The 116,381-nt window shown below is 38.6% G+C and overlaps 2 protein-coding genes and 1 pseudogene across 2 annotated transcripts; 1 reads left to right on the top strand and 2 right to left on the bottom strand.

The window, feature by feature from the left end:
* Window positions 1-13,452: 13,452 nt before the first annotated feature.
* On the bottom strand, window positions 13,453-44,236 carry LOC149841529 (tubulin-tyrosine ligase). The gene is made up of 15 exons (XM_090003891.1): window positions 43,909-44,236; window positions 43,424-43,684; window positions 29,158-29,282; window positions 27,961-28,174; window positions 27,511-27,636; window positions 27,153-27,409; window positions 18,731-18,838; window positions 17,850-17,991; window positions 17,603-17,768; window positions 16,164-16,321; window positions 15,358-15,681; window positions 15,138-15,212; window positions 14,696-14,765; window positions 14,413-14,570; window positions 13,453-13,769 (listed from the first exon to the last, which is right to left on the bottom strand). Exons 1-15 carry the CDS (start codon window positions 44,173-44,175, stop codon window positions 13,620-13,622), a joined length of 2,601 nt encoding a protein of 866 aa, XP_089860017.1. The 5' UTR covers window positions 44,176-44,236; the 3' UTR covers window positions 13,453-13,619.
* Window positions 44,237-45,926: 1,690 nt separating this feature from the next.
* Window positions 45,927-52,262, top strand: LOC149841528 (transcription initiation factor TFIID subunit 9-like; annotated as a pseudogene).
* Window positions 52,263-52,431: 169 nt separating this feature from the next.
* Window positions 52,432-110,959, bottom strand: LOC149841527 (putative GTP diphosphokinase RSH2, chloroplastic). Its single transcript, XM_090003884.1, has 6 exons — window positions 109,682-110,959; window positions 109,341-109,526; window positions 53,646-54,106; window positions 53,421-53,579; window positions 52,991-53,342; window positions 52,432-52,895 (listed from the first exon to the last, which is right to left on the bottom strand). The coding sequence occupies exons 1-6, from the start codon at window positions 110,468-110,470 to the stop codon at window positions 52,617-52,619; spliced, it is 2,226 nt and encodes a 741-aa protein (XP_089860010.1). The 5' UTR covers window positions 110,471-110,959; the 3' UTR covers window positions 52,432-52,616.
* Between the last annotated feature and the right edge of the window lie 5,422 nt (window positions 110,960-116,381).

Genomic DNA, 116,381 nt, shown 5'->3' with positions numbered 1-116,381 from the left:
CAAGTTGGTACCAAAACCTTGTCGACATTGGGAGTGACAATGGCACCAATAAAGAATGTCATGACCCCTTCAGGCATTATGGTTTTTGCTGAAGAAGATTTCATGGTCGATGATAGGGTGTTAGTCATCTCGTGCGATGTTGCGGAGCTGACTGAGACAGTGACCAACATAGAGAAGTTAGTTAATGAGACATGTGTCTCTTTTAATGATCTCAATGCAGAGATCAATACAACGGTGGAGGGAGTGAAAGACTCGGTGGAAAGTCTTGCCGCTAAACTTAACTACTCGGTGGAGGACTTTTCCACCATATTTGATGATTTGTTCGGTCGGTTCAATATCATGGTTGCTGAATTAGATGTTGTTCGACGAAAGAATGAACAGTTGGAGCGGCAATTGAGGACTGCCTCAGCTGGTGACATTGCGACATACATGGATAGACCACGTTACAGGCTACCTGACCCCGCAAAGTATAAAGGCACGTGAGACTCAAAGGATCTCGAGAATTTTATCTACGAGATGGACCAATTTTTAGAAGCTGCGAGGATAGAGGACGACGTAGATAGGTTGCAGACCGCAATAATATACTTTGTGAATGAAGTGACTCTATGGTGGAGACATCACTTGGGTGATGTTCGACGGGGTTTGGTTGCTATAGTCTCGTGGGAAGACCTCCAAAAGAAAATGTGAGACTACTCACTACCTAAAAATCAAGAGAAAATAACTCGCAAAAGGTTGCTGGTGTTGAAACAAACAGGGTCAGTGCATGACTATGTCAAGGCATTCTCTTCGATAATGCTAGAAGTTGAGAGAATAGATAATCAGGATCGGTTGCTCTATTTTGGCACCAGGCTACAAGGATGGGCAAACCAAGAACTCATTCGGCATGACCCTGCAAAGTTGGTTGAGGCGCTTGTGGTTGCAGAGAAACTTATCGAGCTTGACAGGAATGACCCTGCATTTCAAGGCAGACAGTAGGAAAACGATCACAACAATCGAAGGGACAACTGAAGGAATGACCAAGGACAGAATGCTGGCTGGGAGAACCAGCAGAATCATGGTTGACAAGATGGCCAAAACAATAACCAAAATTGGAATAACTTTCAGGGCAACAATTATCATCGTGATGACTACCGTATCTACCACGGGGATCATTGGCAGGAATCATGTCCCAACAGAAACCGTAGTCAAGGGAATGGAGATAACCGCTCACCCCGATCTGCGAATGTCGTTCAGGGTGAGGAAGATGATCAACCTGCAGAGGCACCAACAGTTGGCGCAATGCAGATGATGAATGCAGTAAAGGTCACAATTGTTGCAAAACCGACAATATGCAAAGAGTTGATATACTTAGAACTTCTGCTCAATGAGAGACTTACCAAGGCATTGGTAGACACTGGTGCCACGCAAAACTTTATCTCATGTGAAGAAGCAGAACAATTAAGATTACAGTGAGAATAGGAAGAGATCCACATGAAAGCGATTAATTTGGAGGCTAAGGTCATCTACAGCGTCACTCGTGATGCACCTGTGCGGATCCATAATTGGTCGGAAAGGATCACGTTATCAGTCGTACCTATGGATGATTTTAAAGCCATCCTCGGGATGGAATTCTTGAGAAGCAACAAGGCAGTGTCGATGCCCCACCTCAACATTGTCAGCTTTGAGAGTGAGAATCAGCCCTGCATGGTTACTACAATAGCAGGGAAGCCTTGTGAGCACTTGGTGTCTGCACTCTAGTTGAAGAGAGACATGAAAAGTGGTGATGAGACTTTTCTTATCACAATCCGCGCTACGGATGAGGCAGAGGAAGCCGTGGATGTCCCAAATGCCTTAGCGCTAGTATTGAAGAAGTTTGGCGATGTTATACCCACTGAGATGCCGAAGAAGCTACCTCTGAGGTGTAAGGTAGACCATCAGATTGAACTAGTACCGAGTGCACGGCCACCCGCAATGACTCTTTATCGCATGGCAATTCCTGAGCTATAGGAATTACGCAAACAACTGGATGATATGATTGACATTGGGATCATCCAACCATCCAAATCTCCCTTTGGAGCGCCTGTGTTGTTTCAAGTGAAGCATGATGGGTTGAAGCGGTTGTGCGTCGACTATAGGGCACTGAACAAAATGACGGTGAAGAACAAGTACCCACTTTCGTTGATCGCAGACTTGTTTGATCAGCTTGGAAAGGCAAAGGTCTTCTCTAAGTTGGATTTGAGATATGGGTACTGGCAAGTCAGAGTTGCAGAAGGGGATGAGCCTAAAACTACATGTGTAACACGATATGGGGCGTTCAAATTCTTTGTCATGTCCTTTGGCTTCACGAATGTGCCTGCTACCTTTTCAACCTCAATGAATAAGATCTTCTACCTGCACCTTAACAAGTTTGTCATCGTGTATCTGGATGACATAGTGGTGTACAACGACTCTATGGAGCAACATGTTCAGCACCTTCATATTGTGTTTCAGACTCTAAAGGACCATGAGTTGTATGTCAAGTGAGAAAAGTGTCTATTCGGTCAAAAGAAAGTCCATTTTCTTGAGCATATTATGGGAGGAGGTACTCTCAAAATGGACCTCAGGAAGATTGAGGTTATTCAAGCATGGGAGCCGCTCTCTAAGGTTCCAGAGTTACGCTCATTCTTAGGGCTTGCAAATTATTATTGATGCTTCATCAAGAAATACTCGCAGATTACTACTGTGCTTATAGATTTATTGAAGATAGACAGACCATGGCTATGGTCTGATGCTTGCCAGAAGGCTTTTGATGGGTTGAAGCATGCCTTGACAGAGGAGTCAGTGCTGAAGTTGCCCGACTGTCGAAAACCGTTTGAAGTGCAGACCGATGTGTCTAACTTCGCTATTGGTGGGGTGTTGCTCCAAAAAGGACATCCTATTACATTTGAAAGCATAAAGTTGAAAGATGTTGACCGTCGATACATTGTGCATGAGCGCGAGATGTTGGCGATTGTGTACTGCCTCCGCACATGAAGACACTATCTTTTGAGGTTGCAGTTTGTCGTGTGCACTAACAACGTTGCGACAAGCTACTTTCAGACTCAGAAGAAGTTGAGTCCAAGGCAAGCGCGCTGGTAGGATTTCTTGGCAGAATTCGATATGGTCATCGAATACAAGCCAGGCAGGACCAATATTGTGGCTGATGCCTTGAGTCGGAAGGCAAAAGTCACAACTTTGCTCGCTTGGGATGGCAATGTGAGCCAATCGATAAACAATCTTCTCGAACAGGTGCGACAAGCTTCAAAAAGTGACCCGATGGCTCAACAATTTATTACATTGGTGAAGGAAGGAAAGACGTGGAGATTTTGGCTAGATGATGATTTGCTCTGCACTGTGGGCGACCGTCTATATATTTTGTAACAGGATACCTTGAGGAGGCGCTTGATACACGAGTGCCATGATACTACCTGGGCGGGTCACCCAGGGCAACAGAGGACCTTAGTGTTGTTAAAACGTGCATTCTACTAGTTGTAGATGCGCGATGATGTAGATGCTTATGTGCGATCTTGCTTGATTTGCCAACAAGACAAGCCCATCAATCAAAGACCCGATGGACTACTGAAGCCTCTATATGTGCCAAGCTGTCTGTGAGAGTGTATAACCACGGATTTTATTGTAAGCTTGCTGAAAGCACAAGGTTGTAGTTCGATCTACGTGGTTGTGGATAGGTTCTCGAAGTATGTTGTCTTCATGCCAGCCCCTGCCACCTACTCAACTGCAGATACTGTGAAGTTGTTCATGCGGAACATAATCAAGTATTGGGAAATTCCTAAGAGCATCGTCTGCGATCATGATGCACGTTTCACTAGCAAGTTTTGGTGAGAAGTGTTTCGCTTAATGGGGACAAACTTGCATTTCAGCACAAGTTTTCACCCCCAAACCGATGGACAAACAGAGAGAATAAACGGTATGCTAGAGGAATACATGCAGCACTTTGTCAGTGCCAACCAAAAAGATTGGGTTGATTTACTTGATGCGGCTCAATTCAGCTACAACCTCCAAAAGAATGAGTCATCCGGCCATAGTCCATTTGAAGTCGCAACTGGACAACAGTCACAGACTCTGCTCTCCCTTGTTGTGTGAGGACGTGGCAAAGCACCTTTTGCATACCAGTTCGTTAGGAATTGGCAAGATCAAACAGAGTTGGCGAAGGCATACCTAAACAAGGTGACCAAGCACATGAAGAAATGGGCGAATGAGAAGCGTCGTCCAGTAGAATTTCATGTTGGAGACAAAGTGTTGGCCAAGCTCTTTCCCGACCGCACAACTATCTTCTGGGGCCACCACTGAGGCCTTATCTGCAAGTATGATGGTCCCTTCACCATTATCAAACGTGTGGAAAACTTGGCATATTAGCTGGACTTGCTGATCATGCATAGATTTTAGGTATATTTTACATAAAAACATGCATGATTTCATATTAAAATCAATTAAAAAATCCATCTATATGCTAGGATAGAGCATGCTAATAAAAAATAAAAAATAAAGAAAATAAAGAAAAATGGTGTTATTTTGCAAGTTAGTATATGTTTTATATTGTTACTAAAATAATGCTAGTTTTCTTTATAGAAAAGAAAAAAAATTTATTAAATATTCATATTAGAGTAGTTTTATTTTAAAAAAAGAAAAAAATATAGTCAAATGAGTTTTTTTGTAAATAATTTTCGTTTTCAAAGTGTTTTTAATTTTTGAAATTTTTTTAACAAACCGGTTTGCCCTTTTAAAAACCGACGGAAGGGAATTTTTTCCCCATCTCCCCCTTTGTGCACCAGAACCCTCCCTTTTAACCCTTCTCCTCCACCATTCCTTACCTCTTCTTCCCCTTCTCCCTATTTCTCTCTTCTTCCCTTTTTCCGGTAAAGGCGTCCAGCTACGGCGACGACGTACGAAAGGAGATCACCTCTCTTCTAACCCCTCCGATTCACGGTAAGTGTTTGAACTCCATTTCATCGTTCTTCCTTTTTTCCAGCTTCTTCTTCTTTCTCATTTTCCTGATCTCCTTCATCTTCTTCTTCTTTCTTTCTAAATTGTTCTGGATTCTGTTTTTGTTTCAGAAAAGGAAAAGAAAAAAATAACAAAAAAATAAATAAATATGCATTAGGTTCCGATTTCATCTTTTCATTCCCGATTTTCACCTCTATTGTTTCTCATTCATCCTTTTTACGGTTTCTTCTTTCTCTACATTTTTCAGTTAGTCATTCAATACATTTAGTCATTTTTGCAATTTCTTGTATCAATTAATTTCCTGTTATGCATCCGATTTCCAGATTTTTTTCTTTTCTTGTACGCATTTGATTTCCTGTGTTGCTATTTCGAATTTCCTGTTTTACATTGTCTAATTTCTTGTTCTTTCCTTGATTTTCTGTTTGTTTTTATTTCATCATCGTAATTCCTGGGTTTTTTTTTTCATCGCATATGATTTCTTGTTTTTAGTTCAGCACTTGTTTGATTTCTTGTTGATTAATTCCTGAATTTCCTGCTTGTTTTCTCCTGAATTTCCTGTTTTCAATTCTGTAATTTCCTGTTTCTTTAATTCTTGAATTTCCTATTTGTTTTTTTTTCTGGATTTCCTGTGTTCTTCCTATGTAATTTCATGTTTGTTTTACTGTTTTACATTCGGTAATCTTCTGTTTTGTATTTTTCAATTTCCTATTTCTTCATTATATGAATTCTTGTTTTCTGTTTTTTTTTTCTTCGGTGTTCTTCATTCAGTAACTTTCAGTATTTCTTGTTTTAGTTTTTACATTCATCGGTTTCTGGTTTTTGGCTTTATAAGTAATTTCTTGTTTTTCTTTTAAGTGGCTTCTTGTTTTCTGTTTTACAGTGTTGTAATTGTCAATTGCCTGTGTTTAATCATTGTAATTTCTGTTATTAAATTCCTGTTTGTTTTTCAATTCATTTTTCTGTTTTTCAAATCCTTAATTTCCTATTTTTTTTATACTGAAGTTGTTTTTCATTAGAGTTGAATTTGTTAATTTTTCTATTTTACTATTCATATTTTTTCACATGCTAAATTTGTTTTTCAATACATTCAGTTTTCTATTTTTTTCTGGTACATTCAATTTTTCTAGATTTTCTTACATTTTTTTCTGTTTGAGTTCATTCTTTGAATTACTGTTTTTAATTTAATTTCTTGTTTCTTCATTCAATAATTTTTCTATTTTTCATTCTTGCAAATTTCTTGTTTTTCTTTATATTCCGTCAATCTGTGTTTTTCAATAGCTCATTCCATGTTTTGTTACTTAAGTATTAGTTGTAAGTGAATTCACTGTTAGTAATTGAATCATTAGTTAGTTGCTTAGTTAAATAATTAGTGAGTTGTTAGTTTATCAATTTGTTAAGGATTAGTATTATCATTAGTCATTAGTTAATATAGTTTTAATTGTCATTAGATTCTTTTGATGATATTTTTTAGTGTTTTTAACATTTAGCTAGTTTAATACAAGTTTCTATTTCTATCTCTGATACTGCTCGTGTTCATTTGATTTGTGCAGGATCGCACAGAAGTGGAGCGTAAGCGATTGAGTGACACAAAAGCACAAAAGTAGAAGTTTTTTTTCAGTTTAGAATTAGGAATTTAATTCTGGGTTTGTAAATATCGCTTTTTACGCCCTCTGTGAAGGGTATTCATTTGTTGTAATAGTTAGTTGTTTTTACTTTTCTCGTATATTTTACATTTTATAATTCAGCAATAAAGAAATAGTTTAGTTGTTTGTTTGAATATGAAATATTCCCGTTCCCTGAGTTCGACCCGGTCTCATCCACTAGTGAGAACCGATTTTTATTATTTGATGTTTGGTTTTCACATGTTTTATATATAAAAATCTTTTCAAAATTACAACGATTTCAAAATAGACACACTTCCCAGCAAACTTTCAAGTGCATACGGTATTCCACATATGTAACCTGAAGTCGTTTCACGAAGATGAAGGAGAACCTCAACGGAGCATGCCTCAACGTGCTCCGATCTCGCAGCGAGCTCCCTTAACGGTCAGTGTACCAGGCAAAGAGTCAGAAGTCATTCTCAACCATTCCAACAACTATCTAGGGGAAGTCAAAAAGTATTTAGTGCAGTGGAAGAGATTGCTAGAATGTGAAGTCACCTGGGAAAAGGCCAGTAGCATGTTTCAGCATCGACAGCTTGTAGAAGACTACCATGAGCAATTGGCATCGAGGACGTCGCCAACTTAGGCGGGGGAGCGTATTCCAAACCGCCATATTTTTCACCTTTTTGCTCTGATGTGTATACCTCTTTGGCACTCTCGAGTGCCCCATAAGGCCTTCCGACTTAAGTACCATGTGTATTCATACCCTCTCTTCCCCTCTTGATGTACTTTGCTTTCAAGTATCTATAAATAATCTTTTTGCATAATTGCCTCTTTGCTCTCTTTGTGTTTGTGCATGCACGTACTCTTGCTTCCGCTCGTGCGTGTGTGTTGTGTGTTGCTTGTTCGCTTAAAAGGCCTGCTTTTGGTGTTTGCAAATTCTTGAAGCTACGTCGCGGGGGCCTTCGCTTCTAAGCCCGTGACACCCCCTATGAAATGAGGAATTCCCCATGAAGCTTACCTACTTGCTCGACTCAATCAAAACTGTCTTGTCTCTATCAAAAAAATAGTTGGGACTGTGGCTTTTGAGGCGCTGCTTTTGATGGGTTCATGTCTCTTTACAACTCATTATCCTGCATTATTTGGTGATGGGTTCTTGTCTCCCTACAACTCATTGTCCTGAATTCTCTAATTGAAACTTACAGGGAGAGGTTGTTTTAAAAAAACTGGGAGAAAACATTGACATACATAAAAACATGATTTTATTGTATAACAAAGTAAACCATGCATCGTTGGGCAATTTGAGAAGAATTCACAGCCTCCACTAATCATCCCTCATGGACGTTTTTCGGTACTCTCACTGGATAGGTCTCTCCATCACTTCGGCCTTGCAGCAGGGGACGCAAACCCTGAGTATTAAGCTATCAACATCCTTCAACTTGAATGCCTTAAGCAAACCCACCTAGCGAGGTATGGGGAGCCTTTGTGGGCATAAAAAAATATGAAATACAGAAAATATATAAAGAGGGCATTTTTATGCGGCGGCATCGCTTGATGCAGCACAACTACTACCGCTGACAGCCACCCATCACAACATTTCTCGAGACGGAGACCATGCCCATCTCGAGAAATGCCAAGATGGGTTGTTGTCAAGGGAATGCAAACACATAAAATACGTTCAAACAGGAACCGTACAAAATGTGCTTTTATCACACTCATATCATGATATTTTCATATCATGATATTTTCATATCTTTTTTAGATATAATATGTGAAAAATGATCATATTTTATGGGTAGATTGCCGTGAATCCTTAAAAATCCTCATTTTTTATATTCTCTCAATGTCCAAAATTATAAATTTCCAACATCGTTAAAACCCTTTTACCTTTCTCAACTTCGAATTTAGGTATTTTTGTGATAAAATTGTACCTCCCGTCGAATATATTCAACACCCACTTAAATCCAAAATCACAAGTTTTTTTAATGTGAATTTAGACCTCACGAACTCGCATAAATTTATTTGCGAAATCTCGGTGAAATTGAAACCACTAAAATCACGAATATCATACTCTTTCGCATATAATAAAAAAATTTGCATAAAAATATTTGTGAAACATCACTCGCAAATGACATACTTTTTTGCATATATCCTGAAATTACATAAATTTATGTATGAAAGTCCACTTAAAGGGAACAAACAAAATCGCAAATATGCTACTTACATATTTGTGAAATTTTTATTATATTCAAATTTTCTCAATAGTTGCGATTTTGTCGAATCATATATATACTTATTTTTGTTCTAGGGTTTCTTCTTCTCGTTTGTGTCTACAAAGAACTTCTTTGTAGAACCCTTTCGTGATTTTTGTATTTCGATGGAGTCGTGGTATCATCCTTGTGATTGACTTCCTTATCTACAAGTTTGAAAAGTGAGTTTCATACAATATATATACTCGTTTATCCCCATGCGTATTTCTTAAGAGGTTGCAGTATCATCCTTGTAATCGACTTCTGTTTAGGGTTTACTATGTTTATGATTTTTTCATAAAAATATATATTGTTGTAGATGATTTATGATTGTTTGTTTGTCTTTTAGTTAATATTTATTGTTCTTGTATTGGTATAATGAGGCTAGAGTTCACTGTGCACAAGCATTAAAAGGGCTAAAGTATACTATCGTAGTGGTTGTAGGCGATCAATAATGATGTCTAAAAGGGTTAAAGTACACTATCGTAAGTCTGATTACACTAATTGAAAATCTATATACAATGGTCTCCAAAAATATTATCTTTAAAGAATTTGAGTCTTTGATGTCTCGTAAAACTAAATATACGGCTTTGAACCTCCTAAACAACTAAAAAATGTGGATAGATGTTGAGGAGAATGACAATGTAGAATCAATGTTATTTAGTTATGATGTTTACTTGAAAATATGCAAAGTTAATGAAGGAGTCGTTAAACAAGGAGTAGTTGATCATTGAAATGATGTGAATCCCGTAGAGAATGTGCATTTATCTCAGGCACCATATAACGATCTGAGTCCATTGACAATTATCCAACTATCACAAATAGTGGACGATATTAATATTGTATATATTCAACGAATCACTGCAAAGGATATGGAACTATGTGGGCAAAGAAGTGACAATGATCTTCATCGCAATAATTTAAATGACATATAGCCTTTCTGAGCATATGACAATGTTGGGTACAAGTTATAATTTTGATATAATTTATGTTTGAGATATAGGTGTGATGATGAATGTGATATTTTAATGGTTAATCTTGAATATTGAAAATGCAGAAATAATGCATGCATGAAAGCAAATAAAGATATAGATACGATAAATTTTAATGTAGTTGGTGCAACTGAATAGTCAATTAGTGATAGCATTGATCATGTTGATAGTGTGTAATCAGATGATATCGATTATGATAAGCATACAATGTCGATAAGAGAGAGTAACAGTGATGCACCAATAGCATTAGAGAATGTGAACCCTTGGTTTTCGTTCAATGAGTTCTCATACAACGAAGAATAATTTAAAATCATTGAAGCAGAGACATGATTTTTATGAGCAATTGCGTAATAAAAGGCTTAATGATTGTCAACAATTTCAATGGCTTTCAATACACTCAAATGATCGACAAATTGCTTTGGGCAAAAGGTTTAATGATCTCTAGCACCACTGCAAGTTTTTGAAAGATCATGTAATCAGAAATAACTATAAAGCAAAATTTTTAAAGAAGTGCACTAACAAAGTCAGTCTTATGCACAAGAAAGAACGCTCATATGACGGTTGATTGCCCTTAGAAGATTCATTGCACAAAGGTACATGAAACGAGTTTCTTTTAAGTGAAGAGGTATCATAGCGAACATACATGTGGTAGATCACTGGGCAACCTTGTAGTGAAGAAAGTGTCTTTCAACTAGATTTCAAGTGTCATTCACAAACACATACACGATAATCTGAAGATAACTCCAAGAGAAATCATGAATGACATCAGTCGCAAGAAAGATGTGGAGGTTACTTACAAACAGGCATGGCATTGACTAGAATACACTAAGACTGCATTATATGGTTCATTTGAACAGTCCTTCAAGATGCTTTCTGCCTATTTGGATTATTTGACAAATGCAAACTGAGGATCGCTAGGGTATATTAAAATTGATAAGAAAGATCAATTTAAATACATGTTTTATCCTTCCAGCCAAGCATCGATAAGTTTTTTAAAGGATGTCCTCTAGTTGTTATGGTAGATGACACATTCATAAAAGAAAGATAACCGGGTATATTGTTGTCGGCCAATAATATTGATCTTTGTGGTGAGATATTTCTAATAGCATTTGCAGTTGTTGATAAGGAATCCAAAAATTCATGAGCATGGTTTTTACAGATATTAATGCACGAATTCATACACTTCAATGAGTGTAGAGAGAGAAGAGTATTGACAGTTATCTCAGACAGACATCCATGTTTAAAGTATGTTGTTTTACACACATGACCTACATATCATATTGGATTTTGCATGAAACATTTGATGAATAACTTTTAAAGAAATTTGGTTCACCACTAAGTGTACTTTGGTGAAGTGCAGCTCGAGCAGTCACGAAATAACATTACAATTATTTTCTTGATAAAGTTAACGAACAAAGCATAAACACATGCAATTATATTGTCACTGATGTAGATTTGAAACATTGGGCTAATTGTCACTTTCAAGCGAAAAAATATATTTGTTTAACATCTAATATAGCGAAGAACTTCAATTCATGGATTCTCGCCATACATGACAAGCCCTTAATTTTACATATTGAAATTTTTTGTCTCATGTTGATGAAACTTTTTGAGAAAAAAAAGATTGCAGGGCAGCAAATGACATGTGTTGTCGTGCCGAAGATCAAAGGAAAGCTAGAAGAGCTAAAAAAAATGCACAACAAATACGTGTGCTAATAATGGGTTATTTTCAGCAAGATGTCACATATATAAGGAATCATATGATCAAGTACTACAAGCACGCGAAGGAAAAAGCTTTCAAGGGTGTGAAAGACAATGAAAAGGCGAAGACATCGGTTAGAGAAGTGTTAGAAGAGTTTGTCCAACTAGCTGAGTTGTAGACAATTATGCACATTTGTAATAGATCAAGTTATATTTACATTTGTAATTGGATGGATCAAGTTAAACTTTGTAATTGAATGGATGAAGTTAAACTTTGACTGTAACTTTGCAATGCAGCTCATGTAATGAATGTAACTTTGTAATTGTTAAACTTCAAGTTATCTGGTTTCTTGCAAACCAACCGTATTTAGTTTTATGTTAATCATATTAACTTGTCTATACATGGAGAAATACTTTTGCAAAACTACTTAATTTTTGTCGATCAGTAAGATTTTTGCAAATATACTTCACAAGATTTTCGAAACATATATGTGAACAAGTATGCTATACACAAATGAGTTTAAAATAGTTGCCAAAATTAGTAGCCGGAAGGGAAGCAGGTTGTAGATCACTAGTTGGAGAGAAAAGACAAACAAAAAAGCTTTAAATTATGCACAAATAAGCAGGTTGGGGACTACAACGAGTTTATATATGATAAAAGAAATTCATAAAAAAGTAAAAAATATTACATATTTGTCATAGTTTCATAAATATTTAAGTTTGCTATTTGCAATATCTGAAGATTCACAAATAACGCCACATGAAAATGTGCAATATATGTAAAAACATAAGATATTTGCAAAATTCATGGTCAGTGTTTTGCACATAAATTTATGAGATTTCATGATATATGCGAAAAAGTATGTTATTAGAGAGAGATGTTTCACAAATATTTTTATGCAAAATTTTTTATTATATGCAAAAGAGTAAGATATTTGCAATTTTGATGATTTTAGTTTTACTCAGATTTCGCAAATAAATTTATGGGAGTTCATGAAGTCTCAATTTGTATAAAAAACTTGCAATCCTGGATTTAAGTATTGAACATATTTTACAGTACAATTTTATCACAAAAATGCTTAAATTCACGGTTTTGTAAGGTAGAAGGATCTTAAAGATGTCAAATATTTGTGATTTTGAACATCAAGAGTATAAAAAATTATAGGATTTTTAAGAAATCGCACCAAAATACTCATACAGTAACGCTCATTTTCCATATAATATGGGCCTTTGAAGATTGCAATGTTTTCAAATATCAGCAATATTCTTGACTATGGTCAACACCAGCTTTGTGTCTAACCAGTTCAAGTGCTCTCTCTCTCAAATTTTGAAACTGAGCCAAACTTTATTGGAAACATCCACATGCAATTGAAAGGAAACACGAGAAAAGGCCAAAGAGAAACAATACGAGAATAAGGGGTAAGAAAATACAGCACTATTGCAAAACAGAAGAAAGAAAGTTCGGAACCTTAGTTATGGGTTCGCAATTGTTAAAGCAAAGAAACTTGAGGTCTCCATCCAAAAAGTATTTTCTTTCACTCATTCAGCAGAAAAGAAAAGCACGTTTGCAAAGCCTGTGTGAACCACTGTCTTACCTGAGAAAATGGACCATTTTCATTTAGATGAGTCTGTTAGACTTTTACAAAAGTGTGATTGTTTTTTTCTGAAAGCAAAATAACTAAAAATTAAAAAAATACATGACTTTCACAGTGAGAAAACATAGCTGTGAAAGTTCGCTCAACTCTTGGTCCCAAGGAAGCAAATCTCAACCTCAGGGGCTCCCACTTGCAATGCCTGAAGAAAAACGAGGGATGCCTGAAAAATAGTGATGATTTTCCAAACTGTAAAGGTCAGGCACAGTTCAGAGGAGACGCATGGCAATGAGTTTACAGACAGTTGACCAACAGGCTCAGAGTATACGACAATAAACAGCAAGAGTTCGATGGTATCCTGTCAAAAATGCCTCAGCTGACACCAAAAAATAATAATCACTTGAGGGCAAGTCCTTCCATGATTCCCTATGGTTTAGAGGAGTATCATCATGTTTTTACAAACAAAAAGTAAATATCGCTCATGAAATAGTACAACAAAACTATTGAACCTTAATGGGATGATTAAAGCTGTGTACAATCTGTAGTTTCTCCCAGGAAAAGGCAACCGAACACATTGTTGAAGAAATCACGACCTTTGACAGGCTTGCCAATGCCAACAATCGCTTCAGTGTCATACTTGCATGCTCTATTACAGTCTGGGCAGTAGGTAACCTAAGCAAAGAAAAAGTGCAAAACGGGCGAAGGTTCAAGAGAGATTCCAGAGTAACAGATAACTCCAGAAAACAAGAACTAGGAAGCCACCAAATATGCAGTTGGATCTTACCACGTCCTTGCAATCTATTGAATGACAATGTACACCACTGAGCGGAAAAATTGTCTTTCAAAATTTGAATATTTCAAACCAAACCAAACAAAGAGAATAAACGACCAAGCAGGAGGAATAGTTTAAAATTTGTTTGAAAACAAGTGGAGAAATGGGCACAACGGAAGAGAACAGACTCTGTTACTACAATAGGATGGTTTCAATTGAGTCAAGAGGAACGAAAAAATAAAAGGTTTATTTATCCAAAGGGTACAAAACAAGCTATTACAGAAAGCCATATGAGAGATTGGAATTGCCATCAGGGCAACTGTTTGAAAAGAAAACCACCAGATCAGGTTCAATCCATCTTGTTCTGTAAAGAAGCATATTACTGTGACATTGGCTCAACAAGGCCAACAAAATATATAAAAATCGTGTGCAACTTTGATTAAAAAATCAAAATGCTCCACTAACATTTCATTTTTTTAAATGTTTCCAGTTTCTTTTCCTTTTTCTGAGAAATGCAAAAGGTAAAATACTTCAGAGGCATACCTCCAAAAGTTTTGGCTGGAAATAGGAATCAATCATCACATCTACACCATAAATTGACCTTGAAGACGAACTATGCATTTCAGGATGTACCACAACAGCTGATTCAAAGACTGCTCGGATCATTTTGCGGATTCTCTGATCAATATCCAGCCATTTTACTACAATACAGTAGCAACAGACATCTAAGAAAATATTTAAAGCTAAGAAATAATTCAGGTTCAACATATAAGACTTTCAATTTGAATAAAAAAGGAAAATTTATTAGTAAAATGGCAAATTCAACCTTGATGCTCCTTCTCAAACTCCTTCACAAATTCTGGGGTATTCATGTGATTTAATCTTCCAATATAGTTCTGAAAAGGAATCAAACAGCATAAGAGCACACAATATTGAAAATTTAACAAACTTTATGTTCAACTTGTTATAAAACAGAAATGAGCCTCAGTCGTAAACAAAATAACAGAGAGAGTAGAAAGACATATCATCAGCATAAACCAAAACTCATGCCAAGCATGAGATACTAATAAATTATGCTCAATGAGGGTCCCACTGAAACTCCATGAACAAAAACCAGAATGTGGTTTGGCTATTGCAACTGTTTAAAACCAAACCAGTTATTGTTCTAAAGAATTGTCGCCATTGATGATTGCTTGGACTAGTTCCAGTTCGACAAAAAATTCCCAAGTCAGGGAACACTGCACCAAGAGAGAGCATTTAAAACATACCATGACAGTGAAATGTGTTTCATACTCAAAAAAGCTGCTCTTGTCGAGAGTGTAGATGTTATTGGCCAGTCTTACCTGTAACCCAAAAGAAGAAAAAAAGGCACATAATCCACCATCACAAAAAACATTTTAAATGTAAAGAAGATAAATAAAGAGGGATCTTAAAGGAAAATGGAGATAAAAGGATATTTCATCTAAAGCAGCAAAGCAACATACATACCCAGAAAACATCAGAAAGAAAGATCTCCAATGGTTTCATACTGCGGACCAAGACAATATAGCGCAGGTCAAACTTCCTTCCCTTAAATAAAGCAGGACGCTCAATATACTTTTGACATATCTTTGGACCAGTTTCCATGAGCCTGATTATAGCAGGTAGATCTCCAGTAACAGTCGTATCAATTGTTCGAGCCATATTCCACGGTTTTAAAATCCATAGATTGTCAAGACCGTCATTTTTTCTGACATAGTAATCACCAATGAGTTCAGAAAGCTGTGTTTCCAAATTATAAGTAGTCTGCAGCCATTCTGGTGAACCATGTGCCTAGCAACAAGCAGCAAAACTATGTCAACACCACAAGATTGAATAGAGTAAAGCTGGTACTATAACAGAAAAAAAAGATAAACCAGTGAAAACAGTAAGTTTAATGCATAAATGAGAAACTGTTTTCAAGGATAAAAGATATTGCAATAATCAAATAAATCTCAGTGTAACAACAGTGATAAAAGTAGTAAAACAAGCTCAACATTTGGCACTCTCACCTTTGGCTATGTCACACCCAGTTTTTTTATATGAAAATTTGCAAAAAGCAAAGTTGGAAGCCAAAAACATCTTGATTGATAAGCTTAAATGCAGTCACAAAGTCGAACAGCAAGAGACAGAAAAATGCTGTTTTGATCTCAAATTATGAAAGGAAAATAACAATTCACAAGTTGGCTTTCCCAAATAAAGTACCTTACCTTCAGGGGAATCAAAACTTCAGAACTACACTAAAAGAGTAAAATCAGAGTTAAAGTCGATTGAACCTTGCGAATGGTGTCTGCCAAATGGTGTTTCATGACCAGACAAGCTTCAAAAGGAAATTGGTTTATGTATTGGTGATCTTTGATTCCAATAGTATTCTTTATTTCTTCATCCACTTGAAGACTTGTCCAAATAATATCAGCATCTTTGGGTTCATCAGCTGCAATCACCATCAATCACCAAAAAAGGTTGTTAAAACCAATAAGTTGAAGGAAAACTAATTCCACACAAAGAACAAAGCCTCCAAAGATAGATACAGTACCACCACATTCTGTTATGTCAGTAAGCTGGAAAAATGGCATGAAATCCAAACTGGAGCAATAAAAGAAAAAGGCTGCATAAATCCATAAGGAATATAAAGCTTGGTCAAGATTGTTCTTCTACTGCTCCTGCTGCTCCTCTCTCTTTTTGGTGTTGAGAGTTGCAAAATACTCCGCACCCAAAAACAGACATCTGAGCATTCATAATTTACACTATGGGATATCATAATCCTAATTATATGGAAGTCTATGAACTAGTTAGGAGACAGGCCGTTAATTCTGCTGCTCCCTTCAAAAACATCTCTGACGGCACTTTGATAAGCCAGATAAGCGAGATGAGCATTAAACTTAAACCTGAACAAGCTCAGGCTCCAAGGAGCACACCTCTAAAAGTCCAATTGACAAACACGGACCATGTAGTATGGCAGTTATACCCAAAAATTTCCTTTATCAATTCTCTAGAGTTTTTGGAACATAAATGGGTTATGAATTTGTGTTCAATGACTGAAAAAAAAAAAAAAGATGACCAAATGAAGTTGAGATATACAGCCAAAACTCAAAAGTTCTAAAAATATTATCAGTCTTCTAGAAACTGCACCTTAACCACACTTGCAGTTTTAACAAACGAAACCAATTCAAAGGGTAGAAAATAAACACAGATTTAAGGGTAAATACTATTCTCAAGCCTGCGCAAGATACTTCCAGTGGCGTGCTTGTGCACAGAAAAGTTAGGCTTGAACCCGTCACATGTAGCTTTCAGTGTGCATTATATGCAAGGAAAATTGACAACAGAAGATCCAAAGCAACACATTACTTTTTGTGGTACCCCACGGCACAAACCAGCAACACAAAAGGTCAATGCAGAATAAGCATAGAAGAGAAACACATATCTATTTATTTTTACGTTATTAATTGAAAAGTATCAGAGATGCTTATGTTACATGCAGCTTTCAACAAAATAAGCAAACTTTGCATTGTTGCAAGTTGCAACAATCAAACACTTGCATGTTCCATGAAATGTCTAAATAAAGAAGAAATGAAAAAAAAATGTATAGATAGATAGATAGATGAGAGAGAGAGAGACAGCAATGTAAAAGTATATAAGAACAGCAATGAAGGTAAACAAGTTGTAAAAAAATTGCATCATTACTCACAATTAAAGGAAAGAAGACAAAACTTACTCAGCACAAATTCCTTGCGTGTCAGAAACTCATCAACCTGGGGTATGTCAGTATACACACGGAGTGCACGACCATCGGTTGGCAGTATACTCTTCGTCACAGGGGCCTCTATGCCAGGTGGGCAAAATCTCTTTGACTGAAGTAGCTGAAAATACTTCCTATACTTCTAAAGATTAGAAACAAAATTAAACAGTGAGATAGCAACTAATGGACATTAATCAGTATAGTAAAATCTTAACATAGTTACCTGTATAAAATACTCCTGAGGAGTATGAAACCAAGCAGTAAGCCTAGCAGATCGCTGTTTATCTTCTCCTATTCCAAACAAGAAGTCACGTGTACACTCCTCTCCCTGATGGATATTTTTGATTGGCCACAATATAGAAAAGCTGAAACCAATTAAATTACCACTACTCAGTACTCAATATTCATAAGATTTATCTTAAGATATATCAGGAATGGATCAAAATAGGACTGGCCACTGACACATTGCCTTGGAATGAGTGGCAGGCTAGTCTATACACACTCTATGTCACAGGGACTCTTCAACTAGGTGCCGCACCCGCGTCGCACCCGATGTGGTCAACCTGACCCTGGGTGCAGTCAACGCACCCAGGATCATTTATGACCAACTTTTGGACTATATATATATATATATATATATATATATATATATATATATATATATATATTTTCGCTGCACCCCCGCACACAAATTTTTTGAAAGCGCCGCACCCATGTGACATAGTACACACTTATGACATATGAGATACTATGCCTCTACAGGACCTTGATGTCTCCATTGCATTTTTTTGCCAGTATGGCAAACTGCATGTTCATATGTGAAAAAACAAGAAACTGTAGGAATTTCACTAACATGAATGAGGATTGCATGTGACCAGTCATAATGTAACAATGAGTTAAAACAGCACAGATTGCAAACATTTTCAACTGCAAGGAACCATGCCTAGTTCTCCATTTCAGACTCAGATCATCCTAAAAAATACCACTATAGTTAACAGGATAAAGTTTATCAAGTCCAGTATCATCAACTGGAAGAAGTCCATGCTGATACCACATTACTTTCCAATAAAAAAGGAGTATAATATTCAACATGAAAAGCGCTACCTTATAGCTGATGCCAGTTTACCCTCAGGCATGTAGAGGAAAGGAGCTATCCTGAAGTTTGGCTCATCACTGTGCCTCAAAGCTGATCCTAGTTCATCCATAACATACCTACAACATCGACCAAGAAAGGAAAAGATGCATCAAACAAAAAGACTTTTGGGATCAAACGGTAATGTGCATCTATGCCTTTTCCTCCCCCAACAAGTCAATCAAGAGAGCACCTACTCTACACTAATTGATCAAAAGTTATGGCAAGAACATTAGCAGATAAAAAAAATCTTAATTTAAGAAAAATCAACAAGGCATTTCAAATTCAATAACAACCTAGACCAGCTCCACCAAATCTTAATTTATGAGAAATTGGCATTAGAGGAAAAGGGTAGCAGGCAGCAGATAAAGTATTTGAACTGACATGATACACAAGCACATGTTATACATTCTATCCACACAAATAAGATCACAACTAGTTTTGAATATGAATGAGGAGCTTGAAATACTATTCACAAATGAGAGTAAATACATTTACCATAAAACATAAATTACATAGTAATATCCTTATTGAGTATTAATTAAGCACATCGATAGGGAACTAAATCTACAAGATCTTTTCCCAACAAGTTGCACATAACTTTATAAATATTAAATAGCAACAAAGCTATGTCACATGGGTGCAGGTGCGGGTGCGGGTGCGGGTGCGGGTGCGGGGATTCGGCACTTCCAAAAAACCCGGGTGCGGGGGTGCGGCAGGGGCAAAAATGTAAATATATATATAAGGGGGGTCTGGGGGTTCCCCCCGGCGCGGGTCCCATGGGCAACAAAAGTACAAGCATTCCTTGAAGAATGGCTGTTGACCGAGTCATCGATGAACCAAGTCCTTGGCATCGACGATTTAGCTAGACAGCGCGCAATGGTTTGGTCATGTATCGACCAACTTGGGAATGTGCGTGTCACAAGTTCCTGCCCTTATGAGGATGGTGTTTGTGGGACTCACATGAGGAGTTGAAGTAGCCAACTCTGGTGCTCAAAATCCAAGCCTGGTTAAAAAGGCAAATACCCACCCCGCGTAACCTTGGTGACTTCTGAGCGGGTCAACAGTCACCCCGCCTTGAATACACACTATGTAGGTTCGACTAACTTGTTTCAAATGCTCGACTAACTTATTAAAAGCAAGTCAGACTCAAGAGTCGCCCAAAAGAACCAGTTATAGACTATAGTCGAGTCGAGTGAGTCTGCCAGGATAAAACAAAGAGCTATTTTGAGTGTGGTTAGAGAGTGCTGAACTGAAATGAAAGGCTCGGAGCGCGTGACAGCCTGGCACTCTATGGCTTTTTCGTTTCAAAAAGCTGGAAGTGTCGTCCAAAAGCAAAAGCAAAAACAAAAAGGAGGGACTTCCCATACATACAACCAGTGACTAGTTGCAGTGTTACGCCTGTCAGTCTCCCAAGCGTCGAACAAAAAACGTTTCTTTGAAAATGAAAGGTCACATCGACCACGTCACGTAAGTCCAAAGACATATGAGGACGATGGAATGATCATTATCTTGGGCCTGGGCAATTTTTTTTTTAAATTTTGCAGCCCATTTCATAGGGCAAAATTTAAAAAAAAAAACAAAAAAATGAACGAAAATGACCTTGGGTGCGGTCAATGCACCCAGGGTCGAGTTGACCGCACCCGCGTCGAGTCGCGTCGACGCGGGTGCGGCACCCTGCTAGCCGAATCCCTGTGACATAGCAACAAAGTTTGATTAAGGGTTGAGAAGATAGTCAATATCAATATCATATACCAGGGTTACCAGAAACTTTACTTAGATATAGGAAACTTGTTTCTTGGGAAACCGTTTCGGAAACTTGTGGAAAACTCTAAAAATGCATGAGAACCTGTTTCCCATTGAGTGAGAAATTCGTTTCACATCACATGGGAAGCCTACTTACTTTATATAGGAAACTCGTTTCCTATGTCACACGGACTCTGCTAAGGAGGTGTTGCACCCGAGTCGACACGCCCCGACATGGGTGCGGACTCGGATGCGGCTTGGGACTCGGCCCGAACTCGGTCAACGCCGAGTCGAACTCGGTCAACGAGTCGAGGCCGAGTCCATCCACATTTTGGACTCGGTCAACTTTGACCGAGTCCAAAAATGTCCATTTCAATTTTTAAATTACGTTTTAGATCCGGGTCGGGTCGGGTCGGGTCGGGTGCGAACCCGACCCGACCCAGATCCAGATCCAAATTTCTTTTGCAGTCGAACCCTAAAAGGGGTTTATCGACAGGGGGAGGGGCTTACCCTCCCGATTTTGCCTCTCCCCCTCAGCCCCTACAACTTTCTCCTACACCCACGATCTAAACTCTGGCGACGGTACGCACAGGCAGCCACTGTCTCCCCCTCCGTCAACACTGAACAGGTATGTCGATCGATCCTCCTGCACCCTCTGCTCGCAGCCTCCCTCCTCGCAGAAGAAGGGCTCGACCCCTCTCCATGCCTCCTATTCACAAAGGAGGGGCTTCGCCCCTCCTCGTTTCGCTTATGTCAGGCAGGCTCCTCCCCCCCGTACCCTCTGCTCGCAGAAGAGGGGCTCGACCCCTCCCTGTGCCTCTGATTCATAGAGGAGAGGCTTAGCCCCTCCTCGTCTCCCTTTTATCACAAGGGTAAGGAGTAGGAGTGGGGGAAGGAGGGGGCTCGACTGACAGGCCGATCCTTGCCCCGCCGAACAACAGGGGAAACGAGGGGTCGAGCCCCTCCTCATTTTCCTTTTGTTTGGCAGGGGTAAGAAGGAGTGGGGGAAGGAGAGGGATCGATTGACAGGCCGAGCCTTGCCATCTGACAGCCCCCCCCCCACCCACCCCCCCTCCCTGCACCCTCTGCTCGCAGAAGAGGGGCTCGGCCCCTCCTTTTGCCTTCGATTCACAGAAGAGGGGCTCGGCCCCTCGTTTTCCTTCTATCTGGCGTGGCAAGGCTCGGCCTGTCAGTCGAGCCCTCTCCTTCCCCCACTCCTTACCCCTGCCGAACAAAAGGAAAATGAGGAGAGGCTCGGCCCCTCCTCGTTTCCCCTGCTGCCTTTAGCCATTGATCTTATGGATGCTCTTATTTATATATAAATGTGATGAATATATGATGTTTGAAACCTTAAAATGTCTTAAGGTATATTAAAATCAAGGTTTTTTGGAGATTATTGCTCAACCTTTTATTGTTTAAGGATCTTATGAGTGCATTTGCACATTTGTGTTTTGTGCTTTTGTGCACAAGTGTTCTTAGTGTGTGTATATTCACACATTTATTTCAAAATATTGTTGTTATGGGTATTCTTTTTTAAGGATATCGTTCTTTTGATTCAAGATTTTATTTATATGTTTGTCATTACAAGTTTTATTGCCTCAATAGTCTTCTCCTTTTGTAACCCTTATCTAAGTGTCATCATATGTAGACAAGGATTTTATTACACCTTTGTGTGTTGGTAGCCCTTTGTTGGCTTTGTTTCTCTTGTTCTAGTAGCAAAACACACTTGTCTTGAGTGTTATCATATGTAGACAAGGCACATTGATTCACACCATGGTGTGTGATCTTTAGTCCATGTTGGCATTTGTGTCCTTGTTCTAATCGCTGAGTTGTATGCCCATGGTTGGCTTTTTTCACTCAATTCAAGTGTCATTTTATGTAGACAAAAGATTTATTATGTTTTTAGCCCATGGTTGGCTTAATACTCTTGTTCTAGTAACTGAACATACTTGATCTTGAGTGTATTTTTACATAGACAAGAGATGTTTTTTGTCCATGTTGGCGTGTATTCTCTTGTTCTTGTCGTTGATGCACTCATTTCAAGTATTATTATATGTAGACAAAAGGTATTTTACACACCTTAGTGTGTGTCATTTGGCCTTTAATGGCATTTTATTTATATTCTTGATCTAGTGGCTTATACACTTGATTTATGGGTTTTGGAGGACTAATGAGGTAGTTGCTTGTAGTGGATGAACTACTATTGAAAATTGCAAAATTTCATTCATAACTTGTGTTTTTAGATACAAGTGAATCATATTCATGATATGTTTTTTTATCAAATTGATATTTTAGCATTTAATCTATATATGAAGTGCTTACAGTTTTTCGGCATCTTTTGTATTTGATACGCAAAATGAGTCTTTTGTCTCAAATGATATTCATTTTTGAATCTTGGGTGGATGCTTTAATATATTTAGTCAAATCATGCTTCTTATATATGACATTTGTTTGACATAGATCTTCTCCCTAAAGATGTGAAAAACTCTATTGTTGATCTATGCGTGTTAAAATTATAAAGCCCCTTGAAGTTCATATTCATCATGCTTTTGAACATTTGCATCCGTGTTCATTTTGACTAAAGTATGTTTGGAGCATATTCATTAATGATTTTATTTAAGTGTTAATTCATTTCATAATAGTATATGCATATACTCATTATGGCCTTTTAGGCCCTCATTCAATAAAGCATATGTAGCTTATGCCTCTTCGTAGGCTTATTGTGGTGTCCCTTAGTGGACCATTTTGTTATTTCTCATTATGGGGTTGTGTTTGTCCAATATTGGACCTTATGAATGCATTATGCGTTCTTGCAATTCGTTTCCGCTCACTCTTTAACATGATATTTGATTTTTGAAACTTTGGTTTTCTAAATTTTTCTTTTCATGCTAAAGTAATTATCCTATTATGTATAAATTTTTGCACCTTTGTTAGGAATGTTCCATTTGAGTAAAGTGCAAAGATATTTTTTACTTGTTCTTTGTTGTTGTTCCTCAGGATCTTGAAGATAAGAGGAAAAGAAGTACCTTGGATAGATCATGGAAGATGCTCATCGTTAAAGACGTTGGAGGAAGACATTTGCAATGGCATTCGTACGGAAGGCTCTTGAAGCCTTGAGAGTCTTCCTCCTGCTTTCTTCAATCTTTTCGTTCCCCCACGCAAAGTTTGAGGGGGGGTGTTAAAATGTATCATTCAACCTTTGTAATATTATATATATATATATAAAGGATAATACATATTCATATATGGTATATATGCATATGTATTATCCTAATTATATATATAAAATATATATTTCTCTATTTATAGGCATAGGGGTAGTTTAAACATTTCACAGTTTTACGCATATTCCATTTGGAATATGTTTTGTAATTTTACCTTTTATTTTTCTTTTTATTTTTCTTTTTTTGTGGTTCGCGCCACCTAGGGAGGCTCCCCAAAGACTCCTTTGGGAGCCCCCTATGTGGCTCCTCTCTTGTGTTATAAATAGGGGTCTCCCCCTTGTAATTCCTTCACTCCTTGGAGGAGCTTATGCTCCATTGCATAGGGTTTTTACCCTCTTCTTCCTATTTCTTCAATAATATTCAACTTATGACTTTAAGTCATATTTATCCCTTTTATGGGTTTATGTATTAGCACTTGATGTGCTTGTGTTGTTCCCTTAAGTGGGTATATTCACACTTAATGTGCATGTGTATGGGTTCATTATCGAACCTAAAATATTCAAAGTCACTTTCTAACACAAAGCACATTGAAATAGACCAACATTTTATTAGGAAAAAGGTTGAAGACAAAGAGATTGAGCCTATGTATGTGCCAACTGAAAAACAAGTTGCTGACATCCTCACTAAAGGGTTGACAAAGGATAGATTTTGGTTTCTGAAGAACAAGTTGTTCATAGTCCAATACCATGCACAACTTGAGGGAGGCTGAAAAGAAGACGTCATTATCGTCATTATGTATATGTCTGACCCGATCCATTTATATAATGGATTGGGTCCAGACCCAGTTCGTGTATAATGTAAATTAACACTCTATTAAGGGGTATTTTCGTACCCTAGTTTTACACACTTATTATATTAATAGAATGAAAGGGCAGTCACGATCGACTGAACCCCTTTCCTCTGGAATCTCTCTCTCACTCTCTCCCCTCTCTCTGTCGATGACAAGCCTGTGCTGAAGAACAAGGACTTCTTTGTTTCAGATGGTGGTTGATCAAGATTGAGATTTTTATCGTACTGAAGATGATGTCAAGGCTCAAGCTATCAAAAAATGCATTTGTGATGATTTTTTGTGGGATAAAATTACATATTTTGTTGAATTTACAGAGCCTATTTGGGAAATGTTGAGAGAAGTTGACAGAGATGTACCCATGCTTCATAGAATTTATGAAATGTGGCACAATATGATTGAAAAAGTTCAAAGTATCATTTTTAAACATGAGAAGAAAGATATTGCACTTGATGATTCAGAATTTTACAATCATGTACATTCAGTTTTAGTGAGAATATGAGATAAAAACAATACACATTTGCATTGCATGACACACTCTCTCAATCCAAAATACTATGTAAGTGTTGGTCGTGTTTCTCCAAATGAAGATCCTAAGATATCAAGAAATAGAATGATATATTTGGGAAGACTTTTTAATGATCCTCACATGTTTAAGGTTGTAAATAGTGAGTTTGGGAGATTTGATTCTTTAGCAGCACTTGTGGCAAGGGACGAGAAAGATCCCCTTAATTGGTGGGCAACATATGGATCAGAGACACCAAATCTGCAACGTCTTGCAATGAAGTCGTTATCCCAACCTGCTACATCATCTTGTTGTGAAAGAAATTAGAGTACATATGCTCAAATTCACAACATTAAAAGAAACAAACTCACTAGTAAAAGAGCAGAGGATTTGGTTTATGTTCACTCAAATCTACGATTAATTTCTCGCCGCACCAAAGAAGAGTATAGGTATTTTTTTTTGTGTATTCAAAGTTTGTATTTAAATATTTGTATTCAAAGTTTTAAGTTAGATACTAATATAGTCATTTTTTGATGCAGTTGTGGACCATCCAAGAATCGGGATGTAAATCCAGAAGATTTTGACTTGGAGGGAGAACATAATTTACATACTCTCAACATGGACTACATCGATCCTGTTCTTCCCTCTAATTCAGACGATGAGGCAGATTTATGATAAGTTTTGTTGTTTATCACACTCACAAGCTTCTTTATGTGTTATATTTTGGTAAGTTTGTGTTGTTAAGAATTGCTTTTTTATTTTTGCTTTAAATTTTACAATCTTTATGTGTTAATTTATTGTTATATATATAATTATATATATTTATAATATATATATTTATAATATATATTTTTTAATATATATATAGTCGAGTCCCCGTGTCCAAATTTTTTGGAATTGCGCCGCACCCGTGTCGCACCCATGTGACATAACTCGTTTCCCTTATTTGGGAAACATGTTCCTATACATTTCTTGTAAGTTTTTATTAAATAAGAAGTTTTTTTCTGATGAAAAGTTGAGATATATGTGTGATTCAAAATTTTAATTACTTATTTTAGTTCTAATCAATATAATCACATATTTTATAAAAAAATTTATTAAATCCTACTATTTATCATAATATTAGTAAAAAAGTAAAGTTGATGTAAACTTATAATATTCTTCTTGCATATTGTCGGCAGTTGCACTTATATATATATATATATATATATAATTTCCTGTTTCACATAAACTTTAGAAAGTTGCTTTTCCCATTTCAGTTTCCCTTCCTGGCAACCTTGTCCTATACACAACCACGAGTATCAAGTCTATCACATTATTATGACAGAAATAACATTTCTATATACCACACAAAAATATCAAGTTGGTTTCAAACTTTTTTGGCTGGTAGAATCTACACAAAGTTAATTCCTTACTTTGACATGCTGCTTCATCATACATTATTTCGAAAACGTCAAACACTGCTTTTTCTAACTTCTTTATAATTGTTTCCTTTTTCAAAAATATCATGATTTTGCATGTTTTTTCCAAGGAAAACGATTGTTTGTATACTTTTCAAAAGATCAGCTTGCTGAGAAAATATAGATACCAATATTGGTGACAATGCCTGTATCTGCGGTAACTGGAGACTATTTGAGCAACTAAAGAATAACTGGCATTACAACCATACACATAAATTACCACATCAAACAAGTTAGAATCAGGTTGTTAATAAAATACAGATACCAATATCAGTGACAATGTTTGTATGGGCAGTAACTGGAGGCTGTTCAAGTAACTAAAAAATAATTGGCATTCTAGTCATACTCATAAATTACTTGATCAGACAAGTTAGAAATATTTTAAGCAACTGAAAAACAAAGTAGCACATTAGTGATACTCAAATTGCTTCATCAAACTTCATGGTCTCTCTAGTAAATTCATCCTTTCCCAAAAAGATCAAGAAATTTTTGGGTGCATGATATATACAGCATTTTCAGCTTATGAATAACGAAAGGACAATTTGTGGAAAAACAGTTCCAAGTTTCAGCATCATCCTAAAGATACCTCTGCCAGCATAATTTTGTATTAGACATCTCTGAAATATGTATTCAATACCAAAAAGGTTATAGCAAAGGAGTTATAAGACATACCATACTGGAGTTTCATCGATCTTCTCTTCATCAGCAAGTCTGTAAGTCATCATATAAAACCACATAGCACAAATAACACGTTCAATAAGTGGTTCCCCAGCATCACATTCAGGGAGATGAGGTTGAAGCATTGAATCAACAATTTCTTTTTCATTTTCAGTAATTTTTGATGCAGGGGTGCCATTCAGTAGGGAAAGCTGTGGAAGCGACTCAATAATTTCAACGGCATTGCTCCCCAGAGGACCGGGAATATCCACCTGGTGGGAACAAAAGAGAGGAAAAAATGAGAGAGAGAGAGAGAGACTTAAGTTGGTGCAATTGGATAATTCCCATTACCCCTACATTTTATCATCAGTACCTCCAAAGATTGCAAACTAGTCAAACCCTGTAGGAGCTTAAATAAATCAGCAGCAGAATCCTGGTCCAAGGGGTTCCCTCGAAGATTCAAATGTTGGAGCAATGACATTTTCATAGGACTAAATGCCTGTGACAATAACATCATCAATATCAGTATTTTCAATAAATAACTCATGCAAAGTATGATATGAACATCAGAAACTCTCCAGATGCTGGATCTGTTAGATAAATTAAACTAGGCAAAAGAAGAAAGAAATACATATAACAAAGTGTTTTAGTTTCCATCCACTGCAGCTATCAAGTATCAACAAACAGCAAAATCACTTATCCATTGACCACTAAAGAATCAGAAAGTAGCGGATGATGACACTCATACTATAAAATAGAATAATAATTTGGTAGAATGATCTTGGAAATGAAGAAATCAAATGAAAATTAGAAATGTTTTCACCTTGTTGGATAATCTGTGGATACATCTATTTGATAGGTCTAGATTGGTAACATTCACGAGTGGATGTGTCACATAATCAGAACAGGGTTTATCAGGTCCATATATTCCACCAGAAAAGCCAAGAGCCCACTTGGTGTAATTTCTGGTGAACTTTGAGTTATAAATTTCCAAGCCAGGTAAGCTTTGAAGGAGCACATCTACAATTGCATCATCACTATATCAAAGAGAAAATAAATAAGCCACCTGTTAGTATCAAACCATGCCAGTGACTACAATCCAAACGAATAGCAAGATCCCAGATCATATAATATAATACATTGTTGTATGCCATAAAATACAAGTGGAACTACACTGATTACTGCGCTAGCACTAGCTCAGCAAAAACAACATAGCAATTTTGTTGTAATTTGGCCCAGTGAAATGAAATTCATAACAAGAGGGGGTACAAGATACATAATGAGCAATGAAATATCTCACACCACTCATGTCACCTCTAGGAGCATCAGCTGAAGCTAGTCTCATACTTCCACACTTCATAGTCTGCCTAGTAATTGCCACAACTGACTCCTATGAGTGAGGGTCAAAAGGCATGCACATTAGTAGGTACGGGATGCACTGGAATGGACTAATGCCAACCCTACGTCATGTTGATCTGACCAATTCCACTCAAATATGAAGTAGATGTAGTTGCGCCCAGATCTAATACAACACAAACAGATGCTGATTTAAGATAGACCAATATAAGCAAGGTCCGGACTCCGGGCCTAATGCAACGCAAAGCAAGTGTTAATCAAATATGCACGAGGGGAAGGGGTGGGGGAGGCGAGGTTGGGAGAAGGGTGGGGGAGGTGGAATTCATGTGGTAAATCAAACAAGGAGAAAAAATCACAAGAGAAAAAAGACACTAAAAAAATTCTCAAAAGAAATTTATTCCCATGCAGCTAGACACACCCTAAAAGGATTTCCATAGATAGTTAATTTCCAATTAGATTTCTTCATAAGTATTTATGAAACGCTAAAATGAAAGACACTGAGAATAGATTAACTCATACAGTTCACATAAGCAATTCCAAGAGAGAAATCATTCAGAAGTTAGTTGGATTGAACAACCGAAGAAACCTAAAACACTAAAAACTTAACTATCAACATAACCAACAATATTTGATAAGAGCACAAATTGGTAGAAAATACCATTACCAGTTTTGGAGTACCGGGTTGTCATTTAACCAGATTGCTCTTAGATTTCTACACTTCCTGATTTCATTGACCACAGTCTCCGCATTCTGGATCTTGTTTCCCCACAAGTTGAGGCCAATAAGATTCTATCAATATAGATGGTTCAAGTAAATTATAATAGCAAATAGTGGAAAATAACAAATGCAATAAAAAGGCTTATTTGAAGATATGTGCATATCAATTGGATTTCAGCCAAATAAGATTAGATATTTGACTATATGTTTAGACATAAATCTAGTTGGATCAAAATCAGTATGACCAAAGGCCAAGCAGATATGAGTCTCAAGGTCAAAATTATTGCACAAATCAGGTTGAATCTGGGATAGATTTCGATCAAATTAATCTGTTGGAAGACCTAATAACATGTGCATAACAGGAGAACACAACATATGAAAAAGGAATGAGAGGACTTGCATACATTAGACTTATCCCGAACAGATGGAAGAGATAAAACCATTTCAATGACACAATCCTGGGTTCACTGTTTAGATCATGAAGACCAGTGTCAATGCAGCACAAGGCCCTCCTAGTGAAAATTTAGTACATGAACCAACCCCAAGCAAATTATGTTCTTAGTTGTATGCACAAAAAAGTTAAATTACATCACATTCACAAACAAATTTTGTGGTGCACAAATGACATTTCTAATGGTTAGAAATAATGATGAAAAGTCCAGACAATCAAGAATGAGACCTTTCTTTGATATTTCTAATGGTTTGAAATAATGGTAAAAAGTTCAATAATCAAGAAGACAACCTTTTCTGTTTTAAGCGTAAGTTAGGGTAAATCATAGATCAATGGTTTTTAAGAGGGAAATTGCAATTTTGCTAGACTCTCCATATCATCCTAGGTAAGCAAAGGCATATAAAATGAGAACACTGGTGTAGAGGGAGAGGGAGAGATTTTTAAAATAACTAAAAACTTAAGTTCCACTTCAAAATTTTCCCATTTCAAATTCAGACATCTCATTTGCACTGAAAACATTATCCACAAAACACTGGTCTACCAATAACTTCAACAGAAGTCCTTTAGCGTTCTTGATGTTCATTGATGCAAATATGGTTAAAGTCAACAACTAGAAAATCAAGTCTTCCACATCAAAGCAGCACAAAAGAAATTTGTCAATTTTCTGGGGTCTCAAAATCAAAAGGGCATGGAAACCGACAAGAACTCCTGAATGGAAGCAGAAAGAGATACAACATCAATTCCTTTGAAATGGTAAAAATCTTTCTCGAGAAAGAAAGTGTTGCATGTATCATCTCAACTTGGTTATGTTTCCTTTCTTTTTCTTTAATATTTCTTCTCTATTTCAAGAATATCAGGTTCAGTGTTGTGAAAAGCGTTGAGGTGTAGCGAGGCGCTCCACCAAAAACCGAGGCGAGGCGTAAAGCGTAAGCCTCAAAAAAAAAATTTGAAAACTTTTAAAAAATTATAAAAAAATATCTAAAAATATCAGACATTAGCCCCACTTTGTATACTTGCACCTTGAAGTTAGGCGAGGACCCTGAGCAAATTTTGGTGGATTAAAAAAAAAGAAAGAGTAAAGTGTGGTGTTTGTTAAGGACACAAATTAATCAGAGTTCTAACTCGAGTCCGAACCAAATCTGGCTCATATATTATTGGGTCCACTAGTATATTTTCTAATCTGGGTCCAATTCAAAGCACATATATATAATCAGGTACAGTTAGATATGGGTGAAATCAGGTAAAACAAATATGAACAGATCTGGGTCGAAATTAGCATCACTCAACCCATTTTACTTGCTTGAAATCATTTTTTTTTAAGCCAAGCTGCGGTTAGGCAGACTCCTACCAGTTATACAAATATACCATTGGATTTTGAACCTGCAACTTCCCAACACAAGGTGCACTAGCTGATCCTACCAGACAAGGAGAGCCCCATGCTTGAAATCATTTTTTTTTATTCGAAGAAACCGCCCCTGGCGCAGAGACCTAGCCATGCTGGCTCAGCCTATCGTACTGCGGTCTCTATCCATGTCGGCATAAAACTCCGAGGGCTTACCCCTCGACCCCAGCGAGTTGCCAAGCTTCGGCAGGGGGTGACGCCCATGAGATTTGAACCTAAACTACCCGTCAAACAGTCTAGGCCCCATCCCGCTACGCCTTAGGTCTGCCGTGCTTGAAATCATGATCAATATGTTTTGCCCATTTTCAGTGGATCCAGCACCCAGGAGTAAAAAAATAACTGAATATTCTGCAAATCAGATTCAGATCCAAGTTTGATCCCACTATTCACCAATGGTGGTAGTTGTACTCATGTACCAAATCTCACGATACGTTAAAAAGTAAGGATAAATCTTGGGAAAGTATCAGCATATATTAAATACGAACTATATATACAATACAAAAATAGAAATAACATAAAAAAATACTGCAAAAATGTTTTTTACAGTGATACTTATTTTAATATTACAATAAAAACCTGCAATATTTTCAAAACCGGTGATATCTGATAAATAGTGTTTTCTTATCGTAAGACACGGGCATTTGAAATCATCGAGATAAAATCGTGCTATTTTAAACTTATCTGCAATTCACCACCGCGGTGGCTACTCATGTGGTCAGCGGGGTATTGTGTCAAGCTGAAGGCACCGGATCCGCTGGTGCATTGGGGCTGTTGGTACTTTATCACGATTGGGGCTCTCCATCCATGAGAATGCCAACGGGCTCGCCCACTACGCCATCATCTGCCAGGAGAACCGGCTGAAAGCCTAGAGGGAGACGTACCTGTTTCGGCTCCACCACGAGAGAGGCGTGCCTGTTTCGGCTCCACCACGAGAGAGACAGAGAGAATGCTGCAACTATGAGAGTCAAGAGGGAGAGATTGCTGTGAGAAAAAAAACAGAAAGAGGGGTTCGAAAATTGTTGATTCAACACATAAAGGGTCGGGGTTTATCCCTAATTTTTGGTCAAATGAGGGTTTTGACCCTCATTTGACCAAAGGCTTTGAGGCGTGTACGCCTCAGTCTGAGGTGCGCCTCGCCTCGAGGCATGCGCCTCAAGGCCTATGAGGCGCACGCCTCGAGGGTTTTGCGCTTTACACATGCGCCTCAAGGCAAAAAGCCTCTCGCCTTGAGGCGAGGCGCGCTTTTTGCGCCTTGAGGCGCGTTTTTAATAACACTGATCAGGTTCTTCTCTTACCAGTATCAAATATAACATGCTGAACAAGATTTTAACGTACAACCTGGATGTACGATGCACATCAGCTCAGCTCCTAGGTAAGTTTTATGATGATGATTATGAACACTAACTCCATCATTTGCCTACTCTGCCATCTGAATTGGAAAACCCTATCTCTTCATCACTACATGAGAAGGAATACACACAACTACTGTAATGATTTCCTCAAGAAAAACCAATGCCTACCAGAGCAAGATTACAACACAACCCACAAAGGGGATACTCTCAAGAGTTACAATAGCACACACTCACAATATAAAATAAATATTTTATTAATCATAAAATGCATAAAACATGAATACTTTCGTGGGGACCAATAGCCCCATATATATACAAGACAGAGAGGAGGGAGAGAGACCAACTAGCCATTGGCTATGTCACAGGGACTCGGCAAATTGGGTGCCGCACCCACGTCGACGCGATGCGATGCGGGTGTGCGTGCGGCACTCGGTGCAGTCAACCCGACCCTGGGTGCGGTCTGTGGGCGCTGCCCCCCAGAGACCCCCCACCCGCTGAACGTGCAGTAGGACCCGCGCCGGGGGAGAGCCCCCCCCCCCCCCTTCTGCAAGGGCAAAAACTCTGAATCAGGCTCCACAACTCATCAGCTCGACCCCTTCCCTACACAAAGAGGGCGCAGGGAGGGGGCTCGACCCCTCCCCTGCACAAATTATATATATTTTTTGACGCACCCCCGCACCCATGTGACATAGGCCATTGGGGAGATCCCAGCGACTATATATATATATATATTAACACTCAAACTTACAGTGAGATCACTGAAAGTTTGTCAATGAGAAAATAGAATCTAGGACAAGGTAGTTTCTTGTCAATTGATATTCAAAGGTTACATAAAGCATGATATAGTATCGAACATAGTGACAATCCATCTCCATGTGCTTAGTCCTCTCATAAAATGTATGGTTGCCGATAATATAGACGGCACTCTTGTTAGTACAGTAAAACTTTGAGACTGTCATTAAATGCACTCCCATATCTTCAAATAGTTGTTCCAACCATATGACTTCTGATGCAGTGGTGGTCATTGTTCGGTACTCAACTTCAATTAATAAAGAGAAACTTTTTATTGTTTTTTGCACTTCCACGACACAAGCGAGACACCTAAAAACATACAAAAACCAGTAGTTGAGCGACAATCATTAGGATCCCCTCCCCAATCCGAATAAGAGTACACACTAAATCAAGAGATGAGGAAGATGATAAGAGAAGTCCTTTGAAAGCAGTTTTTTAAATGTATCTAATTATCCTCTTAAGAGCACTCATATGCACAACAGTTGGCGAGTGTTGAAATTGACTTGCAGTATTAACTGCATGAGAAATATCAAGCCAGATGATAGAAAAATATATGAGAGCTCCAATCATCTGATTCAGTGTGGAATCCTCTAGAGGCGTTCCATCATCAATTTTCATTTTTGCATTAATCACTTTTGGAGTGTCAATTCTTTTCTAGTCAGTAATTCTAGATATGTCAATGATCTCAGTCCATTTGATATAAAGGCCAACCTCTAATGGAGGCTAGATTTATGAAAGTCCTAACAGTGGTCTCATTTTTGCTATAGGGGAAAATATTTTCTCATAGTCTATTATGTATTCTTGAGCATATCCCTTGGCAACTAATTTGATTGTCTTTCTAAAGTCCCATCACTTTTGGTTTTGACCTTACATGCCCATCTACGTTCTATTGGCTTTATCCCATTTTGTAATTTCACAATATCCCAAGTCTTGGACTTTTCTGAGGCTTCTAGTCTATGTCACATGGGTGCGGGTGCGGGAGTGTGACACTTTCAAAAAACTTGGGTGTGAGGGTGCATCAAAATATATATATATATATATATATATATATATATGTATATATATATATATATATATTTTATGTTTTAAGAGTTAACTTACTCCCATCATATTTTTTATGAATTCTTTTATCTCCCTCATTCTCTAATCAAACCATCAGATTAATTTGACAAAAAAAATAAATCCAAGTAAGTTCACCAATACAATGCCATCTTAACCCAGTTCTAGTATTAGTAATGTCTCAACACGAATTGCGCTTGAAACCCAGGATTTAAAAAAATGGGTCGGACCTGGGTCAGGTCTGGACCCGACCCAGACCCAAACTGGATACCCCACCCCCGTGCTTTATAAAGCAACAGAGGGGTTAGGGTTTTCTCATTCGAGAAAACCCTCCCCACCTCCGCCGCTTGCCCTGGTCTCTCCTCCCGTCCGACCTCCAACCGTCGGCTCGGTGGAGCGCCGACCGATAGCCTCCCCCCCCCCCCCCCTGTGCTCGTCCCTCTCCCTCTCTCTGTTACCCTCTCCTCCCCCTCGGTTTCCCTCCCTCTCAAGCTCCCTCAGTCACCGAAACCCCGACGAGCCCCACCGCTCGTTTCTCCCTCTCACGACGTTTTTTCGACAGCTGACCCCCCTCCCACGGGCACCCTGTTCGTCGACAACTTCAACACCCTCCGCGGCCTTCTCAGGTAAACCCCCCTTCCCTCCAGTTTTCTTCTCTCTTCTCCTTCTCCCTCGACCCTCCTATTCTCAGGTCGGTGGACCAGAGCCACCATCGTGGTGGCTCTGGGTCTGCCAGGGAGGGAGGTGCTCAGCACCTCCCCTCCTCGTTCTTTTCCCCTCTTTGACCCATTCGGGTGGCGACGGTAGGAGGCAAACTTGGGAGCATTTTTTTTGTTCAAAAATGGACACAAATGACCCTGGGTGCGTTGACCGCACCCAGGGTCTCGTTGACCGCACCGGGTGTCGCACCCACATCGCGTCGCGTCGCGTCGCATCGACGCGGGTGCGACACCCAGTTTGTCGAGTCCCTGTGACTTAGCTTCTAGTTCAATCTTCATGGCTTGGACTCATTCAGATGATCCTTAGCTTGACTATAAGTCTTGGGTTCAAAGTAAGAATATATGCAAGCTCAACATGTCTTATGTTGTGGAGAGAAAGATTCATAGGATACAAATCTATCGAGAGGTCTCAAAATTCTAGTAGATCTCATAAGGTTGGAAGTTTCATCTTGTTCTATTTGAGTGAATCTTTCTAAAGCACTAGGTTGGTTCTAAGTGGTTCTTCTATAATAAGTGAGGATAGGAGGTTCAACTTCAGAAATGACATTCACATTATGGTTATCATGGGCATCTACTGGAGGTTCCAAATTGGTAATATTCTCTTCTTGATCAAGCTCATCAACATTTTCTTTAGGCAATAAATCCTAAAAAAAATGAATATTCATTATCTTTCTTAGGCATACTAGAGTCAAAAATAAAATAGCTCTCCTTTTCAATAAAATAAACATTTCTTAAAACATATAATTTATTATTTTTAACATTATAACAGCTAAATCTTTTTTTATTCTCAGTATAACCAATAAAAACACAAGGAATGACTTTTGGTGAGAGTTTGTCTCTTCTTTCATTTAAAACAAAACATTTACAACAAAAAACTCTTAACCTACTATAATTTGGTTGAACACCAAAAAGGTTTTTCAACAGGGGTGATATTTTTTAAAGAAGAGGATGGAGTTTAGTTTACGAGATAAACAACAGTGAGGGCAGCCTCAGCCTATAAATATTTTGTGAGAAATATCATTTAAATCAAGCTATTTTTTAAAATCATTTGAAACATACTCTCCACTAAATCAGTTTGAAAAATAGATATGTTAGAATTAAATTGATTTTTTATCATAGCATGACAAGTTTTAAAATAATCGAAAGCTTCTGACTTATGCCTAATAAATCCAAGTATATCTATAAAAATCATCCACAAATACAGTATAATAAGAGAAACCACCTTTTAAGGCAATGGGGGCGGGACCCCAAACATTCGAGTGCATCAATTCAAAAGACAGAGAAGAAATGAAATTAAGTTTGGAAAAAAGAAAAGATTTCATTTTTACAAGTATGCAATAATACAATTAAGATTTCCATCGTTACAAAAAAAATTCAAACAAAGAAAATATGGAACTTTAGATGCACAAGGATGACCTAAACGTTCATGCCAAAGTTCAAAATCACTATGTTTGGCAATATTAAAAAAATTCTTGGATAATTCAATAAAGACCATGTAGTAGAGGCTTCCTTATCTATGGCCTCACCCAATAAGCTTCCCTGACTAGCGATCCTGCACCCAACAACCAAAGGAAACGTCGCACCCATGATCGAAAATTTGAAAAACGGAAAGAAGGTTTAAACTCAGTTTTGGAATATGCCTGCCATTTGAAACAAATTTTTTTTTTGAATTTTCAAAAGTTTTATCAATGTTTCCTACGCCTTTTATATGTAAAAAAGTTTCATCAGCCGTGAAGGCAAAAGAGTCGTATAAATTGGTGTGACAATCGAAAATGAGATCAACATTCAGGGTCATATAAAAATATCGTCCCAAATCCAAGAGCCAAGAATTCATACCGGAAGGCTAGAGATCGCGGCACCAGTGGTAGTGGATGAAGCTTTAAGTAGCGGTTGTAGAGCCTCTACCAATTCAGACAAAGAGAGAGATCCAATGGTTTTGGAACCATAATCGAATCCATTCTTTTGTCCTTCTTGGGAATGAACCAAAGCTAGTATCTTTTCGTCCATCTTCTTCAACTTAGGGCAATATGGCTTGATGTGCCCCGGTTCTCTACAAAAATGACAAATAATTTTTTTCTTCCCATCACTATCTTGTTGAAATTTGTTGAAGTGTAGAGGTTTATAGGTTATAACAATGGAACTAGTCTTAGATACGACCAACACGGTTTCCTTGGGTTCTTTTGGCTCCATAGATGATTTTAGGCTCATTTTCTCCATACACACTTTTGCCAAAATTTCATGTAGTGAGAGAGTTTCATGAGTCTCACGCCTATGTAATCCTTTCATAAATTAGAATTGTCCTTCTTGAACACACTTCTTCCATTGTTTGGCATCATTAGGTGTGTCTCATATAGGATCATGTCTAGCCATCTCATCCCACAATATTTTTAATTTTCCATAGTATTCTCTCATGTATTGATTGCCTCTCTTGCATGAATGAATCTTGTCTCTAAGTTCCCACAAATAAACGACATCCTTTTGAGTGTACATCTCCTTTAGAAAGGTCCAAGCTTCATCGGCCCTTTCGAAGCTTAAAATATTATCACATGGATCTTGGTCCATGCTATTCATAAACCATGAGAGGAACTTAGCATGGCTCAATTCCCATTCTCTCAAGGTTTTCCAATAATCGAACATAACCTTCTCCTTTTCACCATATTTTAGGGTTTCCTCCACTCCATTCACATTCTTGGTAAGAATGAGTTGAGTTTCCAGAGTAGAATCATCCACTAAGTGTCATAGTTATTTTATCACAAGGATGTGCCTTATCGATGTGGCCTACCTATTGTAGTTGCTCTCATCAAAATTGATGGGGACGATGCTGACAACCTCCTTCTCGGTCATGGAGATGGAAGAATATATATATATATATATATATATATATATATATAGAGAGAGAGAGAGAGAGAGAGATGAAGGAAGAAGGATGCACGAAGGACACCGCGAACACATGAGCACCATGAGCACCACAAGCACTTGAAAATGTAGAGGCCACCGATTCTTAATCACAATTGCATGAACAAGGTCCCAAGAGCCAATGGCTCCGATACTAAGTAATGATTTCCTGAAGAAAAACCAATGCCTATTAGGGCAAGATTACAATATAACCCACAAAGAGGATACTCTCAAGAGACAATAGCACACACTAACAATATAAAATAAATATTTTATTAATCATAAAATGCATAAAACATGCATACTTTCATGGGGACCAATAGTCCCATATGTACAAGATAGAGGAAAGCAAGAGACCAACTAGCCGTTGGGAGGCCCCAACAACTAGCTGGTCAAAATGACCAGCATACCCTAGTCAAAGCCAAAAAATACAAAAGAATAAAAATAACCCTAAATACAATCTAATAATAAAACAAAATCAAATATATATATATATATAGACACACACACACAAACATCTCTTAACAACTACATGCCAAGAAGCTACAATAATATTAGAAAAACATGCACGAACTTGAATATGCCAATTCAACATAACTAAATCTTGTCACATGACCTAATGACTCAAGCATGTTTGAACAACCTTTATGTTAAAGTCATCCACTAGAAGACATTACATATATAGGGGATTCCAATATCATCATCTTTTACGAAATCTATATTGCTTGTTTAAGATGCAGAACCATGGCAATAAAATCACAGTTCTTCCTGGAGGTTGCTTAACTCTTCTACTCAATACCCAGTTGTGTAGTCAAAAGATATCTGCTAGCTAGATTACATAAGCACCATGATCTACCTTCTTTGACACAACCTACCATATCCCAGCTATATCTGATAGAGGAATCATATATAATCAGCCATTTTTATATAATCAGCCATTTTTATAAGGGATTGCCTATGGAGTATAGCTTTCTCTGCCTACCCCAAGCATGCCGCACAATCATGTTGACATGATCACATTTGTATTTAGTTATAACAACATTATTGAAGCTAAAGTGACTAAACAATGTAAAGTGATTTGATTTCCACCGAGCTTACTGCTCTAAGATCACTGATACTCTATTACAAGCAATAGGAAACATATCAAAGCATCTATAAACTAAAGCTTTTCACACTAAACATCTACTTGGAGTGTCTTCAAAAAATTATTCTTTTCAGATTGTCTCGACTTCATTTTGTTGCAGATGACATTATGTTTTTTTGTCATTCTAGAAGACTTCTTATTCTCCATAAATCTAAAAGATAAAGATAAAATTATATCCTATCCGAGGACTGAAAACCATCAAAGAGCACTCACAAGCTTCAGAAATTGTCATGTATCCGCAAGTTCTAGCAACTTTATCTGTTATATTTTATGGGAGTTATCAAGTGTATTGGAATAACTCCGCCTGTGTAGTTATACACTGCCGGTCCCAAGCCCGGATAAAGGAGGAGGGTTGCGGTAGGCCTGTGACAGCCAGCATAAAAACTTTGTCATATCCTATGAAAATGAACCAATATGAGAATTTCGTTGGGGCGTTCCCTACTGAGCGACGCGTTGTACTCTCTAGGCCCGGAGGCAGTGATAAATGTGCAAGGGTTGCTAGGTCGTCGCCCAGAAGCGACGCGTCACACCGGCGCCCGGGTGTGGTGTCAAATAGGCAAGGGTTCCCTCACTTTGTTGGACGGGTGGGGGTAAAGAAGTTAGTCCAAGACCATAAAATTAGGTTAGCCACTTGGAACATAGGGTCTTTAACTGGTAAGTTGGTAGAGTTAGTAGATGTTATGTGTAGGAGAAAGATTGATATTTTATGTCTTCAAGAGACCAAATGGGTAGGTGAGAAAGCTAAAGTGATAGAACCTTGGGGATATAAGATTTGGTATACAGGAATAAATAGGAATAGGAATGGAGTAGGGATTGTTATGAGTCGTCAGTTTATAGATAATGTAGTTGAGGTCCGTAGGAAGGGTGATAGAATTTTACTTATTAAATTAGTATTAGGTACGGATATTATTAATATTATTAGTGTTTATGCACCTCAAGTAGGTTTAGATGATTCCATTAAGCATCAATTTTGGGAAGATTTAGATGGAGTAGTACAAGAGACATCTTATGGAGAAAAGCTTTTCATCGGCGGTGACCTTAATGGACATGTAGGCATTAGTAGGGATGGATTTGAGAATATCCATGGAGGCTATGGTATAGGAAAAAGAAATGAAAGTGGAGAAAGGATTTTAGATTTTTGTTTGTCCTATGATATGATCTTAGCAAACACTTGGTTTAGGAAGAGGGAGTCTCACCTAGTAACATTTAAAAGTGGGGTTAATACGAGTCAGATAGATTTTTTCCTACTTAGAAAGAGAGATAGGGGTTGTTGCATCGATTGTAAGGTTATACCAGGAGAAAGTGTAGCTACACAACATAGAGTCTTAATTTTAGATCTTAGAATTAGACAATGCCGCAAAAGGGATAGACATAGGATAGATCCTAAAATTAAGTGGTGGGCACTGAAAGGAGCTAAACAAGGAATGTTTGTAGAGCAGGTAGTTAAGAAAGTTGATTGGTGTCTCGAGGAGGATTCAGAATCAATGTGGAATAAGATAGCGGGTGGTATGAGAAAAGTAGCTAAGGAGGTATTGGGTGAGTCTAAAGGCGGTGCACCACTAGGTAAGGATACATCATGGTGGAACGAGGATGTCAAATTAGCTATTAAGGTTAAAAGAGAGTGTTATAGAAATCTAAGTAAGAGTCGTGATAATGAGAATTTGGAGAAGTATATGATAGCAAAGAAGGAAGCTAAAAAAGTTGTTCGAAACGCGAGGGCTAAGGTATATAAGGAGGTTTATGACAAGTTGGATACCAAAGAAGGCGAGAAGGATATTTATAGGCTTGCAAAGATGAGAGATAGGAAATCGAAGGATTTGGGTATGGTTAGATGTATCAAAGATGAAACGCAAAGGGTTTTAGTCAAAGATGAGGAGATTAAGGAGAGATGGAAAGATTATTTTGATAAGCTATTTAATGATAGTCATGCTCAAGATCTTGGAGACTTCTCCATTCCTTTTCATGAGATAAATCGTGACTTCATGCGCAAGATTCAAAAGAAAGAAATTGCAGAGGCTTTGAAGAAAATGAAATCAAGAAGGGCAGTTGGCCCAGATGGTATACCTATCGAGGCTTGGAAATGCTTGGGAGAGAAAGGTTTAGAATGGTTGACAAATCTTTTTAACTTGATTTGGCGAACAAATAAGATGCCTAATGAGTGGAGGAAGAGTACTTTGGTGCCTTTATATAAGAATAAGGGTGATATACAAGATTGCACAAACTATCGTGGTATAAAACTCATGAGTCATACTATGAAACTTTGGGAGAAGGTGATTGAGTCTAGGTTGAGGAAGGTTGTCATGATATCGGAGAATCAATTTGGTTTTATGCCTGGAAGATCAACTATGGAAGCTATACATCTTCTTAGACAACTTATTGAAAGATATAGAGAGAGGAACAAAGATTTGCATATGGTTTTTATTGATTTAGAGAAGGCATACGATAGAGTACCTAGGGACGTTCTCTGGTGGACAATGATGAAGAAAGGTGTTTCTCTCAAGTACATTAGTATAATTAAAGATATGTATGAAGGAGTAGTAACCAATGTCCGCACTTGTGGAGGGGTGTCAACCAATTTTCCGATAACGGTTGGGTTACATCAAGGATCTGCTTTAAGCCCTTTCCTATTTGCGATAGTGATGGATGAGCTTACGAGATCAATTCAAGAAAATGTACCGTGGTGTATGTTGTTTGCTGATGATATTGTTTTGATTGATGAGTCTAGAGCTGGGGTTAATGCTAAGTTAGAATTATGGAGACAGACATTGGAAGCTAGAGGTTTTAAGTTGAGTAAGAGTAAGACTGAATATATGGAATGTCGGTTTAGTAAGCAACGAAGTAGTGATGGGAGTGTAGTGAAGCTTGGTGAGCAAGATATACCGGTGAATGATTATTTCAAATATTTGGGATCCATCATTCAAAAGTATGAAGAAATTGATGGAGATGTAAATCATAGGATAAAGGTTGGGTGGATGAAATGGAAAAGTGCTACTGGAGTGCTGTGCGATCGTAGAATGCCATTGCGGTTGAAGGGAAAGTTTTATAGGACGACTATTAGACCCGCTTTACTATATGGTACGGAATGTTGGGCTGCCAAGAGACATCATATTCAAAAAATGAGTGTAGCTGAGATGCGGATGCTTAGATGGATGTGTGGAAATACAATAAAAGATAAGATTCGGAACGAAGAGATACGTAAGAAGGTAGGTGTTGCACCCATTGAAAATAAGATGCGAGAGAATCGTTTACGGTGGTTTGGACATATTCGGCGAAGGCCTAATGATGCTCCAGTTAGAAGGTTGGAGAAATGGGAAAATATATTAGTTAAAAGAGGTCGAGGTAGGCCTAGGAAGACTTGGATGGAGATGATAGGAGAGGATATGAATGCTTTGAACCTCACCGAGGACATGGCGTTGGATAGAAATGATTGGAGGAAAAGGATTCATGTGGAAGACCCAAAATGAATTTCTTTTTTGGTTCATATCGCTGACCCCAATTGTTTTGGGATGAAGGCGTAGTTGTTGTTGTTGTTGTTGTTGTATCAAGTGTATTGGAATTCCTATTATTCAGTTCAATGCTATTGCTGTGACATTCTATAGCATTTGAGGAAACAAAATGTTGAGATGTTTATAAGTTATACATTTTAAATTATTCTAGTTCATCCAATGGTTTTACTGAACTGGTACAGAGTCTCTATGATAAATTAAAGAAAAATCCTCTGGATAATTAACTGACAAGGCACCCATTTTCCAAAAATATTATCAACGTTGTCTCTTTGTAATTCACTTAGTTGTCATCATTTGTTCATGATCTCAATTAAGCTCTTACTTAAAATCATTTCCATTTTGTGGATATTTTGCACGGTAAACCTCTTATTAATTGTTTTGAAACATATGATTTTCGCTCTCTTGTTGCTTGGCTAATCTAACTGCATCATTGAAAGATTGCTTATGCAGACCATATTGATAGAAAGCTATTTTCAACAATTTATTTAGCCTCATTCACATCACTTTCTACCTTGACCAAAAATTTATTTTAATTAATCATTATAAAATATAAAATTTATCTTACCTTGACCAACTTTATAGTTGTTACTTCTTTTAAAGCTATGGTACAAGTTCTTTAAAATATGATACGATACGACAATATAAAACATATAGTTTGGTTTTACCATATACATTTTTCATGAGGTGTAGCTTGAAAAAAGAATACTGAGGAAAACATATTACTGCAAAAGATTGACACATACAAGTGATGCGCCTTGCAGCAACTTGGCCAGGCACCTAAATTCAAACTTCAATTACTGCCAACAGAAAATGACTTTCTAAAGCATGAGAATATTATGTAAGTGGCACCTAAATTTTAAGTAAACTTCACATATAGAGGACATGCAACAAACCGGAAATTTACTAGGTATATCAAGTGAAAGCAACATAGCATCGTCAATATCAAGCCCCTCAAGCTCCAGCCATTGAAATTCATTCCCTTCCTCCATGGATTTGTGCAATTTTCTCTTTACAATATCCACAGGATCATCCTTGGGAATGCTTTCTTCCAGTTCTTTCCCTTCAAAGTCCATAGCTTCAGAAGCTGAGTCCAAATCATCAGATACACACATCAATGCAGCCATCCTGTCAGCTAACCCCTGAATGTCTTGCAACTGCAAATGATCGACCATTAAGTTCGCAATAGATTGAAGTTGGGTAGACATTGCAAGGAACAATTCATATCTCAACAAGCTCATATTCATAAGGTCGAGTGAAGCCCCAAATCTCAAACACTAAGAGAGATCTCTCATTGCCAGAAAGAAAGGAAGCAAAGGGAGAACTTTCCGAAAGGAGGAATACGCCCTAAACAGACGGCTTCCCCTTTTCAGGTTCTGACCTGTTTCCGGGTATCTGGAAGACGGAAGCTCCAGGCGTGATCGACCAGGAAGACGTGGGATTCCTTCTTCATCGACTCCGCAGAGAGGACGAGGCGCCTCAGCCGCACGTTTTCGCATGCCTCGATCCGGAAGAAATCCCCGCCGTCGAACGTTTCGGAAGAGAGCTTGAGGAAGAGCTCGTGGCAGAGGCACGATGGGACGCCCGAGGATGCCAAAAGGAGACCGTGAACTCTCATAAATTCATCGAAATCTTTGATCACCGCCATCGCCGCCTATGCGCAGCTCTCTATCTGAGCTCGTTTGGAGGGAGAACGGCGGGAGAGCATCCCTTGTAGAAACTACGACGACCACCACCGACGACTAAAGGGCTTAAGGGCTTAGTGACAAACGTTAAAAACGGCAAAATATCGTTTTTAAAAAGCTCGCGAGAATATGAAAATTTTTCATAAATCTCGCGCTTTTTTTTGGCAATCAGAAAAATAAATTTAAAAATATAAAAAATATTTTTTATAAGAAAATATTATTAAATTTTATTTAAAAATAAAAACACATGGTTTTTTCAGGATAAATAGCTATTTAAATCGTACATATCACATTTAAATCTCAGTATTTATGTTTTTCATAAATCTCACGATATTTTGAAAATCTTGCAAGAAATTGTTTTTGTAAACTTTCAAGCAATATATCACGATATTATCATGATATTTTTCATAAATCTCGCAGTATGCTATAGGGTGCCAACGGGTTGAGTTTGGTTTAGACCCATATGAAGCCAAACGTAGATCATAATTTTTGTATGGTATTGAGTCTAGATTCAAATCTAATCGAGTCTATTGTAAAAAAAATCATATCCAGACCTGATAAAAACTACATGAAGCAGACCAGGACCATACCTGATAAAATAATATTTTTATCATTTTTATATTAAAAAATTGTGAGTCTTAATCAAAACTCGGTTCAGTCCTTGTCTAGTATAAAATTTCATAAACTATACCTAGATTCATGTATTAATAGACCCGAGTCTTAATCGAGTCTTCTTATTTGTCACCATACTCGGATCCTATATGATTTGGTCAGGGTTGAATCTCGGTAAACTTGATAGAGCAGAGAGAAATGGGTACATATCGGGTTGATCAAAACCCGATCATTGGTTCTAGACTTAAAAATGAGATTAGAGTGTTCTAGACTTTAATGGGGAATTGAGAGAGAGAGAGAGTCGAAAGAAACATTAACATTACTTAGGTAGGGGATCAACAAAAAGTTGAGCTTGCGAAAAAAAAAAAAAAAAACAAAGGGCCGAAAGCACGAAGGCAAGACATAAAAATAGGAGAACACGGTGGAAGAGAAGGCGGCAGAAGGGAGTGGATAACATAGGAGGAGAGACGCAGAATTGTGTACACGTCAACCAAGATGCAATGGACGAGCTTATTGAAAGCATTCAAAATTTGACTGAAGATCGCATTGTTGTGAGTCATCCACACAGCTCACCAAGAAGTAAGAAGCCAAGTTCTCTAGATCAACCGCCACTGCTTGCAACTGCGAGTTCGCGGCGGATCTCACGGAAGGTCGAGCGCAAAGGATTCTTGTCTCATGATTACTTCAGGCTGATTTCACGTACTTTTAAAGAGATCCACAAAGATTGAAAAGACCCAAAACATATGGTAGGTGAATTCCTTCGCCGCTTGACAAAGGATGCACCTACTCAAATACTCAAAACTCACCTTTTAAAAGAAGTTGTTCCTCCGTACCTTATCGTATAAAATTAACCAGGTTAAAAACTGAGAGCAAAAAGTTGTCTCATTTGCCCATAAAAAATGCGCATAAAGCCAATTAGCCTAAGGAAGAAGAAGAGATCGATCAAGAGTTTTGGTGCACAAAACACCGCTAGACGCAATTGCTCATTGCAAAAACTGCGCTTCAAGACTGGGATCACCAGCTTTCGCAGGGACGAAAGACTGGCCCTACATGCGACGCATGATCACGAAGACACTACTGAGAGAGAGAGAGGGGAGGGGTTATGGCAGAGGAAGAGAAGCCGAGGGACGCGAAGATCGTGAAGACTACTGAATTCGATGGGCATCGAACGATACGAGCCCAAGGTCATCCACCAGTTGCTAGAGCTGTGGTACAGGTACGTGGCCGACATCCTCACCGACGCACAGACCTACTCGGAGCATGCTGTCAAGCCTTCTATTGACTGCTACGAAGTCAAGGTCAACTTCAGCTTCTCGCAGCCGCCCCACGCGAGAGGTAATGCTTCTCTTCCTCCGCAGACAAGGTAGTCATTTTTTGTGGGGTTTTTCATTCTCAAGAGATCTAGGGTTTGCGTTTACTGTTGGATCACATTTTGGATCACACAGTTTCACAATCATCATCATAATATAAAACATGATATAAATCATAATATGCAACATAATACAAATCATGATTTTCAGTAGATCGAAACAGAAACAGGGAGCAGGCATGTCGGGCTCCGCATAACACCAAAATCCAGACACAAGCAAATAGACAAACAGATGCAAGGAACATAATAGAAACAACAAAGACATGTTTAGATTATGTAAAAGGCTAAGGCGTACAAAAGTACTCCCCTTAAAGAAGATTCGCCCCCACATACACTGCAATCAGGGTCCGACGTCCTTCCCCCAGGATACAATAGCCTCGACGATCAGACCGGTGCACTCTGACGGATCGTCCTTCGAAAACAACCTCCATGAACCGAAGTTGCAGAAAACCCCTTTTGGGATAACTCAGAAAAGAGAGAGAGCAACAGGGAAAGAGAAAACCGCAAAGCTCTTCTTCAGAAATCAGTGTGTCTAAGATTTGTCGTAACCCCAGCCCTAACCACGCTTTTATAACCCACGAACGGTTACAAAGCGTGGAAGGAACCCGTTACAAAATTCGAGGAGACGTGACCCGTTAACGGAAATCGAAGAGTCAAGATCCGTTAAAGGAATTTGAAGAGCCATAACGGGCATGGACTATGAGGAGTCGTGACCTGTTAGCATTTCTCATAACCCGTTAAAGTATCCAAATATCCATAGAAACTTTGAGCAAAAAGATACTTTGGTCTTGATTGGATATGACCCTAAAGGGCCAATTACCCGAACCTGAACCTGAACCCGAGCCCGGGCCCAGCTCGGCTCGGCACGACATGGCACGACACGACGGGTGGAAGCGTGTGCGCGTGTGTGTGATAGTCATCCCAACCTCTTGTTCTCAGGAACAAGTGTAAGAGTTTACATGTGGGTTATAAAGCCCACAACAAACTCAAACACCATCAATATGGGACTATTCCACGTCATCAAAACCACTTTTTCCAAAAAAAAGGAAAACAACCCACGTTTCATATTTGAATTCTCTCTTCCCTTCTTACACCTAACATTCTCCCACAAATTCAAAGAATGAAACGGAAGGAAACATGATGCAAGATAAGACAATCTGCAACATGACATATCATGCTTTCAGCAATGGTACCTTCCGGTTTGAACCACTACCTTAGTTGACTAACTTTACTCCCACATGAACGAAGTGAACTGAAGTCTTGAACTTGAACCTTAGGTGTAGGAGTGTCCATTAGCAACAACATGATAAAGGTTGTGGTTGTAATTTTTAGGAGCGACGCGTTAAAGGCCATGCGCTCGAATTTTATTTCATGAGTGACTTCGGGAATAACCCAGTTCTTTAAACTGCGACCACACAATCACACTCACATAGGTGGGCTTTTCCAGAGATGCACTGCTAACATCTCGCCTAGAAGGCTTTGAACCCATTTAGAGTTTTAACTCTTCCTTAACATGCAGCTACAACACCTTTCCAGAGTAATCATGGAAACAGACACAAATACATAGTATCTCATAAATAAGGTGTTATCCAGTTCACCCTACATCTTGTTATTACCATATTGAACCCACTTTGTGGGATCTCCACTCAGATAGGTTGGGTTGCTACTGCAGATGAACTACTGATGGGTTTCAGTCACATCCCCTCTCTGGATTTTAAGACCAATGACTTATCTAGTCCTTTTGTTAATGGATCAGTTGTGTTCTATTTAAATCCAACATAGTCTATAACAACCACTAACTGAGACACCAATTCCCTTACAGACTTTATTCTGACTTGGATATGTCTCCTCTGCTTTTGGTCATATTTTGTGTTTTTAATCTTTGCAATAGTGGCCATATTGTCACAATGCACAAATATAACAGGAATTGGTTTGCTCATTAAAGGAAGTTTCTCAGGAAGTCCCTTCAACCATTCAACTTCCAATCCTGTGATATCTAAAGCACAGAGTTCAGCCTCAAAAGTAGATCGAGACAAGATGGTCTGCTTTACTGATCTTTAGGTGACTGCGCCGCCACCCAAGGTAAATACATACCCTGTCACGCCATAACTCTCAGAGTTCATGGCTATCCAGCTCGTATCACTATATCCCTCCAGAACTGCAAGGAATCTCTTGTAATGCAAACTCAAGGAAATGGTTCCTTTCAGGTATCTAAGTACCCTGTCCAATGCTTTCCAATGAGTGCGATTTGGACAACTTGTGTATCTACTTAATTTTTTCACGGAGAACAAAATATCCGGTCTCATGCAATTTGCAAGATACATCAAACTTCTAATAATTTGGGAATACCTCAATTGAGACGCATGAACACCAGTCGTATTCTTATAAAGAAGAATAGAATGGTCATATGGAGTTGCTACAGATCTCTCTTGGTTATAGCCAAATTTCTCAACAAAGTAAAATTGAGAAATGACTAGCCCCTCAGCCGAACGAGTCAGCTTTAAGCCTAAAATCACATTTGCAACACTCATATCCTTCATATCAAACTTACTACTAAGAAACGACTTTGTCTTATTCACAATTCCTATATTGGAACCAAACAATAGAATATCATCTACATACAAGCATAAAATAATATAACCATCACTTTTAACTTTGCAATAAACACATTTATCAGATTCATTGACAACAAAGTCAAATGATAAAATAATATTATCAAACTTTTCATGCCATTGTTTAGGGGCTTGTTTTAGTCTATATAATGACTTAACAAGTCTACAAACTTTATTTTCATTACTAGTAGCCAGATAACCCTCAGGTTGATCCATATAGATTTCTTCTTCAAGATCGCCATGCAAAAAGGTAGTCTTCACATCCATTTGATGGACTGCGAGATCATAAATGGAAGTCAGTGCAATAAGCACTCTAATTATGGTCATCCGGAGAATAGGTATCAAAATAGTCTATTCCCTCCTTTTGTTTGAACCCCTTGGCAACCAGTTAAAGAATCCAAATATCCACAAAAACTTTAAGCAAAAAGATAATTTGGTCTTCATTGGATATGGCCCTAAAGGGCCAATTACCCAAACCCAAACTGGCTCGGCTCGGCGGGCGGGCACGCGCATGTGCGTGGCAGTCATCCCAACCTCTTGTTCTCAGGAACAAGTGTAAGAGTTTACATGTGGGTTATAAAGCCCACAACAAACTCAAACACCATCAATATGGGACTATTCCACGTCATCAAAACCACTTTTTCCAAAAAGAAGAAAAACAACCCCCGCTTCATATTTGAATTCTCTCTTCCCTTCCTTCTTACACCTAACATTTACAACTAGGGGAAGAAATCTTTTCTTCTTTTCCTTTTCTCACTATTGCTTTTGTCGAATCTTCTGTTGAAAAGTTAGGTTAAAACGTTTTCTTTTAATAACGGCATTGAATTTTTGAGAGAGAGAAAGAGGGATATAGTTGTGATCAATGTTGAATTTGATTCTAAAGGGTGTCATGTATTTCATGCTACCGTTAATTAGAACACTTAAGAGAGGGTGGTCAAATCAAACTGATATTTACTTACTTCAAAGAAGAATAAAGAAGAATTAGAGCTTCAACTCTTTGATTTCTTGGTCCCGCCACTATCATCCTCTTCTTTGTTTCCGTTATCATGCACAACAAAGCAGTCAAGATTTCAAAGGCTATGCTTTTAGCTCATCAATCGTTAACTTTAGAGCTGCCAGTTGCATGGATGGTGTGCCAACTCTTTTCTCCATATACCTTCCTCCCTGAAATGTATAATTAAACTTGCATAGTTGCCTGAGCCCTATTATTGGGAAGGTAAAAAATAAATAAACTCAGGCTCTCCTAGTGACTTGCTTAAAACACTTGGTTTTCAATTAATTTTCTCTTTGTTTGGTATTTGGCCAAAAATCTTACTGTTATGTGATATATAATCATTCACCTAATGCTTTTAGAATATGGAGGGTTTGTGGTTATGAGCTCATAATCACTGTCAATCACAAGAACAAGGCATGACATGGACATGCTTGGTGCAAGACACATAATTTTCAAAATTAGGGTATAACAGTTCTGAGGCAATATGAGTGATAAATTGAAGTGTGGTATCCATCTTGAGTTGGGACAGAATTGATTGGAGTATCCAACATGGGTTTTTCTGTGTGCATCAATGGTTATGGTGTATCCAATATTTATGTTGGTGTCATGTTGTGTTCGACGCGGAGCACATGCAGGCTAAGTGAGAAGCATGTCTGACATAGATAGTGTCTTATGTTCATATCCATATTCAATTGTGTTGACATGAGCTATGAGGCATGTCACTGGCTGTTGTAGAAGGGGGGAGGGATTCTTGCTTACACATGGATTATCTGTAATTCTTGTTCTGGTGCGTGGTCTAGAGTTACCTTCTTGTCAGGAGGACCCTTCCGACCATCGAGCAGAACACAAACTTGTAAAGACAATATGGGTCACTTTGGTTTCATATTTGGATATGTGCTTCTTCGCCTTGAAGCCAATACAGAATGGCGGTAATCTGTCATTGAAATAAACCTTGCAAAACTTTTCAGTTTAGCATTCTGGAAAGAGGATGTTTATGCAGCCACCACGTTATTTTAGGTCTGTTTTTTTAATTTTTGGGTTATGATGGTGACAGATTGTTTTCTTCTTTATTGGGCTAGTGATACAAATGTGCCTTCGACCAATGTTCTATTAGCTGGCTAATAAAGCATATATCAATGGTTTTGCAAAATACGATATATGAAACCACAAATAGACCATGATACATACTCAAATTTCTACCTAGAACCTCTAATATTTACAGTTGGCAATTTTGTAGATTTTAGGATACAGTGCAACAAAGAGGGAGGGTTTACATGTGTCAACAGACTTTGTTGTGGATGGTTTTTTAATCACAAAAGTCTCATACATTTCTGCAGGTTAGCAAAACTTCTGTTGTACTGGTCTTCTGACTGCAACTTCGCTCTCAGAAAATCATTTTCCTGTATTTTGCGAAACCTAGATATCAGGTTTTCAAGAGTGGGAAGCACTTGTTTCTTTTCAAACCTATTTAAAAATGAATTGCACGTTTGTGTGCGGAACCTAGTTAATTTTCAGTGTTTTCTCTTCCATGCTTTAGTAAATAAATTATGACATAATTATGTCGCTCATCTTAGAATGAATGGTGGGCTCTGCTTTTATGCTATTACATATTTTTGCTTTTATGAGTGTAGCTGAGATGCGGATGCTTAGATGGATGTGTGGAAATACAATAAAAGATAAGATTCGGAACGAAGAGATACGTAAGAAGGTAGGTGTTGCACCCATTGAGAATAAGATGCGAGAGAATCGTTTACGGTGGTTTGGACATATTCGGCGAAGGCCTAATGATGCTCCAGTTAGAAGGTTGGAGAAATGGGAAAATATATTAGTTAAAAGAGGTAGGGGTAGGCCTAGGAAGACTTGGATGGAGATGATAGGAAAGGATATGAATGCTTTGAACCTCACCGAGGACATGGCGTTGGATAGAAATGATTGGAGGAAAAGGATTCATGTGGAAGACCCAAAATGAATTTCTTTTTTGGTTCATATCGCTGACCCCAATTGTTTTGGGATGAAGGCGTAGTTGTTGTTGTTGTTGTATGGATTCTTGCAATGTCTGTTATTTAAACCCATGAAGAAGAGAAACATGCGGTTATTAAGCTGCTTTAATTTCTCAGGTCCTCCTTGAGTTGGCCAGGAACAGGAACAAGATCCCTTTGCCAAAATCCATTCCAGGGCCAGGCATTCCCTTGCCTCCCGAACATGACACTCTTAATCAGTCCAAACTACCAGCCTGCTCTTCCCAGAAAGCAGCCCAATCAGACTGTTGAAGAGACATTAGAAGAAGATGATGCAGCAAAAATCAATGCTACCAATCAGAATATCCCACAGGTCCAAAGGATAGAACAACAATAATCTCTTCAGAAAGTCTCCTTTCCTCTTGCTGGGAAACGCGTTAAATGAACCTCATCTATTGTGGTTGTAGGTTTTTTTTTTCCTTCTAAATAGATTTGAAACGGACAAGAAGGGACATAAAATCTCTGGAGACGTGCTCTTTGTGCTTTTTATGGCATGCCATATGATTATATCCACTATCCACTAAATTCATTGCACAATCTTCCTCTTTTGATATCTTATGCAAATAAGGGAAATATGGTTTTATACCAGTTCTCTGTATGCAGACAAGAAAAGAGAAAAGAACATGCATTTTTTGAGGAATGAATTGCTGATACATTTTGGAGTCACAAATGGAGACCCAAGGTTACACATGAGATCAATTAGCCCACACCTAGCCCGTACATTTCCCATACACCCCACCTGTACACGTATACATGCCTATACTTGAGAAAATATATACAAAAAAAGTAACAAGGGTGGTCATATTCTCGCCATTCCACTCCTGCTAAAAGATAGATCCCTATCAAACATGCGACGGATTTCTTCTCTACACTCTGTCAAAGATTTATCCAGTATCGATGGAGTCAGCTCCACCACATCCCCCATCTTCAATTTGCGATGGGGATCACCCACCGGCAGTCCGTTCAGTCTTGGCCGCAACTCCTCCTTAACAGGGAACCCGTAAGCTGAGCTGTCCTGCCCAACTCTTCCCAGTAAATCCATCACCATAGAGTTGGCTGCAAACTCCTGCACAGACATCTGAAGCACGCACGCACACACTGAGTCAATCATTTAGTTTGCAAAGGACTAAACAGAGAGAATCTTATATAGGCAAAAGTGGAAAGGCACCGGACCTTGTCGTTTTCCAGCACAATCACAAAAAAAGACCCATCTTGTTGCCTGCCAGGGACGCATGAGTATGGACAGTCATCGGAATGAGAAGGGAAGGGGCAAGGTGGCCTGATCGAATCCCCATCAAGCAAAGCAGCAGGGCCTCGGCTCGCTGCCTCACATTGCCAGGTTACAACCCATCTTGCCCATTCCACCATCTGAAGCACAAAGGAGGGATGCTTGCAGTCCCCTTCCTTGTATCTCCAGTGAGCGGCAAAGCCAAACTCAGATTGCAGATGCATCTCCCTGGTCCGAATCTGAACTTCCAATGGCACCATGTCTTCCCCCATTACGACCGTGTGCAGAGACCGGTACCTGTCTAAGAAAAGCATGCTCAGAGGAGGCTACCTGAACCAGGGGTCAGCAAAAGTTTGTTCCATTGTAAGCACGTACCCGTTAAATTTCGGATGGGAAATGTAGTCCTTGAGCTTCCCGGGTACTTGGGGCCACAATTGATGAACAATGCGGAGGGCAGTAAAGCAGTCACTCTCGTTTTCCACTATCAACCGCAAGCCGTGAATATCATGAATTTCATCCATCCTAAGCTTCTTCCTGCACGCACAAGCAACCATCATCAGGACCATGAGAGAGAGAGAGAGAGAGAGAGAGAGAGCATACTTCAACATCTTCGAGTAGATGCTGTATAAGCTTTTATGCCGCCCCGATAGTACATGATAAGAAACTGCCTCCTTTTTCAACGCTGAGCCAAGTTCCTCGATGGCAGAAGCAATTGTCACTTCTCTAAATGGCTTGACAAGTTTGGAAGAAAGCTCATCGTGTTTTACAGGGTTAAGATGTTTGAAGCACAGGTTCTCCAACTGCTCCTTCCATGTGGAGATCCCCAGTCGGTTGGCTAATGGAGTGAAGATCTGCAAAGTTTCCTTAGCAAACCTTTGTTGCTTGGAGAACGTAAGCGCATCCAATGTCATCATGTTATGCAGTCTGTCAGCCAGTTTTACTAGAACAGCCCTTGCGTCCACCATGGCAAGGAACACTGTGTGCAGCCGATCTGCCTCCACGGTCCTGCTAGCAGTATTACTTTCACGAGCAAGCTTGCTCAAGTGGCTTAGCCTCGACACCTGCACATACAACATAGCAAATAAACTGAATCTCTTGTTTAATATCCTACAGCAATAAAACTTAAATTCCAACTATCTAGTTTACATGGCAGCTGAAATTGTGTTATTATGTGTTTACAACTTTACAGTGCAAAGATTAGAGACAATGTCTCCAGGTTCCTTGAAGACCAAACCAATGTTGTATCATACAGTATCGTACGATATGTATAGTAACTATGGCCTAACTCGAAAAGATACATACTCGTGTATCGTATCCATATCAATTGTATTATATCGTACAATACAAGTTGTATTATGCGATACATGTATGGCACAGTTTTAAAAGGTCGAAAGTTAACTTCTTTATTTTGGCTTTTAAAGACTTCTTCAAAGTCGATTCTCTCATTTATGTAGATGTCTTTAGAGAAGAACCCACACATCCTAAGAGGCATGAGATGGTGAAAGCGATTTGAGGGTCAGTTTGTGTGCAAGGGAGAGGGTTTTGCGGATTTCTCATGTAAGAGTGCATTTTTATCCTTTTTTTCACTCAAGAGAGTGGGCTAAGGTAACAAATCAATATTTTTTGAGTCCCACTATTTTTTTTTTGGAAGATGACATCAGATGATCCAGCATGTCAATAGGACACTCACTTAATGAATAAAAAGCGATTGAAAATCGAGTGCAACTATTGCCATTAGATTTTTTGAGTGGTATCTTTTGGTTAAAGCATCAATTAATTGGGACACATTGTGATGTTGTCGGCTGCATGTCAAGAGATTTTCTGAATGCCGTGAAATGGCGATACCAATAATTACTCACTGGTTTGAGAGAAAAAAGACAAGAAAAAGAGATGAGTGAAGCAAAAATGGGATAAGCACAATCCTATGAGAATGAAGACGAACTCCATACTTCTGACCCTATAACCCCTAGGGTAACATTAGAAGTAGGAAGTTCCGCATCGATGGAGAAAGGTATGACTGATGCTAGTAACATTACTATCACGAGCACAAAAAAAATATGAACAAAAAGAAGAAGATGAGGGAGTTCTTCGAAAGGAGGTAGAGATAAAGGCTCTATTAGGAGTTTTTTAATCTCCTAAGATTGTCACTAGGGCACAAATTGGCATTCGTACTAGTATGACTCCTAAATATTAAGTCGGGCATGCAAACGTCGTGGTTGAAAGATGGTTTTATGATGCCTGCATTCTTTTTAATGCGAAAAAGATGTCATATCCAATATCAGACTTGGATATAAAATGCCTTTATATCATGATTTGAAAGATTTTTTTTTAGATATTAACGTGAATAAAGTGAAGGCATATTCTGATGTGATAAGTCTGTCATTGAGAGAAATTAGGTGTAACATCATAGCTGATGGGTAGACAGAAAAAAATTCAAGGACTTTAATAAATTTTCTTATCTATTGCTCCAAATGAATTATGTTTTTGAATTCAATTGATCTGTCTGATACGTCCAAGACAACATATGTATTGCTCAAAGTATTTGATGAGGTTGTGGAAGAAGTTCAACCTCAAAATATTGTTAAATTTATTACTGATAATGCAATAAATTATAGAGCAACATGTAAAGAATTGACAAAAAATTATGGGTCATTCTTTTGGACTCCGTGTGCTGCACATTTCATATACCTCATACTTGAGGACATCGACAACAACATTGATCTTGCATTACTAAATTATAAGGCAGCAGATAAAGCGCACAATTGAGAATCATTATAACTTTGGTGAAGTTGCTTCAATTGGTTGACAATGAAGATAAACCAGTTATAAGTTATTTCTACGAGGACATCGATAAGGCAAAAGAGGCCATTAGAGATAATTAAAATGAGAAGAAAAAAATGTAAATGCATCATTGATTATAAGTGAACTGGGCAACTTCATCAACCTCTTCATATTGTAGCATATTATTTAAATATTTTATTTAGATACTCCTCTATGTTTAAAATGAACAAAAAAGTTAACACGAGACTTTTGGATTGCATCGAAAGGTTGATCCCTGATTATGACATTCAAGATCAAATTCATAAAGAAATGAAAATTTATGATAACACATTGTATGATATGAAGAGACCTACAACAGTGTGAAACCGTGTCACGATGCGTCCAGGTAATTTATTTTATCTATTTCAATTTTAATTTCATATTATTATTTAATTATTATATTTTGTATGATTGTATCTGTTATTGTCTTATTGATTTCTCATCTTCTTGTTTTTTTTAAACATATAGTGGACCAAGTTTAGTAGTGATGTTCCAAATTTGAGAGATTTTGTCATTCACATTCTTAATCAAACTTATAGTACAAGTGGATGCAAGAAAAACTTGAGCATCTTTGAGTAAATCTATACAAAAAAGAGAAACAAATTGGAGCACAAAATGATCAATGACATTGTCTACGTTCACTATAACTTAGTGTTGAGACAGAGGTACATAAAATTATAAAGTTTATTTGTCATTTTCATGTATTTATTTAAAGTTTTTATCATACAAAACTCACAACAACAAACAACAACAACAACAACTACGCCTTCATCCCAAAACAATTGGGGTCAGCGATATGAACCAAAAAAGAAATTCATTTTGGGTCTTCCACATGAATCCTTTTCCTCCAATCATTTCTATCCAACGCCATGTCCTCGGTGAGGTTCAAAGCATTCATATCCTTTCCTATCATCTCCATCCAAGTCTTCCTAGGCCTACCCCGACCTCTTTTAACTAATATATTTTCCCATTTCTCCAACCTTCTAACTGGAGCATCATTAGGCCTTCGCCGAATATGTCCAAACCACCGTAAACGATTCTCTCGCATCTTATTTTCAATGGGTGCAACACCTACCTTCTTACGTATCTCTTCGTTCCGAATCTTATCTTTTATTGTATTTCCACACATCCATCTAAGCATCCGCATCTCAGCTACACTCATTTTTTGAATATGATGTCTCTTGGCAGCCCAACATTCCGTACCATATAGTAAAGCGGGTCTAATAGTCGTCCTATAAAACTTTCCCTTCAACCGCAATGGCATTCTACGATCGCACAGCACTCCAGTAGCACTTTTCCATTTCATCCACCCAACCTTTATCCTATGATTTACATCTCCATCAATTTCTCCATACTTTTGAATGATGGATCCCAAATATTTGAAATAATCATTCACCGGTATATCTTGCTCACCAAGCTTCACTACACTCCCATCACTACTTCGTTGCTTACTAAACCGACATTCCATATATTCAGTCTTACTCTTACTCAACTTAAAACCTCTAGCTTCCAATGTCTGTCTCCATAATTCTAACTTAGCATTAACCCCAGCTCTAGACTCATCAATCAAAACAATATCATCAGCAAACAACATACACCACGGTACATTTTCTTGAATTGATCTCGTAAGCTCATCCATCACTATTGCAAATAGGAAAGGGCTTAAAGCAGATCCTTGATGTAACCCAACCGTTATCGGGAAATTGGTTGTCACCCCTCCACAAGTGCGGACATTGGTTACTACTCCTTCATACATATCTTTAATTATACTAATGTACTTGAGAGAAACACCTTTCTTCATCATTGTCCACCAGAGAACGTCCCTAGGTACTCTATCGTATGCCTTCTCTAAATCAATAAAAACCATATGCAAATCTTTGTTCCTCTCTCTATATCTTTCAATAAGTTGTCTAAGAAGATGTATAGCTTCCATAGTTGATCTTCCAGGCATAAAACCAAATTGATTCTCCGATATCATGACAACCTTCCTCAACCTAGACTCAATCACCTTCTCCCTAAGTTTCATAGTATGACTCATGAGTTTTATACCACGATAGTTTGTGCAATCTTGTATATCACCCTTATTCTTATATAAAGGCACCAAAGTACTCTTCCTCCACTCATTAGGCATCTTATTTGTTCGCCAAATCAAGTTAAAAAGATTTGTCAACCATTCTAAACCTTTCTCTCCCAAGCATTTCCAAGCCTCGATAGGTATACCATCTGGGCCAACTGCCCTTCTTGATTTTATTTTCTTCAAAGCCTCTGCAATTTCTTTCTTTTGAATCTTGCGCATGAAGTCACGATTTATCTCATGAAAAAGAATGGAGAAGTCTCCAAGATCTTGAGCATGACTATCATTAAATAGCTTATCAAAATAATCTTTCCATCTCTCCTTAATCTCCTCATCTTTGACTAAAACCCTTTGCGTTTCATCTTTGATACATCTAACCATACCCAAATCCTTCGATTTCCTATCTCTCATCTTTGCAAGCCTATAAATATCCTTCTCGCCTTCTTTGGTATCCAACTTGTCATAAACCTCCTTATATACCTTAGCCCTCGCGTTTCGAACAACTTTTTTAGCTTCCTTCTTTGCTATCATATACTTCTCCAAATTCTCATTATCACGACTCTTACTTAGATTTCTATAACACTCTCTTTTAACCTTAATAGCTAATTTGACATCCTCGTTCCACCATGATGTATCCTTACCTAGTGGTGCACCGCCTTTAGACTCACCCAATACCTCCTTAGCTACTTTTCTCATACCACCCGCTATCTTATTCCACATTGATTCTGAATCCTCCTCGAGACACCAATCAACTTCCTTAACTACCTGCTCTACAAACATTCCTTGTTTAGCTCCTTTCAGTGCCCACCACTTAATTCTAGGATCTATCCTATGTCTATCCCTTTTGCGGCATTGTCTAATTCTAAGATCTAAAATTAAGACTCTATGTTGTGTAGCTACACTTTCTCCTGGTATAACCTTACAATCGATACAACAACCCCTATCTCTCTTTCTAAGTAGGAAAAAATCTATCTGACTCGTATTAACCCCACTTTTAAATGTTACTAGGTGAGACTCCCTCTTCCTAAACCAAGTGTTTGCTAAGATCATATCATAGGACAAACAAAAATCTAAAATCCTTTCTCCACTTTCATTTCTTTCTCCTATACCATAGCCTCCATGGATATTCTCAAATCCATCCCTACTAATGCCTACATGTCCATTAAGGTCACCGCCGATGAAAAGCTTTTCTCCATAAGATGTCTCTTGTACTACTCCATCTAAATCTTCCCAAAATTGATGCTTAATGGAATCATCTAAACCTACTTGAGGTGCATAAACACTAATAATATTAATAATATCCGTACCTGTAAACACCCCAAATTTTCCTCACTCATTCTCAAACAATCCTCCTTGTTCAGTGCCAACCCTGTCAGGTCAGTGTAGGAGTCAAACCCCGAGTCAGTTTCAGAAAATCACCATTTTACCCTTTTTCACTAGGAAAATTACCATTTTACCCCTAGGTCATCCCGGACCCCAGTCAGTCAGAGTCAACCAAACTTGTTGGTCAGTTCAGAATAGTTAGAATATCAGTCATTTCAAGCTCATCTGAGCTCACAATGAACAGACCATTTTCATTTCTGACCATTCCTGCCAAAATGGGATCATTTCTTTAGAAATGAGCTCATTTCTAACTCAAATCCAAACCAATTGTCTCCGAGTTAGTCATTCCTAGTCAGTCATGTTCCCCAGAGTCTAACTTGAGCTCACCAGAAGTTCAAGCACTCCAGTTTCAGTTCAAAACCATTTCCAAGTGTCTAGGAGCCCATCTTAGTCCATTTTAGCTCTTTCAGCTGAAATTGAGTTGAGTTTAGTCAATTGAGGTAGTGTTTGAGCTTCGATTTTAGTTCATGTCAGTATTATTGACCTTTTTTTTTTAGCTCAAAGCCAGCTCAAGTTCGTAATTCAATTCGCTCCAGTGATCATTCCGTACCATTTCTCTAAAAATGGCAAGTTTTCTTGAAAATTCAGTCGGAAAGGTCAATTGAGTCAGTATCATTGTCAGCTCATTGGAGTTCTGAAACTCTAAAACCTAGCTCAATCTGGCTCATCTCAGTTCAATCCAGCTCGAACCTCAATTTTCAGTGTCACTCTGACCCAGTAGAGTCCCGAAAACCATTTCTTGAGCTATTTTGAAAATTTTATCAATTTTAATGCTTTCTAAACTGATACAAGTGTCGATCGGGGTCTGACATCCAAAATTCTTCATTCAGGGTTAGCATTTCGCATAGCATTTCATGTCATTTCTCATCATTTCATATCATTTCTCAGCATTTCATAACATTTCATCACATTTCATTTCATTTTCGAAGTCCAGAACTCCAGTTTTATAAATTTCAATCCAGATTGAGTTTTAAAAGTTTTCAGAAATCAATTTCAAACCTCGGGTTTCCAAAATTGGCATTTTCACCCCGAGATTCTAAATTTGGAAATATTTTCTTGAGAAAAACAATCTGGATTTCTTCCAAAATCAAAATTTTAAATTCTATACTGGATTTGCTTCGCAACGAGCTATTAAACTTCAAAATTCGCGATTGTTTCAAAAACTGCCAAAAATAGCTCGTTTCGTTTGGAAATATTTTCTCGAGAAAAACAATCTGGATTTCTTTTAAAATCAAATTTTCAAATTCTACACTGGATTTGCTTTGCAATGAGCTATTGAACTTCAAAATTCGAGCTCATTTCAAAAACTACCAAAAATAGCTCGTTTTGTCTAAAAATAGATTTGGAAGCATTTTCTCGAGAAAAATAATCTGGATTTCTTTCAAAATTATATTTTTAAATTCTATATTGAATTTGCTTCGCAACGGGGTATTGAACTTCAAGATCCGAGCTCGTTTCAAAAACTGTCAAAAATAGCTCGTTTCGTCTAAAAAATTTTTCTAAAAATACTATTTTGCCCCTCTAATCGTCAAAATGAATTTCAAAATCAAAATTTGGACCCGCTCTGAGATGGCCCATTCATTTGCATTTCTATTTTATTAAAAAAAAAAAAAAGATGCTTCTTTTTATTTGTTTATTTTTGTTTTTATTGATTTTTATTTATTTTTTTTATTTTATTTTTATTTTTTTTAGAGAGGTGGGACCCACAAGGTGGTTGCCCAAACCTCCAGCCCTATTTCTTTCTTTCCTTTTTCTTTTTCCCTCTCTTTCCCTTTCTTCTTCCTTTCTTCCTTTTCTTCTTCCTCTTCTTTCCCTTTTCCTTCTTCCCTTCTTTCTTTCTCTCTTTTTCCCCAACCTCCAACCCATTCACGTAAAGGGGAGATTTCCTTTTTCATTAGGTCATTAAGACCTAGGTGAGAAGGCAATTAAAACCTAAGTTTAAAACCAAAAAAAAAAGGAAGCACAAAGAAAGAACGGTGGCCTCTCTCCCATCTCACGCCTCTCTCTCTCTCTCTCTCTCTCTCTCTCTCTCTCTCTCTCTCTCTCTCTTCTTCTCTCCTTGGCTGTGACAGCCACAGCAACCCTCACAGCCCCTTCAAGAACCAGCCGGCACTTCCAAGCTCCCTCCTGAACCTCCAGCCACAATCATTGGCAGTCATTGCCACAGCTGCAGCTCCCTCCATTGGTGTACCGTAGCAACAGGTTCAACATCATCTCCGGCCATAGCCGGCACTCCACCACCGGTTCAGCACAGTAGCAGCACCACCATCTCCAAGACACCCAGCTATTTGCAGTCTCCTACACCAAGGTAGCAAGCCTCCTCTTCCAACAGTGCAGCCATTGCTCCAGCTACCTGCTGCAATCACCTTCAACCGAGCACCTCTCCCCGCCATCTTCTTCAATCATTGCTTCCAGCTACTTCGAGACCTCCAACCGTGTAGCAAGCTAACATAAGGTTCATTCAAAACTCAAATTTGAAAGATGTTTTTGAGTTTAAAATCATAGAAGATAAGGATGCTCTTGTGTAGGCCATATGAACGAGATGATCAATCCAATTCGATGGATTAGGTCCCCCTTTTCAAATGGCCAAAAGCAATCATGCAGATCAGAAAGAAAAGTCTTCAAAGAAGAGTGAAAAATTGAGTCAGCAGAAAGAAAAGATAAAACAGGATGGCTGGGGTGACGATCGTTAGTTTACTCCTCTTGAGCAATCTCTCGATGAAATCCTTGAATATATGTTGACCAAAGAAATGGTAAAAATCCCAAGAGCCACAGATCCTCCCACGATCATGGGAAGGTTCATGGACCAATTCTGCAAATTCCATCGGGCAGTAGGACACGATACTGACCACTGTTTTGTCTTCAAGAACATTATTCAAGATTGCATTGATAAGAATATCCTCGTTGAAGATAAAAATAAGGACTGGCCATCTTTCCTCGATTACTCAAAAAGCCGACGATGCTAGCATTTTCCCATTTCTCATTTTGCCTTCAAAGGATGATGTAATCCTGCCTATCTTTCCTTGATTTGTCATTTTCCTTCAATGCATCAATAAAATGATCAATTTCTCCTTCTCTGCACCATGTCCTTCTGTGAGAAGTGATATTTTTCAGAGTCTCTCCTGAATCAATCAAAAGTTAGAAAGTATTCTTCAAATATCAATTACTTATCCTTTCATCCAACTTCTCACTCCCCAGTTATACTGGGGCATTATTTTGAAAATTGTCTTTAAAACATCCTGTATGCAGGCAGGGTCAAATAAATCTCCCATTTTGCATGCATTTGCATGCATTTGCATTCATTTACATACATTTGCATTCATTTGCATTTGCATGCATTCATTCACATTCATTTGCATCCATATGCATCATATTCAATTCCCCTTCAGGTTAAGGGATAAACCTGAACTTCCCCTTCAGGTTAAGGGATAAACCTGAACTACCTATTCAGGATAAGGGATAAATCCTGAGACCCCGACAGTTGTCTAAGTCATCGTGAGGATGAAGATTGAAAATCTCTCATCAGAATCAGTTGGGTAAATTTTCAAAATCCAGTGCTCGTGCTGGTAAGATTTTCAAAAACCAGTGTTCGTGCTGGTAAAATTTTCAAAAATCCAGTGTTCGTGTTGGTAAAATTTTCAAAAAAAAACCAATGTTCGTGCTGGTAAATTTTCAAAATCCAGTGTCCGTGCTGATAAGATTTTCAAAAACCAGTGTTCGTGCTGGTAAAATTTTCTAAATCTAGTGTTCGTATTGGTAATCTCTCAAAATCCAGTGCTCGTACTGGTAATCTTCCAAAACCCAGTATTCGTACTGGTAATCTTTCAAAACATAATGCTTGTACTGGTACGTTTTCAAAATCCAGTGCTCGTACTGGTACCCTTTAAAAATCTAACACTCGTGTTGGTGTCTTGCCCATTGGTCGCGTTATTCGATCTCTTAGGTGCAGTCTTCACGCTGACCTTTCATCAGAATTCAAGTTCAATATCAATTATGTCAATTTCGACCTTCGGGTCATCCAATTTCTAATTTCCAAATTTCTAATTTCGACCTCTGGGTCACCTAATTCTCTATTTCAATCTTCGGGACATCCAATTTGATCAATCAGGCCTCCGGGCCGCCCACTCTATCAGATTCTCAATTCAAGCCTTCGGGTTACAATCTTATCAGCATCAGTCATTCTCCTGCCTTCGATTTTCAACTTTGTCAATATTTATCACTTACCAAGCCTTCGGGTTACAATTTCATTAATGTCCATCATTTTCAAGCCTTCGGGCCACAACTCTATCAATGTCAACTATTTTACCAAAAATAGCAAAATCCTGCTTTCGAGCTGGTCGGTCAACAAATCCTGCTTTCGAGCTGGTAAATCAAAACCAAACCTAACCTTTGAGTTGATCTCTTACTAAGTCTTTTCAGGATTCAATTTAGTCATGGATGTGTTGCGTTGCATCTCAAATGCTCACTTTCACAAGGGATTTCAAGAAAATTTTGCCAACTTGTCGTCGAATATTTGTCGATTTCAAAAATCTTTATTGCACAAAAACATTACCTCAGAATACCTTCAGTACTACTTCCGAAAGGACAAAGCTTTCGCGAAAAAAGATTTAAAATTCAAAATCTTTCCATTGGTCAACCAAAAGGATGAAGAATAAATCCACGATATGGCCAGTAAAGAAAATTCAATGTTGTTGCAAAGCCATGAGTGATTGATATTGATCGCAGTCAATGGCACATTTTTAAAGGTCATTCTTGGAAAATAAAGCAATCGAAATATCCTGGGTGATACAGAAAAATCCACTCAATCTTTATATCTCCTCAATCACCTAAGCTGCAATTAAATATCTGCAAAAGGGATCTCTCAACTGTCGTCAAGATGAAGGCGAATTAGGCGAGTAGACCCCCGGGGCCAAAGAAGATTTGGATCATCTCCAAGATGACGGAGTTTGTGACGGATCCTTCCAGGGAAAGTTCAGAGCACCGTCAAGATGAAGGCGACTGCGATGAGCCTCCCGACAAACCCTAAAGGATATTTAATTTCTGCTATCATCAAAAGATTTTCAACCAATAAGCCAATAACTGTCGATATAATCCCTGAGAGAAAAGAAGGATCGGAACATCTCCAAGATGAAGGAGTTTGTGACGTACCCTTCCAAAAAAAGAGAGAGAGAAAAGTCAGGACATCTCCAAAATGAAGGATGATGTAATAAAATCTCCAAAAGCCTAAGAGAGCTCTAATTCTGCCAAAAAAAGAAAAAAAGTGGGCAGAAAGATCATCATGAGAAAAGAATCCCAGGATATCAGACTGCCAAATTTGCCAAAGAATCTTCTTTAATTTTGTGAAATTCTATTATCAATATTCTTTCACCAATTGCTCTCACAATATCAAGAATACTCTCTTTTCTGCTCATATCAAGGAAATTGATAGCTTCCTTGAAAGAAAGCCAATTGCAAGCAATTTGAATTCGAATCTTGATTCTACGGAGTTAAGCCCAGTCGGAGGTAATACTTCAGGTAGAAAAGAGGAAAGATTTTCATACAAATATACATCAATTTCAAGCCTTTTGAATCAACAAATAATTTTTAATATTTTGGCAATATTTTCTTACTATCTTGACATGAAGTGAAGAACTCGATGTCCATCTTGACACATCCTGATATCACCTTTTACCTCCTTGAGAGAGTAACCTTTTTCCATCTTTCGCGTTGTCGAAAGAATTCATCTTTTGCGTTGTCAAAAGAATCGCCTTACTCCTTTGGATCGCCTTGTCATCTTTCACGTTGTTGAAAGAATCGCCTTGTTCCTTTGGATCGCCTTTCCCATCTTTCGCGTTGTCGAAAGAATTCATCTTTTGCGTTGTCAAAAGAATCGCCTTACTCCTTTGGATCGCCTTGTCATCTTTCACGTTGTTGAAAGAATCGCCTTGTTCCTTTGGATCGCCTTTCCCATCTTTCGCGTTGTCGAAAGAATTCATCTTTTGCGTTGACAAAAGAATCGCCTTACTCCTTTGGATCGCCTTGTCATCTTTCGCGTTGTTGAAAGAATCGCCTTGTTCCTTTGGATCGCCTTTCCCATCTTTCGCGTTGTCGAAAGAATTCATCTTTTGCGTTGACAAAAGAATCGCCTTACTCCTTTGGATCGCCTTTTCATCTTTCGCGTTGTTGAAAGAGTCGCCTTGCTCCTCTGGATCGCCTTGTCATCTTTCGCGTTGTCGAAAGAATTCATCTTTTGCGTTGTTGAAAGAATTCATCTTTTGCGTTGTCAAAAGAATCGCCTTACTCCTTTGGATCGCCTTGTCATCTTTCGCGCTGTTGAAAGAATCGCCTTGTTCCTTTGGATCGCCTTTCTTATCTTTCGCATTGTCGAAAGAATTCATCTTTCGTGTTGTCGAAAGAGTCACCTTATTCCTCTTCAAGAAAATTGTCTTATTCACCATCCAACTTACCATTTCATTTTCCGCCCAATCAGGATAAGGGTATAAACCTGAGCCTCCTTTGATGAGGTATTTCATTTTTCGCCCAATCAGGATAAGGGTACAAACCTGAGCCTCCTTTGATGAGGTATTTTATTTTCTGCCCAATCAGGATAAGGGTACAAACCTGAGCCTCCTTTATTGATGTATTTTATTTTCCGCCCAATCAGGATAAGGGTACAAACCTGAGCCTCCTTTGATGAGGTATTTCATTTTCTACCCAATCAGGATAAGGGTACAAACCTGAGCCTCCTTTGATGAGGTATTTCATTTTCTGCCCAATCAGGATAAGGGTACAAACCTGAGCCTCCTTTGTTGAGGTATTTTATTTTCCGCCCAATCAGGATAAGGGTACAAACCTGAGCCTCCTTTGATGAGGTATTTTATTTTCCGCCCAATCAGGATAAGGGTACAAACCTGAGCCTCCTTTGATGAGGTATTTTATTTTCTGCCCAATCAGGATAAGGGTACAAACCTGAGCCTCCTTTGTTGAGGTATTTTATTTTCCGCCCAATCAGGATAAGGGTACAAACCTGAGCCTCCTTTGATGAGGTATTTTATTTTCTGCCCAATCAGGATAAGGGTACAAACCTGAGCCTCCTTTGATGAGGTATTTCATTTTTCTGCCCAATCAGGATAAGGGTACAAACCTGAGCCTCCTTTGATGAGGTATTTCATTTTTCTGCCCAATCAGGATAAGGGTACAAACCTGAGCCTCCTTTGATGAGGTATTTCATTTTCTACCCAATCAGGATAAGGGTACAAACCTGAGCCTCCTTTGATGAGGTATTTCATTTTCTGCCCAATCAGGATAAGGGTACAAACCTGAGCCTCCTTCGATGAGGTATTTCATTTTCTACCCAATCAGGATAAGGGTACAAACCTGAGCCTCCTTTGATGAGGTATTTCATTTTCTACCCAATCAGGATAAGGGTACAAACCTGAGCCTCCTTTGATGAGGTATTTCATTTTCTGCCCAATCAGGATAAGGGTACAAACCTGAGCCTCCTTTGATGAGGTATTTCATTTCCCGGTCAGGTTAAGGGTCAAACCTGAGCTTCGTTTCTACACGAGGTATTTCCTGTCCCATCCAGATTAAGGGCAAAACCTGAATATCACTTCTTTTGAAGTAAATTCTTTCCTCTTCATTCTCCATTTCATATCTACCATTTTCATCAGGGCTAAATCTCTTCATATCCAGTCAGATCCTTCTAACTGGGGCATTTTTATAGCCCAAATTTGGTGTGTTTTTCTTTGCCACTAAGCTCGTCTTCAAGCCGGCTTAGTAGCAAAGAGGGGCATCTGTAAACACCCCAAATTTTCCTCACTCATTCTCAAACAATCCTCCTTGTTCAGTGCCAACCCTGTCAGGTCAGTGTAGGAGTCAAACCCCGAGTCAGTTTCAGAAAATCACCATTTTACCCTTTTTCACTAGGAAAATTACCATTTTACCCCTAGTTCATCCCGGACCCCAGTCAGTCAGAGTCAACCAAACTTGTTGGTCAGTTCAGAATAGTTAGAATATCAGTCATTTCAAGCTCATCTGAGCTCACAATGAACAGACCATTTTCATTTCTGACCATTCCTGCCAAAATGGGATCATTTCTTTAGAAATGAGCTCATTTCTAACTCAAATCCAAACCAATTGTCTCCGAGTTAGTCATTCCTAGTCAGTCATGTTCCCCAGAGTCTAACTTGAGCTCACCAGAAGTTCAAGCACTCCAGTTTCAGTTCAAAACCATTTCCAAGTGTCTAGGAGCCCATCTTAGTCCATTTTAGCTCTTTCAGCTGAAATTGAGTTGAGTTTAGTCAATTGAGGTAGTGTTTGAGCTTCGATTTTAGTTCATGTCAGTATTATTGACCTTTTTTTTTTAGCTCAAAGCCAGCTCAAGTTCGTAATTCAATTCGCTCCAGTGATCATTCCGTACCATTTCTCTAAAAATGGCAAGTTTTCTTGAAAATTCAGTCGGAAAGGTCAATTGAGTCAGTATCATTGTCAGCTCATTGGAGTTCTGAAACTCTAAAACCTAGCTCAATCTGGCTCATCTCAGTTCAATCCAGCTCGAACCTCAATTTTCAGTGTCACTCTGACCCAGTAGAGTCCCGAAAACCATTTCTTGAGCTATTTTGAAAATTTTATCAATTTTAATGCTTTCTAAACTGATACAAGTGTCGATCGGGGTCTGACATCCAAAATTCTTCATTCAGGGTTAGCATTTCGCATAGCATTTCATGTCATTTCTCATCATTTCATATCATTTCTCAGCATTTCATAACATTTCATCACATTTCATTTCATTTTCGAAGTCCAGAACTCCAGTTTTATAAATTTCAATCCAGATTGAGTTTTAAAAGTTTTCAGAAATCAATTTCAAACCTCGGGTTTCCAAAATTGGCATTTTCACCCCGAGATTCTAAATTTGGAAATATTTTCTTGAGAAAAACAATCTGGATTTCTTCCAAAATCAAAATTTTAAATTCTATACTGGATTTGCTTCGCAACGAGCTATTAAACTTCAAAATTCGCGATTGTTTCAAAAACTGCCAAAAATAGCTCGTTTCGTTTGGAAATATTTTCTCGAGAAAAACAATCTGGATTTCTTTTAAAATCAAATTTTCAAATTCTACACTGGATTTGCTTTGCAATGAGCTATTGAACTTCAAAATTCGAGCTCATTTCAAAAACTACCAAAAATAGCTCGTTTTGTCTAAAAATAGATTTGGAAGCATTTTCTCGAGAAAAATAATCTGGATTTCTTTCAAAATTATATTTTTAAATTCTATATTGAATTTGCTTCGCAACGGGGTATTGAACTTCAAGATCCGAGCTCGTTTCAAAAACTGTCAAAAATAGCTCGTTTCGTCTAAAAAATTTTTCTAAAAATACTATTTTGCCCCTCTAATCGTCAAAATGAATTTCAAAATCAAAATTTGGACCCGCTCTGAGATGGCCCATTCATTTGCATTTCTATTTTATTAAAAAAAAAAAAAAGATGCTTCTTTTTATTTGTTTATTTTTGTTTTTATTGATTTTTATTTATTTTTTTTATTTTATTTTTATTTTTTTTAGAGAGGTGGGACCCACAAGGTGGTTGCCCAAACCTCCAGCCCTATTTCTTTCTTTCCTTTTTCTTTTTCCCTCTCTTTCCCTTTCTTCTTCCTTTCTTCCTTTTCTTCTTCCTCTTCTTTCCCTTTTCCTTCTTCCCTTCTTTCTTTCTCTCTTTTTCCCCAACCTCCAACCCATTCACGTAAAGGGGAGATTTCCTTTTTCATTAGGTCATTAAGACCTAGGTTAGAAGGCAATTAAAACCTAAGTTTAAAACCAAAAAAAAAAGGAAGCACAAAGAAAGAACGGTGGCCTCTCTCCCATCTCACGCCTCTCTCTCTCTCTCTCTCTCTCTCTCTCTCTCTCTCTCTCTCTCTCTCTCTCTCTCTTCTTCTCTCCTTGGCTGTGACAGCCACAGCAACCCTCACAGCCCCTTCAAGAACCAGCCGGCACTTCCAAGCTCCCTCCTGAACCTCCAGCCACAATCATTGGCAGTCATTGCCACAGCTGCAGCTCCCTCCATTGGTGTACCGTAGCAACAGGTTCAACATCATCTCCGGCCATAGCCGGCACTCCACCACCGGTTCAGCACAGTAGCAGCACCACCATCTCCAAGACACCCAGCTATTTGCAGTCTCCTACACCAAGGTAGCAAGCCTCCTCTTCCAACAGTGCAGCCATTGCTCCAGCTACCTGCTGCAATCACCTTCAACCGAGCACCTCTCCCCGCCATCTTCTTCAATCATTGCTTCCAGCTACTTCGAGACCTCCAACCGTGTAGCAAGCTAACATAAGGTTCATTCAAAACTCAAATTTGAAAGATGTTTTTGAGTTTAAAATCATAGAAGATAAGGATGCTCTTGTGTAGGCCATATGAACGAGATGATCAATCCAATTCGATGGATTAGGTCCCCCTTTTCAAATGGCCAAAAGCAATCATGCAGATCAGAAAGAAAAGTCTTCAAAGAAGAGTGAAAAATTGAGTCAGCAGAAAGAAAAGATAAAACAGGATGGCTGGGGTGACGATCGTTAGTTTACTCCTCTTGAGCAATCTCTCGATGAAATCCTTGAATATATGTTGACCAAAGAAATGGTAAAAATCCCAAGAGCCACAGATCCTCCCACGATCATGGGAAGGTTCATGGACCAATTCTGCAAATTCCATCGGGCAGTAGGACACGATACTGACCACTGTTTTGTCTTCAAGAACATTATTCAAGATTGCATTGATAAGAATATCCTCGTTGAAGATAAAAATAAGGACCGGCCATCTTTCCTCGATTACTCAAAAAGCCGACGATGCTAGCATTTTCCCATTTCTCATTTTGCCTTCAAAGGATGATGTAATCCTGCCTATCTTTCCTTGATTTGTCATTTTCCTTCAATGCATCAATAAAATGATCAATTTCTCCTTCTCTGCACCATGTCCTTCTGTGAGAAGTGATATTTTTCAGAGTCTCTCCTGAATCAATCAAAAGTTAGAAAGTATTCTTCAAATATCAATTACTTATCCTTTCATCCAACTTCTCACTCCCCAGTTATACTGGGGCATTATTTTGAAAATTGTCTTTAAAACATCCTGTATGCAGGCAGGGTCAAATAAATCTCCCATTTTGCATGCATTTGCATGCATTTGCATTCATTTACATACATTTGCATTCATTTGCATTTGCATGCATTCATTCACATTCATTTGCATCCATATGCATCATATTCAATTCCCCTTCAGGTTAAGGGATAAACCTGAACTTCCCCTTCAGGTTAAGGGATAAACCTGAACTACCTATTCAGGATAAGGGATAAATCCTGAGACCCCGACAGTTGTCTAAGTCATCGTGAGGATGAAGATTGAAAATCTCTCATCAGAATCAGTTGGGTAAATTTTCAAAATCCAGTGCTCGTGCTGGTAAGATTTTCAAAAACCAGTGTTCGTGCTGGTAAAATTTTCAAAAATCCAGTGTTCGTGTTGGTAAAATTTTCAAAAAAAAACCAATGTTCGTGCTGGTAAATTTTCAAAATCCAGTGTCCGTGCTGATAAGATTTTCAAAAACCAGTGTTCGTGCTGGTAAAATTTTCTAAATCTAGTGTTCGTATTGGTAATCTCTCAAAATCCAGTGCTCGTACTGGTAATCTTCCAAAACCCAGTATTCGTACTGGTAATCTTTCAAAACATAATGCTTGTACTGGTACGTTTTCAAAATCCAGTGCTCGTACTGGTACCCTTTAAAAATCTAACACTCGTGTTGGTGTCTTGCCCATTGGTCGCGTTATTCGATCTCTTAGGTGCAGTCTTCACGCTGACCTTTCATCAGAATTCAAGTTCAATATCAATTATGTCAATTTCGACCTTCGGGTCATCCAATTTCTAATTTCCAAATTTCTAATTTCGACCTCTGGGTCACCTAATTCTCTATTTCAATCTTCGGGACATCCAATTTGATCAATCAGGCCTCCGGGCCGCCCACTCTATCAGATTCTCAATTCAAGCCTTCGGGTTACAATCTTATCAGCATCAGTCATTCTCCTGCCTTCGATTTTCAACTTTGTCAATATTTATCACTTACCAAGCCTTCGGGTTACAATTTCATTAATGTCCATCATTTTCAAGCCTTCGGGCCACAACTCTATCAATGTCAACTATTTTACCAAAAATAGCAAAATCCTGCTTTCGAGCTGGTCGGTCAACAAATCCTGCTTTCGAGCTGGTAAATCAAAACCAAACCTAACCTTTGAGTTGATCTCTTACTAAGTCTTTTCAGGATTCAATTTAGTCATGGATGTGTTGCGTTGCATCTCAAATGCTCACTTTCACAAGGGATTTCAAGAAAATTTTGCCAACTTGTCGTCGAATATTTGTCGATTTCAAAAATCTTTATTGCACAAAAACATTACCTCAGAATACCTTCAGTACTACTTCCGAAAGGACAAAGCTTTCGCGAAAAAAGATTTAAAATTCAAAATCTTTCCATTGGTCAACCAAAAGGATGAAGAATAAATCCACGATATGGCCAGTAAAGAAAATTCAATGTTGTTGCAAAGCCATGAGTGATTGATATTGATCGCAGTCAATGGCACATTTTTAAAGGTCATTCTTGGAAAATAAAGCAATCGAAATATCCTGGGTGATACAGAAAAATCCACTCAATCTTTATATCTCCTCAATCACCTAAGCTGCAATTAAATATCTGCAAAAGGGATCTCTCAACTGTCGTCAAGATGAAGGCGAATTAGGCGAGTAGACCCCCGGGGCCAAAGAAGATTTGGATCATCTCCAAGATGACGGAGTTTGTGACGGATCCTTCCAGGGAAAGTTCAGAGCACCGTCAAGATGAAGGCGACTGCGATGAGCCTCCCGACAAACCCTAAAGGATATTTAATTTCTGCTATCATCAAAAGATTTTCAACCAATAAGCCAATAACTGTCGATATAATCCCTGAGAGAAAAGAAGGATCGGAACATCTCCAAGATGAAGGAGTTTGTGACGTACCCTTCCAAAAAAAGAGAGAGAGAAAAGTCAGGACATCTCCAAAATGAAGGATGATGTAATAAAATCTCCAAAAGCCTAAGAGAGCTCTAATTCTGCCAAAAAAAGAAAAAAAGTGGGCAGAAAGATCATCATGAGAAAAGAATCCCAGGATATCAGACTGCCAAATTTGCCAAAGAATCTTCTTTAATTTTGTGAAATTCTATTATCAATATTCTTTCACCAATTGCTCTCACAATATCAAGAATACTCTCTTTTCTGCTCATATCAAGGAAATTGATAGCTTCCTTGAAAGAAAGCCAATTGCAAGCAATTTGAATTCGAATCTTGATTCTACGGAGTTAAGCCCAGTCGGAGGTAATACTTCAGGTAGAAAAGAGGAAAGATTTTCATACAAATATACATCAATTTCAAGCCTTTTGAATCAACAAATAATTTTTAATATTTTGGCAATATTTTCTTACTATCTTGACATGAAGTGAAGAACTCGATGTCCATCTTGACACATCCTGATATCACCTTTTACCTCCTTGAGAGAGTAACCTTTTTCCATCTTTCGCGTTGTCGAAAGAATTCATCTTTTGCGTTGTCAAAAGAATCGCCTTACTCCTTTGGATCGCCTTGTCATCTTTCACGTTGTTGAAAGAATCGCCTTGTTCCTTTGGATCGCCTTTCCCATCTTTCGCGTTGTCGAAAGAATTCATCTTTTGCGTTGTCAAAAGAATCGCCTTACTCCTTTGGATCGCCTTGTCATCTTTCACGTTGTTGAAAGAATCGCCTTGTTCCTTTGGATCGCCTTTCCCATCTTTCGCGTTGTCGAAAGAATTCATCTTTTGCGTTGACAAAAGAATCGCCTTACTCCTTTGGATCGCCTTGTCATCTTTCGCGTTGTTGAAAGAATCGCCTTGTTCCTTTGGATCGCCTTTCCCATCTTTCGCGTTGTCGAAAGAATTCATCTTTTGCGTTGACAAAAGAATCGCCTTACTCCTTTGGATCGCCTTTTCATCTTTCGCGTTGTTGAAAGAGTCGCCTTGCTCCTCTGGATCGCCTTGTCATCTTTCGCGTTGTCGAAAGAATTCATCTTTTGCGTTGTTGAAAGAATTCATCTTTTGCGTTGTCAAAAGAATCGCCTTACTCCTTTGGATCGCCTTGTCATCTTTCGCGCTGTTGAAAGAATCGCCTTGTTCCTTTGGATCGCCTTTCTTATCTTTCGCATTGTCGAAAGAATTCATCTTTCGTGTTGTCGAAAGAGTCACCTTATTCCTCTTCAAGAAAATTGTCTTATTCACCATCCAACTTACCATTTCATTTTCCGCCCAATCAGGATAAGGGTATAAACCTGAGCCTCCTTTGATGAGGTATTTCATTTTTCGCCCAATCAGGATAAGGGTACAAACCTGAGCCTCCTTTGATGAGGTATTTTATTTTCTGCCCAATCAGGATAAGGGTACAAACCTGAGCCTCCTTTATTGATGTATTTTATTTTCCGCCCAATCAGGATAAGGGTACAAACCTGAGCCTCCTTTGATGAGGTATTTCATTTTCTACCCAATCAGGATAAGGGTACAAACCTGAGCCTCCTTTGATGAGGTATTTCATTTTCTGCCCAATCAGGATAAGGGTACAAACCTGAGCCTCCTTTGTTGAGGTATTTTATTTTCCGCCCAATCAGGATAAGGGTACAAACCTGAGCCTCCTTTGATGAGGTATTTTATTTTCCGCCCAATCAGGATAAGGGTACAAACCTGAGCCTCCTTTGATGAGGTATTTTATTTTCTGCCCAATCAGGATAAGGGTACAAACCTGAGCCTCCTTTGTTGAGGTATTTTATTTTCCGCCCAATCAGGATAAGGGTACAAACCTGAGCCTCCTTTGATGAGGTATTTTATTTTCTGCCCAATCAGGATAAGGGTACAAACCTGAGCCTCCTTTGATGAGGTATTTCATTTTTTGCCCAATCAGGATAAGGGTACAAACCTGAGCCTCCTTTGATGAGGTATTTCATTTTTCTGCCCAATCAGGATAAGGGTACAAACCTGAGCCTCCTTTGATGAGGTATTTCATTTTTCTGCCCAATCAGGATAAGGGTACAAACCTGAGCCTCCTTTGATGAGGTATTTCATTTTCTACCCAATCAGGATAAGGGTACAAACCTGAGCCTCCTTTGATGAGGTATTTCATTTTCTGCCCAATCAGGATAAGGGTACAAACCTGAGCCTCCTTCGATGAGGTATTTCATTTTCTGCCCAATCAGGATAAGGGTACAAACCTGAGCCTCCTTTGATGAGGTATTTCATTTTCTACCCAATCAGGATAAGGGTACAAACCTGAGCCTCCTTTGATGAGGTATTTCATTTTCTGCCCAATCAGGATAAGGGTACAAACCTGAGCCTCCTTTGATGAGGTATTTCATTTCCCGGTCAGGTTAAGGGTCAAACCTGAGCTTCGTTTCTACACGAGGTATTTCCTGTCCCATCCAGATTAAGGGCAAAACCTGAATATCACTTCTTTTGAAGTAAATTCTTTCCTCTTCATTCTCCATTTCATATCTACCATTTTCATCAGGGCTAAATCTCTTCATATCCAGTCAGATCCTTCTAACTGGGGCATTTTTATAGCCCAAATTTGGTGTGTTTTTCTTTGCCACTAAGCTCGTCTTCAAGCCGGCTTAGTAGCAAAGAGGGGCATCTGTAAACACCCCAAATTTTCCTCACTCATTCTCAAACAATCCTCCTTGTTCAGTGCCAACCCTGTCAGGTCAGTGTAGGAGTCAAACCCCGAGTCAGTTTCAGAAAATCACCATTTTACCCTTTTTCACTAGGAAAATTACCATTTTACCCCTAGTTCATCCCGGACCCCAGTCAGTCAGAGTCAACCAAACTTGTTGGTCAGTTCAGAATAGTTAGAATATCAGTCATTTCAAGCTCATCTGAGCTCACAATGAACAGACCATTTTCATTTCTGACCATTCCTGCCAAAATGGGATCATTTCTTTAGAAATGAGCTCATTTCTAACTCAAATCCAAACCAATTGTCTCCGAGTTAGTCATTCCTAGTCAGTCATGTTCCCCAGAGTCTAACTTGAGCTCACCAGAAGTTCAAGCACTCCAGTTTCAGTTCAAAACCATTTCCAAGTGTCTAGGAGCCCATCTTAGTCCATTTTAGCTCTTTCAGCTGAAATTGAGTTGAGTTTAGTCAATTGAGGTAGTGTTTGAGCTTCGATTTTAGTTCATGTCAGTATTATTGACCTTTTTTTTTTAGCTCAAAGCCAGCTCAAGTTCGTAATTCAATTCGCTCCAGTGATCATTCCGTACCATTTCTCTAAAAATGGCAAGTTTTCTTGAAAATTCAGTCGGAAAGGTCAATTGAGTCAGTATCATTGTCAGCTCATTGGAGTTCTGAAACTCTAAAACCTAGCTCAATCTGGCTCATCTCAGTTCAATCCAGCTCGAACCTCAATTTTCAGTGTCACTCTGACCCAGTAGAGTCCCGAAAACCATTTCTTGAGCTATTTTGAAAATTTTATCAATTTTAATGCTTTCTAAACTGATACAAGTGTCGATCGGGGTCTGACATCCAAAATTCTTCATTCAGGGTTAGCATTTCGCATAGCATTTCATGTCATTTCTCATCATTTCATATCATTTCTCAGCATTTCATAACATTTCATCACATTTCATTTCATTTTCGAAGTCCAGAACTCCAGTTTTATAAATTTCAATCCAGATTGAGTTTTAAAAGTTTTCAGAAATCAATTTCAAACCTCGGGTTTCCAAAATTGGCATTTTCACCCCGAGATTCTAAATTTGGAAATATTTTCTTGAGAAAAACAATCTGGATTTCTTCCAAAATCAAAATTTTAAATTCTATACTGGATTTGCTTCGCAACGAGCTATTAAACTTCAAAATTCGCGATTGTTTCAAAAACTGCCAAAAATAGCTCGTTTCGTTTGGAAATATTTTCTCGAGAAAAACAATCTGGATTTCTTTTAAAATCAAATTTTCAAATTCTACACTGGATTTGCTTTGCAATGAGCTATTGAACTTCAAAATTCGAGCTCATTTCAAAAACTACCAAAAATAGCTCGTTTTGTCTAAAAATAGATTTGGAAGCATTTTCTCGAGAAAAATAATCTGGATTTCTTTCAAAATTATATTTTTAAATTCTATATTGAATTTGCTTCGCAACGGGGTATTGAACTTCAAGATCCGAGCTCGTTTCAAAAACTGTCAAAAATAGCTCGTTTCGTCTAAAAAATTTTTCTAAAAATACTATTTTGCCCCTCTAATCGTCAAAATGAATTTCAAAATCAAAATTTGGACCCGCTCTGAGATGGCCCATTCATTTGCATTTCTATTTTATTAAAAAAAAAAAAAAGATGCTTCTTTTTATTTGTTTATTTTTGTTTTTATTGATTTTTATTTATTTTTTTTATTTTATTTTTATTTTTTTTAGAGAGGTGGGACCCACAAGGTGGTTGCCCAAACCTCCAGCCCTATTTCTTTCTTTCCTTTTTCTTTTTCCCTCTCTTTCCCTTTCTTCTTCCTTTCTTCCTTTTCTTCTTCCTCTTCTTTCCCTTTTCCTTCTTCCCTTCTTTCTTTCTCTCTTTTTCCCCAACCTCCAACCCATTCACGTAAAGGGGAGATTTCCTTTTTCATTAGGTCATTAAGACCTAGGTTAGAAGGCAATTAAAACCTAAGTTTAAAACCAAAAAAAAAAGGAAGCACAAAGAAAGAACGGTGGCCTCTCTCCCATCTCACGCCTCTCTCTCTCTCTCTCTCTCTCTCTCTCTCTCTCTCTCTCTCTCTCTTCTTCTCTCCTTGGCTGTGACAGCCACAGCAACCCTCACAGCCCCTTCAAGAACCAGCCGGCACTTCCAAGCTCCCTCCTGAACCTCCAGCCACAATCATTGGCAGTCATTGCCACAGCTGCAGCTCCCTCCATTGGTGTACCGTAGCAACAGGTTCAACATCATCTCCGGCCATAGCCGGCACTCCACCACCGGTTCAGCACAGTAGCAGCACCACCATCTCCAAGACACCCAGCTATTTGCAGTCTCCTACACCAAGGTAGCAAGCCTCCTCTTCCAACAGTGCAGCCATTGCTCCAGCTACCTGCTGCAATCACCTTCAACCGAGCACCTCTCCCCGCCATCTTCTTCAATCATTGCTTCCAGCTACTTCGAGACCTCCAACCGTGTAGCAAGCTAACATAAGGTTCATTCAAAACTCAAATTTGAAAGATGTTTTTGAGTTTAAAATCATAGAAGATAAGGATGCTCTTGTGTAGGCCATATGAACGAGATGATCAATCCAATTCGATGGATTAGGTCCCCCTTTTCAAATGGCCAAAAGCAATCATGCAGATCAGAAAGAAAAGTCTTCAAAGAAGAGTGAAAAATTGAGTCAGCAGAAAGAAAAGATAAAACAGGATGGCTGGGGTGACGATCGTTAGTTTACTCCTCTTGAGCAATCTCTCGATGAAATCCTTGAATATATGTTGACCAAAGAAATGGTAAAAATCCCAAGAGCCACAGATCCTCCCACGATCATGGGAAGGTTCATGGACCAATTCTGCAAATTCCATCGGGCAGTAGGACACGATACTGACCACTGTTTTGTCTTCAAGAACATTATTCAAGATTGCATTGATAAGAATATCCTCGTTGAAGATAAAAATAAGGACTGGCCATCTTTCCTCGATTACTCAAAAAGCCGACGATGCTAGCATTTTCCCATTTCTCATTTTGCCTTCAAAGGATGATGTAATCCTGCCTATCTTTCCTTGATTTGTCATTTTCCTTCAATGCATCAATAAAATGATCAATTTCTCCTTCTCTGCACCATGTCCTTCTGTGAGAAGTGATATTTTTCAGAGTCTCTCCTGAATCAATCAAAAGTTAGAAAGTATTCTTCAAATATCAATTACTTATCCTTTCATCCAACTTCTCACTCCCCAGTTATACTGGGGCATTATTTTGAAAATTGTCTTTAAAACATCCTGTATGCAGGCAGGGTCAAATAAATCTCCCATTTTGCATGCATTTGCATGCATTTGCATTCATTTACATACATTTGCATTCATTTGCATTTGCATGCATTCATTCACATTCATTTGCATCCATATGCATCATATTCAATTCCCCTTCAGGTTAAGGGATAAACCTGAACTTCCCCTTCAGGTTAAGGGATAAACCTGAACTACCTATTCAGGATAAGGGATAAATCCTGAGACCCCGACAGTTGTCTAAGTCATCGTGAGGATGAAGATTGAAAATCTCTCATCAGAATCAGTTGGGTAAATTTTCAAAATCCAGTGCTCGTGCTGGTAAGATTTTCAAAAACCAGTGTTCGTGCTGGTAAAATTTTCAAAAATCCAGTGTTCGTGTTGGTAAAATTTTCAAAAAAAAACCAATGTTCGTGCTGGTAAATTTTCAAAATCCAGTGTCCGTGCTGATAAGATTTTCAAAAACCAGTGTTCGTGCTGGTAAAATTTTCTAAATCTAGTGTTCGTATTGGTAATCTCTCAAAATCCAGTGCTCGTACTGGTAATCTTCCAAAACCCAGTATTCGTACTGGTAATCTTTCAAAACATAATGCTTGTACTGGTACGTTTTCAAAATCCAGTGCTCGTACTGGTACCCTTTAAAAATCTAACACTCGTGTTGGTGTCTTGCCCATTGGTCGCGTTATTCGATCTCTTAGGTGCAGTCTTCACGCTGACCTTTCATCAGAATTCAAGTTCAATATCAATTATGTCAATTTCGACCTTCGGGTCATCCAATTTCTAATTTCCAAATTTCTAATTTCGACCTCTGGGTCACCTAATTCTCTATTTCAATCTTCGGGACATCCAATTTGATCAATCAGGCCTCCGGGCCGCCCACTCTATCAGATTCTCAATTCAAGCCTTCGGGTTACAATCTTATCAGCATCAGTCATTCTCCTGCCTTCGATTTTCAACTTTGTCAATATTTATCACTTACCAAGCCTTCGGGTTACAATTTCATTAATGTCCATCATTTTCAAGCCTTCGGGCCACAACTCTATCAATGTCAACTATTTTACCAAAAATAGCAAAATCCTGCTTTCGAGCTGGTCGGTCAACAAATCCTGCTTTCGAGCTGGTAAATCAAAACCAAACCTAACCTTTGAGTTGATCTCTTACTAAGTCTTTTCAGGATTCAATTTAGTCATGGATGTGTTGCGTTGCATCTCAAATGCTCACTTTCACAAGGGATTTCAAGAAAATTTTGCCAACTTGTCGTCGAATATTTGTCGATTTCAAAAATCTTTATTGCACAAAAACATTACCTCAGAATACCTTCAGTACTACTTCCGAAAGGACAAAGCTTTCGCGAAAAAAGATTTAAAATTCAAAATCTTTCCATTGGTCAACCAAAAGGATGAAGAATAAATCCACGATATGGCCAGTAAAGAAAATTCAATGTTGTTGCAAAGCCATGAGTGATTGATATTGATCGCAGTCAATGGCACATTTTTAAAGGTCATTCTTGGAAAATAAAGCAATCGAAATATCCTGGGTGATACAGAAAAATCCACTCAATCTTTATATCTCCTCAATCACCTAAGCTGCAATTAAATATCTGCAAAAGGGATCTCTCAACTGTCGTCAAGATGAAGGCGAATTAGGCGAGTAGACCCCCGGGGCCAAAGAAGATTTGGATCATCTCCAAGATGACGGAGTTTGTGACGGATCCTTCCAGGGAAAGTTCAGAGCACCGTCAAGATGAAGGCGACTGCGATGAGCCTCCCGACAAACCCTAAAGGATATTTAATTTCTGCTATCATCAAAAGATTTTCAACCAATAAGCCAATAACTGTCGATATAATCCCTGAGAGAAAAGAAGGATCGGAACATCTCCAAGATGAAGGAGTTTGTGACGTACCCTTCCAAAAAAAGAGAGAGAGAAAAGTCAGGACATCTCCAAAATGAAGGATGATGTAATAAAATCTCCAAAAGCCTAAGAGAGCTCTAATTCTGCCAAAAAAAGAAAAAAAGTGGGCAGAAAGATCATCATGAGAAAAGAATCCCAGGATATCAGACTGCCAAATTTGCCAAAGAATCTTCTTTAATTTTGTGAAATTCTATTATCAATATTCTTTCACCAATTGCTCTCACAATATCAAGAATACTCTCTTTTCTGCTCATATCAAGGAAATTGATAGCTTCCTTGAAAGAAAGCCAATTGCAAGCAATTTGAATTCGAATCTTGATTCTACGGAGTTAAGCCCAGTCGGAGGTAATACTTCAGGTAGAAAAGAGGAAAGATTTTCATACAAATATACATCAATTTCAAGCCTTTTGAATCAACAAATAATTTTTAATATTTTGGCAATATTTTCTTACTATCTTGACATGAAGTGAAGAACTCGATGTCCATCTTGACACATCCTGATATCACCTTTTACCTCCTTGAGAGAGTAACCTTTTTCCATCTTTCGCGTTGTCGAAAGAATTCATCTTTTGCGTTGTCAAAAGAATCGCCTTACTCCTTTGGATCGCCTTGTCATCTTTCACGTTGTTGAAAGAATCGCCTTGTTCCTTTGGATCGCCTTTCCCATCTTTCGCGTTGTCGAAAGAATTCATCTTTTGCGTTGTCAAAAGAATCGCCTTACTCCTTTGGATCGCCTTGTCATCTTTCACGTTGTTGAAAGAATCGCCTTGTTCCTTTGGATCGCCTTTCCCATCTTTCGCGTTGTCGAAAGAATTCATCTTTTGCGTTGACAAAAGAATCGCCTTACTCCTTTGGATCGCCTTGTCATCTTTCGCGTTGTTGAAAGAATCGCCTTGTTCCTTTGGATCGCCTTTCCCATCTTTCGCGTTGTCGAAAGAATTCATCTTTTGCGTTGACAAAAGAATCGCCTTACTCCTTTGGATCGCCTTTTCATCTTTCGCGTTGTTGAAAGAGTCGCCTTGCTCCTCTGGATCGCCTTGTCATCTTTCGCGTTGTCGAAAGAATTCATCTTTTGCGTTGTTGAAAGAATTCATCTTTTGCGTTGTCAAAAGAATCGCCTTACTCCTTTGGATCGCCTTGTCATCTTTCGCGCTGTTGAAAGAATCGCCTTGTTCCTTTGGATCGCCTTTCTTATCTTTCGCATTGTCGAAAGAATTCATCTTTCGTGTTGTCGAAAGAGTCACCTTATTCCTCTTCAAGAAAATTGTCTTATTCACCATCCAACTTACCATTTCATTTTCCGCCCAATCAGGATAAGGGTATAAACCTGAGCCTCCTTTGATGAGGTATTTCATTTTTCGCCCAATCAGGATAAGGGTACAAACCTGAGCCTCCTTTGATGAGGTATTTTATTTTCTGCCCAATCAGGATAAGGGTACAAACCTGAGCCTCCTTTATTGATGTATTTTATTTTCCGCCCAATCAGGATAAGGGTACAAACCTGAGCCTCCTTTGATGAGGTATTTCATTTTCTACCCAATCAGGATAAGGGTACAAACCTGAGCCTCCTTTGATGAGGTATTTCATTTTCTGCCCAATCAGGATAAGGGTACAAACCTGAGCCTCCTTTGTTGAGGTATTTTATTTTCCGCCCAATCAGGATAAGGGTACAAACCTGAGCCTCCTTTGATGAGGTATTTTATTTTCCGCCCAATCAGGATAAGGGTACAAACCTGAGCCTCCTTTGATGAGGTATTTTATTTTCTGCCCAATCAGGATAAGGGTACAAACCTGAGCCTCCTTTGTTGAGGTATTTTATTTTCCGCCCAATCAGGATAAGGGTACAAACCTGAGCCTCCTTTGATGAGGTATTTTATTTTCTGCCCAATCAGGATAAGGGTACAAACCTGAGCCTCCTTTGATGAGGTATTTCATTTTTTGCCCAATCAGGATAAGGGTACAAACCTGAGCCTCCTTTGATGAGGTATTTCATTTTTCTGCCCAATCAGGATAAGGGTACAAACCTGAGCCTCCTTTGATGAGGTATTTCATTTTTCTGCCCAATCAGGATAAGGGTACAAACCTGAGCCTCCTTTGATGAGGTATTTCATTTTCTACCCAATCAGGATAAGGGTACAAACCTGAGCCTCCTTTGATGAGGTATTTCATTTTCTGCCCAATCAGGATAAGGGTACAAACCTGAGCCTCCTTCGATGAGGTATTTCATTTTCTACCCAATCAGGATAAGGGTACAAACCTGAGCCTCCTTTGATGAGGTATTTCATTTTCTACCCAATCAGGATAAGGGTACAAACCTGAGCCTCCTTTGATGAGGTATTTCATTTTCTGCCCAATCAGGATAAGGGTACAAACCTGAGCCTCCTTTGATGAGGTATTTCATTTCCCGGTCAGGTTAAGGGTCAAACCTGAGCTTCGTTTCTACACGAGGTATTTCCTGTCCCATCCAGATTAAGGGCAAAACCTGAATATCACTTCTTTTGAAGTAAATTCTTTCCTCTTCATTCTCCATTTCATATCTACCATTTTCATCAGGGCTAAATCTCTTCATATCCAGTCAGATCCTTCTAACTGGGGCATTTTTATAGCCCAAATTTGGTGTGTTTTTCTTTGCCACTAAGCTCGTCTTCAAGCCGGCTTAGTAGCAAAGAGGGGCATCTGTAAACACCCCAAATTTTCCTCACTCATTCTCAAACAATCCTCCTTGTTCAGTGCCAACCCTGTCAGGTCAGTGTAGGAGTCAAACCCCGAGTCAGTTTCAGAAAATCACCATTTTACCCTTTTTCACTAGGAAAATTACCATTTTACCCCTAGTTCATCCCGGACCCCAGTCAGTCAGAGTCAACCAAACTTGTTGGTCAGTTCAGAATAGTTAGAATATCAGTCATTTCAAGCTCATCTGAGCTCACAATGAACAGACCATTTTCATTTCTGACCATTCCTGCCAAAATGGGATCATTTCTTTAGAAATGAGCTCATTTCTAACTCAAATCCAAACCAATTGTCTCCGAGTTAGTCATTCCTAGTCAGTCATGTTCCCCAGAGTCTAACTTGAGCTCACCAGAAGTTCAAGCACTCCAGTTTCAGTTCAAAACCATTTCCAAGTGTCTAGGAGCCCATCTTAGTCCATTTTAGCTCTTTCAGCTGAAATTGAGTTGAGTTTAGTCAATTGAGGTAGTGTTTGAGCTTCGATTTTAGTTCATGTCAGTATTATTGACCTTTTTTTTTTAGCTCAAAGCCAGCTCAAGTTCGTAATTCAATTCGCTCCAGTGATCATTCCGTACCATTTCTCTAAAAATGGCAAGTTTTCTTGAAAATTCAGTCGGAAAGGTCAATTGAGTCAGTATCATTGTCAGCTCATTGGAGTTCTGAAACTCTAAAACCTAGCTCAATCTGGCTCATCTCAGTTCAATCCAGCTCGAACCTCAATTTTCAGTGTCACTCTGACCCAGTAGAGTCCCGAAAACCATTTCTTGAGCTATTTTGAAAATTTTATCAATTTTAATGCTTTCTAAACTGATACAAGTGTCGATCGGGGTCTGACATCCAAAATTCTTCATTCAGGGTTAGCATTTCGCATAGCATTTCATGTCATTTCTCATCATTTCATATCATTTCTCAGCATTTCATAACATTTCATCACATTTCATTTCATTTTCGAAGTCCAGAACTCCAGTTTTATAAATTTCAATCCAGATTGAGTTTTAAAAGTTTTCAGAAATCAATTTCAAACCTCGGGTTTCCAAAATTGGCATTTTCACCCCGAGATTCTAAATTTGGAAATATTTTCTTGAGAAAAACAATCTGGATTTCTTCCAAAATCAAAATTTTAAATTCTATACTGGATTTGCTTCGCAACGAGCTATTAAACTTCAAAATTCGCGATTGTTTCAAAAACTGCCAAAAATAGCTCGTTTCGTTTGGAAATATTTTCTCGAGAAAAACAATCTGGATTTCTTTTAAAATCAAATTTTCAAATTCTACACTGGATTTGCTTTGCAATGAGCTATTGAACTTCAAAATTCGAGCTCATTTCAAAAACTACCAAAAATAGCTCGTTTTGTCTAAAAATAGATTTGGAAGCATTTTCTCGAGAAAAATAATCTGGATTTCTTTCAAAATTATATTTTTAAATTCTATATTGAATTTGCTTCGCAACGGGGTATTGAACTTCAAGATCCGAGCTCGTTTCAAAAACTGTCAAAAATAGCTCGTTTCGTCTAAAAAATTTTTCTAAAAATACTATTTTGCCCCTCTAATCGTCAAAATGAATTTCAAAATCAAAATTTGGACCCGCTCTGAGATGGCCCATTCATTTGCATTTCTATTTTATTAAAAAAAAAAAAAAGATGCTTCTTTTTATTTGTTTATTTTTGTTTTTATTGATTTTTATTTATTTTTTTTATTTTATTTTTATTTTTTTTAGAGAGGTGGGACCCACAAGGTGGTTGCCCAAACCTCCAGCCCTATTTCTTTCTTTCCTTTTTCTTTTTCCCTCTCTTTCCCTTTCTTCTTCCTTTCTTCCTTTTCTTCTTCCTCTTCTTTCCCTTTTCCTTCTTCCCTTCTTTCTTTCTCTCTTTTTCCCCAACCTCCAACCCATTCACGTAAAGGGGAGATTTCCTTTTTCATTAGGTCATTAAGACCTAGGTTAGAAGGCAATTAAAACCTAAGTTTAAAACCAAAAAAAAAAGGAAGCACAAAGAAAGAACGGTGGCCTCTCTCCCATCTCACGCCTCTCTCTCTCTCTCTCTCTCTCTCTCTCTCTCTCTCTCTCTCTCTCTCTCTTCTTCTCTCCTTGGCTGTGACAGCCACAGCAACCCTCACAGCCCCTTCAAGAACCAGCCGGCACTTCCAAGCTCCCTCCTGAACCTCCAGCCACAATCATTGGCAGTCATTGCCACAGCTGCAGCTCCCTCCATTGGTGTACCGTAGCAACAGGTTCAACATCATCTCCGGCCATAGCCGGCACTCCACCACCGGTTCAGCACAGTAGCAGCACCACCATCTCCAAGACACCCAGCTATTTGCAGTCTCCTACACCAAGGTAGCAAGCCTCCTCTTCCAACAGTGCAGCCATTGCTCCAGCTACCTGCTGCAATCACCTTCAACCGAGCACCTCTCCCCGCCATCTTCTTCAATCATTGCTTCCAGCTACTTCGAGACCTCCAACCGTGTAGCAAGCTAACATAAGGTTCATTCAAAACTCAAATTTGAAAGATGTTTTTGAGTTTAAAATCATAGAAGATAAGGATGCTCTTGTGTAGGCCATATGAACGAGATGATCAATCCAATTCGATGGATTAGGTCCCCCTTTTCAAATGGCCAAAAGCAATCATGCAGATCAGAAAGAAAAGTCTTCAAAGAAGAGTGAAAAATTGAGTCAGCAGAAAGAAAAGATAAAACAGGATGGCTGGGGTGACGATCGTTAGTTTACTCCTCTTGAGCAATCTCTCGATGAAATCCTTGAATATATGTTGACCAAAGAAATGGTAAAAATCCCAAGAGCCACAGATCCTCCCACGATCATGGGAAGGTTCATGGACCAATTCTGCAAATTCCATCGGGCAGTAGGACACGATACTGACCACTGTTTTGTCTTCAAGAACATTATTCAAGATTGCATTGATAAGAATATCCTCGTTGAAGATAAAAATAAGGACTGGCCATCTTTCCTCGATTACTCAAAAAGCCGACGATGCTAGCATTTTCCCATTTCTCATTTTGCCTTCAAAGGATGATGTAATCCTGCCTATCTTTCCTTGATTTGTCATTTTCCTTCAATGCATCAATAAAATGATCAATTTCTCCTTCTCTGCACCATGTCCTTCTGTGAGAAGTGATATTTTTCAGAGTCTCTCCTGAATCAATCAAAAGTTAGAAAGTATTCTTCAAATATCAATTACTTATCCTTTCATCCAACTTCTCACTCCCCAGTTATACTGGGGCATTATTTTGAAAATTGTCTTTAAAACATCCTGTATGCAGGCAGGGTCAAATAAATCTCCCATTTTGCATGCATTTGCATGCATTTGCATTCATTTACATACATTTGCATTCATTTGCATTTGCATGCATTCATTCACATTCATTTGCATCCATATGCATCATATTCAATTCCCCTTCAGGTTAAGGGATAAACCTGAACTTCCCCTTCAGGTTAAGGGATAAACCTGAACTACCTATTCAGGATAAGGGATAAATCCTGAGACCCCGACAGTTGTCTAAGTCATCGTGAGGATGAAGATTGAAAATCTCTCATCAGAATCAGTTGGGTAAATTTTCAAAATCCAGTGCTCGTGCTGGTAAGATTTTCAAAAACCAGTGTTCGTGCTGGTAAAATTTTCAAAAATCCAGTGTTCGTGTTGGTAAAATTTTCAAAAAAAAACCAATGTTCGTGCTGGTAAATTTTCAAAATCCAGTGTCCGTGCTGATAAGATTTTCAAAAACCAGTGTTCGTGCTGGTAAAATTTTCTAAATCTAGTGTTCGTATTGGTAATCTCTCAAAATCCAGTGCTCGTACTGGTAATCTTCCAAAACCCAGTATTCGTACTGGTAATCTTTCAAAACATAATGCTTGTACTGGTACGTTTTCAAAATCCAGTGCTCGTACTGGTACCCTTTAAAAATCTAACACTCGTGTTGGTGTCTTGCCCATTGGTCGCGTTATTCGATCTCTTAGGTGCAGTCTTCACGCTGACCTTTCATCAGAATTCAAGTTCAATATCAATTATGTCAATTTCGACCTTCGGGTCATCCAATTTCTAATTTCCAAATTTCTAATTTCGACCTCTGGGTCACCTAATTCTCTATTTCAATCTTCGGGACATCCAATTTGATCAATCAGGCCTCCGGGCCGCCCACTCTATCAGATTCTCAATTCAAGCCTTCGGGTTACAATCTTATCAGCATCAGTCATTCTCCTGCCTTCGATTTTCAACTTTGTCAATATTTATCACTTACCAAGCCTTCGGGTTACAATTTCATTAATGTCCATCATTTTCAAGCCTTCGGGCCACAACTCTATCAATGTCAACTATTTTACCAAAAATAGCAAAATCCTGCTTTCGAGCTGGTCGGTCAACAAATCCTGCTTTCGAGCTGGTAAATCAAAACCAAACCTAACCTTTGAGTTGATCTCTTACTAAGTCTTTTCAGGATTCAATTTAGTCATGGATGTGTTGCGTTGCATCTCAAATGCTCACTTTCACAAGGGATTTCAAGAAAATTTTGCCAACTTGTCGTCGAATATTTGTCGATTTCAAAAATCTTTATTGCACAAAAACATTACCTCAGAATACCTTCAGTACTACTTCCGAAAGGACAAAGCTTTCGCGAAAAAAGATTTAAAATTCAAAATCTTTCCATTGGTCAACCAAAAGGATGAAGAATAAATCCACGATATGGCCAGTAAAGAAAATTCAATGTTGTTGCAAAGCCATGAGTGATTGATATTGATCGCAGTCAATGGCACATTTTTAAAGGTCATTCTTGGAAAATAAAGCAATCGAAATATCCTGGGTGATACAGAAAAATCCACTCAATCTTTATATCTCCTCAATCACCTAAGCTGCAATTAAATATCTGCAAAAGGGATCTCTCAACTGTCGTCAAGATGAAGGCGAATTAGGCGAGTAGACCCCCGGGGCCAAAGAAGATTTGGATCATCTCCAAGATGACGGAGTTTGTGACGGATCGTTCCAGGGAAAGTTCAGAGCACCGTCAAGATGAAGGCGACTGCGATGAGCCTCCCGACAAACCCTAAAGGATATTTAATTTCTGCTATCATCAAAAGATTTTCAACCAATAAGCCAATAACTGTCGATATAATCCCTGAGAGAAAAGAAGGATCGGAACATCTCCAAGATGAAGGAGTTTGTGACGTACCCTTCCAAAAAAAGAGAGAGAGAAAAGTCAGGACATCTCCAAAATGAAGGATGATGTAATAAAATCTCCAAAAGCCTAAGAGAGCTCTAATTCTGCCAAAAAAAGAAAAAAAGTGGGCAGAAAGATCATCATGAGAAAAGAATCCCAGGATATCAGACTGCCAAATTTGCCAAAGAATCTTCTTTAATTTTGTGAAATTCTATTATCAATATTCTTTCACCAATTGCTCTCACAATATCAAGAATACTCTCTTTTCTGCTCATATCAAGGAAATTGATAGCTTCCTTGAAAGAAAGCCAATTGCAAGCAATTTGAATTCGAATCTTGATTCTACGGAGTTAAGCCCAGTCGGAGGTAATACTTCAGGTAGAAAAGAGGAAAGATTTTCATACAAATATACATCAATTTCAAGCCTTTTGAATCAACAAATAATTTTTAATATTTTGGCAATATTTTCTTACTATCTTGACATGAAGTGAAGAACTCGATGTCCATCTTGACACATCCTGATATCACCTTTTACCTCCTTGAGAGAGTAACCTTTTTCCATCTTTCGCGTTGTCGAAAGAATTCATCTTTTGCGTTGTCAAAAGAATCGCCTTACTCCTTTGGATCGCCTTGTCATCTTTCACGTTGTTGAAAGAATCGCCTTGTTCCTTTGGATCGCCTTTCCCATCTTTCGCGTTGTCGAAAGAATTCATCTTTTGCGTTGTCAAAAGAATCGCCTTACTCCTTTGGATCGCCTTGTCATCTTTCACGTTGTTGAAAGAATCGCCTTGTTCCTTTGGATCGCCTTTCCCATCTTTCGCGTTGTCGAAAGAATTCATCTTTTGCGTTGACAAAAGAATCGCCTTACTCCTTTGGATCGCCTTGTCATCTTTCGCGTTGTTGAAAGAATCGCCTTGTTCCTTTGGATCGCCTTTCCCATCTTTCGCGTTGTCGAAAGAATTCATCTTTTGCGTTGACAAAAGAATCGCCTTACTCCTTTGGATCGCCTTTTCATCTTTCGCGTTGTTGAAAGAGTCGCCTTGCTCCTCTGGATCGCCTTGTCATCTTTCGCGTTGTCGAAAGAATTCATCTTTTGCGTTGTTGAAAGAATTCATCTTTTGCGTTGTCAAAAGAATCGCCTTACTCCTTTGGATCGCCTTGTCATCTTTCGCGCTGTTGAAAGAATCGCCTTGTTCCTTTGGATCGCCTTTCTTATCTTTCGCATTGTCGAAAGAATTCATCTTTCGTGTTGTCGAAAGAGTCACCTTATTCCTCTTCAAGAAAATTGTCTTATTCACCATCCAACTTACCATTTCATTTTCCGCCCAATCAGGATAAGGGTATAAACCTGAGCCTCCTTTGATGAGGTATTTCATTTTTCGCCCAATCAGGATAAGGGTACAAACCTGAGCCTCCTTTGATGAGGTATTTTATTTTCTGCCCAATCAGGATAAGGGTACAAACCTGAGCCTCCTTTATTGATGTATTTTATTTTCCGCCCAATCAGGATAAAGGTACAAACCTGAGCCTCCTTTGATGAGGTATTTCATTTTCTACCCAATCAGGATAAGGGTACAAACCTGAGCCTCCTTTGATGAGGTATTTCATTTTCTGCCCAATCAGGATAAGGGTACAAACCTGAGCCTCCTTTGTTGAGGTATTTTATTTTCCGCCCAATCAGGATAAGGGTACAAACCTGAGCCTCCTTTGATGAGGTATTTTATTTTCCGCCCAATCAGGATAAGGGTACAAACCTGAGCCTCCTTTGATGAGGTATTTTATTTTCTGCCCAATCAGGATAAGGGTACAAACCTGAGCCTCCTTTGTTGAGGTATTTTATTTTCCGCCCAATCAGGATAAGGGTACAAACCTGAGCCTCCTTTGATGAGGTATTTTATTTTCTGCCCAATCAGGATAAGGGTACAAACCTGAGCCTCCTTTGATGAGGTATTTCATTTTTTGCCCAATCAGGATAAGGGTACAAACCTGAGCCTCCTTTGATGAGGTATTTCATTTTTCTGCCCAATCAGGATAAGGGTACAAACCTGAGCCTCCTTTGATGAGGTATTTCATTTTTCTGCCCAATCAGGATAAGGGTACAAACCTGAGCCTCCTTTGATGAGGTATTTCATTTTCTACCCAATCAGGATAAGGGTACAAACCTGAGCCTCCTTTGATGAGGTATTTCATTTTCTGCCCAATCAGGATAAGGGTACAAACCTGAGCCTCCTTCGATGAGGTATTTCATTTTCTACCCAATCAGGATAAGGGTACAAACCTGAGCCTCCTTTGATGAGGTATTTCATTTTCTACCCAATCAGGATAAGGGTACAAACCTGAGCCTCCTTTGATGAGGTATTTCATTTTCTGCCCAATCAGGATAAGGGTACAAACCTGAGCCTCCTTTGATGAGGTATTTCATTTCCCGGTCAGGTTAAGGGTCAAACCTGAGCTTCGTTTCTACACGAGGTATTTCCTGTCCCATCCAGATTAAGGGCAAAACCTGAATATCACTTCTTTTGAAGTAAATTCTTTCCTCTTCATTCTCCATTTCATATCTACCATTTTCATCAGGGCTAAATCTCTTCATATCCAGTCAGATCCTTCTAACTGGGGCATTTTTATAGCCCAAATTTGGTGTGTTTTTCTTTGCCACTAAGCTCGTCTTCAAGCCGGCTTAGTAGCAAAGAGGGGCATCTGTAAACACCCCAAATTTTCCTCACTCATTCTCAAACAATCCTCCTTGTTCAGTGCCAACCCTGTCAGGTCAGTGTAGGAGTCAAACCCCGAGTCAGTTTCAGAAAATCACCATTTTACCCTTTTTCACTAGGAAAATTACCATTTTACCCCTAGTTCATCCCGGACCCCAGTCAGTCAGAGTCAACCAAACTTGTTGGTCAGTTCAGAATAGTTAGAATATCAGTCATTTCAAGCTCATCTGAGCTCACAATGAACAGACCATTTTCATTTCTGACCATTCCTGCCAAAATGGGATCATTTCTTTAGAAATGAGCTCATTTCTAACTCAAATCCAAACCAATTGTCTCCGAGTTAGTCATTCCTAGTCAGTCATGTTCCCCAGAGTCTAACTTGAGCTCACCAGAAGTTCAAGCACTCCAGTTTCAGTTCAAAACCATTTCCAAGTGTCTAGGAGCCCATCTTAGTCCATTTTAGCTCTTTCAGCTGAAATTGAGTTGAGTTTAGTCAATTGAGGTAGTGTTTGAGCTTCGATTTTAGTTCATGTCAGTATTATTGACCTTTTTTTTTTAGCTCAAAGCCAGCTCAAGTTCGTAATTCAATTCGCTCCAGTGATCATTCCGTACCATTTCTCTAAAAATGGCAAGTTTTCTTGAAAATTCAGTCGGAAAGGTCAATTGAGTCAGTATCATTGTCAGCTCATTGGAGTTCTGAAACTCTAAAACCTAGCTCAATCTGGCTCATCTCAGTTCAATCCAGCTCGAACCTCAATTTTCAGTGTCACTCTGACCCAGTAGAGTCCCGAAAACCATTTCTTGAGCTATTTTGAAAATTTTATCAATTTTAATGCTTTCTAAACTGATACAAGTGTCGATCGGGGTCTGACATCCAAAATTCTTCATTCAGGGTTAGCATTTCGCATAGCATTTCATGTCATTTCTCATCATTTCATATCATTTCTCAGCATTTCATAACATTTCATCACATTTCATTTCATTTTCGAAGTCCAGAACTCCAGTTTTATAAATTTCAATCCAGATTGAGTTTTAAAAGTTTTCAGAAATCAATTTCAAACCTCGGGTTTCCAAAATTGGCATTTTCACCCCGAGATTCTAAATTTGGAAATATTTTCTTGAGAAAAACAATCTGGATTTCTTCCAAAATCAAAATTTTAAATTCTATACTGGATTTGCTTCGCAACGAGCTATTAAACTTCAAAATTCGCGATTGTTTCAAAAACTGCCAAAAATAGCTCGTTTCGTTTGGAAATATTTTCTCGAGAAAAACAATCTGGATTTCTTTTAAAATCAAATTTTCAAATTCTACACTGGATTTGCTTTGCAATGAGCTATTGAACTTCAAAATTCGAGCTCATTTCAAAAACTACCAAAAATAGCTCGTTTTGTCTAAAAATAGATTTGGAAGCATTTTCTCGAGAAAAATAATCTGGATTTCTTTCAAAATTATATTTTTAAATTCTATATTGAATTTGCTTCGCAACGGGGTATTGAACTTCAAGATCCGAGCTCGTTTCAAAAACTGTCAAAAATAGCTCGTTTCGTCTAAAAAATTTTTCTAAAAATACTATTTTGCCCCTCTAATCGTCAAAATGAATTTCAAAATCAAAATTTGGACCCGCTCTGAGATGGCCCATTCATTTGCATTTCTATTTTATTAAAAAAAAAAAAAAGATGCTTCTTTTTATTTGTTTATTTTTGTTTTTATTGATTTTTATTTATTTTTTTTATTTTATTTTTATTTTTTTTAGAGAGGTGGGACCCACAAGGTGGTTGCCCAAACCTCCAGCCCTATTTCTTTCTTTCCTTTTTCTTTTTCCCTCTCTTTCCCTTTCTTCTTCCTTTCTTCCTTTTCTTCTTCCTCTTCTTTCCCTTTTCCTTCTTCCCTTCTTTCTTTCTCTCTTTTTCCCCAACCTCCAACCCATTCACGTAAAGGGGAGATTTCCTTTTTCATTAGGTCATTAAGACCTAGGTTAGAAGGCAATTAAAACCTAAGTTTAAAACCAAAAAAAAAAGGAAGCACAAAGAAAGAACGGTGGCCTCTCTCCCATCTCACGCCTCTCTCTCTCTCTCTCTCTCTCTCTCTCTCTCTCTCTCTCTCTCTCTTCTCTCCTTGGCTGTGACAGCCACAGCAACCCTCACAGCCCCTTCAAGAACCAGCCGGCACTTCCAAGCTCCCTCCTGAACCTCCAGCCACAATCATTGGCAGTCATTGCCACAGCTGCAGCTCCCTCCATTGGTGTACCGTAGCAACAGGTTCAACATCATCTCCGGCCATAGCCGGCACTCCACCACCGGTTCAGCACAGTAGCAGCACCACCATCTCCAAGACACCCAGCTATTTGCAGTCTCCTACACCAAGGTAGCAAGCCTCCTCTTCCAACAGTGCAGCCATTGCTCCAGCTACCTGCTGCAATCACCTTCAACCGAGCACCTCTCCCCGCCATCTTCTTCAATCATTGCTTCCAGCTACTTCGAGACCTCCAACCGTGTAGCAAGCTAACATAAGGTTCATTCAAAACTCAAATTTGAAAGATGTTTTTGAGTTTAAAATCATAGAAGATAAGGATGCTCTTGTGTAGGCCATATGAACGAGATGATCAATCCAATTCGATGGATTAGGTCCCCCTTTTCAAATGGCCAAAAGCAATCATGCAGATCAGAAAGAAAAGTCTTCAAAGAAGAGTGAAAAATTGAGTCAGCAGAAAGAAAAGATAAAACAGGATGGCTGGGGTGACGATCGTTAGTTTACTCCTCTTGAGCAATCTCTCGATGAAATCCTTGAATATATGTTGACCAAAGAAATGGTAAAAATCCCAAGAGCCACAGATCCTCCCACGATCATGGGAAGGTTCATGGACCAATTCTGCAAATTCCATCGGGCAGTAGGACACGATACTGACCACTGTTTTGTCTTCAAGAACATTATTCAAGATTGCATTGATAAGAATATCCTCGTTGAAGATAAAAATAAGGACTGGCCATCTTTCCTCGATTACTCAAAAAGCCGACGATGCTAGCATTTTCCCATTTCTCATTTTGCCTTCAAAGGATGATGTAATCCTGCCTATCTTTCCTTGATTTGTCATTTTCCTTCAATGCATCAATAAAATGATCAATTTCTCCTTCTCTGCACCATGTCCTTCTGTGAGAAGTGATATTTTTCAGAGTCTCTCCTGAATCAATCAAAAGTTAGAAAGTATTCTTCAAATATCAATTACTTATCCTTTCATCCAACTTCTCACTCCCCAGTTATACTGGGGCATTATTTTGAAAATTGTCTTTAAAACATCCTGTATGCAGGCAGGGTCAAATAAATCTCCCATTTTGCATGCATTTGCATGCATTTGCATTCATTTACATACATTTGCATTCATTTGCATTTGCATGCATTCATTCACATTCATTTGCATCCATATGCATCATATTCAATTCCCCTTCAGGTTAAGGGATAAACCTGAACTTCCCCTTCAGGTTAAGGGATAAACCTGAACTACCTATTCAGGATAAGGGATAAATCCTGAGACCCCGACAGTTGTCTAAGTCATCGTGAGGATGAAGATTGAAAATCTCTCATCAGAATCAGTTGGGTAAATTTTCAAAATCCAGTGCTCGTGCTGGTAAGATTTTCAAAAACCAGTGTTCGTGCTGGTAAAATTTTCAAAAATCCAGTGTTCGTGTTGGTAAAATTTTCAAAAAAAAACCAATGTTCGTGCTGGTAAATTTTCAAAATCCAGTGTCCGTGCTGATAAGATTTTCAAAAACCAGTGTTCGTGCTGGTAAAATTTTCTAAATCTAGTGTTCGTATTGGTAATCTCTCAAAATCCAGTGCTCGTACTGGTAATCTTCCAAAACCCAGTATTCGTACTGGTAATCTTTCAAAACATAATGCTTGTACTGGTACGTTTTCAAAATCCAGTGCTCGTACTGGTACCCTTTAAAAATCTAACACTCGTGTTGGTGTCTTGCCCATTGGTCGCGTTATTCGATCTCTTAGGTGCAGTCTTCACGCTGACCTTTCATCAGAATTCAAGTTCAATATCAATTATGTCAATTTCGACCTTCGGGTCATCCAATTTCTAATTTCCAAATTTCTAATTTCGACCTCTGGGTCACCTAATTCTCTATTTCAATCTTCGGGACATCCAATTTGATCAATCAGGCCTCCGGGCCGCCCACTCTATCAGATTCTCAATTCAAGCCTTCGGGTTACAATCTTATCAGCATCAGTCATTCTCCTGCCTTCGATTTTCAACTTTGTCAATATTTATCACTTACCAAGCCTTCGGGTTACAATTTCATTAATGTCCATCATTTTCAAGCCTTCGGGCCACAACTCTATCAATGTCAACTATTTTACCAAAAATAGCAAAATCCTGCTTTCGAGCTGGTCGGTCAACAAATCCTGCTTTCGAGCTGGTAAATCAAAACCAAACCTAACCTTTGAGTTGATCTCTTACTAAGTCTTTTCAGGATTCAATTTAGTCATGGATGTGTTGCGTTGCATCTCAAATGCTCACTTTCACAAGGGATTTCAAGAAAATTTTGCCAACTTGTCGTCGAATATTTGTCGATTTCAAAAATCTTTATTGCACAAAAACATTACCTCAGAATACCTTCAGTACTACTTCCGAAAGGACAAAGCTTTCGCGAAAAAAGATTTAAAATTCAAAATCTTTCCATTGGTCAACCAAAAGGATGAAGAATAAATCCACGATATGGCCAGTAAAGAAAATTCAATGTTGTTGCAAAGCCATGAGTGATTGATATTGATCGCAGTCAATGGCACATTTTTAAAGGTCATTCTTGGAAAATAAAGCAATCGAAATATCCTGGGTGATACAGAAAAATCCACTCAATCTTTATATCTCCTCAATCACCTAAGCTGCAATTAAATATCTGCAAAAGGGATCTCTCAACTGTCGTCAAGATGAAGGCGAATTAGGCGAGTAGACCCCCGGGGCCAAAGAAGATTTGGATCATCTCCAAGATGACGGAGTTTGTGACGGATCGTTCCAGGGAAAGTTCAGAGCACCGTCAAGATGAAGGCGACTGCGATGAGCCTCCCGACAAACCCTAAAGGATATTTAATTTCTGCTATCATCAAAAGATTTTCAACCAATAAGCCAATAACTGTCGATATAATCCCTGAGAGAAAAGAAGGATCGGAACATCTCCAAGATGAAGGAGTTTGTGACGTACCCTTCCAAAAAAAGAGAGAGAGAAAAGTCAGGACATCTCCAAAATGAAGGATGATGTAATAAAATCTCCAAAAGCCTAAGAGAGCTCTAATTCTGCCAAAAAAAGAAAAAAAGTGGGCAGAAAGATCATCATGAGAAAAGAATCCCAGGATATCAGACTGCCAAATTTGCCAAAGAATCTTCTTTAATTTTGTGAAATTCTATTATCAATATTCTTTCACCAATTGCTCTCACAATATCAAGAATACTCTCTTTTCTGCTCATATCAAGGAAATTGATAGCTTCCTTGAAAGAAAGCCAATTGCAAGCAATTTGAATTCGAATCTTGATTCTACGGAGTTAAGCCCAGTCGGAGGTAATACTTCAGGTAGAAAAGAGGAAAGATTTTCATACAAATATACATCAATTTCAAGCCTTTTGAATCAACAAATAATTTTTAATATTTTGGCAATATTTTCTTACTATCTTGACATGAAGTGAAGAACTCGATGTCCATCTTGACACATCCTGATATCACCTTTTACCTCCTTGAGAGAGTAACCTTTTTCCATCTTTCGCGTTGTCGAAAGAATTCATCTTTTGCGTTGTCAAAAGAATCGCCTTACTCCTTTGGATCGCCTTGTCATCTTTCACGTTGTTGAAAGAATCGCCTTGTTCCTTTGGATCGCCTTTCCCATCTTTCGCGTTGTCGAAAGAATTCATCTTTTGCGTTGTCAAAAGAATCGCCTTACTCCTTTGGATCGCCTTGTCATCTTTCACGTTGTTGAAAGAATCGCCTTGTTCCTTTGAATCGCCTTTCCCATCTTTCGCGTTGTCGAAAGAATTCATCTTTTGCGTTGACAAAAGAATCGCCTTACTCCTTTGGATCGCCTTGTCATCTTTCGCGTTGTTGAAAGAATCGCCTTGTTCCTTTGGATCGCCTTTCCCATCTTTCGCGTTGTCGAAAGAATTCATCTTTTGCGTTGACAAAAGAATCGCCTTACTCCTTTGGATCGCCTTTTCATCTTTCGCGTTGTTGAAAGAGTCGCCTTGCTCCTCTGGATCGCCTTGTCATCTTTCGCGTTGTCGAAAGAATTCATCTTTTGCGTTGTTGAAAGAATTCATCTTTTGCGTTGTCAAAAGAATCGCCTTACTCCTTTGGATCGCCTTGTCATCTTTCGCGCTGTTGAAAGAATCGCCTTGTTCCTTTGGATCGCCTTTCTTATCTTTCGCATTGTCGAAAGAATTCATCTTTCGTGTTGTCGAAAGAGTCACCTTATTCCTCTTCAAGAAAATTGTCTTATTCACCATCCAACTTACCATTTCATTTTCCGCCCAATCAGGATAAGGGTATAAACCTGAGCCTCCTTTGATGAGGTATTTCATTTTTCGCCCAATCAGGATAAGGGTACAAACCTGAGCCTCCTTTGATGAGGTATTTTATTTTCTGCCCAATCAGGATAAGGGTACAAACCTGAGCCTCCTTTATTGATGTATTTTATTTTCCGCCCAATCAGGATAAAGGTACAAACCTGAGCCTCCTTTGATGAGGTATTTCATTTTCTACCCAATCAGGATAAGGGTACAAACCTGAGCCTCCTTTGATGAGGTATTTCATTTTCTGCCCAATCAGGATAAGGGTACAAACCTGAGCCTCCTTTGTTGAGGTATTTTATTTTCCGCCCAATCAGGATAAGGGTACAAACCTGAGCCTCCTTTGATGAGGTATTTTATTTTCCGCCCAATCAGGATAAGGGTACAAACCTGAGCCTCCTTTGATGAGGTATTTTATTTTCTGCCCAATCAGGATAAGGGTACAAACCTGAGCCTCCTTTGTTGAGGTATTTTATTTTCCGCCCAATCAGGATAAGGGTACAAACCTGAGCCTCCTTTGATGAGGTATTTTATTTTCTGCCCAATCAGGATAAGGGTACAAACCTGAGCCTCCTTTGATGAGGTATTTCATTTTTTGCCCAATCAGGATAAGGGTACAAACCTGAGCCTCCTTTGATGAGGTATTTCATTTTTCTGCCCAATCAGGATAAGGGTACAAACCTGAGCCTCCTTTGATGAGGTATTTCATTTTTCTGCCCAATCAGGATAAGGGTACAAACCTGAGCCTCCTTTGATGAGGTATTTCATTTTCTACCCAATCAGGATAAGGGTACAAACCTGAGCCTCCTTTGATGAGGTATTTCATTTTCTGCCCAATCAGGATAAGGGTACAAACCTGAGCCTCCTTCGATGAGGTATTTCATTTTCTACCCAATCAGGATAAGGGTACAAACCTGAGCCTCCTTTGATGAGGTATTTCATTTTCTACCCAATCAGGATAAGGGTACAAACCTGAGCCTCCTTTGATGAGGTATTTCATTTTCTGCCCAATCAGGATAAGGGTACAAACCTGAGCCTCCTTTGATGAGGTATTTCATTTCCCGGTCAGGTTAAGGGTCAAACCTGAGCTTCGTTTCTACACGAGGTATTTCCTGTCCCATCCAGATTAAGGGCAAAACCTGAATATCACTTCTTTTGAAGTAAATTCTTTCCTCTTCATTCTCCATTTCATATCTACCATTTTCATCAGGGCTAAATCTCTTCATATCCAGTCAGATCCTTCTAACTGGGGCATTTTTATAGCCCAAATTTGGTGTGTTTTTCTTTGCCACTAAGCTCGTCTTCAAGCCGGCTTAGTAGCAAAGAGGGGCATCTGTAAACACCCCAAATTTTCCTCACTCATTCTCAAACAATCCTCCTTGTTCAGTGCCAACCCTGTCAGGTCAGTGTAGGAGTCAAACCCCGAGTCAGTTTCAGAAAATCACCATTTTACCCTTTTTCACTAGGAAAATTACCATTTTACCCCTAGTTCATCCCGGACCCCAGTCAGTCAGAGTCAACCAAACTTGTTGGTCAGTTCAGAATAGTTAGAATATCAGTCATTTCAAGCTCATCTGAGCTCACAATGAACAGACCATTTTCATTTCTGACCATTCCTGCCAAAATGGGATCATTTCTTTAGAAATGAGCTCATTTCTAACTCAAATCCAAACCAATTGTCTCCGAGTTAGTCATTCCTAGTCAGTCATGTTCCCCAGAGTCTAACTTGAGCTCACCAGAAGTTCAAGCACTCCAGTTTCAGTTCAAAACCATTTCCAAGTGTCTAGGAGCCCATCTTAGTCCATTTTAGCTCTTTCAGCTGAAATTGAGTTGAGTTTAGTCAATTGAGGTAGTGTTTGAGCTTCGATTTTAGTTCATGTCAGTATTATTGACCTTTTTTTTTTAGCTCAAAGCCAGCTCAAGTTCGTAATTCAATTCGCTCCAGTGATCATTCCGTACCATTTCTCTAAAAATGGCAAGTTTTCTTGAAAATTCAGTCGGAAAGGTCAATTGAGTCAGTATCATTGTCAGCTCATTGGAGTTCTGAAACTCTAAAACCTAGCTCAATCTGGCTCATCTCAGTTCAATCCAGCTCGAACCTCAATTTTCAGTGTCACTCTGACCCAGTAGAGTCCCGAAAACCATTTCTTGAGCTATTTTGAAAATTTTATCAATTTTAATGCTTTCTAAACTGATACAAGTGTCGATCGGGGTCTGACATCCAAAATTCTTCATTCAGGGTTAGCATTTCGCATAGCATTTCATGTCATTTCTCATCATTTCATATCATTTCTCAGCATTTCATAACATTTCATCACATTTCATTTCATTTTCGAAGTCCAGAACTCCAGTTTTATAAATTTCAATCCAGATTGAGTTTTAAAAGTTTTCAGAAATCAATTTCAAACCTCGGGTTTCCAAAATTGGCATTTTCACCCCGAGATTCTAAATTTGGAAATATTTTCTTGAGAAAAACAATCTGGATTTCTTCCAAAATCAAAATTTTAAATTCTATACTGGATTTGCTTCGCAACGAGCTATTAAACTTCAAAATTCGCGATCGTTTCAAAAACTGCCAAAAATAGCTCGTTTCGTTTGGAAATATTTTCTCGAGAAAAACAATCTGGATTTCTTTTAAAATCAAATTTTCAAATTCTACACTGGATTTGCTTTGCAATGAGCTATTGAACTTCAAAATTCGAGCTCATTTCAAAAACTACCAAAAATAGCTCGTTTTGTCTAAAAATAGATTTGGAAGCATTTTCTCGAGAAAAATAATCTGGATTTCTTTCAAAATTATATTTTTAAATTCTATATTGAATTTGCTTCGCAACGGGGTATTGAACTTCAAGATCCGAGCTCGTTTCAAAAACTGTCAAAAATAGCTCGTTTCGTCTAAAAAATTTTTCTAAAAATACTATTTTGCCCCTCTAATCGTCAAAATGAATTTCAAAATCAAAATTTGGACCCGCTCTGAGATGGCCCATTCATTTGCATTTCTATTTTATTAAAAAAAAAAAAAAGATGCTTCTTTTTATTTGTTTATTTTTGTTTTTATTGATTTTTATTTATTTTTTTTATTTTATTTTTATTTTTTTTAGAGAGGTGGGACCCACAAGGTGGTTGCCCAAACCTCCAGCCCTATTTCTTTCTTTCTTTCCTTTTTCTTTTTCCCTCTCTTTCCCTTTCTTCTTCCTTTCTTCCTTTTCTTCTTCCTCTTCTTTCCCTTTTCCTTCTTCCCTTCTTTCTTTCTCTCTTTTTCCCCAACCTCCAACCCATTCACGTAAAGGGGAGATTTCCTTTTTCATTAGGTCATTAAGACCTAGGTTAGAAGGCAATTAAAACCTAAGTTTAAAACCAAAAAAAAAAGGAAGCACAAAGAAAGAACGGTGGCCTCTCTCCCATCTCACGCCTCTCTATCTCTCTCTCTCTCTCTCTCTCTCTCTCTCTCTCTTCTTCTCTCCTTGGCTGTGACAGCCACAGCAACCCTCACAGCCCCTTCAAGAACCAGCCGGCACTTCCAAGCTCCCTCCTGAACCTCCAGCCACAATCATTGGCAGTCATTGCCACAGCTGCAGCTCCCTCCATTGGTGTACCGTAGCAACAGGTTCAACATCATCTCCGGCCATAGCCGGCACTCCACCACCGGTTCAGCACAGTAGCAGCACCACCATCTCCAAGACACCCAGCTATTTGCAGTCTCCTACACCAAGGTAGCAAGCCTCCTCTTCCAACAGTGCAGCCATTGCTCCAGCTACCTGCTGCAATCACCTTCAACCGAGCACCTCTCCCCGCCATCTTCTTCAATCATTGCTTCCAGCTACTTCGAGACCTCCAACCGTGTAGCAAGCTAACATAAGGTTCATTCAAAACTCAAATTTGAAAGATGTTTTTGAGTTTAAAATCATAGAAGATAAGGATGCTCTTGTGTAGGCCATATGAACGAGATGATCAATCCAATTCGATGGATTAGGTCCCCCTTTTCAAATGGCCAAAATCAATGAAGTGCTTCATGCCTCCCTAATATTTTATTAAATTTTTTTTTTTTGTTTTTTTTTTTATGCCTTATCATCATCATGCAGATCTTATGTTTCCTTCACATTTAATGTTGCATTTAGTTTTGTTCCTTGATTTACTAGTCATTTAGCTTAGTTCTATTAATAGTTAATGATTAGTTCATAGGTTTTAGATTCACATGCAGAATTCAGTTGTTACCGCATATATATATTTTCGTTCAAAAATTCTAAAAATTTTGTGGTAGTTATATTGTGGTGTCTGCAATGTCCTGTCAAAAACTTAGGTCTGTTCAGGTTTCGGAACCTTTCTAAACTAATCAAATTCTAAACCGGGTTTTCTGCTTCTCTAAATTTTCAATTTCTCATGTAGCAAAAAAAGAACCTCCGGCACCACCCTTGTGGGAGATCCGGATCGTCTTCTAAAAATCACAGTAGATTCATGATTGAATCTACTAATGATCTGGAAATTTTGAGATTTTTCCAATTAGTTTTGACCTCTGTAAAAAATCGGATTTCTCAGACCCCTGGGAAAATCTCGATTTTCCTTTGTCAGGGTATAGACAGACCCTAATGCATCAAGTCCGCCAAATCTGTAGCTCGTCTGCAAAAACTTTCAACATGAAAGTTGTTCCTAACATAATTTACTGACATTTCCCAAAATTTGAGAATTTTTGAATCTGTTTCATTAATTTTCCCGGATTTTCTCTTTCTGTCTAACAGATTCCAATGTCCAGAAACTCCAGAGATTTAGATCTCTGATAACAGCATTCCCTTTTCCAAACTGTAATCCAAATCCCAATTCTGTAAAAATAGAAAATTTTCCTCAGTTTGTCAGGAACATGTTCCCACAATTTCAGCCATTTTCCCATTTGTATGCTATTTTCCCCATATTTTCAACCAAAACCTGTCTGTTTCCTTCATTTACTCGAGTCGCCGGATTCCGATCCGACTTGTCGGAGTGGTACAGCTCCGACCATAGGTCAAAAACAGAAAGTATAAAAGGCAAAAATCCTTGCCTTACTGTCCTCTGTCACCCCATAAAATTTGGGAAATTTTTATGGAAGTTTGATATCCTAAATCCCCTTTAGAATCAATATTTTAGGCAAAAATCATAAAATTTAGGGTTTTTACTTAAATTTCTATGTCTAAAAATACAAAAAAATTAGATTTTCGAGCTCCATTCTGTTTTTAGGGTTATTTTGGGTGTCCATGCCAAATTTGGATTAATTCCAAGTTCATTTGCTCCATGTGTTAGTTTATCTTTAAATTCAGAAGTGAAAATCAAGCGAAAATCAGGTTAAATTCAATATTTTGTTATATTTTCGCCATTTTAGGGTTTTTATCATGTACATAAGCATGTAGAATCGTATTAGGGTTAATTTCAATCTCCTTTGCATTTCATATTTTTCAATTTTGCAAAATTTATTTCAGAAAACCCTGGTTTCAAGGCCATAGTCTTGTTATCGGGGGTATTTTGGTCATTTTGACCATAATTTCGAAATTTCAATTTCTAATTTCATAAATTTTCATGCATATCATCATGTTTTATCATATTATGTTTGATTTATTTCATTTGATTTTCAAAATTCCAAAATTTATAAAAATTCTTTCAGAAAACCCTGATTTCAAGGTCATCAGGGGTATTTTGGTCATTTTGACCCCAATCTCAAATTTTCAAGTTTATTTTCAAAATTTATTCATTATTCATCATGTTTATATCAAAGGGGGTATGATTTTGGGTTTATATCTGAATAATATCCGATAATTTCCCATATTTTCGGATAAATTCAGAAAAACCTACATTTTTGTGCTAACCTTGTTTTCTAGTTTTGCAGGAATATTCAAGAAGAAGATTTTATTTTCTTATTTTATTTCAATTCAATGTAACATCAAATGTAATAATTTGGAATAAGAGTTACATTTCTGCTTAGAATAGGGTTGCATTGCATATAGTTTAATTTATGCAAATTTTAATATGTGATGTATGATTCATGCATATTTGTTTCAAATTCACTATGGTTTACACGAATGGCACGTGCACAAGCTTTTATGGAGTTTATAAACTCGGTGGGATTCGTATTTATGGCCATAGTCAGAATACGAAGAAAACCAAGATTTATGATCTTCGTATCAGCCACATTCAGCCTACACTCTTAGGCTAACTTCAAAATGCACTGCATTTTTCAAAGTTTTAAAAGGATTTCCCAATTCCTCAATGAAATTCCCTTTTCAAATTCATATTCATTCATTCATATCATTCAAATTGCATTATTTCAAACTCATTTTCCAATTTCAATTTCAGAAAATCCAATTTTCTCAAGAATTTCCAAGTCTTTCTCAGGATCTGATTTTCTCAAAATCCTAAGTTTTCAAATGACATTTCAAAGCATTTCCCAAGTTCAAATCAAGATTTTCCTATGTTTTCAAATTCTCAAATTTCAAAATCCCAAGTTTTTAGAAATTTATTTTCTCATATTTTCCAGTTTTCTTGAGAATTCATTTTTCATTTCAAAAGTCATTTTCCAATGAATTTCTTGATTTTCTCAGAATTCTCAAATCCATTTTCTCAGAAAAGCAATTCCAAATTTCAAAATCGATTTTCCAAAGTTCAAGTTTTCCTGAGAAATCACTTTCCAATGCAAATTTCTGATTTTCAATGAACTTCAATGATTTTCCCAGGAATCCCAATTTCAAGTACTCTTCCAATCATTTTTCCAGCATATTTCAATTTTCCAAAGCAAACATCATATTTTTTTCAAACTTGCATTTTTTAAAATTCCATAGCACAAGCCTGATTCTTTGTGCATTCTAGGAAAAATAGAGCATAATTTAGATATTTGAGTCGAGTTAAAGCACATAATTGGTCCTTGGTTTAATTACCCCTGGTAAAGGCGCCAGGAACGGTTGAACCTCGTACCGACAGGCGGATCCCATTCTACGGAATTTTCCCGCAAATTTTCAAAACGGAGGCGAGTAAATTTTCAAAATCATTTTCAAAACTTTGGTCGAGTTTGACTCGCAAATTCGTTTCTCTCTCGCAAGGGAGGGGAACAATTTTGCGATGATAACAGTACCTAATACTAATTTAATAAGTAAAATTCTATCACCCTTCCTACGGACCTCAACTACATTATCTATAAACTGACGACTCATAACAATCCCTACTCCATTCCTATTCCTATTTATTCCTGTATACCAAATCTTATATCCCCAAGGTTCTATCACTTTAGCTTTCTCACCTACCCATTTGGTCTCTTGAAGACATAAAATATCAATCTTTCTCCTACACATAACATCTACTAACTCTACCAACTTACCATTTAAAGACCCTATGTTCCAAGTGGCTAACCTAATTTTATGGTCTTGGACTAACTTCTTTACCCCCACCCGTCCAACAAAGTGAGGGAACCCTTGCCTATTTGACACCACACCCGGGCGCCGGTGTGACGCGTCGCTTCTGGGCGACGACCTAGCAACCCTTGCACATTTATCACTGCCTCCGGGCCTAGAGAGTACAGCGCGTCGCTCAGTAGGGAACGCCCCAACGAAATTCTCATATTGGTTCATTTTCATAGGATATGACAAAGTTTTTATGCTGGCTGTCACAGGCCTACCGCAACCCTCCTCGTTTATCCGGGCTTGGGACCGGCAGTGTATAACTACACAGGCGGAGTTTATCATACAAAACTCAACTAATTTAAATTTTTTCATGTCATCTTTTTAAACAAATGAAAAAGTTATTATCAAAGAGACATTATGATTACATCAAGGTTTTAAAACTCGCCGAGACAACTTGGTGACTCAGCTCGGCTCGGCTCTCTAACGAGTCAGCCCGGCAAGGCAAACTCGGTTTGCCAAGACTCGGGCCTGACTCGGCCGAGTTCGGGATGTTTGAAATTTGATTTTTTGGGTATTTCAGAATAAAAAAATGATACCGAGCTAATGGTATTATGGGAGTTCTGCTCAATCATCTTCAATTTTGCATAACCAAATCCCCTCAGAAATAGCATCTCCTACATTTAGATATTGTGTAATTCTTGTGGAAGAAAAACTAAGTACATCATTCTGAGTCTTTGACCAGTTTACTAAGTTTGATGATTCAAATCATATAAAGAACTGGCCCTCATTAGTATAAGCATTAAGAATAAGATAGGATGACTAGTCTGAAAAGATAACTTAGAAATGCAAAGTTGAGAATTAAATGCATGCTGACAATAGATATTATGCATAGAGTAACATTGGAAGATTGGCTTTAGGAGGTTTGTTTCTCCATTTCTTCCGATCACGAGCTACAACATCTATCATAATGCAACCTTTGATGTATCTTTTCACAACCACCCTCCAAATCTTCAATGGTCTTCCTCTTTTCTTAGCTTTTCCACTAACATGGTATCATTAATGTTGTGACAAGTCTCTGTGAAACATGTCCAAACCATCCTAAGCAACAACCTTCTTTTTCTGTTATTGGCAGTACTCTTAAGTGTCTTCTAATGCATTCATTTATGTCTTTTGTTATTTTATACATTCATCCTACTATACACATCTCTATAACAGGAATTCTCTCAACACTGGGCACCATGTAAGAATGTTGGTATTACAACAATCTTGGAAACATTCTTGCAATCATAAAAGTGCTCGTCCATCACATAGCACTCCACTAGCTTGTCAATATTTAATCCATCGAACTCATCTTACTAGTAATATCTTCATCAATCCCACCATATTGTTGCATCATAGAGCCTGTATATGAGTTTATCATCTCTTGTTTACTGAAAAACATGGTTTGAGACAAATTATATATTGTTTTTCTTTTAAAATCAAAAGTTAACAGAACCTGGTCTGAGTCACCGAGTCACGAGTCAATAAAGAACGAGTCGAGTCCCGAGTCACTGGGTTTTAAAACCTTGGATTACATCAGTTTAAAATATTTTGATGTATTTGATGCATGATTTAAAAAAGCAGACATTTTTAATGAAGAGGATAGTGAATCAACATAGAAAGGGCACAAGAGGTAGATGATAAAGAGCTCACATATATTAGAGACAATGTGGATGTCGAAGAAGGAGGAGGAGAAGAAGATAATATGATATTATAATTGAAGTTATATTTTCAAAAAACTTGGTTATTTAACACTTAAGTGTTCATAAACTTGGTTATTTTGCTTTTGTTTATGTAATATGAAAGTATGAGTCGTGTGGCATGTTCTTAATTGCAAGATATTTAATATTTTGCATTGTTCTTGTGAGATATGCATGCAATATTATCTATATTAGTTGATTTTGATGATGTCTTATGCTGCTCATAGAGACATAAATGCTTCATATGTGATTTTATAGTTGTATTTTGTGCAATTCATCATTGTTTAATGTGTTATTTTTTATTTATTTATTTTCTTGATTTCTTTAAAAAATTTAATATTTTTTTAAATTTTTTGCATACACTACGATACGTATCTAACTCTGGGCACGACCGATACGGGTAACGATATGCTACTCACAATCTTGGACCAAACAACTCTAGAATACTTCTCATGAAATTAAGAACAAAACTTAATTATCCACTTTCTCATACAATCATGCGTTTAAGACTCAGAAATAGTTTGTATGTGTGTGTGCTTGAGTGTTCAAGACCTAATCTGACTCGATGCATGTGGACAACTTGCCCAATTCAATGAGTCGGAAGTTGGAACACATTAGAAAGCAACCTACGAGGACAAGTAGACAAGTGGAATGGGAAGCCAAAAGAGACTAAGAAGGGTCCAACCAATCCATGGGGGCCACCTTGATCAAGCCATTGAATCAAACCAAATAAAAGGCATTCCAGGAAGAGAAGCAACTAAGCAAGTGCATCAGACGCCAAAAGATACCTTCCTATCTAAACCGTGACACAAGAAAAAGGAAAATAGTTTTGAAATTTTGTTTTTACAATTTAAAAATTGAAACAATAATAAAAAATTCAAACTAAAGAAAGGAAAAGATGGTCAAGCAAAAATTCTCAATGAAACAAAAAAACGCAGCCAAAACAAAGCTCCCCATGCATTGTGAAAAGAAAAAAAAGAAAATCGTACATAAAAAAACAAACAAAAGAGATTAATTGTTTCACAACGAATTCAAAATTTTCAAATTTCAATCTATCAACTAGAACAAGATAAAGTATAAGCTTGATGGACGCTATCCTGACATATCAAGCCCTCACAATCTGTCAGTTTCGTGCTCATCGGTAAGAATGCCTTGAACGTCCTACCAGATCTATTTTCTTTGCACTTTTGCAAGCACTGACGGGTTGCTCTGATGTTGTTCATCCCATCGGCATCCCAAATACCACGGATGGATTCTACGCCATATAGATGGGTCCCACATTTTTTTTCAGAGCCGTTTATGCTCGGTATGAACGACATCTAAGGTTTTCAAAATGAACTGCTGAAAAAATAGTTCCTCCATGGTATTTGGGATGCATGAGATGAACGACATCAGAGCAAGCACTGACGGTGCTCTGACCTGACACACACTTTTTTGTTTATGTCACAGAGCCATTTGTATAAGAAATGCAAAGGCCGAAGTGTTTCAAAACATACATTGCATGAACAAGAAGAGAACATTAGCATATAATCATGGGATGAAGTCTAAACAAAAATTTTATTAATTGCACCTTAAGGCCTATGTGCTTAGAAAAAATTTTAAAGCATGCTTTGTCACGGGCTTACTTTTTTCAATAAGCCAGTGCGGCGCGACGATCCTTCCTTACTGCCGTAAGCCTTTCTATCGCTCTGTCACGAGCATAGAATGCTTTGCAAATCGGCGACGCGCCAAGCTGCCCAAAGTGGCCAGCCTAACGGCCAAAGACCGCGTACCAACATGTTTCCATGTGTTGAATCATTTTCATTGGCCCTACGCACCACCCAGTGTGCAACTGCCTAGTGAAAGCTGATCAAGCGCATTTTCAAATGCGCATTCCATGTAGTCCATGTCGCTTAGTGCATAGCCGTCCCATACCAGCTATCACTTCCAAAAAAGGCACAAATTTTGCCTTAGCCTTGCGTACCATGAAGTGTATTGCAGCTCCATGCATATGACATAGCAAAACCTCACCACTGAAAGAACAAGACCATGTGCCCCCCAGTCCGAATATCAATTGATGATTGAACACCATAGCGAAGAGCACCACCCAAACTCATTCGTCGGCGCCTAGGCATTCACTCGCCTAGCCCCGAGTCACCATACTCGGTTGGAATCACCTAAGGTGATTCCTGAGGGAATTAGCCCCAACCCACACGCACCCCGTGCGTCCAACCGCTATGCGTGGAAAACTTGCAAGCCGAGAAGTCCTTAACCAAATCTCCAAAGGCAACATCCTCTGATCCGTTGGCACTACTTAACCAAACAACACTCCACGTTTGTGCCGCCACACAACGATGCACTAACGACGATACCAATGCCTATCGCATGCCGTGCTACCAATGCACATCACCGATCAAATAAACGCACACCGCGTGTTCCTACACTCTATGCATTTTTCACTCAGTAGAGCTCCGCACTGGACATGCCCCGTTCCGAAAGATCGGCCCGAGACACTTGCATTAGATAAGAATATATTCGACCGTTTTCATTCACTTTTCCCATTTCTTAAAACTAAAGCCAAATGTGCTTGTTCAGCTTCATTTGAACTTCAGTGACAACAGCTCCTTAACACACATCATTCTTAGTGAATGGATCAAACATCACCATGCTATGATAACTCAACCTATACCAGGGGATCAACATTCAACAATAACCAGTTAAGAAGAGAAAATGAAAGCATCAAACAATATTGTTCTAATAAAAAGGAAAACTGAGAGAGAAACAGTTCGACGTGGGAAGCATACTGAAGACTATTAGAATTATAGAAATGCAAATAAAAGCACTCTGTTATTAGTTGAACTCACCCCTCGGACTAAATCAGCTACACCAGCACCAAATATGCGGTATACATATTCATAATCCACAAAGGAGTCATCCAACGTATCATGCAGCAGCCCTGCTGACACAACCGTCGAGTTTGCTCCAATCTCCGCAAGCAACATAGCTGTTTCTACACAATGCTGCAAATAGGGATCACCATTTGCCCGCATCTGAACAAACACAGGAACCAGCGGGAAAACCCATCATCAGAAACTTTCTAATTTCGACATTCATAATTTGTTTGTTTGAGAAAAAACAAACAAATTGGATAGAGATCAAACAGCAATGTGGAACACAACTCTTCAAATGGAAACTAAGAACAAACCTGCCCCCTGTGAGCTCTCTCTGCCTCACAAAATGCCTTCAATACAAACTCCTGGTAGAAAATCTTATGCCTCTTCTGAGCACCCAATAAGATCTTTCGTGCATACGGTTCGAGGCGACGATTGCCATAGTAGCCAAGATGGGGCTTTTCCCGGTAATCAATCACCGAAGCATCCTCAACGAAATTGTCTTCCATATTGAAAGTTAGCGCTTCACCGATCGAGGCGAGTGACGATATTTCATCTGTTACGATATCAACAGGCATCGGAACGCTCGGTGAATCGTAATCCACGCAGAACCCCAATGCATTACGAACGAAGCTGTTGAATAGCCCGTCTCTATGAATCCTCAACGATATCTGTGGATGTGTATCCCCGCTCCTATCCCTCAAAATCCGCACGGGAGGGCTCCTCGATCCCGCGCTGCTGCATGAAACCGGGCCATGGAAGACCGAGATGGGGCTTTGATCCCTGCCCTTGAACGAATAACCCAGAGACGAGTAGCAGAAGGAGCTGCTCAATTCCTCGCCCCTCTCCGCCATGACGCGTCCGTGCCACAGCGAGCCAAGCTCCTCATTCACAAAGCTCGACCCGTGCTTCACCGTCGGAGAGGAGAATAGGCAAGAGAGCCCCCCAGCCATCGACTTCTGAGAAATGGCGGACGTCGACGAAGACGACAACCTAGCGTTCAGATCGTAGTCCGTGAAAGAGTGGGAGTTGATGTGGCAAGGATGGGGCGTGGAACAGACGCTGCTGGGAGGGCTAGAGTAAAGAGCAATGGGAACCCCCATGATCGACCACAGCGCCCAAATATCCCAACGAAACGCTGAATTCCCAAACCCCACCCCCCAAAAAATTCCCTCTTCCGGATATCACAAATACCCCAAATCCCCTTTAGCACAACATCTTCCCCTTAAAAAAACTAAAAAGATCACACCTTTTTTGAAGAAACCCTGATCCGCAAGACGAAGACTCCGATTACAAACACTAGAATGAAGAAAATAAAACCCAAGTTTTTACACAGTATCAGAAATTCTTCAGAATACAGAAGAAGTGAAATCGAGATATACAAGTTGGAGATTCGGATAAAATCAAACTCAAGAAGAGAAGATGCCCTAGGAGAAGAAGACTGAGTGAATCAATAAAAATCGATCTGAAGACGCTTCAGTTTTATGTACAAATTTCACAGAAAGGACAAGGGAGAATACGAACAAGGTTGAAACTTGGAGGCCGAAGAAATCGGAAGCCCTATACGTTTTCTCTGTCACAGAGAGACAGAGAGAGAGGGGGGGGGGGGGGGGGAATGAAGGCGGAGGAGAAGGGAAGGAATCGAGGGGGCAGAAATAAGGGAAAACTATTCTCCAGAAGCTATCCAACTCAAGGCAATGCTTTGCCAACACACAAACTGGAGGACACAATTACTCACTTGCCCATAGTGTTTCCAAAGAATGGCACCGACACGCGTCTTCGTTATTGGCACTTTACAAAGACGCCCCTCTTTTGCAGGGAATTACGGTAGCTACCAAATTTGGTTGGGGAAATGTTAAAAATCCAAATCCAATAAAAAATTCAAAGATCCCAAACCAATCAAGCACGTGTATTTCTAAATTGATAAATTTTACATTTTTTAATCAGTGCACCAATTGAATTAAGCACAACAACCAAGACGAGCTTTTGAGTTTCAGCTGGAGCACATCTGTGTTCTAATAGAGCCGATTTCGAACCGGTCAAGCTCGGCTCGGCTCATGTTAAGGCCTAGTTGTAAGAGACTTACTTATTCATTCGTTTACATGGCTGTGGTAATTTGCTTGGACTCTAGAAAAGTAAAAAGTCAATGATTTTAACGGTAAGACTGATCCAGCCATTTGGACCAGGTCATTCCAGTTGTATGGACCAACCCCACTGCACACAACCCGGATCGGTTGGGGTCCTGTCTGAATTCTCAAACTGAAAGAACAGTTGGGTAAAAAGGCCAGGTAATCTAAAGGGTATTTTTGACAGCAGCGCACTTGGGGGTGCACGGATGGTCAGGCGCGATAGGCGGTTCGTTGAATCTTGGCAGGTGGCGCGGAGGGCAGCGAGAAGGACGCGACTTCTGTTTGTTTCCTTTGGATTTCCACCATCAACCCTGCCACGTGCCAGTTGTGGGGGGGGGGGGGGGGGAAAGCAAGTGACGTGCTCGTGCTTACGTCTGCAAGGGGCAGCTAAAACTAAAAAGGCATGTGTTTGACTCGTCATGTTGGGGCTGCCTTGGCGTGTCGCTTTCCACACCACTTGTCCGTGACGTCTAATCTCTCTCACTCAGCAGCTGGGTAGGTGACTCCAAGTTAAGACTTGTGCTTTTCTTGGGGGACCAAGATCATGAACTTGTAATCACTGAGTTCGTGAACTTGGTGAATCATCGTGGCGTCCAAGCAATAGCTGAGATAATACCAATTCAACACGCCTCAGGAAATGTGACCAAAACTCCTTGTTACAAACATCTTATTCTTGGATTAAAATATGAGTCTTGACCTAGACAGTTAATGGCCAAAATTTTGCAACCTTTTGAGTTTTGAGCCTGTTTGCACTTAATCACTAATCAACTTAAGCTGTTGCAGGAACTGAACTCACTCGCTTCCTATGGCGTCGTGCCTTTTGATGCTTGGACTGCGTTTGTAGATGCTTAGAATAGACTCACCGAATTTTGCTAATAACAACAGCCCAAATTCACATGATAAACAGGGAGTTCATGGATCGACAAGCAAGCGTATGGTATTTTTTGATATTATATGCCCAGAAACCTAGTCGTACTGGCTCATCCTGTGCCGCCATAAGTGGGGTCGCTGTCCTGTCAGTGTTACACTCCGAGGGCTTACCCCTGGTCAAAGTGTAGGGCATTTTGGCATCACAATTAATGGTGTCAACCAGTAGGGCTTGGTTTGGACCATGCGAAAACAGACTTGAACCAGATTTTTGGACATCGTATCGGGTTCAGACCCCGGTCTAATCAGGTCTCATATAAGAAAAATCATACTCATATTCAATAAGAACTACAAGAACCAGACCATACCCGATAAAGTAATATTTTTTTATCATTTTTACATTGAAAAATTGTTGGTCTTAATCTAAACTCGGGTCAGGTCTGAGCCTGGTATAAAATTTCACAAAGTGTATTCGGGTCCATGTATTAATCGGACCTTCAGGTCCAGACCCAGGTCTTAATCGGGTCTTCTAATTTGTCACCACACTTGAACCCTATAGGGTTTGGTCCGGGTAAACCCAGCCCGTTGACACCCCTAATCACAATGCTCTTGATTAATTTTTTTTTTCATATGCATGATCAGAAGAAACCCTCACCGAGCGAAGCAGGTTATATGTTTCCCTCTGGAACATGCATGTGTGTGTTCTCAGGTCTAAATGAGCGCCACATATGTAAGCATGTGGGGCTCGTTTCCCCGTGTATGTCTGCATCACTTAGCATCGAAGTCCGATGCGTTTACCAAGACTAAAGTATCCTTTCCTGCCATTAGCGCCATGAAACAATGTTTCGAGTAATGTACCAAAATCTCCTCCAGCTAGAAAATGGAGAATAACCTTTTGTTTTCGCCCTAAGCAACACCTATGCTTGAAGAGTCTCAACCTCAAAATATGTTGCCCTCTCCATTCTGAATCACCCTTACACCTCTGGAGGAGCACCCTTTGTCATCGTCTGCTGTCGTGGGAGCACCTTTTGTCATTGTCTGTTGTCGGAGCACCTTTTATCATCGTCTGTTGTCGGACCATCCTTTGTCGTGCAACTGAGGATCTATCAGATATTAAATAAAAAAGAGCAGATTCAAAAGTATACTTTGCAACTGGTAGCTCTATGTTCTTTTGCAGAAGTTCTGACAACAACTCTGTATCAAGGGTCAGATCCCACATATCCTTTGCAAGCAAATGAGCTCATTCGTAATGGCAGCCCACTGCACCATTCAAATCGATATAGTTTCTCAGATGTTTGTTATGTTCAATATTGTTTCAGTTGGTGATTGTACATACTCATCGAAGAGAAATAATTGAAGATCTTTACAAAGAATGGGCTGACCCTGCCAAAGGAAAGGTGATTCAGTTATTTGTAATGATATTCGAGTTATTATTTACCATGCTAATAAAAGTAACGATTTATATTATTAACATGTTTTAACATGATTCATACGACAAATATCGTAATAATTGACACTAGCAAACACATAATATCTATTTACAACAATTCATACTTCAAATAATGTGCAGCGAGTTTAATAGAAATCGTTAACTGAGCAACGATTAGAACACACACATTGATGTACATATCGCATAATATACTACAAATCGATATGACAATTCAGTATAATCGCTTATTCACATTATAAATCGATACGATAAATGTAAGTACCGTTATGCCGCACAAACCCTGGACAACAACAATTGTGGTAACTTTATAAATCATAAATACAAATTGCAAAGCCTAATCCATCAGATATTAAATGACACATATTTTGGTAACAAAGCCAAATCGACACGATTTATGATTTATGAGTTATGATTTATACGTTTAAAGCAGCATTGATTTATATATTTAACGCAGTAGCGATTTATGCTATATAAAGTTACCAAGATTTGTACTCAAGTTTGCTAAATCGTACAACGAGGTTTACTGTTGAAGCTCAAACGTTACAATGATATGTACTTATGAAGGGTGTGATTTATACATCGATTTGTAAGTTTGAAGTAGCAATTTGTACGTTTAAATTAGAAATGATTTATACATTTGATGCAATAGCGATTCACGTGACAACTATTTAATTACAAGTACGACGCTTTAAAGTGATTTCCATAGAAATCGCTTAAGGAGCAACGATTTGAACACACAAATGTCCACCTAATGTCCCTACAATTGTTATTCCTCACGTATATGTTTCAATTATATACTACAAGTATCTAACCCTAAAACCTAAACCATAAACCATAAACCACAAACCATAAATCATAAACCATAAACCTAAACCCTAAACCCTAAACCTAAACCCTAAATATCTTACTAAACCCTAACGGCAAACACTAAACCCTTAATATATTACTAAACTCTAACTCCTAAACCTGAAACTCTGAACCCTAAACCCTTTTCCCTAAACCCTAAACCTCTAAACCTCTAAACACTAAACCCTAAACCTTTAATATCTTACTAAACCCTAACGCTAAACCCTAAACCCTTAATAAATTACTGAACCCTTAACCTTAAACCCTAAACCCTAAAACGTAGACCATAACTCTGAACCCCGAAACCCTAAACACTAAACCCTAAACCTTTAATATCTTACTAAACCCTAACGCTAAACCCTAAACCCTTAATAAATTACTGAACCCTTAACCTTAAACCCTAAACCCTAAAACGTAGACCATAACTCTGAACCCCGAAACCCTAAACCCTAAACCCTAAACCCTAAATCCTAAACCCTAAACCCTAAACATCATGTCGATTTGTTTTTTAGTAAGTCTAAACATTGTGTTGATTTATTTAAAGCTATTTCCTTTTTGCCTTTTATGAATCAGTCATTAGGTAAATCATGATACGACATATCATTCACGTATAAAATGCTTGTAAAAGCAAATCGCGATAGGATATCGTTCACATAGATAAAGCTGGTAAAAGCAAATCCTGATAGGACAAATCGTTAACGATTTAGGTGCATTGTTGTACAGATCTTGATAGAACACTTTTTTTTATAAAATAGTGATAACGATTTTCAACTTTAACTTAATTTCTGTTGTTGTAGAAATCATGATAGAACACTTCTTCTATATAACAGTGATAGCGATTTACAACTTTTTAATAGTTATCAAGTTGTAAATCGATTTGTACTTTACTAAGTCTAAACGTTGTGTTGATTTGTGTACACATGCGTAAAACCCTATTATATGTAAAACTCAAATATAGATCTATGTAAAAACCTATTCTATGTAAAACCCTACCTGGCCCATTGTCCATGTCTAAAACCCTAATCTATTTAACCTTTCTTCCTCTTTTCTGCAGTAGCGCAGTTTCTTCTTCTTCTTCTTTTTTCTCTTCCGCCTTCTTCTTCTTTTTTTTCTTTTTCTTCTTCTTCTTCTCATTTTTCTTCTTCGCCCTTGTATTTTTCTTTCTTCTTTTTTCTTCTATGTTCCTTCTACCTGTGCTTGATAGATGGCTTTTGATGTTGATAACGTAGTTGTTTCATGTCGCGAGGAAAGATCTGTATAATCTTCAATGATGATTATGGTTGTTATCTTCTGTGTATGCATCGATATATTCATGACACATACGACTACGACATATTTGTCTTAAAGTATATCGAAGCTTGCACAGAATATGACGACCATAATCATCTTCAATCGTTGCCGCCATACCGGAGCAAGCACAAATATTCTGCATGATAGACAGGGGGTGATGTTGATGTTCATCTATTTGATCTATTCCTACTTTCGGACCCTCCATTGTTCGCAAACCATAATTCATAGTTGGAAAAATATCTGCCTACCTTCGATATACTTCATGACAAATATGCACATAGTATCGTTTCCTTCTAACAGTGAGTGCCTGAGCATTGGTTTGTGAAGAATATTCTCAAGAATGCACTCATTTCTTGTTGCATTGCAATTTTATGTGTTGATTGCATATATATCTCTCTAGAGCTCTTGCTAGCTGGAATATGAACTCCGTGC

The sequence above is a fragment of the Nuphar pumila genome, chromosome 4 (genome assembly GCF_984573655.1).
Source record: "Nuphar pumila chromosome 4, dmNupPumi1.hap1.1, whole genome shotgun sequence".
Lineage (NCBI taxonomy): Eukaryota > Viridiplantae > Streptophyta > Magnoliopsida > Nymphaeales > Nymphaeaceae > Nuphar > Nuphar pumila.
The sequence above is the reverse complement of the archived record's forward strand: the minus strand, read 5'-3'. Positions and strand labels throughout refer to the sequence as shown.

Excerpts from the sequence above, each read along its gene's own strand:
- LOC149841527 (XM_090003884.1), bottom strand. The coding sequence starts at position 110,470 with ATGGGGGTTCCCATTGCTCTTTACTCTAGCCCTCCCAGCAGCGTCTGT. Across the intron at positions 54,107-109,340 it reads TAGCTGATTTAGTCCGAGGG|GTGTCGAGGCTAAGCCACTT; the intron begins GTGAGTTCAACT and ends TTGTATGTGCAG. Across the intron at positions 53,580-53,645 it reads ATCTACTCGAAGATGTTGAA|GAAGAAGCTTAGGATGGATG; the intron begins GTATGCTCTCTC and ends TTGTGCGTGCAG.
- LOC149841529 (XM_090003891.1), bottom strand. The coding sequence starts at position 44,175 with ATGGCGGTGATCAAAGATTTCGATGAATTTATGAGAGTTCACGGTCTC. Across the intron at positions 43,685-43,908 it reads TTCCAGATACCCGGAAACAG|TTGCAAGACATTCAGGGGTT; the intron begins GTCAGAACCTGA and ends GATCATTTGCAG. Across the intron at positions 27,637-27,960 it reads TCCACAGATTATCCAACAAG|GCATTTAGTCCTATGAAAAT; the intron begins GTGAAAACATTT and ends TTATTGTCACAG.